General features: G+C 44.4%; 2 protein-coding genes across 4 annotated transcripts in view; one reads left to right on the forward strand and one right to left on the reverse strand.

The window, feature by feature from the left end:
• Positions 1–9,601: 9,601 nt before the first annotated feature.
• LOC121545401 (nuclear pore membrane glycoprotein 210-like) lies at positions 9,602–74,054 on the reverse strand. 2 transcript variants are annotated; one of them, XM_041855900.2, is made up of 39 exons: positions 73,404–74,054; positions 65,301–65,440; positions 56,228–56,359; positions 54,738–54,834; positions 54,255–54,405; positions 46,776–46,908; positions 46,359–46,517; positions 45,497–45,565; positions 45,246–45,352; positions 44,328–44,468; positions 44,030–44,167; positions 43,583–43,738; positions 37,050–37,251; positions 34,881–35,026; positions 32,160–32,378; positions 31,813–31,986; positions 31,345–31,537; positions 31,095–31,201; positions 30,520–30,624; positions 29,868–29,969; positions 29,446–29,574; positions 28,945–29,072; positions 28,587–28,722; positions 28,438–28,500; positions 27,482–27,661; positions 27,295–27,375; positions 27,004–27,135; positions 26,515–26,673; positions 25,813–25,904; positions 25,405–25,579; positions 24,294–24,460; positions 22,148–22,368; positions 21,591–21,727; positions 19,702–19,963; positions 18,687–18,937; positions 18,294–18,498; positions 17,757–17,876; positions 17,169–17,243; positions 9,602–10,273 (listed from the first exon to the last, which is right to left on the reverse strand). In XM_041855900.2, the coding sequence occupies exons 1-39, from the start codon at positions 73,568–73,570 to the stop codon at positions 10,233–10,235; spliced, it is 5,592 nt and encodes a 1,863-aa protein (XP_041711834.2). In that variant the 5' UTR covers positions 73,571–74,054; the 3' UTR covers positions 9,602–10,232. The 2 variants fall into 2 exon arrangements, with proteins under 2 accessions (XP_041711834.2, XP_045065483.1); XM_045209548.1 differs by having other exon boundaries at positions 9,602–10,925.
• Positions 74,055–94,184: 20,130 nt separating this feature from the next.
• Positions 94,185–144,179, forward strand: part of LOC121545400 (fibulin-2-like) — a 52,249-nt gene continuing 2,254 nt past the window's right edge. The window contains exons 1-14 of one of the 2 annotated variants that reach the window (XM_041855898.2): positions 94,185–94,264; positions 97,401–98,914; positions 127,668–127,791; positions 128,471–128,600; positions 129,697–129,922; positions 131,941–132,165; positions 133,515–133,619; positions 134,382–134,483; positions 138,615–138,749; positions 140,951–141,088; positions 142,162–142,305; positions 142,449–142,577; positions 143,545–143,670; positions 144,092–144,179. The exon at positions 144,092–144,179 is cut by the window's right edge and continues 158 nt beyond it. In XM_041855898.2, the coding sequence (XP_041711832.1) occupies positions 97,531–98,914; positions 127,668–127,791; positions 128,471–128,600; positions 129,697–129,922; positions 131,941–132,165; positions 133,515–133,619; positions 134,382–134,483; positions 138,615–138,749; positions 140,951–141,088; positions 142,162–142,305; positions 142,449–142,577; positions 143,545–143,670; positions 144,092–144,179 (3,056 nt within the window). In that variant the 5' untranslated portion in view covers positions 94,185–94,264; positions 97,401–97,530. The remainder of the gene's footprint in view (positions 94,265–97,400; positions 98,915–127,667; positions 127,792–128,470; positions 128,601–129,696; positions 129,923–131,940; positions 132,166–133,514; positions 133,620–134,381; positions 134,484–138,614; positions 138,750–140,950; positions 141,089–142,161; positions 142,306–142,448; positions 142,578–143,544; positions 143,671–144,091) is intronic. The other variant, XM_041855899.2, reaches the window with a different exon arrangement.

The raw sequence follows: 144,179 nt of genomic DNA on the forward strand, positions 1-144,179 counted from the left end.
TTAGATTCCGTCTCTCACAGTTGAAGTGTACCTATGATAAAACTTACAGACCTCTACATGCTTTGTAAGTAGGAAAACCTGCAAAATCGGCAGTGTATCAAATACTTGTTCTCCCCACTGTATATTATAAAAAATAAGGCAAACTGGATGGAATATGGTGAAAAATGCACCAAATTATTTTTTTATCTTCCACATATAAATGCTACCAAAAATAATTTACTGAAACTGGTTACAAATGACGGAGTCACCCATGATTCACCAAATTATATTTTGAAGGAGGAAGCAATGTACTTTAAGCATATGTTTTCATTTCAGTCGCCTCTATCTCCTCTAACTGAAGCTAATTGTGGAGATTTTTGTTCTATTGATAATGTAAAATTAACAGCCATATATAAAGACTCATGTGAAGGTGAAATTACAGAGGAAGAACTTCTGGATGCAATTAAGACTTTACGTCCGGGAAAACTCCAGGGTTGGATGGCATACCAGTCGAGGTATACCAAACCTTTTTTGATATACTCAGAGGACCGTTATTAGCATGTTTTAACCACTCCTATGTAAATGGTAGATTATCAGACACTCAAGAAGAAGGTCTGATTTCATTATTACTGAAACAGGATACAAGTGGCAAATATAAAGATCCAGTCCATCTAAAAAATTGGAGGACCCTTACACTTCAGTGTTGTGATGCAAAAATTCTAGCAAAATGTATAGCGCATAGAATTAAAAAGGTATTGTCAGACATTATTCATTCTAATCAGACATGTTTTTTACATGGACGATACATTGGAGATAATATATGGCAAGTCCTGGAAACAATTGAACACTATGAAACATCTTGGAAACCAAGCCTGCTATTCATAGCATACTTTGAAAAGGCATTTGATAAAGTACAACTGGAGTTTATATATAAATGCCTGGAGCATTTCAATTTTGGAGAATCTCTTATAAAATGAGTTAAAATCATGTATAGTAACCCTAGGTGTAAAATCGTATATAATGGCTATTTTTCAGAAAGTTTTAAACTGTCAAGAGGAGTAAAACAAGGTTGTCCACTACCGGCATATCTATTTATTATGGCCATCGAAATGTTAGCTGTTAAAATCAGATCCAACAATAATATCAAGGGATTAGAAATCCAGGGCTTAAAAACAAAGGTGTCATTGTATGCTGATGATTAATGTTTTCTTTTAAATCCACAACTTGAATCCCTCCACAGCTTCATAGAGGATCTAGATAGATTTTCTAACCTCTCTGGATTACAACCAAATTATGATAAATGTACTATATTACGTATTGGATCACTAAAAAATACAATTTTTACATGACCATGTAGTTTACAAATAAAATGGTCTGATTGGGGTTGTGGATATACTTGGAATACATATCCCAAATGAAATAAATGATCTCACTCCAATAAATGTAATAGAAAGTTAGCAAAAATAGATAAGATCTTGCTACCATGGAAAGGTAAACACCTGTCTATTTGTGGAAAAATCACCCTGATTAACTCTTTAGTATTATCCAGTTTACCTATTTGCTTATGGTCTTGCCAACACCTAGCGAACAGTTTTTTAAATTATATGAGAATATTCCATTTTATTTGTAACGGCAAGCCAGACAAAATTAAACAGGCCTATTTATATAATGAATATGAATTCGGAGGACAGAAATTATTAAATATTAAAGCATTAGACCTATCACTAAAAGCTTCAGTCATACAAAAGTGACACTTAAATCCGAACTGGTTCTCTAGCAAATTAATTATATTTTCTCACCCCATGTTTAAGAATGGCCTTTTTCCCTTTATTCAGATTAAAACCTCTCACTTTCAGTTATTTGTAAAGGAAATCATCTCCCAAATATAACTATTTCTAAAACAAGCCATAGAAAGTTGGTTGCAATTTCAATTGAATCCTCCAGAAACAACAGAATAAATAATGCAACAAATATTGTGGTTAAACTCAAATATACTAATTGATAAAAAATAAAAATAAATTGAATAATAATTTTAAAAAAAATGTATAATCTTCGTAAATGATATCATAGGTAGGATTGGTGAAGTTATGTCGCACATGCAGCTAACAAAAACATATGGAAATGTCTGCTCTACCTAAAATTACAACCAAATGATTGCAGCATTACCGCAAAAATGGAAGAGGAAAGTGGAAGGGGAAAAAGTAAGGAACTTGTCTGTCGGTCCTGCATTAAAGAACATAATTGGTTAAAGAAAATTTTGATAAATAAAAAATATACCAGTTTCATTTAAGGACCAAAGGATTGACAGCCGTCCCATATAGATTGCATAGTTGGGAAGAGATTTTTGACGTACCGATTCCATGGCATAGTGTTTATGAACTGATACACAAAACAACGCCGGATTCAAAACTTATAATTTTTCAATTTAAATTATTATACAAAATTCTTGCTACCTATACAGTGAGGGAAAAAAGTATTTGATCCCCTGCTGATTTTGTAAGTTTGCCCACTGACAAAGAAATGATCAGTCTATAATTTTAATGGTAGGTTTATTTGAACAGTGAGAGACAGAATAACAACAACAAAATCCAGAAAAACTCATGTTAAAAATATTATAAATTGATTTGAATTTTAGTAAGGGAAATAAGTATTTGACCCCTCTGCAAAACATGACTTAGTACTTGGTGGCAAAACCCTTGTTGGCAATCACAGAGGTCAGACGTTTCTTGTAGTTGGCCACCAGGTTTGCACACGTCTCAGGAGGGATTTTGTCTCACTCCTCTTTGCAGATCTTCTCCAAGTCATTAAGGTATCGAGGCTGATGTTTGGCAACTCGAACCTTCAGCTCCCTCCACAGATTTTCTATGGGATTAATGTCTGGAGACTGGCTAGGCCACTCCAGGACCTTAATGTGCTTCTTCTTGAGCCATTCCTTTGTTGCCTCGGCCGTGTGATTTTTGTCATTGTCATGCTGGAATGCCCATCCACGACCCATTTTCAACGCCCTGGCTGAGGGAAGGAGGTTCTCACCCAAGATTTGACGGTACATGGCCCCGTCCATCGTCCCTTTGATGCGGTGAAGTTGTCCTGTCCCCTTAGCAGAAAAACACCCCGAAAGCATAATGTTTCCACCTCCATGTTTGACGGTGGGGATGGTGTTCTTGGGGTCATAGGCAGCATTCCTCCTCCTCCAAACACGGCGAGTTGAGTTGATGCCAAAGAGCACGATTTTGGTCTCATCTGACCACAACACTTTCACCCAGTTCTCCTCTGAATCATTCAGATGTTCAATGGCAAACTTCAGACGGGCCTGTATATGTGCTTTCTTGAGCAGGGGGACCTTGCGGGCGCTGCAGGATTTCAGTCCTTCACGGCGTAGTGTGTTACCAATTGTTTTCTTGGTGACTATGGTCCCAGCTGCCTTGAGATCATTGACAAGATCCTCCCATGTAGTTCTGTGCTGATTCCTCACCGTTCTCATGATCATTGCAACTCCACGAGGTGAGATCTTGCATGGAGCCCCAGGCCAAGGGAGATTGACAGTTATTTTGTGTTTCTTCCATTTGCGAATAATCGCACCAACTGTTGTCACCTTCTCACCAAGCTGCTTGGCGATGGTCTTGTAGCCCATTCCAGCCTTGTGTAGGTCTACAATCTTGTCCCTGACATCCTTGGATAGCTCTTTGGTCTTGGCCATGGTGGAGAGTTTGGAATCTGATTGATTGATTGCTTCTGTGGACAGGTGTCTTTTATACAGGTAACAAACTGAGATTAGGAGCACTCCCTTTAAGAGTGTGCTCCTAATCTCATGTCGTTACCTGTATAAAAGACACCTGGGAGCCAGAAATATTTCTGATTGAGAGTGGGTAAAATACTTATTTCCCTCATTAAAATGCAAATCAATTTATATATTTTTTTATATGCGTTTATCTGGATTTTCTTTGTTGTTATTCTGTCTCTCACTGTTCAAATAAACCTACCATTAAAAATATAGACTGATAGTTTCTTTGTCAGTGGGCAAACGTACAAAATCAGCAGGGGATCAAATACTTTTTTCCCTCACTGTAGAATGTTATTTATATGGGGGATACAATCTTCCCAGCTCTGCAGATTTTGCTGCGAAGAGACAGAATCATTAGATCATTTGTTTTGGTACTGTCCATTTGTAGCTTGTTTTTGGTCACAGGTCCAGGAATGGCTGAAGGATTGCAATATTTACCTGGAGCTGACCCTGCAGATAGCACTACTGGGTGATCTGAAAAGTCATAGTCAATCAATCAATAATATAATAATACTTTTAGCAAAAATGTTTATTTTCAATTCACAATCTGTAGAAACAATGAGAATAGAAGGGTTCATTACTTTTGTGAAACATCACATTACAGTTCAAAAATATATGGCAAATAGAAATCCAATATGGATGTTGTTAAGAGATAGATGGGAGGTGTTGAATAGAGCTGAAGGATGGGACTAATAACAACAACTAATAGCAAGATAACTAATGTAAAGCATACTGTGTCCATAATAAGTATATAGGTTATTGGTTGAGAGCTTTTGTGAAAGAGCAGTTAGAAAGATATGGCATTTAGAAGCAAACCGGATGGACATCATGAAAATGATCGGAGAGGTTGAGGGTAGAGGAATTTCAAGAGTAAAAACAAACAAAATAGAATTATTGTCAAATTGACTGTGTCCATAAAATGTATATAGTATGTATAAGCTGGAAGTAGAGGCCTAAGCGTTGTTGTTCACTAGTTTACTCCAATTAGGGAAGGGGTGGTGGGGTTGGAAAGTAATAAAGGGAAATATATATTTTTAAAGGATATGTATGTATATGTATTTTTATGTATGTATGTTATATATATATATATACAGTGGGGGAAAAAAGTATTTAGTCAGCCACCAATTGTGCAAGTTCTCCCACTTAAAAAGATGAGAGAGGCCTGTAATTTTCATCATAGGTACACGCCAACTATGACAGACAAAATGAGGGAAAAAAATCCAGAAAATCACATTGTAGGATTTGTTATGAATTTATTTGCAAATTATGGTGGAAAATAAGTATTTGGTCAATAACAAAAGTTTCTCAATACTTTGTTATATACTCTTTGTTGGCAATGACACAGGTCAAACGTTTTCTGTAAGTCTTCACAAGGTTTTCACACACTGTTGCTGGTATTTTGGCCCATTCCTCCATGCAGATCTCCTCTAGAGCAGTGATGTTTTGGGGCTGTCGCTGGGCAACACGGACTTTCAACTCCCTCCAAAGATTTTCTACAGGGTTGAGATCTGGAGACTGGCTAGGCCACTCCAGGACCTTGAAATGCTTCTTACGAAGCCACTCCTTCGTTGCCCGGGCGGTGTGTTTGGGATCATTGTCATGCTGAAAGACCCAGCCACGTTTCATCTTCAATGCCCTTGCTGATGGAAGGAGGTTTTCACTTAAAATCTCACGATACATGGCCCCATTCATTCTTTCCTTTACACGGATCAGTCGTCCTGGTCCCTTTGCAGAAAAAACAGCCCCAAAGCATGATGTTTCCACCCCCATGCTTCACAGTAGGTATGGTGTTCTTTGGATGCAACTCAGCATTCTTTGTCCTCCAAACACGACGAGTTGAGTTTTTACCAAAAAGTTCTATTTTGGTTTCATCTGACCATATGACATTCTCCCAATCCTCTTCTGGATCATCCAAATGCACTCTAGCAAACTTCAGACGGGCCTGGACATGTACTGGCTTAAGCAGGGGGACACGTCTGGCACTGCAGGATTTGAGTCCCTGGCGGCGTAGTGTGTTACTGATGGTAGGCTTTGTTACTTTGGTCCCAGCTCTCTGCAGGTCATTCACTAGGTCCCCCTGTGTGGTTCTGGGATTTTTGCTCACCGTTCTTGTGATCATTTTGACCCCACGGGGTGAGATCTTGCGTGGAGCCCCAGATCGAGGGAGATTATCAGTGGTCTTGTATGTCTTCCATTTCCTAATAATTGCTCCCACAGTTGATTTCTTCAAACCAAGCTGCTTACCTATTGCAGATTCAGTCTTCCCAGCCTGGTGCAGGTCTACAATTTTGTTTCTGGTGTCCTTTGACAGCTTTTTGGTCTTGGCCATAGTGGAGTTTGGAGTGTGACTGTTTGAGGTTGTGGACAGGTGTCTTTTATACTGATAACAAGTTCAAACAGGTGCCATTAATACAGGTAACGGGTGGAGGACAGAGGAGCCTCTTGAAGAAGAAGTTACAGGTCTGTGAGAGCCAGAAATCTTGCTTGTTTGTAGGTGACCAAATACTTATTTTCCACCATAATTTGCAAATAAATTCATTAAAAATCCTACAATGTGATTTTCTGGATTTTTTTTCCTTAATTTGTCTGTCATAGTTGACATGTACCTATGATGAAAATTACAGGCCTCATCTTTTTAAGTGGGAGAACTTGCACAATTGGTGGCTGACTAAATACTTTTTTTCCCCACTGTGTGTGTGTATATGTGTATATATATATATATATACATACATATATATATACAGCTGCGGAAAGAATTAAGAGACCACTGCAAAATTATCAATTTCTCTGGTTTTACTATTTATAGGTATGTGTTTGGGTAAAAATAACATTTTTGTTTTATTCTATAAACTACTGACAACATTTCTCCCAAATTCCAAATAAAAATATTGTCATTTAGAGCATTTATTTGCAGAAAATGACAACTGGTCAAAATAACAAAAAAGATGCAGTGTTGTCAGACCTCGAATAATGCAAATAAAATAAGTTAATGTTCATTTTTAAACAACACAATAGTAATGTTTTAACTTAGGAAGAGTTTAGAAATCAATATTTGGTGGAATAACCCTGATTTTCAATCACAGCTTTCATGCTCTCCACCAGTCTTTCACATTGATGTTAGGTGACTTTATGCCACTCCTGGCGCTAAAATTCTAGCAGCTCGGCTTTGTTTGATGGCTTGTGACCATCCATCTTCCTCTTGATCACATTCCAGAAGTTTTCAATGGGGTTCAGGTCTGGAGATTGGGCTGGCCATGACAGGGTCTTGATCAATTACATTGATGGAAGTTACAATCTATCTACAATATTAAAGCTGATCCCCCCCCTCCAAAAATAATAATAATTTTAAAAAAATAACTCCTTGGTAGACAGGTTGGCAGGTGGGTTTTCACAACTATCACACACTAATGGCGAAAATAAATGGACTGTTTAGGCTACTTTAGTTTAGCATGCATGATTGACCTCAGATACAGTCCTGCCTGTATAACGGCAGTATGCACAGTGCATGTCCGATTCGGCATGAAATGACCATTGTATAATAAAAAATAAATTCATCTTGATTAAGATCACCCTGGTACGAAAGCAGTGCATTTCTGTCATTTTGTCCATGTTATAGAATCTTCCGTTGCTATGGATAACCCATCAATGAGGTTTCTGTGGTCACACAACACTAGGCCTCTCATCTCTTTCTAAGCATGCCTAGGCCTGGCTCTAAAATGTGCCCGTTGAACCACTGTGTTGGCTTTGGCCTGAGCTAAGCAGCTGGCTCTCTATTCAAACAGCCACACAACGTTCAAGCGCTTGCTCAGTCTTTAGAGCATCTCTTTACTAGCGTGTGAAATACATTGCCAAATACTAAAGACCTGTAATGCACATCCCAATCACTGGAGCAAGTATATGCATGTGTTTACATATCTCTATTGTTTTTGTGTACTTTATCTCTGCAATACGTTTGAATTGGTATACCTGCACATTTACATTTACGTCATTTAGCAGACGCTCTTGATCTGCTTACTGTAAAGATTTTATGACATTCAAGTGCTCAACGTATATGTCGTGCTATCAACAAAAATAACATTAACGTTTCCCAGATTGGAGAACTCATTAATGGGCTCCACAGCTAGCCAATTTGTCTCACAGCATCCGGCACCCCATGATGCACTTCTCCACACTCACTAATGGCTGCCGAGCAGTTATTGGCATTCACTGTGCCAGAGCAGGCATACAGATGAGATGTGTGCGACTGACTGAGCCCCACTAGGCCAGGCCACTGACGCAGGCAGGCGGGAGGACAAGAGGTGTTTAATCAGCAGTCCCAGACCTTTAACATGTCTCCAGAGACCCTGAGAGGATGACACTCCCCTAATCCCCCCTTGTCTGTGGCGGAGCGGGGCGGAGGGAGCGTGGTGTGTGAAAGTATCACTGGGCTTAGGAACAGATGGGAAATCAGTTAGCTGTGATGCACATAGGACCTGCTCCTACAGCGCAAACACAGGAAGGAAATGAAGGTGGAAACAAACTTGTGTATCAGAAGGGATATGGTATTATTCATTCCCCAACACACCACCACAGAGGAATGGGCTTATGAAATGTGCTGCAATTGTTGAATGCCTTAAGTATACAGTAGCCTCCGTTCCAATCAATGTGATTGTTCTAGCTAGACACCCCCTTCCATTCAAATGTACATGTGTTCTGTTCTCCCTGTGGGGGAGTAATTAATTCCAATCAAGAGACAAGCCATAACTACAGGGGTGTATCCATTACGCCAATGCGGTTACAAAACGTTTTGCAACAGAAACAGTTCACTCCAAACACTCTTCAACGTGATGTAAAAGCAGGTTCTTAAACAGAAGTTGTAGTTCATTGTAATTGTATGGTTTCCACACGTTGCCGTTCTAATTTGAATAGTCTGTGAAGTGTTTGGCACAAGCTGCACATCTATAAACGATCAATTATTTTGTGCACTAAAGTGGAATGAAGTCCATGGGGTTCCTTCCAGCCGCTTATTTTCTTTGAAAAGAGACAACTGAACTACAATAATATAATAATAATATGCCATTTAGCAGACGCTTTTATCCAAAGCGACTTACAGTCATGCATGCATACATTTTTTTTTTTTGTGTATGGGTGGTCCCGGGGATCGAACCCACTACCTTGGCGTTACAAGCGCCGTGCTCTACCAGCTGAGCTACAGAGGACCATTCCATTTAAGAACAAAAACGTAACTCAAGTGTTTGGTGTAAACGTTTTCTGTTGTAAAACGAATCAGCGTAATGAATTAATTAATCATAGAGGCATTTGAAAAGTAAAAACTTTATTATTCAGCAATGATATTTGATCTCACACAATCACTCAAGCCGGACGGTAATTCTGGTATTTATACTTTATGCTGCCAGTGCAACAGAGATGAGAGTAACATTGGAACCATTAGGTGATCAAGCAGGGGAATAATATCCTCTGTCTGCACATTAAAACTGAACGCATTCAACATAAATGTCCTTCTTTCTCTAAATACAACAAGTGATTATTCTGCCAAAAAATTAAGTGCAGTCAGAGCTTGAAGTTTCAAGGCCTTCAGTGCATACATACATGAACATGCCTCTTTATACACAGGTCATTTACAATAACATTGCCAGTTAACTTTGGTTGCGGAGGTACTGAAAGGATTGTATAGTGAAAAACTGAAAGAAGGTTCACATTCAACTATTTCACATTTGTGATACACAGAAGAGCTGCCTGTCTTTAGGCTCAATAAGTACTGTAATAATATAATATGCCATTTAGCAGATGCTTTTATCCAAAGCGACTTACAGTCACGCGTGCATACATTTTTACGTATGGGTGGTCCCGGGGATCGAACACACTACCCTGGCGTTACAAGCGCCATGCTCTACCAATTGAGCTACAGAGGACCAAGGTATTTAGAAATGGTTAAATACAACAGAGTTGCAAAACAAGAACACCATCAAAGTGAATGCTCTGGCTGACCATATCCTGATTTTGAACACAGTGCGCATCATATCAGTGGTCATACTTCTCACACAATCAATATGCTACATTTCCCCAAAATAATTTTTGGATATAACCTTCATTGAAATAGACATCTTTGTGTTAACAATAGCTGACAACTAGGCCATCCAGGAGTGTAGTTTGTCAAATTCCTGAGTTAAAAAACATAAATCATTGATTAACAACACCAATCTTCACGCCAGAAATACATACTGTATTTAAAAAGGAAAACTACAAAGCGAAATAGCAGTATAAATTAGTTCACTGTTGCAGCCTCTCAAAATGAAGTATTAGTCTGAAATCAACTACAAAAATAAAATAAAAAAATCAGACCTTGTATAATGTACCATGCTTCGTGCACACACACGGTCTGGCTGGCCATGGGTCCGGAGATGGCTGATCAGGCCAATCTGTGACCTGCAAATCTTGTTGCAGTAGGGGCAGGGATGGTCCGTGCTGTGCTTCAAACACACAGGGAGATTAGACTCCTCGTGTCCTCTCCTCCTTTTAAAAAAGGTCAGAGGTAATCGTGGGGAGGAAACGTGGAAACAAATGGGCTTGTATGAAATGAGACTCTCCTCCACTCGCGTGTCATAAGGCAAATTACATTTACAAAATATGTGTGTTAAGTGGTAAGAAATGTTGCCTGTTGTGCCAGACATTTTATTGATGAGTAGCGTATCGAAGAGAGGAGCAAACTCCTCCGTTCACCTATTAACGAATTGACACTGTCCTACATACGGCGACCACTTATCGGTTTCCGGGTCACGTATGAGAGGACGGAGGAGTCGAGGAGAGGACACACACACACAGCCCTACTGACTCTGACAATTTTTCTTAAATGTAAGGATTTGCTCCAGTCACATGACTAAATGAAAATTCGACTGTCGGAGTTTGCCCCTTTTTAAACAAACCGCAAATACTTTTGAACACCATACATCTGACAGAACTAAGATCCTCTGACATTCTCCTGAGTGACAAAAGCACCACTTCCCAATCCCATGTAGAGTTAAAGCCGGAGATGTTGTCAGAGGCTGGGGTGGGTACTGTAGGGATCTCTACCGGGAATAATAGTCTGGGGAGAAGAGTCGTGGTTTGGGGCTGCTCAATAGGTCCGGGGAGGTCATCTTGTGGACGAAGGAGTTTGAGGTGAAACCTGAAACAGAGGTGTGAGTGAGGCACAGCTGGCAAAAAAAATTGAACAGTACTGAAACTCAAGCATCTTCAGTGGAGCAGAGAGTATATGAGAGCAATGAACAGCTGTAATCAATGTCTCCAAGCAGCTATTAAACCACAATGTCTATTAACCTCTTAAGGATCGGACCCTTTTTTCCCCATTTTCGCCTAAAATGACATACCCAAATCTAACTGCCTGTAGCTCAGGACCTGAAGCAAGGATATGCATATTCTTGATACCAAGTTTGTGGAAATGTGAAATTAATGTAGGAGAATATAACATTTACATTTACATTTTAGTCATTTAGCGGACGCTCTTATCCAGAGCGACTTACAGGACACATTAGATCTGGTAAAAGACAATACAAACAATAAAACTTTTTCTATTTATTTTTTTGTTCCATCATCTTTGAAATGCAAGAGAAAGGCCACAATATAATATTGCAGTTTAGGCGCAATTTAGATTTTGGCCACTAAATGGGAGCAGTGTGTGTGCAAAGTTTCAGATTGATCCAGTGAAGCATTGCAATGCTGGACTATTTTGTATCAAGTCTGCCCAAATGTGCCGAATTGGTCAATTGATACATTTTCAAGTATATAACTATAGAGAACATACAAAAATGATATGGTAATACAAAATGTAAGTTTACACACTCCCAGGAATGTCATACATGATGGATCATTAGCTTATACACTAACTTTCACACATCTAGATGGCCGGGCGGGGTGGGTGTGGAGCCAGAGACAGCAGGGGTTCAAACTGTAGGTATAGAGCCTATTAGAAAGTGGCAAACTGAAGCCAAAACACTATTTAAAAGCGGATAAATTGCCAAACAAAGTAATCCATCATCTCTTAACCCTCCCGTTGTCCTAGGGTCAAAATGACCCGCCACTGTGTTGAACCAACTTTATTTAATTTTTATATTTTTTGGATCATTTGTGAGAAGGAGGCAGTGATACTTTCTTTAAAGTATCACTGCCTCCTTCTCACAAATGATCCAAAAAATATAAAAATTAAATAAAGTTGGTTCAACACAGTGGCGGGTCATTTTGACCCTAGGACAACGGGAGGGTTAACTAAAGAGTTATTTCCTATACAATTCAGCAGAAATTCCATCTCAAATTTATACTAAGCCCATTATTAGGACATTTCGTACTAATTACTTGTCTTTTCCTGTACGGCCTAAAGCGAAGGAATTGCACTTCAAAATATTTAATGATCTACAGTGCCTTGCAAAAGTATTCATCCCCCTTGGCGTTTTTCCTATTTTGTTGCATTACAACCTGTAATTTAAATGGATATTTATTTGGATTTCATGTAATGGACATACACAAAATTGTCCAAATTGGTGAAGTGGAATGAAAAAAAGAACTTGTTTCAAAAAATTCTAAAAAATAAATTACTGAAAAGTGGTGTGTGCATATGTATTCACCCCCTTTGCTATGAAGCCCCTAAATAAGATCTAGTGCAACTAATTACCTTCAGAAGTCACATAATTAGTTAAATAAAGTCCACCTGTGTGCATATATATATATATATATATATATACACAGTGGGGAGAACAAGTATTTGATACACTGCCGATTTTGCAGGTTTTCCTACTTACAAAGCATGTAGAGGTCTGTAATTTTTATCATAGGTACACTTCAACTGTGAGAGACGGAATCTAAAACAAAAATCCAGAAAATCACATTGTATGATCTTTAAGTAATTAATTTGCATTTTATTGCATGACATAAGTATTTGATCACCTTCCAACCAGTAAGAATTCCGGCTCTCACAGACCTGTTAGTTTTTCTTTAAGAAGCCCTCCTGTTCTCCACTCATTACCTGTATTAACTGCACCTGTTTGAACTTGTTACCTGTATAAAAGACACCTGTCCACACACTCAATCAAACAGACTAACCTCTCCACAATGGCCAAGATCAGAGAGCTGTGTAAGGACATCAGGGATAAAATTGTAGACCTGCACAAGGCTGGGATGGGCTACAGGACAATAGGCAAGCAGCTTGGTGTGAAGGCAACAACTGTTGGCCAATTATTAGAAAATGGAAGAAGTTCAAGATGACGGTCAATCACCCTCGGTCTGGGGCTCCATGCAAGATCTCACCTCGTGGGGCATCAATGATCATGAGGAAGGTGAGGGATCAGCCCAGAACTACACGGCAGGACCTGGTCAATGACCTGAAGAGAGCTGGGACCACAGTCTCAAAGAAAACCATTAGTAACACACTACGCCATCATGGATTAAAATCCTGCAGCGCACGCAAGGTCCCCCTGCTCAAGCCAGCGCATGTCCAGGCCCGTCTGAAGTTTGCCAATGGCCATCTGGATGATCCAGAGGAGGAATGGGAGAAGGTCATGTGGTCTGATGAGACAAAAATTGAGCTTTTTGGTCTAAACTCCACTCGCCGTGTTTGGAGGAAGAAGAAGGATGAGTACAACCCCAAGAACACCATCCCAACCGTGAAGCATGGAGGTGGAAACATCATTCTTTGGGGATGCTTTTCTGCAAAGGGGACAGGACGACTGCACCGCATTGAGGGGAGGATGGATGGGGCCATGTATCGCGAGATCTTGGCCAACAACCTCCTTCCCTCAGTAAGAGCATTGAAGATGGGTCGTGGCTGGGTCTTCCAGCATGACAACGACCCGAAACACACAGCCAGGGCAACTAAGGAGTGGCTCCGTAAGAAGCATCTCAAGGTCCTGGAGTGGCCTAGCCAGTCTCCAGACCTGAACCCAATATAAAATCTTTGGAGGGAGCTGAAAGTCTGTATTGCCCAGCGACAGCCCCGAAACCTGAAGGATCTGGAGAAGGTCTGTATGGAGGAGTGGGCCAAAATCCCTGCTGCAGTGTGTGCAAACCTGGTCAAGACCTACAGGAAACATATGATCTCTGTAATTGCAAACAAAGGTTTCTGTACCAAATATTAAGTTCTGCTTTTCTGATGAATCAAATACTTATGTCATGCAATAAAATGCAAATTAATTACTTAAAAATCATACAATGTGATTTTCTGGATTTTTGTTTTAGATTCCGTCTCTCACCGTTGAAGTGTACCTATGATAACAATTACAGACCTCTACATGCTTTGTAAGTAGGAAAACCTGCAAAATCGGCAGTGTATCAAATACATGTTCTCCCCACTGTATATATATACATACACACACACACACACACACACACACACACACACACATACATACATACATTTACATATATACACACATACATACATATACACATACACACATATACACCTGTTCTGAAAGGCCCCAGAGTCTGCAGCACCACTAAGCAAGGGGCACCACCAAGCAAGTGGCACCATGAAGACCAAGGAGCTCTCCAAACAGGTCAGGGACAAAGTTGTGGAGAAGTACAGATCAGGGTTGGGTTATAAAAAAAATTGTCAAAGCCCAGACCTCAATCCAATTGAGAATCTGTGGTATGACTTAAAGATTGTTGTAGAACCCATCCAACTGTTTTTTTTATTTATTTTTATTTCACCTTTATTTAACCAGGTAAGCCAGTTGAGAACAAGTTCTCATTTACAACTGTGACCTGGCCAAGATAAAGCAAAGCAGTGCGATAAAAACAACAACAGAGTTACATATGGGGTAAAACAAAACATAAAGTCAAATGCAAATGTAGCAAGTTATGGAGGTAAGGCAATAAATAGGCTATAGTGCAAAATAATTACAATTAGTATTAACACTGGAATGATAGATGTGCAAGAGATGATGTGCAAATAGAGATACTGGGGTGCAAATGAGCAAAATAAATAACAATATGGGGATGAGGTAGTTGGGTGGGCTAATTTCAGATGGGCTGTGTACAGGTGCAGTGATCGGTAAGGTGCTCTGACATTTGATGCTTAAAGTTAGTGAGGGAGATAAGAGTCTCCAGCTTCAGAGATTTTTGCAATTCGTTCCAGTCATTGGCAGCAGAGAACTGGAAGGAATGGCGGCCAAAGGAGGTGTTGGCTTTGGGGATGACCAGTGAGATATACCTGCTGGAGCGCATACTACGGGTGGGTGTTGCTATGGTGACCAATGAGCTAAGATAAGGCGGGGATTTACCTAGCAGTGATTTATAGATGGCCTGGAGCCAGTGGATTTGGTGACGAATATGTAGTGAGGACCAGCCAACAAGAGCGTACAGGTGACAGTGGTGGGTCTGTTTTTTTGTCTTATTTCTTGTTTGTTTCACAGTAAATCAAATGATACAAAACCCCCAAAAAATCAATTTTAATTCCAGGTTGTAAGGCAACAAAATAGGAAAAATGCCAAGGGGGTGAATACTTTCGCAAGCCACTGTATATCCTTTGGGAAAATTCCTTAGGCATACAGTCGTGGTCAAAAGTTTTGAGAATGACACAAGTATTGGTCTTCACAAAGTTCGCTGCTTCAGTGTTATGAGATATTTTTGTCAGATGTTACTATGGTATACTGAAGTATAATTACAAGCATTCCATAAGTGTCAAAGGCTTTTATTGACAATTACATTAAGTTTATGCAAAGAGTCAATATTTGCAGTGTTGACCCTTCTTTTTCAAGACCTCTGCAATCCGCCCTGGCATGCTGTCAATTAACTTTTGGGCCACATCCTAAACTGATGGCAGCCCATTCTTGCATAATCAATGCTTGGAGTTAATTTGTGGGTTTTTGTTTGTCCACCTGCCTCTTGAGGATCGACCACAAGTTCTCAATGGGATTAAGGTCTGGGGAGTTTCCTGGCCATGGACCCAAAATGTCGATGTTCTGTTCCCCGAGCCACTTAGTTATCACACATGAATGGTCTCAGGATGCTTTACTGTTGGCATGACACAGGACTGATGGTAGCGCTCACCTTGTCGTCTCCGGACAAGGTGTTTTCCGGATGCCCCAAACAATCGGAAAGGGGATTCAGAGAAAATTACTTTACCCCAGTCCTCAGCAGTCCAATCCCTGTACCTTTTGCAGAATATCAGTCTGTCCCTGATGTTTTTCCTGGAGAGAAGTGGCTTCTTTGCTGCCCTTCTTGACACCAGGCCATCCTCCAAAAGTCTTCGCCTCACTGTGCGTGCAAATGCACTCACATCTGCCTGCTGCCATTCCTGAGCAAGCTCTGCACTGGTGGTGCCCCGATTCCGCAGCTGAATCAACTTTAGACGGTCCTGGCGCTTGCTGGACTTTCTTGGGCGCCCTGACGCCTTCTTCACAACAATTTAACCTTTCTCCTTGAAGTTCTTGATGATCCGATAAATGGTTGATTTAGGTGCAATCTTACTAGCAGCAATATCCTTGCCTGTGAAGCCCTTTTTGTGCAAAGCAATGACGACGGCACATGTTTCCTTGCAGGTAACCATGGTTAACAGAGGAAGAACAATGGATTTCAAGCACCACCCTCCTTTTAAAGCTTCCAGTCTGTTATTCTAACTCAATCAGCATGGCAGAATGATCTCCAGCCCTGTCCTCGTCAACACTCTCACCTGTGTTAACGAGAAAATCACTGACATGATGGCAGCTGGTCCTTTTGTGGCAGGGCTGAAATGCAGTGGAAATGTTTTTTTGGGATTAAGTTCATTTTCATGGCAAAGAGGGACTTTGCAATGAATTGCAATTCATCTGATCACTCTTCATGACATTCTGGAGTATATGCAAATTGCATCATGAAAACTGAGGCAGCAGACTTTGTGAAAATTAGTATTTGTGTCATTCTCAAAACTTTTGACCACGACTGTAGATTCAATTTTGACCACAATAACTGTATTTTGTGACACAGAAATTGAAACAGACCATTTGTTTTTCCTTTGTGCTTATAGCAACACATTCTGGAGTGATATGTATGACTGGTTAGAAACAACAATCTTTCCAATAACCCAGTTTACTAGAGACAGCCTTTGCTTATTGTTTTCCAGAAATATTGTTTTAATTACTTCGATTCATTGAAATGTATAAGGGGGAAAAAGTTGGCAAAAAGACTCCAGAAATTGATGAATGAATTTGAGTTATTAGAAGACCCCATAGCTTAAATTAGGCCTTATTTGTAGCTTATATTTTATTTACTTATTATTTATTTGTTTTTGTATTTTGGTTTGTTTATTTAGTTATGTTGTACTGATTATATTTGAATGTATGTCATGCCTTATTGTATTTGTATTTGTACATTGGTAATACAAAAATAAAAATAAAAACTATTTAAAAGCAGACATAGTAAAAAAATGACAGGTCTCTACCTGAAGGGGGCGGTGTTCTCTGAATGAAGGCTGGGTGAGGTGCTAAGTCCCTCTGAGAGAACAGTGCATGACACACTTGATGGGAAGAGAGCATTAACATCACATGTTAGCTGGTCAAATGTCTTCATGGTTCCTGAAGATCTGCAGTATCATTATCAAGACATTCACTTTCCCCGCCTAGGGCTGGGTGATGTATCGTATTTTAAGGTATACCGGTTTGGATCCACATACTGGTATGGATTTCTATAATAATATTTTTACACAGTGCTAAATAAATGCAAAGTTCTACGAATTGGACTACTTCACCGTCAGTTTTGTCCTAGTTTGGCTGAGTATAAAACAATCAGAGTGGAGAAAGCGCATTAAAACCAAATCACTTGTTGTCATCCTAGGGTCATGCACTACTCATAATATACTTGTATTATTCAGAAACATAAAATACTGCAATACCGTCAAACATTAGATATGATATTTTGGCCATATCGCCCAGCCCTATCTAAGCCACGTGATTTTCATTGTATCGACTCATAATGCAGACCTGCTAACACAGTAGAGGTGACAAGCCTCGTAGGGGAAGTGGCAACTCACCGATGATGATGATGGCCGTGCCAGCCAGTAGAGCGAAGATGGTGAAGAACATCATCTGGTAGGAGTCTATGAAGCCCTGCAGGAAATGGGCTCCCTCCATGGTAACCACGGGAGCAGCAGCTGGAGGAGGACAGAGGGGTGGGTGAGACTAGGCCCTGACACTGCTCAATGCTCCTTTCTAGCCGTTATGAACTTGTTGTTTGTAAAACAGAATCCCTGTTGAATGTTTTGATACAGCAACGACAATGGTATGGTGCTAGTTGGCACTGCAGAGAAATCCTAATGTGCTCCATTTCTCCAGCCAATTAACACCTAATGGCTTTATGGATGGCTGGTCAGAGGATGCAGGGTTCACACTGCAGTCTCCTGCTTTCCTACTGATGCAGTAATAATACAGCTCTAAGATGAGATGTTGGGAAGTGTAAGTGTGTTGATACCTTTCCCCTTTTACACTGTATCATGCTACCCTGCACCATCACAGCGTTAAACTATTAACATATCGTCAACCCTGTTCCACTCAGAGATGACGTTGCTGACCTTGCATGGTGGTGCTGGGGTCAGCCACGTGGATGAGGGTGACTGGGATGACGAGGGTCTGGCCAGTGGATGAGCTGGTTATGGAGACGGAGGCGGAGGCTGCAACCTGGGGGTCCACGGCACTGACCATGTACTTCGAGAAACTGAGGAAGCCGTGGGACACCTCGCTCTCCTGGACCGAGACGGACCGAGAGCTGGACGATACCTAACGGACAGGAGGAGATGGTGGGTGAATCAGTGGGGTTATGGAGAAGTAACATCCAGTGCCAAATGTTTTACATCCCTCATTGTCCATCATCATTCATTTCCCTTCTCCATTTTTATCTCCTTCTCTAAAGTGTGATGAGACCCATGTCAAAGGCACTTTAAAATAAAGTTGATTGACAGACAGACCTTCAGACTGCCGAGTGCTGCGGTGGGGCCGTAGACTGTGAGCTCTGCGTTGGGCTGCAGGTTGCTGAGCAGAAGCTCTGTCTGGTCAGAATACAGGCCTGTCTCCACAGGCAGCCTGGCACTGACCTGCTCCCCAGAGAAAGCACTGCCCTTCACCCCAGCCCTCACCAACAGGTAGGCCATGGACAGGCTCAGCACCCGGGTCTGCTGGTCACTCAGAGGCTGCAGGGTCAGAGAGCAGGAGTAGAAGCCTGGAAGGGGGAGATATATCATTACAAACCGGTCTAATGTGTACACAAGTCTAATGGTCTAAAGAGAAAGTGACATCAACAGTCTAATTTCAAGACTAACACTCATGGATGCTTACTTTTTAAAGAGTATGCTTGTCCTCTACAACCACAACATGTTCCCAGATGCTTAAAACGTGATTTCCGCACTAACAGCCTCTTCGTTAGTGTTTAGTCTGTTTACCTTCTCCTCCCTCCCCGCTACAGAGTCATCTCACAATCATACAGGCCCATTAGTCTCAGTGAGCTTCAGTTGACTGGTTGGGGCACCCCCCTCGTGGTTGTTCCCTGAGAGATAAGCCTGCGCTGGGCCGGGGCAGGAGGGAGGGGAGCCCCAAACTCTAACACAATTAGGCCTCTCTCTGCTATCAGGTGTTCAGAGGAAGGGAGCCCATTCAGCTGACTATATCACCCCTACACTGTTTATGGCCTTCAGTGAATTCATTTCATGAGAGTTACAGGTATTGATTATTCCCTCATAAACACTACTTCCTTGCCCTCTTTACCACAACAGCCCCTGGTGCACTGCACACACACCAGCAGGCCCACTGTGGGTTTAGTCAATCCCTTCTGCTGCATGCATTTTCATTGGATCTAATGGGTGGTTAATGATGTGAAGGTCATATCCATTATACATAAGTAAACTGAAACTTGGAGCAAAGACAATCCAGTAAACATATTGGCCAACATTCACCACATCATCATTCTTGAGCCCTAACAGGTCCTACCAGTGCTGGGATCGAAGCTGGTGTTTGTGAGGTAGACGTCGTGTGCGGAGAACTCGACAACGTCACTGGTGAAGCTCAGAAGGCAGCTGACGGAGCTCTCTGGGTGCAGCAGGGCGATAGACGCAGTCTGGGCCAAGGAACAGGAGCCTATGAGGTTGGTTCCTGTCTCTCTGGTGGTGAGCAGCACCCTGGTGTCCTTGTCCCCCCTCACCGCTGCAGAGTGAGCCATCACCGCTGTCCTGGTGGCCCCCTCCACCACCACCTGGCACAAACACACACAGGGAGGCACAACACTGGTATCTCTTGGGGTGCATCTCAATGCAATGATAAAGGAACAGGACTGGTAAAAGCGATTCCAGGGGTTGCCCCACCACATTGCATCACCTATCCTGTGATGTAGCCCTTTACACTCGTACCAGTATACAGGTAAAAAATTGCAGATTTGAACACTGATAGGTGCCTAAATTGGAACACAGTGGCTGTACAGTAACATGCTATCCATGACGTCAGCGCTCAGGCTCTGCACTTCACAGCGCTGTATGGGTTTTGACTGACAGACGTTCTGAACTTCAGCACGACAACAAGTTTCTCCCATCCCTCCAGCTAATTGGGCAACTTTTGCACATTTGTTGTTGTCCGAGTGAGGCTTGCTGTAAATGAAGAGGACTTGATGTATTTTGAAAGATGAGACGTGTAGGATTATAATAGAGTAAATAACACTCTGATGTCAGACAAGCAAGCCAAAGCCATGAGTCCAAATGTGCACTTCACATTTCCATATAATAAAACTCATGTCATATACAGTGTCAACGTTTATGATCACTATGTTTGAAGTACAGTTACAAGATGACATGGCGTCATACCCTGGGTTGTTCTGAACAGAATGAGCCTATTTGTCCATTGTGAAGAAAATTTGCAGCGGAACATGCACCTGAATGGACTCATGACTCCTTCATTTTGGTGCGCATAGAAAGATCGGTTTCTCTGAATTGCCTTGTGAAAGCCTAACACTAAGATTGTATTTTAAAACTTAGCTAGTCATGAATAGGCTTTCAAATGATGCCCACCTCTCCCAGATTGTGATTTAAATGGGCTGTTTTTCAATTGCGTAAACAGTAATTGTTTGATGGCGGGGATGCAGGGTTGTATTCCAAACAAAAAAACTATAAGTGTGCTTGCTGTAGTTCCTCAACGCCACAGCTAGTAGCTAAAAAAAAAGCACCTTATAGTTGAAGGCTTCTTTGAGTATCTGTTAACATCTCCATTCAGAGTCATTCTGCTTTAAGATGTGTCGTTACTGCATTATCTACTGAACCAGATAGCATTCATCTAATCCACTCCACACGGATCCTCCTCAGCCATTCACTCCAAGCTAATTGGGAAAGATGAATATGTAAATACACGAAAGGCCTGTAGTAGCCGGAAGGAGGGAGCTGCCTGGAAGAGACAGACAGACTCTCTTTCTGTGTGTGTAAGTGAGAGAGCTCAATCTCAGAGAGGAAGGCTGGGCTAGTAATGAATCCTTTCCATGCTGCCTGCATCATGTCGCTCTGTGGAGAATCGCCACAGAAGGGGAGGGGCGGGCGTCACACACATTACACTGAGACAACTATGATCATCATCTATACTAGTGATAATTTTTCAGTCATTTAGCAGACGCTCTTATCCAGAGCGACTTACAGTTAGTGAGTGTATACATTTTCATACTGGCCCCCCGTGGGAAACGAACCCACAACCCTGGCGTTGCAAGCGCCATGCTCTACCAACTGAGCTACAGGGGATCATGATGGTGATGATGAGATAAGTATTTGTGATGCATCCACATGGAGTCAGATTTGATGGAGATATCATCTGATCTCCATAGCTATTGTATGAAACAAGTATAGTACCTCTCTGTAGGTCTTCAGCAGGCCAGGGATCTCATAGTAGACAGTGGCGGTGCCTGCATCTCTGGCCACGGCCACGCCCGTTTTAGAGTCCACCTGCAGCACGCCAGTGGATGAGGAGCTCCAGGTACCCAGGACACCTGTAGGGAAGAGAGAAGAGCTGAAACATTACACAAAGCTCAATGCTCTCAACTAGAAAATTCACACTTCATTTACTGGAAGACTGTCTTACACTTCACACTGCTTCATGCAGGGCTGACAATGGTAATGTTTGCAAATCTCCAATTTAAAAACAGTCTTATTTCTAGCTTTGAAAAAAAGCTAAAAATAAATCAGCAGAAAAATGACTCCATTCAGAAGTACATAAACACAACAAACAAGGAAATTGCAAAAAGTATCAATATCTCATAGTTAACGTATTAAAGATGTAACATCAAAGAACCATTAGATCCAATGAAACATACATTTCACTCCAAAATTGTCTGAACATCTTGGTTGTACTACTAGTGACAGTGGACCTGTTATTTTACAACACCACATTAAACCCTCTGACCTCTCACCTTGGGGGCTGAGGAGCTGGGCGCTCAGGCAAACCACGTCTCCCACCACCAGCATCGTGGCATCCTCTGGGTGGATGGCGTGCTGGACTGGCAGCGCCAGGTAGTCAGCCATCCTTGTATGCTCCTCGGTCCACACGGCCAGCAGGGTGAGACCCACGTTGACTGTCCGCACCGTCAGGCTGTTGTTACCTGGGCCTCGGCCAACCTGCACCAGGTCATCCCTACAGACAAACAGGAAATGGTCAACATGAGTTTGGTTGGTACTAATTCCCAATGGCTTTCCTTGCATAACCAGTAATCAACTACCTCTGCCTGGACACAAGACCAGAAGTGACTCTCCTGTGGCCCTATAGGGCCCCATCACAGCCAGAGCCCCTTACTACCCCACCATCTTACTTACTCTTATTTGGACACATCTCTTCTAAAGAAGTCTGTCAGCAACTTGAGAACAAAATAATGGAATTCATTTTTTGCGCAGGCGAATGAAGGAGTTACAAGCAGGATTGAGTAGCACAGCCTCCCCTCGTCACCCTCACCCATTCATTTAGCTCACTCAAGTGGAAACAACTCACTCTGAAATGGGAAGGAAGCAACAGCCAGCTAAATTAATGTTGTGAACCTTGGGAGAGACGCGCTGGCTTAAAAAACAAAAACAAAGGTCGATATCTGCGCCCCCGCGGAAATCTAATTAGCACAATAAAACCAATCCCCATAAAAATCTGCCAGTTTAAGCTAGAGATAAGTTTTTTTTTGCATTGGATGCGTCTCAATCGACCGCATCCGCCCAAGTAACACTTCTGCATCTGCGGTGAAAGGTGACAGAGCTAGAGCGGTGTTTGTCAGACCATGAAACGTCCCAAAAATCAGTCCTCACAAAATCGTGGCCTACAAACTATTAGGACCCATCTATGGAACACAAGGGTGTTTTCCGTTTTGCTCTACAACCCCCACAAGCGTCTTGGGACTAGTCTGAAGTCGGTATAGCCGATCTGCCAACTTCTGTCTGTAGCGTCCGAACAGTTTGGGCTACACACTAATGACCCCTCTGTGTAAAGGTGAGACTCTCACGAACACGTGCGTCAGTTGTTTTGCTCTAGGACGCCCACAGGCCTCACAAGACTTGTCTGAAGGTCCCCCTGGTACCAGTCAACATTTTTATGGAAGTATATATGGAGACTGTTTAGTGCCAAAAATAAGCCGTTAAATACATCTGTTGTTCCATGTAGTGAATCTGTTATTCAATGCGGTTGTATGAGCTAATAGCAGTCAGGCCCAATTGTTATTGTCATCAAATAATATTTATATCCATTTTTTTCATACTTCAAGGGGTCTTAGACTCTTATGGGTGCACTCATTTCCTGTAGTTGTACTGCTGCAGCATCCAGATAAACAGACTGGGGCTGTGCAACGTGCAGTCATAATCACACACACATACTTTGTGTTGTACTCAAACAGCAAAACACAGAAGAACCAGTGCTTCCACTTCTACAGATCTCAATGTCCGGTACATATCTTGTACAGGTCAATATCATAAAAAGTACACCCCATAGAGAGCATTCGAATTTAATTCAGAAAATCAATACTAGGCAGGGAGTCACTATTTACAATGTTTACTTTGCTGCAAGGGCTACAAGAACTGATTGAATAAATGTATTCTGAGAGATTGAAGTGCTAAATTAAATGTTCTGTTCCACTGGTAAAGGCAGAACAGTTTGGAGTGGAGTGTGAGAGACATTAGCTTGAGGAAAGCTGGAAGAGTTTGTACCAACAGATCACTCAGAGCAGCCTTGGCACTTCTTTTCCAGCTCACAATGACAAAATGATGGCTCCACAGCCTTGGTCCACACAGCTAACAACCAAACAGACATCCCTTGAACCCCACCATCCCATCTCAATCGTCTGTCTTGCTGCTTTTCCCTTTCCTGTTCTTATTTTCTTCCCCAATTTGTACACATTCTGAATCCTGTACTTTCATATCTCAAGTACAAGTTATCTTTATTACCCCAAAAGTGGTAAAATCATTTGACTTTCAAATCTGCCCAAAATAGTATTATTGTGGGGTCCTTTGTAACCTGAAAATGAATACTCATAGGGAAATACACAGAAAGCAACCATAATTAACCAGAACTAACATGTGTGAACTTACCTGTTGGTGGTGAATGTGAGCAGGGAGTTGTGACTGTGAAGGACCTCTCCAGTGTTAGCATGGAGGTGAACAGTGAAAGTAAGGACCATGCCCAGAGGAATAGCAGACAGGCTGTCTCTGTGTAGAATTGGACTGGTGCTGAAACGCAGGTACGACACTGGGGCCACCTGAGAAACCACAGAGAGGGAGACTGCCATAAACCAGGTTTTCATCAAACCTTTTTTATGCGAGTAAAGTACATGTTGGATAAAAACAATGTCATCACCGGCCTGATGGAAACAGAACATTTTTCCGTAAACTTTACAAATGTCGACAAAACAATAAATATCGATGGTCTTATTCTGGTGACATGATAATCGATGCTTGGCTGCCGTTTGTACATGCTAATAATCTTATCATGTAGGCTATACGTGCGCTCTAGCCAACAGCGCGCAGATAGCGTTGTTGGCTAGAGCGCACATGCCAACACGCTATATAACGAAATATTTTTGGTGAGAAAACCATCACTAGAGTTTAAAATGCAATGGAAACTCATTTAATTGTTTGTTTTTTATTGGGTACATGGGAATTTAACCGCAAAAAGGTATTTTTATGTTCACTACATCATCATGCACAGCCTTTTATCTGCAACAAGTCCATTTGATGGAAACACATCTCTGGTGGGAAAATTAGCATATAGTTTTTATGCAGATTTTTTAATATTCGCATGAAAATCTGTCGCCAATTGGATGGAAACCTAGCTATAGAGAGCAACATAAGAGAATATGCTTCAACCAATGATAAGTCAAATACAAAGCACTCCATCTCTCGTTTAATAGTCTTAAAATGTGATGCCATTTGTCATGACTTTATAATGGCATGAAGTAAGACGACAGTGCCAACATTTATGAGATACGGTCAATTTAAGATGATATGGATAGAACTTATATTTTCTAAACAAAATAAAGCCAACTTAATCCAGAAATTGTGAAAGAAAAACTTGACATGTACGAATGTCTATTGATCTATTCATGGATTATAGTGCACTGTTATTTCTCATTCCTTGCACTGTGTTTATTTCCCATAGGGACAAAGATCAATAGAATTGAATTAAGGAGCCACTGGGTCTCACCTTCACTGCGAGGACCAGGGTTTGATTGACACCGAAGGTCTCCTGTGAGGTCACCAGCAGGGAGGAGGAGCCAGTGAGAGACCCAGAGGACAGGAGGCCCTTCTCATCCACCTGGACAATGGTAGCCTGGTTGGGACAATCCAGCACCCGGTAGGACAGAGCACCCACACCGTCCCTGTTCACACACACCATGGAAGAACACACCAGAGTTAGTAGACTACTATCTTCTGGAGACAACTCAAACGTTTTTTTCAATAGTCAAGAGTAGAGCACTATAAAGAGGATAAGGTGTAATTTGAGATGGAACCTAAGAGTTCATGTGTAATGTTCAGTGTTCAATGGAAAATGTTGTGTTCAAAGTGTCTTCGGTTAAGTCAAAAGGGTGTTGGTAGGCCTCTCTAACGTTACCTGCTAGTCTGGAGTTTGAGCCCAGAGTTGGGAGCCATCAGTATCTCCTCAGCCTCCATGGCTGGGTTAAGCATGTGCAACTTGTCATAAACCTTGATCAAAGGGAAGAGTTGAGAGTCTAATGAACAGAGATTTTTCCCCATCCTTTGATGTTTGGGTTTTCGTGACACATAGTCTAATGCAGTTTGAAGCGGGATGCACCACTCATCACAGGCTAATCTGTCCTTCTTATCACTTTACAAAGTTAACTACCACAGAGAGACTGAAGGACCACACTCAACTTCAATGATTTACAGTCGGACTTCTCAGCATGTTCTCTCTTGCGATGTTGGTTCATGTTCAGTTTGTTTTTAGGTGGAAGGGAACGCAAGGACAAGCGGAGGTCCATAAACAAGCACTATAAAGCATCTTGAGTCGTCGTGTCATATATTTCTGAGACGATGTGATCCAGCCACACAGAGTGACCCATCACAATGCGGTGTCCTGAGCTGAACCCTAAATCCAGACCTCTAGGCTAGCAGTACTGCTGACTTGTATTCTTCCCCTGTAATCAGGGACTGACTCAGACCTAGGCCAACAGGAGCTTGGGATCTCTGGCCAATCAGTCAAATAAGTACCAGGGAGAAAAGAAAACCAGCAGTACGCCTGACCTGGTATTTGAGTTCCTCTGGCATATTATAGGTATCTGCATAAGTATAGTACCTGGATCTGGAGTTCATCAATGAGCTCCAGTAGGTTCCCCTCCAATTGTCCAGCCTTTGGGTCAGTGACCTTTAGCACCACCTTGAGGCCTGTTCTTCCTTTAGTCTTCCCTGTCACACTCATCGCAAAGTTATGCTCTGGCTGGAGCTGGACAGAGGCCTGAAGAGAGACAGGTGTTTTATCAGTGAATGAAAGCAGAAATAGAGTTAGAAATGAGACAGTAGAAATATCAGATGTTGTTTCTCTAGTGAAGGTGGAGCAACATTTTGTCCTAATTCAGTCTGATACAAAGGATGAGAGGAGCTCAAAACCAAGACGTCTTATCTGACTCATCTATAATTGTAATCATACCAGTTTTTCCATTACACTATTTATGGCTTCAGTTGAAAACGATGGTGTTTGTGGACCCGAATGTAACTTCAGGGGCCCTTTTGCCACTCATCAAGGAGAAAAACTCTAAACTCTAGAAAAAAAAAAAGTGGTTCCCACCTCAGCGTGTCGTGATTGGAATTCCAGGACGTCTCTCTTGGTGGTGGACCAATGGAAGGTGAGGCCAGGCAGGGCGTTGCCGAAGGAGAAGGGGGTCTGACTGCTGGTGAGCCCTATGACATATACTGGCATCTAGGAGAGGGGATAGGATGAGTCAACTCAAGAGCAGGTCACACGTCTCTTATACAAGTCCTAATATTCACAATGTAATGCATCTTACTTGGATTGAAGAATATCTTGTGGACACTGTCAGAGACAATTTGAGATTACAGTTCATTTATCATGAGTTACCTGTGTACCAGTCTTCATTCTGGTGATAGGGGCTCGGATGCGAATGGCCCTCAACTGTACAACTTCAACCTCTACTTGATCCTGTTCATAGAAAACACCAGCATAGAATTACATCAGTTTCAATTGGTGAAAAACAGGATTAAAAACCCATTGGGTTTCACCTGATGATGATGTACAGATATTTTACCTGAGAGACAACGACAAGCTTCCCAGTCTCGGCATCGACAGCTTGAACCAGTCCTGTCACGGTGACGTTGCCAATGGCGACGCCCCTGACGTGACCTATGCCGTTAACAGACGCTATCTCCTCATTGGCCATGGAGAAGAGGATGTTTGACTGGGGCTGGGGGCCTCCCTCGGATGTGATCTACAACATGGAGAGATGAGGTAAGGGGTGGTGTGTGTGGCTGTGTGTCTGTCATAAATATGCAGACTATCAGTTTCACATGACTAGCCTTGAGGATACTGACAGCGTGTTCCTTAACGCTTGTCAATGTGAGGTCTTTAAATTGCTCAAGTCAATCAAATCATCCATGGTCTGTTAGAATAATCAACACTGGAGATTAAATCAACATGTCACTCACAGGGTTTGTACACTCAGTATACCAAACATTATGAACACCTTCCTAATATTGAGTTGTGCCTCAATTCGTTGGGGCATGGACTCTACTCTACAAGGTGTTGAAAGCGTTCCACAGGGATGCTGGCCCATGTTGGCTCCAATGCTTCCCACAGTTGTGTCAAGTTGGCTGGATGTCCTTTGGGTGGTGGACCATTCTTGATACACACGGGAAACTGTTGAGCGTGAAAAACCCAGCAGCATTGCATTTCTTGACACAAACCTGGCATCTACTACCATACCCTGTTCAAAGGAACTTACATTTACGTCATTTAGCTGACGCTCTTATCCAGAGCGACTTACAAATTGGTGCATTCACCTTATAGCCAGTGGGATAACCACTTTACAATATGTTTTTTTTTTTTATTATAATTTGTTCAACAGGTAAGCTAGAAATACCTATTTGAAAGCATGTGGTGATACAAATCATCTTCCCAACAGGAAATTATCCAGACAGGATAAGGGTTTTTGCAGAGGCCAGGGTTTTTCCACAAGAATCCATATAACTGTACAATCCAATTTACCTGGATCATTGCTCCGATTATCAGAGTCATTTTCCTGGGGATCAGTTTGAATGGTGGAAACACCTAGAAAGATCAAAACAAAAATGACTGTCAACACACAACACGATTGGACAACATGTTTGAGTTACGTACTTATGAAAACCCCCTACCTCTATTTGCTGAGGAGCAGATGCAATCTTCCTTCCAGTTTTGTCTACTAGCATTGCAGAAACACTGGTCTGTCCAATAGCTAAGCCTTTGACCAGGAAGGTGGCTGTGTCCTTCTCTGAGAGATCTGACAGTGCTCTGGGGTAAACACAACATGAATGGTGAACTCGATGTCAACTTCACAGAAACCTAGTCATAATATACGTGCCGAGGTGGATGCAGGAGTAATTTTAATCTGTTTTTCCATTACCAGTTGCACAGACAGAGGCAATGTGATGGTGTGTGTTTGTAATAATATTTGCTCTAAGAACAGAAAATAACTTTATACTTATATGATTGAATCATGTAATGGTAACTTACTGCAGAGAGACGATGGCAGACGCTGCACTGAGTTTCAAATTCATAAAGCGGAAATATTTGGCCAGGAAGGGCTTCTTGTGGTCATCCAGAACCCTGACATGGGCTCGTACAGATTTACCAATCTCCACCTGCAAGAAACCAGTCAATGTTGTGTTAATATGAAAAGCACTATTTGGGGCTCTAATTTAATTAGTAACTTGCATAAAACAATGTGGGTTTTTTACTAAGTATATAAGCAGCTACACTCAAATTCAAATTAGTTTAATTAGCATGAAAGGATCAACCAACATTCACAGCATCTTAATTCTATTTCCATTTCCTGAATACACACTTCACAGAAAACAAGTCTTTCCTGTTCCATGGCAAACCAGTGAATTTTAGCATGACACTATTTATTTATAAGGGCCAGTTAAGACCAGAGGAATGTGTGAGCGATAACAGGGATAACAGTCAAGCTGGGTGTCTGCCCTGCAGGATAAAGTATTGAGGCTGACCACTGACCTTGTCAACCACTCGGACATAAACCTCCAGGGCGTCTGAGATGTGGACCGTAGCCGTAGCAGGGGCTGGGAAGGCCAGGCAGAGGTCATGAACCATCACCTGCACCGTCCCCGGCTGGACTGGAAGCACCTGGAGAGACCACAGTGATGAAAGGTTTTATATGACATGTTTTCACTGAACATGTCTTTGTGTTAAAACAAAGGCACAAGGATGTTCTGGTGCTTTCATCAATGCTGCATTCATTCAGAGTATCACGTCATTTACAATATTGTTAGAAAGTAAGATGTTAAGGGGCCAAAAGAGGTGTAGGATCTAGGAAGGCAGTTGTAACCATGGTATGCTAATCCTAAAGAAGTCCATTCAGAAACAGAGTGGTATGTTCAGCAGCATTGTCATTCTGAGTGTTCCATGTTTCTCCTCACCTCAGCAGATCGCTGGGCCTCTTGGTGCACCACGTCTGCTATCCCTCCAACACTGGTGTTGACAAAGAAATACCCAGATCCCTCCCTCAGGGCCAGGTCAGCCTGCAGGACACACGGAAGGAGGAGAAGCCGTAGATGAAAGAGTGATACCACAATGGACAAGCAGCCCAAGGCCCATCACAATATCAGCTGAAATGTACTGTAGGCCATGAAGTGTAACATCAATACATTGAGGTTCACATGCACATGTTTTTCACATCATAATAGTGAGATAAGCCATGCTGATAAAACCTTGTGATGAAGGGCCAGTTGTGTGTAATATTTTAAGGCGTCATAATCCAGTGCTATCAGCTAGATGGTATCTGTGAGCAGTCAGTGATATGGATGGAGACTGAATGAGGGGTTTACATGGCAGGTAGTGACCTCAGTAAGAGGATTACAGAGCGTGAGACGGGTCAAAGGTCAGACAGGATTAAGATAGTAGCGGGGCCCAGTGAGGGAAGAGTGGAGGACCATAGAAATGGGATACATGGAGCAGATATCACCTTTGACAGTGACGGATGGGATGGGTCACATTGTATTCTGTCAGCTCTATAACTTACATTTCTATCTGCAACACTTCTGAACATTTCACACAGGCCCCAGTTCTTACCCGCACGTCAGGGTGGTTGTATATGGTGATGGCTTCAGGACTGACTGTCAAGTCCTCCACCAATAGGAGCTCCAGAGTGGCTGAGACAGGGGTCAGAGGGTCAAACTGCCAGGAAGAGGGAGAGATAAAAACAGGACGGGTGCCATGGTTACAGGTGTAAATGTCATGCCAACAGAGTGACAAAAAGATGAGATTACCCTACATGACGGTGTTCTTACAAAGTTGAGTTCTGTGGTTAAAGTCAAGTGAAATCATAAGTCTCCATAGGAGGAGACGTCTTAGTGTAAACGGCTAAATGAAATGCTGTAATTTAATATTTGTACAGTTCTTTGAAGATCTGACTTTTGCCTCTCATGTCTTGTGTTTTTATAGCAACCTCTAAGCTGATTAAAATGTTTATTTTCTGTGGTCACAGAGACAGTCTCATTCAGCCAATGGCATCCTTCCTGCTTGCCAGTCACAGGAGGAAGTGAAAAAGCCTCAAAATGTTCACAATGGCTCTCAAAGTAATTGCTTGTCTAACCACATAAGATAAAGGTGCTGTTTCTCTGCTAAAGGTTGTGTTTCTGTCTTACCGGACTGAGAACCTTAGCAGCCTCAAGGTGGGGGACCTGGTAACCCAGAGCTGTTACTGTTATAGCAGTAATCCCAGACTGGTGGTGGACAAGGAACGCCTGACGACCTGACAGATAAGAGGACATTTCTGTTGGTCAAAACTATTGAAATAGCCTGCAAAAACCTGGTATTTTACCTGATTTCACCTGGATGAAAGAATAACGACAAAAGCAAACAAGGATACCATCATGAGCATGATCAAAGCCGTACCATGAAGTTTCTTCTGTTTGTTGCTGTCCTCTAGTAGTTCCAGTTCCATAGGCATGGTGGGCTCGATGCTGGCCAGGGATACCTTGGTTGACTCCCAGACGATACTCAGAGAGCTGAAGTTATCAAACTTTCTGCCTTGCTGGTCAAAGGCAGCCAGGTCAAGCACAGGGTTGCGGTAGTTTGAGACAGGCACCTGCAACAAATAATGTTCCAATGTAGTTTTCATTTTTTCCATTGTATTTCTTTCTAAGTTACAGTAAACATAGAAGCACTGTGTAAAACGTACGGTCAGTAAGGCAGACATTCAATTTAATACACTTTATTTATCCCCTCAGGAGCAATTAAGAAAGGCAGAAAGACAAACTTGACCTTCGGTCTTTAGTTTTTTTTTGTCTCGCTAGCTCCTGCGCCAAATGTGTTTGTATGTGTGCTGTGCAAACACTGCCTTTTTCGCTCTCTTTTTCTCACCAGTTGTTTGTTCTGTTGCAGCAGAGGGCAGGTGAGGTCCAGCTGGGGACTGGTGTACACAGGCACCAAGGTGAGGCGAGAGGGAGGGGCGCACACAAACTTCACCACCGCCGGCTCCACCGCAGGATAGGGATTGGTCAGACTGGGCTGGTTCCCCACGGTTACAGCCAATACCTGGAGAGATGGTTATAACACGCTTATTACCTGTTCATAACACACATTACTTGTTTGTCACATCATTTCATCTACAGTGTATCTTAAAGAGCTAGAAAGTCTGTTTAAAGCCCAGGGTACTGAACAAGTAGGTATCAAGTAGGCACCGAACAAGGAAAAGCCCATTCCCTCACCTGTTCTCCTAGGGCTCTACAGGTGGCTCTGACCCAGTGTCGGAGGTAGCTACGGGAGGTGGGCCTGGTCAGAGCCAGGCTAACACCATTCTCATCCTCAGCCTTCAGGTTCCGGAAGAACTTGGAGGGTTCTAGAACCCATGGCTTGGGGCCGCCCTCAAACAGCATGACCTTAGAGGAACCCAGGGTCACCAAGGCAACAGAGGCAGGGTCCACAGCCTGGACACGACAACAGGTAAATCACAGGTTAGTGAATGGAGAAGTGGTATATTTCATAGAGAAGCACATTTATTGCTTATTTTTTGCTGGTCCGCCTCCACATTTGTTAGATGTCTTTCGGATAAAGCCCTGAGGTCACTGCCAATCCTAAATGATTCAACTCCAGGGAGGCTTTTCAAGCCTCTCTGGGGACAGTGGATGAATGTGTTCAAGTCAGACAGCCAAACTGGGTCAAGGAGGTAGACACATGGTAAAAGGTTGGTAAATGCTACAATATTTATTTGAAGGGAGCGTGAACTGCCAGAGCCGAGCTGTAGCTCTCGGAGTAAGAGTAATGACAAGTCTGCCCAACTTGCTTCTCTTTACATCCCAAAATAAAACCATTTCCTGTTAGAGTTAGTGTACTGAGCACTGTCTTAGCATGCACTCAGGTTAATGGGATGAAAACCCATGGGCATGGAATAGAGCATGCATGACTAAATTATTCATGCATGGGAATGGAGATGCCGCTCTCCATAATGACGCTTAGCTTGACATAAATTGTCCATTCTATGGACCGAGTTGACAACAATTCCATTACAGTGCAATACTTGAGACAAAGCAGCGGGAGAGAAAACTAAATAAGTGTATCCAATGCATGAGGGCATAATTAAAATGCACAGAACACTGAGGAAACCCAGGAAGAGGTAATGTAACAATAGCTCATCCTTGTACTTTCTGTACTGATTGCAGAGAGAGAGAGAAATTGTGTGTGTGTGTGTGTTGTGAAAGTGTGTGTAAGCGTGGAAAGGTGTGTGTGTGTGTGTGTGTGTCCCAATCTTGTGCTGATTAAGAGAAAGGCTAATTGCTGCTCCGGGGAGAGTTGGCAAGGAGAGTAGAGTGAAGATCACTGGGCAGACTTTAGACAGGATAATTCACAACACAGAGCACAGGTAAAGGACCACTCATCAGGGTGTGTAGGTGCTGGGGTTAAAAACAAGCTCTACAATATTTATAAATAAAAAAGTAGGAATACATCATACGGGGATGATTTCTGTATTTTGAAAGTTAAATATCTTGAAAACTTGATTGCTGACAAGCAAAACATTGAGACAATGTGAACAATGGACTAATGAAACAAATACCAAAAGATAGTTTTTGGTTGGAATTTTCCTTCAAATAACACTAATATGTGAAAACAATTTTTGTGAACAAATGTTTCTTTTTGTCATTATAACAAGGTAAGTAGAAACATGTGAAAATAGTTTTGGGAAATCTGGTGCAGCTCAAGTCTACTACAAAACCCACAATGCAATGCTCTCTCTCTGGGCTGGCTGCAAGCTAGCTAGAAAAGATAGCTACACACAATAATACCAAAGTCAATATCAGCATGTGAAGTAGCTAGCTAGCTGTAAAATCGCCTAAACAAACTGCACTATCAATTTAGGAATCTTACTCACTGACTTCAACTTGCAGTTCGTCTCTGCTACTGAGCTATAAACGGCGTCTCTGCCCAGTGCGAGAGCAGAGTAACGTTGCTTTCCCACAGAGATACTTTTGAGGAGATGGGAAACTCCTTTAGAATCATATTAACGCCCATCGTGTACGTTGCCCATAAGTCATCAATGGGGCGCACGGTGCATTCTGGGTGATTCTGGGACAAGGAGAGCTCTCCTTCAAGGAGTGAAGGGGAGTCAATTGGGCGCTAGCTTAAAAACCGAACATTAGCAGGAATTTCGTGAACAAGATGTACAACATTGCAAATATTTTCCAAGATGTGAGATAATTAACTTGTTTTCTGTAATATTGTATAGCTTCAGAATCGTGACATTAGGTACTTTTGAGGAAAATAGGCAGGTTTCTCAACTCATACCCTGACTTTGAGAAGGGATTGTATGACGACTAGTTTAGCAACCGCGTGACGCTGCATGACAAGGTCAATGCGATGGGTCAACAGTCAGTTGGGTGGGGCGTTTCTCCATTCATTGCCCAATGAGATTCCTATCTCCTCCTTTCTGTAATATCTCCGTTTCCCACAGACACAGGGCGCATTGCGACATGGTACTTGAAGGAGGAAGATTGAGCACATCTAAGAGAAATATATACTTTTTCATGACGATATAAATGCATGGATGTGTTCTAGAGAAGTATGCCCATACCATCTATTGGTTGATTTGGCAATCTGGAGTGCAGGTTATCGTTTTAAAAGCGTTATGAAATGTGATGTGCTTTATCTCCAGCGATGTGAATTATGTAGCTATGACGCGTTCCTACACCCTGATTTAACTTCTAAGATGGACCACTTAGAAGTTAAATCATGGGGAAATGTTTTATTTTACCCACTGACAGTACATAAGCTTTCACCAAATTGACAGGAGTTTCATGACTTTTATTTCTGGGGATGGATTATCCCTTTAAGCTTGAGTTTCTTTGTGTGCTTTGATAGGGGAAGTAGACCAATATGAAATAAATGTGTGTGAATAGGCCATGCCAGCAGGTACAGGTAGGGGGGCATAGACTCACTTTGAGTAGTGGGTAGGCAGCGATGGTGATCTTGGCACTGAGGTAGACATTGCCGTGGGTGTAGCTGACCGTTAGGGCCGTGTATCCTGGGGCTAGAGCCTGGGCCCTTACCCCACTGCAGTGGTCCTGCCCTGGAGCCAATCTACCTGTAGGGAAGGAAGGAGGGAGGGGGAGAAAGAGAGTCATATGGCTGCAATCCCAGTCCTAGAGGACCAAAGTCTGCCATCTTTCCTACACATCTCTCATCAAACACAGACATACAACAATAAGATGTCCCAGGCAAGCAATAAAATGTATGAAGCGAGGCGATTGAAGCGGTAGATCTTATGTTCCTCCGTGGATCAAGAAAGCTTAAAGGGAAATACACTGCTCAAAAAAATAAAGGGAACACATAAACAACACATCCTAGATCTGAATGAATGAAATAATCTTATTAAATACTTTTTTCTTTACATAGTTGAATGTGCTGACAAAATCACACAAAAATTATCAATGGAAATCAAATGTATCAACCCATGGAGGTCTGGATTTGGAGTCACCCTCAAAATTAAAAGTGGAAAACCACACTACAGGCTGATCCAACTTTGATGTAATGTCCTTAAAACAAGTCAAAATGAGGCTCAGTAGTGTGTGTGGCCTCCACGTGCCTGTATGACCTCCCTACAACACCTGGGCATGCTCCTGATGAGGTGGTGGATGGTCTCCTGAGGGATCTCCTCCCAGACCTGGACTAAAGCATCCGCCAACTCCTGGACAGTCTGTGGTGCAACGTGGCGTTGGTGGATGGAGCGAGACATGATGTCCCAGATGTGCTCAATTGGATTCAGGTCTGGGGAACGGGCGGGCCAGTCCATAGCATCAATGCCTTCCTCTTGCAGGAACTGCTGACACACTCCAGCCACATGAGGTCTAGCATTGTCTTGCATTAGGAGGAACCCAGGGTCAACCGCACCAGCATATGGTCTCACAAGGGGTCTGAGGAGCTCATCTCGGTACCGAATGGCAGTCAGGCTACCTCTGGCGAGCACATGGAGGGCTGTGCGGCCCCCCAAAGAAATGCCACCCCACACCATGACTGACCCACCGCCAAACCGGTCATGCTGGAGGATGTTGCAGGCAGCAGAACGTTCTCCACGGCGTCTCCAGACTCTGTCACGTCTGTCACGTGCTCAGTGTGAACCTGCTTTCATCTGTGAAGAGCACAGGGCGCCAGTGGCGAATTTGCCAATTTTGGTGTTCTCTGGCAACTGCCAAACGTCCTGCACGGTGTTGGGCTGTAAGCACAACCCCCACCTGTGGACGTCGGGCCCTCATACCACCCTCATGGAGTCTGTTTCTGACCGTTTGAGCAGACACATGCACATTTGTGGCCTGCTGGTGGTCATTTTGCAGGGCTCTGGCAGTGCTCCTCCTGCTCCTCCTTGCACAAAGGCGGAGGTAGCGGTCCTGCTGCTGGGTTGTTGCCCTCCTACGGTCTCCTCCACGTCTCCTGATGTACTGGCCTGTCTCCTGGTAGCGCCTCCATGCTCTGGACACTACGCTGACAGACACAGCAAACCTTCTTGCCACAGCTCGCATTGATGTGCCATCCTGGATGAGCTGCACTACCTGAGCCACTTGTGTGGGTTGTAGACTCCGTCTCATGCTACCACTAGAGTGAAAGCACCACCAGCATTCAAAAGTGACCAAAACATCAGCCAGGAAGCATAGGAACTGAGAAGTGGTCTGTGGTCACCACCTGCAGAACCACTTCTTTATTGGGGGTGTCTTGCTAATTGCCTATAATTTCCACCTGTTGTCTATTCCATTTGCACAACAGCATGTGAAATGTATTGTCAATCAGTGTTGCTTCCTAAGTGGACAGTTTGATTTCACAGAAGTGTGATTGACTTGGAGTTACATTGTGTTGTTTAAGTGTTCCCTTAATTTTTTTGAGCAGTGTATAAATTTATCATTTAGCAGACACTTATCCAGAGCGACTTACAGGAGCAATTAGGGTTAAGTGCCTTGCTCAAGGGTACAGACAGATTTTTCACCTAGTCGGCTCGTAACTTTTTTCGGTTACAGGCCCAACGCTCTTAACTGTTAGCCTACCTGCCGCCACAGGTACAGTACTGTCAGGGTTTTTACTGCAGGTTTTTATGACCCAAGTGTGGGGGTGTTTCTCACCCTCCAGCAGCTGGAACACCCCCTGGTTCTCCTCCTCCACCAGCAGGTCAAAGTGGCTGCAGTCGCTCAGCATCACCCGCTCCTCTCCTCCCCCCTCCCCTAGCAGGCCAAAGATCCGGAGGGGCAGCTCCAGCACCAGGCCCACGCGGGCCTCCACCGGGCAGGGAGAGAAATCCATCCCCACGGGCTCCACCACATACACCTGGGGGTTGGGGTTAGGATAGTGAGACAGGTCAGAAGAAACAGCTTAGGTCCAGACAATGTTCTTGTTTAATTTTCTATGGATTTGTTTAATTATTTTCATTGACGTATAATGTTTTGAAGAATGTTAACATCGACTAACTAGTACAGTTGTAATATCAGTTCATAAAGACGTATGATATGTACAGTTGAAGTCGGAAGTATACATACACCTTAGCCAAATACATTTAAACTAAGTTTTTCACAATTCCTGACATTTAATCCTAGTAAAAATCCCTGTCTTAGGTCAGTTAGGATCACCACTTTATTTTAAGAATGTGAAATGTCGGAATAATAGTAGAGAGAATGATTTATTTCAGCTTTTATTTCTTTCATCACATTCCCAGTGGGTCAGAAGTTTACATACACTCATTTAGTATTTGGTAGCATTGCCTTTAAATTGTTTAACTTGGAGCTGTGGTCGGGAGAGGTTGTGTTTTCTCTAAGCAGGAGGTAAGCTTGGCTTCTTTTATGGTGTTGAGTAAAGCTTAAACCATGTATTTAGATCGTAGGTAGGTAGTTGTAGTTAGGTATTGTAGGTAGTTTATTTAGGTAGTTATTTAGGTAGTTATTGTAGGTTTCCGTAGGTAATTATTGTAGGTAAGTATTGTTTACGGCGGAGCCCGGCGAAGCACGAGGCTAGCTAGCTAGCGGGTAGCTACCGTAACGTTTAGCAACGGTGGAGAGTTGTTTCCAATGTTAATGTGCCAGCTAGCCAACGTTTAATTTTTGCTGCGTTATGAAAGGAACTAGACACGGACACGAATTATCTGTTTAGTGTGTTAACACACTACTGGTAGTTTGTTGTAACCAAGTATTGGTGCTAAACTGTGTGTTATTGGATGCTAGCATGCTAGTTAGCTATGGCGTCATAGTTAGGCATCGTGGGCTGTTGTGGGTAGTTACTGTAGGTTAGCATTGTTTTTCGGCAGTGCCGGGTGTAGCACGAAGCTAGCTAGCTAGCCGTTCTTCAAACAAAGTCAACACAGTAGCCATTGCTAGCTAGCCAACGTCTAATTATTGCTGCGTTATGAAAGGAACTAGACATGGACACGAATGATCTGTTTAGTGTGTTAACACACTATTGGTAGTTTGTTGTAACCAAGTATTGGTGCTAAACTGTGTGTTATTGGATGCTAGCATGCTAGTTAGCTATGGTGTCATAGTTAGGCATCGTGGGCTGTTGTGGGTAGTTACTGTAGGTTGGCATTGTCTTCGGCGGTGCCGGGTGTAGCACGAAGCTAGCTAGCTAGCTGTTTTTCGAACAGAGTCAACACAGTAGCCATTGTGTGCTGTACTGTGGCAGATAAATACAATATATTTGTGCTAAGCTAGCCATCGTTTAATTATTGCTGCGTTATGAAAGGAACTAGACACGGACACAAATTATCTGCTTAGTGTGTTAACACACTATTGGTGGTTTGTTGTGACCAAGTGTTGGTGCTAAACTGTGTGTTATTGGATGCTAGCATGCTAGTTAGCTATGGTGTCATAGTTAGCTAGCTGAATAAAGTGGGTTGAGTCTATTCCTTTAAACATTGGACCGCTGTGGTTCACAACAATTCTGATTTCTAAAGGTGGAAGTTGGGAGAGTTTTTGTTCGGGTGGTTCAGTGAAACAATTATAGTTTCTGAGGTGGAAGTTTTGGTGAGGGAGGCCCTGCTCTCTCCTCTACCAGATGTTTAGTTCATTTCATTCCGATCTCCTCTGCATTATTGTAGCCATTTGCTACAGCCTGTCAACTATGCCTCTGCCTATCCCTGTTCTCGCCTCTCTGCACAGGCTACACAAACGCCTCACACCGCGTGGCTGCTGCCTCTCTAACCTGGTGGTCCCTGCACGCACCCCACACCTGGAGTTCCAGGTCTCAGGCAGCCTCTGGAACTGCCGTTCTGCTGCCAACAAAGCTGACTTCATCCCCGCCTATGCTAACCTCCAGTCCCTCGACTTCCTGGCGCTGACGGAAACATGGATTACCACTGAAAACACTGCTACTCCTACTGCTCTCTCCTTGTCTGACCATGTGTTCTCGCATACCCCGAGAGTATCTGGTCAGAGGGGTGGTGGCACAGGAATCCTCATCTCTCCCAAGTGGACATTCTCAATTTTTCCCCTAACCCACCTGTCTATCTCCTCATTTGAATTCCATGCTGTCACAGTCACTAGCCCATTTAAGCTTAATATCCTTGTCATCTATCACCCTCCAGGTTCCCTTGGAGAGTTCATCAATGAGCTTGACGCCTTGATAAGTTCCTTTCCTGAGGATGGCTCACCCCTCACAGTTTTGGGGGATTTCAACCTCCCTATGTCCACATTTGACTCATTTCTCTCTGCCTCCTTCTTTCCACTCCTCTCCTCTTTTGACCTCACCCTCTCACCGTCCCCCCTACTCACAAGGCAGGCAATACGCTTGACCTCATCTTTACTAGATGCTGCTCTTCTACTAATCTCACTGCAACTCCCCTCCATGTCTCCGACCACTACTTTGTTTCCTTTTCTCTCTCGCTCTCCTCCAACACTACTCACTCTGCCCCTACACAGATGGTAATGCGCCGCCGCAACCTTCGCTCTCTCTCTCCCGCTACTCTCTCCTCTTCCATCCTATCATCTCTTCCCTCTGCTCAATCCTTCTCCCTCCAATCTCCTGATTCTGCCTCCTCAACCCTCCTCTCCTCCCTTTCTGCATCCTTTGACTCTCTGTGTCCCCTATCCTCCCGGCCGGCTCGGTCCTCCCCTCCAGCTCCGTGGCTTGATGACTCATTGCGAGCTCACAGAACAGAGCGGAAATGGAAGAAAACTAAACTCCCTGCCGACCTGGCATCTTTTCCTCCCTCCTCTCTACATTTTCTTCATCTGTTTCTGCTGCTAAGGCCACTTTCTACCACTCTAAATTCCAAGCATCTGCCTCTAACCCTAGGAAGCTCTTTGCCACATTTTCCTCCCTCCTGAATCCTCCCCCCTCTCTGTGGATGACTTCGTCAACCACTTTGAAAAGAAGGTTGACGACATCCGATCCTCGTTTGTTAAGTCTAATGACACTGCTGGTCCTACTCACACTGCCCTACCCTATGCTTTGACTTCTTTCTCCCCTCTCTCTCCAGATAAAATCCTGCGACTTGTGACTGCAGGCCGCCCAACAACCTGCCCGCTTGACCCCATCCCCTCCTCTCTTCTCCAGACCATCTCCGGTGACCTTCTCCCCTACCTCACCTCGCTGATCAACTCATCCTTGACCGCTGGCCATGTCCCTTCCGTCTTCAAGAGAGCGAGAGTTGCTCCCCCTTCTCAAAAAACCAACACTCGATCCCACTGATGTCAACAACTACAGACCAGTATCCCTTCTTTCTTTTCTTTCCAAAACTATTGAGCGTGCCGTCTTTAGCCAACTCTCTTGCTATCTCTCTCAGAATGACCTTCTTGATCCAAACCAGTCAGGTTTCAGGACTGGTCATTCAACTGAGACTGCTCTTCTCTGTGTCACGGAGGCTCTCCGCACTGCTAAAGCTAACTCTCTCTCCTCTGCTCTTGTCCTTCTAGACCTGTCTGCTGCCTTTGATACTGTGAACCATCAGATCCTCCTCTCCACCCTCTCCGAGCTGGGCATCTCCGGCGCGGCTCACTCCTGGATTGCGTCCTACCTGACCGGTCGCTCCTACCAAGTGGCGTGGCGAGAAGCTGTCTCCGCACCACGTGCTCTCACCACTGGTGTCCCCCAGGGCTCAGTTCTAGGCCCTCTCCTTTTCTCCCTATACACCAAGTCACTTGGCTCTGTCATATCCTCACATGGCCTCTCCTATCATTGCTACGCTGACGATACACAACTAATCTTCTCCTTTCCCCCTTCTGATAACCAGGTGGCGAATCGCATCTCTGCATGTCTGGCAGACATATCAGTATGGATGACGGATCACCACCTCAAGCTGAACCCTGGCAAGACGGAGCTGCTCTTCCTCCCCGGGGAAGGACTGCCCGTTCCATGATCTCGCCATCACGGTTGACAACTCCGTTGTGTCCTTCTCCCAGAGTGCGAAGAGCCTTGGCGTGACCCTGGACAACACCCTGTCGTTCTCCGCTAACATCAAGGCGGTGACCCGCTCCTGCAGGTTCATGCTCTACAACATTCGGAGAGTACGACCCTGCCTTACACAGGAAGCGGCACAGGTCCTAATCCAGGCACTTGTCATCTCCCGTCTGGATTACTGCAACTCGCTGTTGGCTGGCCTCCCTGCCTGTGCCATTAAACCCCTACAACTCATCCAGAATGCCGCAGCCCGTCTGGTGTTCAATCTTCCCAAGTTCTCTCACGTCACCCCCCTCCTCCGCACACTCCACTGGCTTCCAGTTGAAGCTCGCATCCGTTACAAGACCATGGTGCTTGCCTATGGAGCAGCGAGGGGAACGGCACCTCTGTACCTTCGGGCTCTGATCAGTCCCTACACCCAAACGAGGGCATTGCGTTCATCTACCTCTGGCCTGCTGGCTCCCCTTCCTCTGCGGAAGCATAGTTCCCGCTCAGCCCAGTCAAAACTGTTCGCTGCTCTGGCACCCCAATGGTGGAACAAGCTCCCTCACGACGCCAGGACAGCGGAGTCACTCACCACCTTCCGGAGACATTTGAAACCCCACCTCTTTAAGGAATACCTGGGATAGGATAAAGTAATCCTTCTACCCCCCCAAAAAAAATTGTAAAGTGGTTATCCCACTGGCTATAGGGTAAATGCACCAATTTGTGAGTCGCTCTGGATAAGAGCGTCTGCTAAATGACGTAAATGTGCCCTTGAGCAAGGCACTTAACCCTAATTGCTCCTGTAAGTCGCTCTGGTTAAGAGCGTCTGCTAAATGACTAAAATAAAATGTAAATGTAAAACGTTTCGGGTAGCCTTCCACAAGCTTCCCACAATAAGTTGGGTGAATTTTGGCCCATTCCTCCTGACAGAGCTGGTGTAACTGAGTCAGGTTTGTAGGCCTCCTTGCTCACACACGCTTTTTCAGTTCTGCCCACAAATTTTCTATAGGACTGAGGTCAGGGCTTTGTGATGGCCACTCCAATTCCTTGACTTTGTTGTCCTTAAGCCATTTTGCCACAACTTTGGAAGTATGCTTGGGGTCATTGTCCATTTGGAAGACCCATTTGCGACCAAGCTTTAACTTCCTGACTGATGTCTTGAGATGTTGCTTCAATATATCCATATCATTTTCCTTCCTCATGATGCCATCTATTTTGTGAAGTGCACCAGTCCCTCCTGCAGCAAAGCACCCCCACAGCATGATGCTGCCACCCCTGTGCGTCACGGTTGGGATGGTGTTCTTCAGCTTGCAAGCAACCCCCTTTTTCCTCCAAACATAACGATGGTCATTATGGCCAAACAGTTCTATTTTTGTTTCATCAGACCAGAGGACATTTCTCCAAAAAGTACAATCTTTGTCCCCATGTGCAGTTGCAAACCATAGTCTGGCTTTTTTATGGCGGTTTTGGAGCAGTGGCTTCTTCCTTGCTGAGCGGCCTTTCAGGTTATGTCGATATAGGACTCGTTTTACTGTGGATATAGATACTTTTATACCTGTTTCCTCCAGCATCTTCACAATGTCCTTTGCTGTTGTTCTGGGATTGATTTGCACTTTTCGCACCAAAGTACGTTAATCTCTCTAGGAGACAGAATGCGTCTCCTTCCTGAGCAGTATGACAGCTGCGTGATCCCATGGTGTTTATACTTGCGTACTATTGTTTGTACAGGTGAACGTGGTACCTTCAGGCGTTTGGAAATTGCTCCCAAGGATGAACCAGACTTGTGGAGGTCTACAATATTTTTTCTGAGGTCTTGGCTGATTTCTTTAGATTTTCCCATGATGTCAAGCAAAGAGGCACTGAGTTTGAAGGTAGGCCTTGAAATACATCCACAGGTACACCTCCAATTGACTCAAATGATGTCAATTAGCCTATCAAAAGCTTCTAAAGCCATGACATCATTTTCTGGAATTTTCCAAGCTGTTTAAAGGCAGTCAACTTAGTTTATGTAAACTTCTGACCCACTGGAATTGTGTAATAAGTGAAATAATCTGTCTGTAAACAATTGTTGGAAAAATTACTTGTGTCATGCACAAAGTAGATGTCCTAACCGACTTGCCAAAACTATAGTTTGTTAAAAAGGGAGTGGTTGAAAAACAAGTTTTAATGACTCCATCCTAAGTGTATGTAAACTTCTGACTTCAACTGTAATTATGCTATTCAGTGCATTGACCATTAATCCTTCACATCCTGTAAAATGAGTTAGGGGAGGGCTATACGGTCTCACCTTCATCGTTCCATAGTGCATTGGGTTGCGTACATCATGGGCGTATACCACACTGACGCCAATCTCACTGATGGTCGTCATCACTCCTTTCACGGTCACCGTGGCAACGGCTAGGTTAGAGGAGGACCAGCTGAAATTGCCACTGCCTCCAGCTGCCTGGGACATAATGCAATATTGACACAGAGCATCTGCAATTCACCAAAATCGAGAGACACTAACTTGTATCTGTCATTCTGAGCCAGTCTGGCCTTATACAAATTAGAAGATAGTTATAAGAAGTAATGAAAGAAGATTCACAAAATAAATGTATAAATATAAATGATACACAAACAAAGAACTTGATGCAAGTGAAGTGTAATTCATTGTGGCTGATGTTAAGAGATTCTTCAGCATGGGTTCCAACAGAAAGAACAGTGAACATATGTTGTATTAAACAGGGACAAATACCTGTATTGTGTACTGGTAGGCTCCAACCTTAGGCTGCCATGGAAATGTGAGGATACTGGGACTGAGGACAATGGGATCGTATATTTCTACATCCTGTTCATTGTGGACTGGGTTTGCCAGCTCATGGACTCCTCCATCCTAGAACACAAAAACAACCTTGTTAAAAAATAGACAGGCTATTTCTAACTAATGATCATGATCTCTCACACTTCTATAAGATATCTTACTTTAATACTTTATGCTAACGCCTACTCAAAATTCTGCAAAGAAACTAATTCAAGGTTACTACAAAACTCACTTGATCCACTACAGATTTGAGTGTAGCATCAATTAGTGTTAGCCCGTTGTTCAAAGCCTTGACACGGTGGTAAGACCCATTCAGGGAGGACTCTAGAATCTCAAAGTACTCATCTGGGAACACAGCTTCGATTCGAATGTTCTGCAAGCACAAACAATCAAGATAGTAGCACTTAAAAATACAGAGGGGAATGAGACCGTGAATAACTGTTTTAAAGGCCCAGTGCAGTCTAAAAACGTAATTTTCCTACGATTTATATATATTTCCACACTATTAAGTTGGAATAATACTGTGAAAATTATGATAACGCCCTTTTAGTGTAAGAGCTGTTTGAAAAGAGCGCCTGAATTTGTGGAGTTTTGGCCTGTCTGGGAACATCACCAGGCAGTAAATTTGTTAATAGACCAATAAGAAAGCGCTCTGCCAATAAAAGGTCATTCAAACTCAGACCACTCCCAGACAGTCCTAGCAAAATTCTTGCTTGAGAAATTGCTCATTGCTATGAAGCTATTTTTTGTATATTTTTGACTATTTTAATTGAAAATAATCACAGTATGGTATCTAATTGTTACCCAGAAATGATTTGATATTGAGATAAAAACAGCTGCACTGGACCTTTAAAGTGTGGAAAAAACATAACCATTAAAGAGAGGACAGTGCACACAATCTGGCTAAGATGATAAGATAGAAACTCCATAAAATATCTTCAAAATCTTCCTTTCCAGTATTTGAATGTCTTCCAGCTGTATTTCAGTCTGCAGTTGATTAAACATCAAAAGGGATATGCCAAACTATTTTGCTAAGAAATCTAGTTTCCATTTTATAAGAGGGAGAAGACTAGGGAGAGCGACAGTGTTTTGACAAATATAACAAACAATGGTGTGTAGAATTAAGACAACTTAGGCTGAGCTTACTTACATCAGATAAGTAAATCCTATTGCTTGACTTGTCAAACACTTCGATAAGGATATCATACACTCGTCCTGTTACTAGAACCCAGCTCTCTACAGGATTCATCTTAAATCCTGGTAGTAAAAGAGAAAAGCAAAATAAGTTATAATTTGAACTGAAACAGGATATGTAGTTCAGAAATTACTCAAAAACTGACAATGGTTTACTTTAAATGCTTCACTAATGCACAAGGATGAACAAAACACATGCAAACATACCCAAGTATCCCGGTTCCACAACATACAGAGTCCCGTTGGGCATGCGAGACACCCCTTGCATGCGAAGGCCTGAGCAATTGTTAAGGATAATAAAGTTTGGTATACAAAAAGAGGCATACAGGGACCATTTTAAACACAGTTTAAATCTTGTGTTTGTCAAATGCACAATACAACCTGCTGGGATTAGTCTTAAGTAGTGAGCTTTAGCTAGACATGTTCCCCCCCAGACTGTCAAGTCCTGTTATATTACTGCCTGTCTCTGCAATCCACTGAGAATGATATGAGAGAGAACGGAACACTCAATTTATCATTAATAACTACATACACACCATTCATGGTACACACCATTGCATGTCATTACATTAACATAAACCAGTGGTTCCCAAACTTTTTCAGACGGGTCCCCCTTCCATCATTGGGGAACATCCAGCGCACATTTATTTTTTGCTATTTAAAAAGCTAATTTCCTGCAATTATACAAATTTTGCCATGGGGTGGAGAGAAAATGTAGAAGTTTTAAAGCTCATTTCTTGCATTTTTGACACATTTAGCCATGTCTTGTGTGTTCATGTGACATCTGAGTGACTCAAACATTACAACAAAATCAATGGGCTAAAAACCCTAGCTAAATAACATTAGCTGACATGGGCTAGTTGATCTGAACATTTCTTTGAATATTTCTTATAAATAGCTCTCCAAGGTCTGCAATGACAAGAGGAAAACTGTTGATGCACTACCCAATTAAAAAAATATATTTGTTTTAGTTGCTGCTAACTACCAACTAATGTTATAACACTGTAGAGTAGTCTCAGACCTAAACTAATCAAGATCATATGAAGTGTATGTTGTCTTAAAAGGATACTCTTGTGATCCAGCACCACGTTGACGTGTCCCAGCTGCAGGGCGTTGACAGTGGAGGTGCTCTGATCCAGACTAGCCACAGCCAGGTCAGTGTTTCCATCAGCACCAGCCACACTGTTCTGGACGTGCAGCTCATATTGATCACAGGGCATGGATAACTCTGGAACACAACATTACCCTGGGTTAGATCTTCATGATTTGTCTTCATTAACTATTTCGTACATAGATGGGATGGACAGTATACACCCTGAACTGTGATACGAATACCATCTAATCATTCTTGATACTACAATGCTGTATCCAATGACACAATTCAATACTTTTCTAGACCCACTTTTTTGTGTCAACTATTGTCGTTACATCATTGGATTTGTAATTGCATAGAATGATATACTGTATAGTGTAAGTCCAGACCCACCTGTGATCTTTCCCTGTCTGATCTTCTGGACCTTGTATTGGATGGATGTGCCCACCAGCAGGTAGACATCACGTGCAGGGCTCAGCAGGATGTTGTCCAGAATCAGCAGTTTCACCTCTGCTGCACCCACATCCTGTGTGAAGGGTAGATACCATAGTTAAGGCACGGCGTACAAACACATTTACTCCACACAGAGATGCATACAAAGCTCTCCCTCGCCCTCCATTTGGCAAATCTGACCAAACTCCATCTTCCTGATTCTTGCTTACAAGCAAAAACTCAAACAGGAAGAACCAGTGACACGCTCAATTCGGAAGTGGTCCAATTAAGCGGATGCTAAGATACAGGACTGTTTTGCTTGCACAGACTGGAATATGTTCTGGGATTCATCCGATGGCATTAAGGAGTTTACAAAATCAGTCACCGGCTTCATTAATAAGTGCATCGACGACGATGTCCCCACAGTGACTGTACATACATATCCCAACCAGAAGCCATGGATTACAGGCAACATCCGCACTGGGCTAAAGGCTAGAGCTGCCACTTTCAAGGAGCGGGACACTACCCCAGACACTTATAAGAAAGCCGGTGTGAGTACAAGCTTTAAACAGGTTAACATTCACAAGGCCACAGGGCCAGCTGGATTACCAGGATGCGTATTCAGAGCATGCGCTGACCATCTGGCAAGTGTCTTCACTGACATTTTCAACCTCTCCCTGACCCAGTCTGTATTACCTACATGTTTCAAGCAGACAACCATAGTCCTAAGGCTGGGCGATATGGCTTAAAAATCTAATTTATGGGCGATAAACGAGATAGATATCTCTATCTATACAGTGCATGCGGAAAGTATTCAGACCCCTTTACCCACATTTTGTTACTTTACAGCCTTTTTTTTTTTTATCTCTTCTTATCAATCTACACACAATACCCCATTTGACAAAGCAAAAACAGGTTTTTAAAAACGTCCTTCTAAAAAAATAATGAAATATCACATTTACATAAGTATTCAGACCCTTTACATTGTTGAAGGACCTTTGGCACCGATTACAGCCTAGAGTCTTCTTGGGTATGACACTACAAACTTGGCACACCTGTATTTGGGGAGTTTCTCTCATTCTTCTCTGCAGATCCTCTCAAGCTCTGTCGGTTGGATGGAGAGCGTCGCTGCACAACTATTTTCAGGTCTCTCCAGAGATGTTCAAGTCCGGGCTCTGTCTGGGCCACTCAAGGACATACAGAGACTTGTCCTGAATCCACTCCTGCGTTGTCTCGGCTGTGTACTTAGGGTCGTTGTCGTGTTGGAAGGTTAACCTTTGCCCCAGTCTGAGGTCCTGAGTGCTCTGCAGCAGGTTTTCATCAAGGATCTCTCTGTACTTGGCTCCGTTCACCTTTCCCTCGATCCTGACTAGTCTCCCAGTCCCTGCCGCTGAAAAACATCCCCACAGCATGATGCTGCCACCACCATACTTCACCGTAGGGATGGTGCCAGGTTTCCTCCAGACGTGACGCTTGGCATTCAGGCCAAAGACTTCAATCTTGATTTCATCAGACCAGATAATCATTTCTCATGGTCTGAGTCCTTTAGGTGCCAAGCGGGCTGTCATGTGCCTTTTACTGAGGAGTGGCTTCCGTATGGCCACTCTACCATAAAGGCCTGATTGGTGGAGGGCTGCAGAGATGGTTGTCCTTCTGGAAGGTTCTCCCATCTCCACAGAGGAACTCAGGAGCTCTGTCAGAGTGACTATCGGGTTGTTGGTCACCTCCCTGACCAAGGCCCTTCTCCCCCGATTGCTCAGGCAGTGTCAGCGGAAGGCCAAAAAAAGCCACAGACTGTTCGCTCTGCTACTGCACAGCAAGCGGTGCCAATGCACCAAGTCTGGAACCAACAGGACCCTGAACAGCTTCTACCCCCAAGCCATCAGACTACTAAACAAGACTGCTAAATAGCTAATCAAATGGCCACCCGGACTACCTGCATTGACCGTGGACTCTACCCACATATACTTACACTGACACCCCAACAAACACACTGCATACACCCACACATAACTGCTACTGTCTTATCTATCCTGTTGCCTAGTCACTTTACCACTACCTATATGTATAGTACATAGCTACCTCGTACCCCTGCACATCGACTTGGTACAGTATATAGCCATGTTATTTTCTACTCCCTGTATATAGCCACGTTATTTTCTACTCCCTGTATATAGCCACGTTACTTTCTACTCCCTGTATATAGCCACGTTACTTTCTACTCCCTGTATATAGCCACGTTACTTTCTACTCCCTGTATATAGCCACGTTACTTTCTACTCCCTGTATATAGCCACGTTACTTTCTACTCCCTGTATATAGCCACGTTATTTTCTACTCCCTGTATATAGCCACGTTACTTTCTACTCCCTGTATATAGCCACGTTACTTTCTACTCCCTGTAAATAGCCACGTTATTTTCTACTCCCTGTATATAGCCACGTTACTTTCTACTCCCTGTATATAGCCACGTTACTTTCTACTCCCTGTATATAGTCACGTTACTTTCTACTCCCTGTATATATCCACGTTACTTTCTACTCCCTGTATATATCCATGTTATTTTCTACTCCTTGTATATAGCCACATTATTTTCATAGACAAAGAAATTATCAGTCTATAATTTTAATGGTAGGTTTATTTGAACAGTGAGAGACAGAATAAGAAACAAAAAAATCCAGAAAAACGCATGTCAAAAATGTTATAAAAAGATTTGCATTTTAATGAGGGAAATAAGTATTTGACCCCTCTGCAAAACATGACTTAGTACTTGGTGGCAAAACCCTTGTTGGCAATCACAGAGGTCAGACGTTTCTTGTAGTTGGCCACCAGGTTTGCACACATCTCAGGAGGGAATTTGTCCCACTCCTCTTTGCAGATCTTCTCCAAGTCATTAAGGTTTCAAGGCTGACGTTTGGCAACTCTAACCTTCAGCTCCCTCCACAGATTCTCTATGGGATTAAGGTCTGGAGACCACTCCAGGACCTTAATGTGCTTCTTCTTGAGCCACTCCTTTGTTGCCTTGGCCGTGTGTTTTGGGTCATTGTCATGCTGGAATACCCATCCACGACCCATTTTCAATGCCCTGGCTGAGGGAAGGAGGTTCTCACCCAAGATTTGACGATACATGGCCCCGTCCATCATCCCTTTGATGCGGTGAAGTTGTCCTGTCCCCTTAGCAGAAAAACACCCCTGTTTGACGGTGGGGATGGTGTTCTTCGGGTCATAGGCAGCATTCCTCCTCCTCCAAACACGGCGAGTTGAGTTGATGCCAAAGAGCTCCATTTTGGTCTCATCTGACCACAACACTTTCACCCAGTTCTCCTCTGAATCAATCAGATGTTCATTGGCAAACTTCAGACGGGCATGTATGTGTGCTTTCTTGAGCAGAGGGACCTTGCGGGCGCTGCAGGATTTCAGTCCTTCACGGCATAGTGTGTTACCAATTGTTTTCTTGGTGACTATGGTCCCAGCTGCCTTGAGATCATTGACAAGATCCTCCCGTGTAGTTCTGGGCTGATTCCTCACCATTCTCATGATCTTTGCAACTCCACGAGGTGAGCTCTTGCATGGAGCCCCAGGCCGAGGGAGATTGACAGTTCTTTTGTGTTTCTTCCATTTGAGAATAATCGCACCAACTGTTGTCACCTTCTCACCAAGCTGCTTGGCGATGGTCTTGTAGCCCATTCCAGCCTTGTGTAGGTCTACAATCTTGTCCCTGACATCCTTGGATAGCTCTTTGGTCTTGGCCATGGTGGAGAGTTTGGAATCTGATTGATTGCTTCTGTGGACAGGTGTCTTTTATACAGGTAACAAACTGAGATTAGGAGCACTCCCTTTAAGAGTGTGCTCCTAATCTCAGCTCGTTACCTGTATAAAAGACACCTGGGAGCCAGAAATCTTTTCTGATTGAGAGGGGGTCAAATACAGTGGGGAAAAAAGTATTTAGTCAGCCACCAATTGTGCAAGTTCTCCCACTTAAAAAGATGAGAGAGGCCTGTAATTTTCATCATAGGTACACGTCAACTATGACAGACAAAATGAGAAAAGAAAATCACATTGTAGGATTTTTAATGAATTTATTTGCAAATTATGATGGAAAATAAGTATTTGGTCAATAACAAAAGTTTCTCAATACTTTGTTATATACCCTTTGTTGGCAATGACACAGGTCAAACGTTTTCTGTAAGTCTTCACAAGGTTTTCACACACTGTTGCTGGTATTTTGGCCCATTCCTCCCTGCAGATCTCCTCTAGAGCAGTGATGTTTTGGGGCTGTCGCTGGGCAACACAGACTTTCAACTCCCTCCAAAGATTTTCTATGGGGTTGAGATCTGAAGACTGGCTAGGCCACTCCAGGACCTTGAAATGCTTCTTACGAAGCCATTCCTTCGTTGCCCGGGCGGTGTGTTTGGGATCATTGTCATGCTGAAAGACCCAGCCACGTTTCATCTTCAATGCCCTTGCTGATGGAAGGAGGTTTTCACTCAAAATCTCACGATACATGGCCCCATTCATTCTTTCCTTTACACGGATCAGTCGTCCTGATCCCTTTGCAGAAAAACAGCCCCAAAGCATGATGTTTCCACCCCCATGCTTCACAGTAGGTATGGTGTTCTTTGGATGCAACTCAGCATTCTTTGTCCTCCAAACACGACGAGTTGAGTTTTTACCAAAAAGTTATATTTTGGTTTCATCTGACCATATGACATTCTCCCAATCCTCTTCTGGATCATCCAAATGCACTCTAGCAAACTTCAGACGGGCCTGGACATGTACTGGCTTAAGCAGGGGACACGTCTGGCACTGCAGGATTTGAGTCCCTGGCGGCGTAGTGTGTTACTGATGGTAGGCTTTGTTACTTTGGTCCCAGCTCTCTGCAGGTCATTCACTAGGTCTCCCCGTGTGGTTCTGGGATTTTTGCTCACCGTTCTTGGGATCATTTTGACCCCACGGGGTGAGATCTTGCGTGGAGCCCCAGATCGAGGGAGATTATCAGTGGTCTTGTATGTCTTCCATTTCCTAATAATTGCTCCCACAGTTGATTTCTTCAAACCAAGCTGCTTACCTATTGCAGATTCAGTCTTCCCAGCCTGGTGCAGGTCTACAATTTTGTTTCTGGTGTCCTTTGACAGCTCTTTGGTGTTGGCCATAGTGGAGTTTGGAGTGTGACTGTTTGAGGTTGTGGACAGGTGTCTTTTATACTGATAACAAGTTCAAAACAGGTGCCATTAATACAGGTAACGAGTGGAGGACAGAGGAGCCTCTTAAAGAAGAAGTTACAGGTCTGTGAGAGCCAGAAATCTTGCTTGTTTGTAGGTGACCAAATACTTATTTTCCACCATAATTTGCAAATAAATTCATTAAAAATCCTACAATATGATTTTCTGGATTTTTTTCTTCTCATTTTGTCTGTCATAGTTGACGTGTACCTATGATGAAAATTACAGGCCTCTCTCATCTTTTTAAGTGGGAGAACTTGCACAATTGGTGGCTGACTAAATACTTTTTTTCCCCACTGTACTTATTTCCCTCATTAAAATGCAAATCAATTTATAACATTTTTTACATGCTTTTTTCTGGATTTTTTTGTTGTTATTCTGTCTCTCACGGTTCAAATAAACCTACCATTAAAATTATAGACTGATCATTTCTTTGTCAGTGGGCAAACGTACAAAATCAGCAGGGGATCAAATACTTTTTTCCCTCACTGTATATAGCCATGTTATTTTCTACTCCCTCTATATAACCATGTTATTTTCTACTCCCTCTATATAACCATGTTATTTTCTACTCCCTGTATATAACCACATTATTTTCTACTCCCTGTATATAGCCACGTTATTTTCTACTCCCTGTATATAGCCACGTTATTTTCTACTCCCTCTATATAACCATGTTATTTTCTACTCCCTCTATATAACCATGTTATTTTCTATCCTCTATATACCATATTTTCTACTTCTATATAACCATGTTATTTTCTACTCCCTGTATATAGCCACGTTATTTTCTACTCCCTGTATATAACCATGTTATTTTCTACTCCCTCTATATAACCATGTTATTTTCTACTCCCTGTATATAGCCACGTTATTTTCTACTCCCTGTATATTGCCATGTTATTTTCTACTCCCTGTATATAGCCACGTTATTTTCTACTCCCTGTATATAGCCATGTTATTTTCTACTCCCTGTATATAGCCACGTTATTTTCTACTCCCTGTATATAGCCACGTTATTTTCTACTCCCTGTATATAACCATGTTATTTTCTACTCCCTGTATATAGCCATGTTATTTTCTACTCCCTGTATATAGCCACGTTATTTTCTACTCCCTGTATATAACCATGTTATTTTCTACTCCCTCTATATAACTATGTTATTTTATACTCCCTGTATATAGCCACGTTATTTTCTACTCCCTGTATATAGCCACGTTATTTTCTACTGCCTGTATATAGCCACGTTATTTTCTACTCCCTGTATATAGCCATGCTATTTTCTACTCCCTGTATATAGCCACGTTATTTTCTACTCCCTGTATATAGCCACGTTATTTTCTACTCCCTGTATATAGCCATGTTATTTTTACTCGTTATTTTTATTCGTTATTCACTGTGTATTTTTCCTTGTGTCACTATTTCTATGTTATCTCATCTTTAACTCTGCATCGTTGGAAATTGACCCGTAAGTAAGCATTTCACTGTTACTCTTCACCTGTTTTCTACGAAGCATGTGACAAATGCAATTTCATTTAGTCAACTTTGCAATCATATTTTGCATCATTATATTTACATTTCAGTCATTTAGCAGACACTTATCCGTAGCAACTTACAGTAGTAATTAGGGTTAAGTGCCTTGCTCAAGGGCACGTCAACAGATTTTTCACCTAGTCGGCTCGGGCATTCGAACCAGCAACTTTTCAGTTACTGGCCCAACACTAATAACAGCTAGGCTAACTATAATTGACTGTTCTACTACATCCCACAGTGGTATTGTAATCTCTAACTAATATTAGGCCCATTTTATGTCCCTGGAGGTTTTTTCATTTCAGACAGGTGACCTCATGGCAAACAGGTCATCGCCTGACGACGGTCCAGATGGCTAGACTAACTTTACTAGCTGTGACATCACAGATAAGGCTGGAGAGGAGACATCACTGTAACGCAAGTCAGCCTGTTATTTATAGCTGTCTATACCCCTTGAGGGCTGCTGTCTGCCACGAGCTGAGATGATAGAAGGAAACTATTTTAACTATTTTAATTTGAGCTAGAGTTCTTCTACTCCTCTGATGTTCCCTTCCCTCGCTCCTAAAAATACATCTGATTGCGGTCCTTGAGCCAGTATTTGATTCTTAATTATATAGTATGATAATCCATCTACAGACTACTTCAAAAACAAGGTAAGAAATTCAGGAAATGAAATGAACGGAATACCTTATACAGAGATTCTTGTATTTTCGCCTTGAGTTTAGCGTGGCCCGTTTTCAGTCCTGACACCAAGATGATATCTCCCTGTTTCCCCACTCTCTCCATCTCAGAGATGTAACCAGAGGGGGTGTACGTAGACTCAGAGAATTTAAGAACCCTTGAGGGACGGAAAATGCATAACAAGCCTATTATTGACAGTGACAAACTGACATCTTGCAATTGACGTAAGTAATATATTCAACTTGTGATAAGATAATCTGAGGTCCATCATATACTGTACCTTAAAAGGTATTCTGGCACAAGGCAAATAATAAACAAATGTATTCAAATAACCTGATAAATCACAGGTTAGATTGAATTTGTATTGAACTGCCATCCTTAACCCAGTTGTTGTTATAATTATGTTGTTGACCATCTACTTTTACGTTCACTCCAACAGGCAGGCTCTTTTCTCCAGGGTTGAGTGCATGGCAACGTGGAGGAACTCACCGTAATGAATTGTAGGAGTCAGGGAATCCATCCATGTCTGCATCTTTCACTATGGTCCAGTCAAACACCAAGCTCGCTAGAGTACTGAAGGTGTTTCCTGCAAAATCAACAATTTGGGGGTTAGAGACATGGCTAAACACATGCTCCCATTGCTTGGGATTTGATTTAATGTACATAAAATTGTAGATGGGGCAATTTAATTTCAACGTAAAAATATATATTACATGTGACATGCAAAACATTGTCTTGTGAATTTGATGTGAAGTGTTGAAAGGACTTAACCATTTATACTTGTAAGAATTGGCCTATATGGGGGCCTACCGAGTGGCGCAGCGGTCTAAGGCACTGCATCGCAGTGCTAGAGGCATCACTACAGACCCGGGTACGATCCCGGGCTGTATCACAACCGGCCGTGATCGGGAGTCCCATAGGGCAGCGCACAATTGGCCCAGCGTAGTCCGGGTTAGGGGAGGGTTTGGCCGGGGGGGCTTTACTCATCGCGCTCTAGCGACTCCATGTGGAGGGTCGGGCGCCTGCAGGCTGACCTCGGTAGTCAGGTGAACGGTGTTTCCTCCGTCACATTGGTGCGGCTGGCTTCCGGGTTAAGCTTGCGGGTGAAGAAGCTGGACAAGGTTTGGCAGGTCACGTTTCGCAGGACGCATGACTTGACCTTTGCAAATCCCCAACGGGTCCGGAGGCAGAGATGAGACAAGATCGAAATTGCTTTCCAATTTAGGCGCTTATCAGTGCCATTTTCAACCCATATAAAAGGAGAAAACCCTGTGGACAAGACTGCAAATACAGCACACTAGTTTGACAAGTCCCTAAAGGTTGCAGTCACATAAGCCCAAACAAAACTAATAATCCTCTCAACACGATATTTTAGCTATTCCATTTGACAGATCTGAGAGTAGTACACATGAAGGCCAAAACAAACACCAAAATGCAATGCGCCTTAGGGGCCGTCATCAAACAGAATCAGGTTGTGGCGCCAGCTCATTTAAAATAGTGTCTGTGCCTGGCCAAAATGAAACCAGTGAGACAGAACAAACAGGGACATTTAACTGCTGCCTCAGGACAGGGAAGGCCTGCCTCAGGACAGGGAAGGCCTGCCTCAGGACATCACAATCATCACTACTGGAAAAGTCGTTAAGCCGGCTAGTGCACACAACAATGTGGATCTCTCCACGCATTATACTGAAGCGGGTAGCACTTTTCAGTTGTTCTTATATCTCTGTAGGAACACTGTCATTACTCTAGTAACATTGTATTAACATGTTGTTACATAGCAATTGAGTAATTATACTGTTAAAAAAAAGTGGAATATCAGGACTTTATGATACAATGGTGATTCAATGTTACTAGAGTAATTACAGTGTTACTACATAGGTAGGTGTTATGATGACAGGTCTTTGTTGACCAAAAGAGAACCAATGACACAAACTGTCCAGTAACACATAAGTAACACTGTATCCTTGAACACTCCTCACCCTCAGAGTCCAGTGCGTGGATCTTCAGTTCCAGTGGTGAGTCCTCCAGGTGCAGCTCTCTGGTGGTGGACACTATCTGGATCTCACTGATGATGTCCACGATGGCATCACAGCGCAGTACCTGTCCCGTTACTGAGGAGAGGAAAGGGGAGGGGAGACGAGTCACATACACAGGTACTGTATCAACATTTCTACAGAACCAGAAGTGTATATTCAAATAAAGTCAGGAATCAGTTTGTGGCTAACTCAGCTGAGTTTTGATAGGTCATGCTGTGATGAGTGATGGGCTACATATAGGATCGGACCAGATAGCTAGCAACAATAATAAGAAGCTGCCATGTGGGGAATTGTAGGTGGCTCATTTCAGCTAGTTTTATCTTGTTCTTGATACCATGTCTTGTTTTGAGGTGAAGATGCTCCTAAGCAACTTAGCAGTATTTTTCAAATGTTATTTCTCACATTATTAGCCCAGAACGTTCTTTGCATTATTACATACAGCCAGAAATAACTTTTGGATATCAGAGAGGCGGTAACTCACCAGCATTTCAACCAGGAATACAACTTTCCTGAATTGGATCCTTTGTTCGCACCTTTCAAAGAGATTGAACTTATCCTAGAGGCTGCTCCAAGACACTGCCAGCGGAGAAGAGGTATTCGGAGTGGACTATTAGCTCGACTCAGGAGGCGTACACACCATCCACCGCTTCCAAGTATATTACTCGCTAGTATTCAGTCCCTGGATAATAAAGTAGACGAGCTCAGGGCGAGGGTCTCCTTCCAGAGAGACATCAGGGACTGTAACATATTCTGTTTCACGGAATCATGGCTCTTTCCGGATATACTGTCCCCGTCCATACAGCCAGCTGCGTTCTCAATACATCGTGCAGATAGGCGGAGGTGTATGTTTCATGATTAACTACTCATGGTGTGATTGTTGTAACGTACAGGAACTCAAGTCCTTTTATTCACCCGGCCTAGAATACCTAAATCAAATGCCGACCGCATTATCTCCGTAGAGAATTTTCTTCGGTTATCGTCACAGCTGTGTATATTCCCCCTCAAGCTGATACCACGACAGCTCTCAAGGAACTACACTGGACCTTGAGCAAACTGGAAACCGCATATCCTGAGGCCACATTTATTATAGCTGGGGACTGAGGGAAAACGCTACCGAAGTTCTATCAACACATTGCCTGTAGTACTCACGTTTCAAAAACTCTCGACCAATGTTACTCTCCCTTCTGAGATGGCTACAAGGCCCTCCACCGCCCTCCCTTCGGCAAATCAGATCATGACTCCATTTTGCTTCTCCCTTCCTATAGGCAGAAATTCAAACAGGAAGTACCCGTGCTAAGGTCTATTCAACACTGGCCTGACTAATCGGAATCCATGCTTCAAGACTGTATTGATCACACGGACTGGGACATGTTCCGGGTTGCCTCTGAGTATAACATTGACGTACACACTAACACGGTGACTGAGTTCATTAGAAAGTGTATAAGGGATGTTGTTCCCACTGTGTCAATTAAACCTATCCAAACCAAAAACCGTGGATAGATGGCAGCATTCACGCAAAACTGAAAGTGCGAACCACCCCAATTAACCACGGCAAGGTGACTGGGAATATGATCGAATACAAACAATCCAGTTATGCCCTCCGTAAGGCAATCAAACATGCAAAACGTCAGTACAGAGACAAAGTGGAGTCGCAATTCAACGGTTCAGACAAGACGTACTGTATGTGGCAGAGACTCCAGACAATCATGGATTATAAAGGGAAAACCAGCCACGTCACGGACACCGACGTGTTGCTCCCGGACAAGCTAAACATCTTCTTCGCCCCCTTTGAGGATAACACAGTGCCGCCGACACAGGCCGCTCCCGAGGACTGATCTCTCGTTCTGTGAGCTGCCTGGAGTGATTACAGACATAATCAATCTCTCCCTATCCCAGTCTGCTGTCCCCACTTGTTTCAAGATGCCCACCATTGTTCCTGTACCCAAGAAAGCGAAGGTAACTGAACTTAATTACTATCGCCCAGTAGCATTCACTTCTGTCATCATGAAGTGCTTCGAGAGGCTAACTAAGGATCATATCACCTCCACCTTACCCAATATCCTAAACACACTGCCATTTGCATACCGCTCCAATAGATCCTTGGAGCTCCCGAGTGGCGCAGCGGTCTAAGGCACTGCATCTCAGTGCTTGAGGCGTCACTACAGACCCCCTGGTTCGATTCCAGGCTGTATCACAACCGGCCGTGATTGGGAGTCTCATAGGGCGGCGCACAATTGGCCCAACGTCGTCCGGGTTTGGCCGGTGTAGGCCATCATTGTAAATAAGATTTTTTTCTTAGCTGACTTGACTAGTTAAATAAAGGTAAAAAAATGCCCTATCCCATCTGGACAAGAGCAATACCAGTGTAAGAATGCTGTTCATTGACTACAGCTCAGCCTTCAACACCATAGTACCCTCCAAGCTCACCATTAAGCTTGGGGCCCTGGGTCTGAACCCCACCCTGTGCAACTGGGTCCTGGACTTCCTGACGGGCCGCCCCCAGGTGGTGAAAGTAGGAAACAAAACCTCCACTACGCTGATCCTCAACACAGAGGCCCCACAAGGGTGCGTGCTCAGCCCCCGCCTATACTCCCTGTTCACCGATGACGGCATGGCCACGCATGCCTCCAACTCAATCATCAAGTTCAGACGACACAACAGTGGTAGGCCTGATTCCAACAACGACGAGACAGCCTACAGGGAGGAGGTGAGGGCCCTGGCGGAGTGGTGCCACGAAAATAACCTCCCTCAACATCAACAAAACAAAGGAGCTGATCGTGGACTTCAGGAGACAGCAGCGGGAGCACACCCCCATCCACATCGATGGGGCCACAGTGGAGCAGGTGAAAAGCTTCAAGTTCCTCGGTGTACACATCACTGACCATCTGAAATGGTCCACCCACACTCCGTGTGGGGAAGAATGCGCAACAGCGCCTCTTCAGCCTCAGGAGGCAGGAGAAATTTGGCTTGGCCCCTAAGACCCTCACAAACTTTTACAGATGCACAATTGAGAGCATCCTGTCAGGCTGTATCACCACCTGGTACGGCAACTGCACCGCCCACAACAGCAGGGCTCTCCAGAGGGTGGAGCGGTCAGCCCAACACATCACCGGGAGCACACTGTCTGCCCTTCAGGACATTTACAGCACCCGTTGTCTCAGGAAGGCCAAGAAGATAATCAAGGACCTCAGCCACCCGAGCCACGGCCTGTTCACCCCTCTATCATCCAGAAAGCGAGGTCAGTACAGGTGCATCAAAGTTGGGACCGAGAGACTGTAAAACAGCATATATCTCAAGGCCATCAGACTTAAAACAGCCATCACTAGCCGGCTACCACCCAGTTACTCATCCCTATCCCTGCAGCTTAGAGGCTGCTGCCCTATGTACATAGACATGGAACACTGGTCACTTTAATCATGTTTACATACGGTTTTACCCATTTCATACAGTGGGGAAAAAAAGTATTTAGTCAGCCACCAATTGTGCAAGTTCTCCCACTTAAAAATATGAGAGAGGCCTGTAATTTTCATCATAGGTACACGTCAACTATGAAAGAGAAAATGAGGAAAAAAAATCCAGAAAATCACATTGTAGGATTTTTAATGAATTTATTTGCAAATTATGGTGGAAAATAAGTATTTGGTCAATAACAAAAGTTTCTCAATACTTTGTTATATACCCTTTGTTGGCAATGACACAGGTCAAACGTTTTCTGTAAGTCTTCACAAGGTTTTCACACACTGTTGCTGGTATTTTGGCCCATTCCTCCATGCAGATCTCCTCTAGAGCAGTGATGTTTTGGGGCTGTCGCTGGGCAATACGTACTTTCAACTCCCGCCAAAGATTTTCTATGGGGTTGAGATCTGGAGACTGGCTAGGCCACTCCAGGACCTTGAAATGCTTCTTACGAAGCCACTCCTTCGTTGCCCGGGCGGTGTGTTTGGGATCATTGTCATGCTGAAAGACCCAGCCACGTTTCATCTTCAATGCCCTTGCTGATGGAAGGAGGTTTTCACTCAAAATCTCATGATACATGGCCCCATTCATTCTTTCCTTTACACGGATCAGTCGTCCTGGTCCCTTTGCAGAAAAACAGCCCCAAAGCATGATGTTTCCACCCCCATGCTTCACAGTAGGTATGGTGTTCTTTGGATGCAACTCAGCATTCTTTGTCCTCCAAACACGACGAGTTGAGTTTTTACCAAAAAATTATATTTTGGTTTCATCTGACATTCTCCCAATCCTCTTCTGGATCATCCAAATGCACTCTAGCAAACTTCAGACGGGCCTGGACATGTACTGGCTTAAGCAGGGGGACACGTCTTGTACTGCAGGATTTGAGTCCCTGGCAGCGTAGTGTGTTACTGATGGTAGGCTTTGTTACTTTGGTCCCAGCTCTCTGCAGGTCATTCACTAGGTCCCCCGTGTGGTTCTGGGATTTTTGCTCACCGTTCTTGTGATCATTTTGACCCCACAGGGTGAGATCTTGCGTGGAGCCCCAGATCGAGGGAGATTATCAGTGGTCTTGCATGTCTTCCATTTCCTAATAATTGCTCCCACAGTTGATTTCTTCAAACCAAGCTGCTTACCTATTGCAGATTCAGTCTTCCCAGCCTGGTGCAGGTCTACAATTTAGTTTCTGGTGTCCTTTGACAGCTCTTTGGTCTTGGCCATAGTGGAGTTTGGAGTGTGACTGTTTGAGGTTGTGGACAGGTGTCTTTTATACTGATAACAAGTTCAAACAGGTGCCATTAATACAGGTAACGAGTGGAGGACAGAGGAGCCTCTTAAAGAAGAAGTTACAGGTCTGTGAGAGCCAGAAATCTTGCTTGTTTGTAGGTGACCAAATACTTATTTTCCACCATAATTTGCAAATAAATTCATTAAAAATCCTACAATGTGATTTTCTGGATTTCTTTTCCTCAGTTTGTCTGTCATAGTTGACGTGTACCTATGATGAAAATTACAGGCCTCTCTCATCTTTTTAAGTGGGAGAACTTGCACAATTGGTGGCTGACTAAATACTTTTTTTCCCCACTGTATGTATATACTGTATTCTAGTCAAGGCCATCCTATTCAACTATTGCTGTACATATACTATTCTTTCCACGTATTCTTCAGCTATACTACATATTCTATCCACATACTGTCTATAATGTCCCATCCCATCACATACATAACACACACACACTATATATATACAAAGGTATGTGGACATCCCTTCAAATTAGTGGATTTGGCTATTTCAGCCACACCTGTTGCTGACAGGTGTATAAAATCGAGCACACAACCATGCAATCTCTATAGACAAACATTGGCAGTTGAATGACCTCAGTGACTCAACGTGGCAATGTCATAGGATGCCACCTTTCCAACAAGTCAGTTCGTCAAATTTCTGCCCTGCTAGAGCTGCCCCGGTCAATTATAAGTGCTGTTATTGTGAAGTGGAAATGTCTAGGAGCAACGACGGCTCAGCCGTGAAGTGGTAGGCCACACAAGCTCACAGAACGGGACCACTGAGTGCTGAAGCGCATAGCGTGTAAAAAATAGTCTGTCCTCGGTTGCAACACTCACTACAGAGTTCCAAAATGCCTCTGGAAGCAACGTCAGCACAATAACTGTTAGTCGGGAGCTTTATGAAATGGGTTTCCATGGCTGAGCAGCCGCACACAAGCCTAAGATCACCATGCACAATGCCAAGCATCAGCTGGAGTGGTGTAAATCTCGCCGGCATTGGACTCTGGAGCAGTGGAAAAGCGTTCTCTTGAGTGATGAATCACCCTTTCACCATCTGGCAGTCCGACGGAAGAATCTGTGTTTGGTGGATGCCAGGAGAATGCTACCTGCCCAAAAGCATAGTACCAACTAACGTTTGATGGAGGAGGAATAATTGTCTGGGGCTGTTTTTCATGGTTCGGGCTAGGCCCCTTAGTTCCAGTGAAGGGAAATCTGAACGCTACAGCAAACAATGACATTCTAGACGATTCTGTGCTTCCAACTTTGTGGCAACAGTTTGGGGAAGGCTCCTTCCTGTTTCAGCATGACAATGCCCCCGTGCACAAAGCGAGGTCCATACAGAAATGGTTTGTCGAGATCGGTGTGGAAGACCTTGACTGGCCTGCATAGTGCCCTCACCTAAACCCCATCATACCCCTTTGGGATGAATTGGAACGCCGACTGTGAGTCAGGCCTAATTGCCCAACATCAGTGCCCGACCTTACTAATGCTCGTGGCTGAATGGAAACAAGTCCCCGCAGCAATGTTCCAACATCTAGTGGAAAGCCTTCCCAGAAGAGTGGAGGCTGTTATAGCAGCAAAGGGGGGACCAACTCCATATTAATGCCCATGATGTTCGACGAGCTGGTGTCCACATCCTTTTGGTCATGTATACACACTCCGGACTCCGACATTGCTATTCCTAATATTTCTATATATATCATTCTTTTACTTTTAGATTTGTGTGTATTGTTAGATATTACTGCACTGTTGGAGCTAGGAACACAAGCATTTCGCTACACCCGCAATAACATCTGCTAAATGTGTATATAACCAATAAAATTATTACATTTTTTTTACTGATGTCACGTCTATGATAATATGGCTAAAATTCCCTGTAACAATGTATTTGATAAACAAGTGCTCATTGTGCAAATGTATTAATGTTTTCAATAAACATTGGAGATGAAATATACACTGCTCAAAAAAATAAAGGGAACACTTAAACAACACAATGTAACTCCAAGTCAATCACACTTCTGTGAAATCAAACTGTCCACTTAGGAAGCAACACTGACTGACAATAAATTTCACATGCTGTTGTGCAAATGGAATAGACAACAGGTGGAAATTATAGGCAATTAGCAAGACACCCCCAATAAAGGACTGGTTTTGCAAGTGGTGACCACAGACCACTTCTCAGTTCCTATGCTTCCTGGCTGATGTTTTGGTCACTTTTGAATGCTGGCGGTGCTTTCACTCTAGTGGTAGCATGAGACGGAGTCTACAACCCACACAAGTGGCTCAGGTAGTGCAGCTCATCCAGGATGGCACATCAATGCGAGCTGTGGCAAGAAGGTTTGCTGTGTCTGTCAGCGTAGTGTCCAGAGCATGGAGGCGCTACCAGGAGACAGGCCAGTACATCAGGAGACGTGGAGGAGGCCGTAGGAGGGCAACAACCCAGCAGCAGGACTGCTACCTCCGCCTTTGTGCAAGGAGGAGCAGGGGGAGCACTGCCAGAGCCCTGCAAAATGACCTCCAGCAGGCCACAAATGTGCATGTGTCTGCTCAAACGGTCAGAAACAGACTCCATGAGGGTGGTATGAGGGCCCGACGTCCACAGGTGGGGGGTTGTGCTTACAGCCCAACACCGTGCAGGACGTTTGGCATTTGCCAGAGAACACCAAGATTGGCAAATTCGCCACTGGCGCCCTGTGCTCTTCACAGATGAAAGCAGGTTCACACTGAGCACGTGACAGATTTGACAGAGTCTGGAGACGCCGTGGAGAACGTTCTGCTGCCTGCAACATCCTCCAGCATGACCGGTTTGGCGGTGGGTCGTCATGGTGTGGGGTGGCATTTCTTTGGGGGGCCGCACAGCCCTCCATGTGCTCGCCAGAGGTAGCCTGACTGCCATTAGGTACCGAGATGAGATCTTCAGACCCCTTGTGAGACCATATGCTGGTGCGGTTGGCCCTGAGTTCCTCCTAATGCAAGACAATGCTAGACCTCATGTGGCTGGAGTGTGTCAGCAGTTCCTGCAAGAGGAAGGCATTGATGCTATGGACAGGCCCACCCGTTCCCCAGACCTGAATCCAATTGAGCACATCTGGGACATCATGTCTCGCTCCATCCACCAACGCCACGTTGCACCACAGACTGTCCAGGAGTTGGCGGATGCTTTAGTCCAGGTCTGGGAGGAGATCCCTCAGGAGACCATCCACCACCTCAACAGGAGCATGCCCAGGCGTTGTAGGGAGGTCATACAGGCACGTGGATGCCACACACACTACTGAGCCTCATTTTGACTTGTTTTAAGGACATTACATCAAAGTTGGATCAGCCTGTAGTGTGGTTTTCCACTTTAATTTTGAGGGTGACTCCAAATCCAGACCTCCATGGGTTGATACATTTGATTTCCATTGATAATTTGTGTGATTTTGTTGTCAGCACATTCAACTATGTAAAGAAAAAAGTCATTCAGATCTAGGATGTGTTATTTTAGTGTTCCCTTTTTGAGCAGTGTAGTTCACGTGGTCAACAATCTAAGCCAACCCCGTCTATTTTCCCCATAGTTGCGCATGTGTCGTTTTTGTTGCTAAACACCCAACCCGTCTATAGCACTGGAGTAAACAGCTGGTTTACAGTATTGCACAATGCTGTAAACCAATGTTCTTCATTCCTTTTACTGAGCCCCACAGGGATGCACTTTTTTGTTCTAACCCAGCACTAACAAGCCTGATTCAGCTAATCAAGGGAAATGTTTCAACATATAGTTAATAGGGTCGACTTGTGCAATACACCGAGTAGATTATCTGGTGATGACCTTTAGGCTAAATCACCTCAACTTCCAAAGACTGAACAATAACAAGTCCTTATCATTAAGAGTTTAGAGAATCTATGCAGCTCTTATCTCAATTCGACCCTCATGAACTAGTAGATGAGCAAGTAGTACCATTTCACCCGTTCATGTTAGCCTCATATCATGCCGCTTCAAAAGGCCACAAAGGCTATTTGACCAAAAGTTTAGCCACAATAAACGGACATTTGCATTGACACCAAGTAAGCAGACGTTGTCTCTTCATCCAAGTAGGTACTCTACTCCAGTGGTTCCCAACCTTTTTCAGTTACTGTACCATCAACTGAAGTTTGCTCTGCCCGGAGTACCCCTGATGTACCCCCTCATATGCATTTTACCATTAAGACTGTGGTTTCATGAGTCTTCAAGTATCCCCTGTGGATATGCCAAGTACCCCCAGGGTTCCTACTACACCTGGTTGGAAACCACTGCTCTACTCACCGACATCCTCAGCCAGTATGATGCTGGTGAGTCTGGAGGAATGGGTGGAGCGGGCCTGGAGAACAGCTTTCTGGGAACACTGTCTGCTGCGGTCAGCCTCTATAGCCTCGATGCTGGCCACCTCCGGTCTGGTGGAAGACCTGGATGTACGAAAGGTATTCAGACACTCTGGGGACAATTTAAGTTTATAGATAAATACTTCTTATTTATTCAAAACCAACGCATTTGCTTTCATCTGGTTGCTTTCTGTCCTCTTCAGCAAAACCTGGTGAACATTAACATTTACATTTTAGTCATTTAGCAGACGCTCTTATCCAGAGCGACTTACAGTTAGTGAGTGCATACATTTTTCCTACTGGCCCCCCAGGGGAAACGAACCCACAACCCTGGCGTTGCAAGCGCCATGCTCTACCAACTGAGATACAGGAGACCTGTAAATCGGTCTAATAAATCCTATTTTGCCCAAGGACATGTTGGGAGCTGTTATCTAATGACAGGAAATAATACAATCTATTTTGACAGGAAATGTATATGAAATGAAAGGCATAAAGTTGATTTAGTGTTTATCAACTTGTACTGTCAGCTCTGAATGGGGGTTTGTGTGCACTGTGCAGACTAGGCAGAGCTGAACAAGTGCCACTGACCATCACACTCTAGTGCAGTGGTTCCCAAACATTTTTTTTGTTTGTAACTCAGTCCGGCTTTCAACTTACTCTTCAAAGTTGTAATAGTAGAACGCACAAGGTGCAATTTCAAAATTGGGTAATGCATCATCAGTTTCTCTTGTCATGTCAGTCATTGCATACCTTAGATAGCTATTTATAACTTGTCAGAAATGTCCAGATCAACTAGCCCATGTCAGCTAACGTTTTTTAGCTTGGTTTTTATCCCATAGATTTTGTTGTAATGTTTAAGTCACTCAAATATCACATGAATAAACATTAGTGTGGGGCCTAGCTTAGAAAGAATACATTCATGATTAAACATAATAGGTTTGTGCTGTACTGATATAGACTGTTTAATATAACAAACTGTGATTAATGTGAGGAACCATTAGGGGGTAGGCCGAGATAAGACTTGTGTCTCACATACACACACACTGCCTCTTTGTTAGACCGCTCAAGGACATGTGTACTGCAAAAGTGCTGACTCTCTGGACAAGTTGCAAAACAACTAAACACCTGGCAACAGTGAAGCGCCAAGGATGGGACCAGCCTGTGCGCCAACGATAGGCTGAGTAAGTCTAAACCACGCTCAGTTCTGCTGACCCGTATATACGAACATCATATTTACCATTGAAGTGTTTTGCATTAATTAAAATACTAGTCTATTTTAGAAGACGTGTATTGACCTCTTTTTGTTCCAATACCAGATTTGAATTGATGCAACTTAACAATTGGTGACCCCGACGTGATCTGGTAGAGGGACTTCGCTGGGTATTGTCCGGCCCATTGGACATCTCTGTCATTGGACGGTGTGTTTCACAAAGAGTCCGGACTACTAAAAACAGGTAAGCAGACACCTATTGTTATATAACTAAAGTTCTGCACATTGGCTTTATCCAAATTAATTTTGTGAAACACCTGTCTGATGTAAGTGAACTAAATTATGAATTATTATACAAATTATTATGAGTAGATAAGCACCATATTGTGACATGCAAACCTGTGGTGAATGTGATGTTAAACCATGGTATTATAGAGTATTGTTCCACCGGCACGTACCAGAGGGCTAGGTATGGCTAGGATCGGGGAAAATACTGAAATCCCCAGGCTAGGACCACCAGGGGTGGGAACTGTGGGATATAGGGAATTATTGGTTTAAAAGTGTTACGCTACTGACACGTATCAGAAGGCTAGATACGGCTAGGATCATAGGGGCACTTACATTTTAGTCGACTCCAGGCTAGGATCACCAGTGGTGAGAACTGGAGGCGTAGGGAATTATTGGTTAAAGGTGTTACGCTACTGACACGTATCAGAGGGCTAGATACGGCTAGGATCAGAGGGACACTTACAATTTTAGATAGTGTTGCACTACTGACACGTACCCGGGGGCTAGGTACGGCTAGGATCAGAGGGACACTTTAGAGTATAGGGTGATTGTATGAATGAGAGTGCGAATGATCCCAGTGTAATAAAAGAGTGAATGCGGGTTATTAAAATTAATAAACCTGTATACCTTGATAGAAAACTAATTAGGAATTAAAGACCTCTGTGGCTGTCCAAACTGTATAATTTGTGAATAACTATTGGGTTTGTGGTTGTTTAAACCGTATAATTTGTGAATGATAATTGTGAATAGAAATTAAAATAAAACGTATTAAAAGTGAGAAATAGAAACTTGAACCTAAAATTTTAAAACTTTTAGAATATAAATAAAAAGAAGGAAGCGTCGTGTACATTAATATGGCAGGACACACAGAGGCGGAACGAGTGCTGAAAGTACTGAAGTCCACCCTTGAAACAAAAGGAGGAAAAGATGGAAAGGAGTGGAAACGAGGGGGAGAAATTATATAAGAAATGGATAAAAGACGTTAGTATTAATTCACCCGATGGACTCCCAGTTGAAGGGGAGCCCGGCAGAATATTGTAAATGCTAAAACGAAAAACAGACAAAACCTGTTCCGACTGGACACAGGAGGGAGAACCGCGAGGGGAGGGGCTAGAGACAGCGAGAGTATGGCTTTTGGAGAGTCAGGAAAGACTAAGAAGTGATTTGTGTCGATTAAGAATTGGCTAAAAACACCACAAAGCAATTATTTGAGAGGTACCTATACATTTCTAACGATATATACGTATATGAACTTGCTCACCCGAACGTAGACGTACGTAATGGGTGAGAAAGTAGAGAATATGAGTTTAAGGTTGTACCGTTGTTTGATCATGTGATGGGGTTTGATGGGTGATCGGACCATGACTGGTGTGGTTATGGAAGTAATGTATAAATAGTGGAGAGCCAATAGGGGGCTCCATTGAACTTTTATGTTTTGTTGGGCATTTTGGTGGCATGGGGTGGGGTCTGTGTGTATGAGTGAATTCGGCGGCTGGTATGGGTGGTGACCGGATACTACTGAGTATTTGGTTTGTTGATGTTGAATGGAAGATTTGTAGCGTGGTTGGGGTTAAATAGAAAGACTCACTTATTCAATAGGGAATGGGTGAAGGGAGAGAGTTTTTTTTGTGTGTTGCTGAATGAGGTGAGAGCTAGTGCGGTTTTCATTTGGTGACGTCACTTGCTCTATGAACTGGAAGTATTTACTTTGAAAGCATCGCGGAATGTGTGGGGTGACTGGCAATGTATGTAGAGGGTCCCTGGTTCGAACACAGGTAGGGACAGTGGGTAAAGCTTTCGCATTGGGCTATAGACCTAGATTACTATGTGGATTGAGAAATGTGAAAGGTTGAATTAGATAGCTTAAGTAGAAGTATTTTAGAAAGGTCTATGAAAATATGTTACAAGGTCCCCGCGCCTTCCCCGTTGTGTAGGAAGGAGCAAGGGGAGGGGTGAGAGATAGTTCAAATGATAGGAATATCATTATATGTATGCTTATCAACGATAGCAAGTATTTGTTTTATTAATTAGGGCCTAATCAGAGAGAACAGTTAAAGAAATTGAATAGCGAACTGAAATGGCGATAGAGCTGTGAAAATTGAGTTGAGGACAAAGGAGAATAATTTATGGCTCTGGTTAGCGAAAAAAAATATATAGACAGTCAAGCGAGTTAGATTGAGCTGTAAGATTTCAAGTAGAGGTCTAAATACTTGACTGAAAGGCAGTACTTTGATGAATTCTAATTGTTATTACTTTATTCGATAGGTTGCTTAACACCAGTGGTGTATGCAAATAGTTGGTAAATTTTAGAACGATAATTTATTTTCGTTACGGGGACCAGGGGATGCAAGTAGCTTTAGCTATTATGCTGAGGGAATAGCATCAACCTATAGTGGGTTCTAGATTTGTTAAATAAACAAACTTATATTTTAAACTAAAGTAATGCAATAGGCTACAATTATAACATTATCAGAAAAAGGCACAATTGAATGTGAAATAGTTATTACAATTATTATTAATAGTTATTACAGTTATTATCATTGATCCAGTAATGATAGGATAGTAGAGGAAAGGCAAGGGATTAAATCTCATTTAGGGAAGGAGGAAGAGTATGAAGATATATTAGGGAGAAAATACCATTAACTGAGGGATATAAAACGTTTAGCTGAAAAAGACAACAGGAATAATTTACCTTAGACCCTAATATAGACATTAGACCACACCAGAAGTAGAGATGGCAGGATCACCAGTAGCAATCATGAAGAGAAGGTTCCCAGAAAATAGTGAAAATATTGGTAATATCTCTAACAAATGAGAAAAAGGACCAGAAAGATAGTAACTAAATGGCCAAAGGAGGGAACATTTGATGTAACCGTGATTGTATTGGCTAAAAAATGAAATATGACATTTACAGGGGGACAGGAACAATAGAAGGGGAGACAGATTTTCCTAGGGGGGTTGATCAAATAATTGATAATGGATCATTTGAGATGAGATCACATGTAGCAGATTTAGGGTAATCAATTAAATAATAATTATATACTCTAGGAATTTTGAGTGGTTTTATGGATTAGTTATGAGGAATTAGATTGATACAAACAATTATTGATGGGTTAGGACTGGGGATATCTGTATCATGTTTTGTGTGTACTACCATCTTTAGATTACTGATGGTAATTGAAGGTTAACAAAATGTATAACCAGGAGAAAGAGATTAGTTTATCTCATTGGAATGTTGCCCAGGGCTAGGGGGAGCAGTAGTGAAGTTAGGCAGTATTTAAAAATAAGGGATGGCAATTACCTAAGTGATTGTTTAGGTAGGTGGTAATATTGACACATGGGCAAAACATGTATACGAAGGAGAGGTCAAAATACTTAAAAAAAATTTTTTTTTAGATACAGTCTAGAAAGAGAATGCAGTCAGAAATAGAAATTGAGAGCTGAACATGTGTGAAGATAGTTTATTAACCACATCCGTATGTCAGAGGTTTTGTGCCCCACAGGTGAACTAAAGGAGAAGGTGACCCACTATCTAACCAGGTGACTGGTGAGCATCCAGTCCCTAAAGAAGAAAAACATGGAAGCAGGCCTGTTGGGAAGGGCCCTATCAGGTTATATTGGTCACTGCCTCTGCCATTAGAATAGCAGAAAGAGCAACCTGGGTCCACGTTACCCACTGCAAAAAGGTAAGAACACATACAAGCACCATTGAACACATGCAGAGTTAGAGAGAAGAACTGGACCAATAGGGTCTGGGGATCACCTCTGTTAACGAAGATCTCCTACCCCGACCTATCATCACTGTAGTGTGTTCTCAGGGTGTGAGTATGGGGTAGTACCAAGCAGAAAGTCTGAGGACAGGAGAGGGTTGGCGGTTTTTGGGAATATGGATAACTTGAGTTGTATCATAGTCTCGGTAATGGTCTTGATATGTCAAGATCCACCACCAATTATGCTATGCCCTTACCATTGTTAAGAAGTAAAAGAGAAGAGAAGCGACCTGACATACTGACCGTCAAGGACGAGTGGCCTACAAAATGGGAGTCAGAGAAGGGCAGACTGTCAGATTCAAAATAAGGGTTAGGGACGTAGCCAACGGGTGGGGTACATGTCAATAAGCAAATTGGGATTATAAAATCCTATTATATTCGTGTTCGGACCCCACGGCGGATTGTTCCTAGACTCAAGTGTTTAAATACACTTGGGGGTGGGGATATGAGACCGAGGGGGCTGGGCATCCAGATGGGGGGGTAAAGAGAAACAAAGACATCACCAATTATCAATTGGAGATAGTAGTAATGTGACGGACTTAAGTTCGGAAGCACAGGAGAGAATTTTGAACCTTACAGCCCCTGTAACCAATGTGTGGTGGGCGTGTGCCAGTAAAGGCAGTGTAAGGCAGAGAATTCCAAAGGGTGGCTAGATACGTGGGTTATACTGGTTCAACTAGTTAGAATTAGTCACCAGGAACCAAGGATTAAACAGATGTAGGAGGAGTTTTAACAAGAAGGAGAATAGCCCTATTTAGATGGATGCGATTCGGATACCAAGGGAGGTATCGAATGGATACCGAGCTATGAAACAATTAGGGGGAAGGGTTTACTACCACGTTCTTTTGGTGGGTGACAAACAAAATTGTGATTAATTATATCTATTACGACCAACAACGATTTATTGGCTGGACTGGGGATGCAACGGAAGGGATCTTTTGAACAATTATCCGCCATCTCACTCCTATGACTTAGTAAAAAAGAGGTTGGCTCTAGATCAGGCAGAAAGGGGTGATGTCTATAGAATGGAAAGCCATTGTTGTACATTTATCCCTAACAATACCAGTCCTGACGGGAGTATCTCTAAAGCCCTAGTTGGTTTAGATAAACTATCAGCTGAAATGAAGAGCATGGCTGGAATGGAGGGAAACGGACTGTTCTCCTGGTTGGGGGAGTGGTTTGGTAAGTTCGCATCATTGGTGGTTACTGGATTTCTGACCCTAGTAGTTGTGTTTCTAATATTAATGTGCTGTACTGCCTGTATAATTCCTTGTTTGAGAAAGTCTGTTACAGATGTCGTGCATGCGGCTAGTATGATGCCCCTCCTAGGTGCTCAAGAAGGGGATGCAGACACTGAGATGGGGTTGACAAAGGATGACCCTTGGTTTGCTATTGGTGAGGTGGTGGAGTGACACCCTAGTGGGTGTCTAAAGGGGGCCAAAGTTTACTTCCCTGTTTATGTTTTATGCTTTATTAATCAAGTTAACCATTGGACTGAAGGCCTTTTTATTATCATTATTGCCTATTAATAAAAGTGTGATTATTTTTGTTTGTATTGTATTTTAAATGAGTGACACCCTAGTGGGTGTCAAAAGGGGGAATCCTAAATTTCCCTGAAATTTCTTATTTTGGGTTTTCATATTTTGGGTTCACACCCAGTGGGTGTGAAAAGGGGGATTGTGGGGATCTATTTTCTTATAACTAGATGTGATGCCTAGCTTAGAAAGAATACATTCATGATTAAACATAATAGGTTTGTGCTGTACTGATATAGACTGTTTAATACAACAAGCTGTGATTAATGTGAGGAACCATTAGGGGGTAGGCCGAGATAAGACTTGTGTCTCACATACACACACACTGCCTCTTTGTTAGACCGCTCAAGGACATGTGTACTGCAAAAGTGCTGACTCTCTGGACAAGTTGCAAAACAACTAAACACCTGGCAACAGTGAAGCGCCAAGGGGCTGGGACCAGCCTGTGCGATAGGCTGAGTAAGTCTAAACCACGCTCAGTCTCTACTCTGATAGTTCCCGCTCCCTGCTGGCCTATCTCTGTCAGAGTATTTAAAGAAGAACTTATAACAATGGACCAGTTCTCTGTCTGCCCTGCGTGGTATTTCAGTGGACCCGTATATACGAACATCATATTTACCATTGAAGTGTTTTGCATTAATTAAAATACTAGTCTATTTTAGAAGACGTGTATTGACCTCTTTTTGTTCCAATACCAGATTTGAATTGACGCAACTTAACATTAGACATGGCAAAATGTATAGAATTGCAAGAAAATGAGCTTTAAAACTGCAAAATGTTATCTGCACCACATGACAAAATGTGTAGAATTGCAGGAAATAAGCTTTAAACCTGCAAAATTGTCTCCCCCAACAAGAGGGGTGTGAACAGTTTGTGTCATGAACAGTGCTTGTGCCCATATAAATAGACGTGGCGTGCGCAGGGGGGGCACGGGATGATCCCCAATGCTGAAAGGGGGGCCTGAGTGAAAAAGTTTGGACACTGGACAGTTTATGGGGGGCATGTGGTTGGGGGGGGGGGCATGTGGCAGGCGCTCATGGTGCGCATGATCACAAGTAGGCTATTTTCAATGCATGGTCATGGGTGTTCGATTATATCCATCCCAAAACAATAGCTTCAATAAAAAACTTGACTTTCTATTAGGATATGAAAGAGGATACATGGGGGTACCAAGCAATACAGTTGTCTGTTTCCAGGCGGGTAATTCTAGGAAAGATATTATCTTTTTACAGATATTCACTTACCATCTGTAACAGCCTTCAGTTGCCTCCAATGTGAAGTTTATTCTGGTGCTTCGGGTAAGTGGTAATAACACTTTGGGGATATTCAACTTTGATGAGACACTTGTGGTGTGAATTGAACTTGATATTAACAAAAACACTGATAGTGTGGTCAGCGCAAAAATCGCCATTTCCGACAGCCAGATAGATTGCAGATCCTGCTATTATCAATAGAAAAAAATGCAAAATAAAATATGTTAGAGCTTATAGACCATTAGCCTAAAGTGCAATAATTGTATATTTCTTTCATCCCCAATTGGCCTAAAATGTCCGACACTGAGTGATCACCACGAGGTAGCCTAAGCGTTACAATGAACTAACATGACTACTGTAACCATTTCCTTCAGCATACATTCGAACCATTGATACGTAACCTTAGTTTCAATTTCTGACACAAACGGAGAGCGGCAGCCGCATTACTATGATAATTTCGCAGGTTCCTAAAAATGTACGCCTTCAATTCAAGTACCCTTCAAAGCTCTTAGATAAATTATACAACAGACCTTCCCCTAACGTCTAAGTTTAGGATAAAAAGTAATTTTAACAAAAATTATGTAGAAATACCCGCCATTACTAATAATTGGAGCTACAGCGTGCATCTTGGCTGGGAGTCAGTTGACGTCATTTACAAAGTAAAGTAGTGGATGTGATGCGATGATGACGCTTTGTCTTAAAGATGCAGTAGAGCTCTGCTTTTAGCCCACCAGCAACATGCAGCAACCTAGCGTTTATCATCATCACCACTGACACATACTTTCTATCTTTTGTTATTTTCTACTCCATATATATATAGCCACGTTATTTTCTACTCCCTGTATATAGCCATGTTATTTTCTACTCCCTGTATATAGCCATGTTATTTTCTACTCCCTGTATATAGCCATGTTATTTTCTACTCCCTGTATATAGCCACGTTACTTTCTACTCCCTGTATATAGCCATGTTATTTTCTACTCCATATATATAGCCATGTTATTTTCTACTCCCTGTATATAGCCATGTTATTTTCTACTCCCTGTATATAGCCATGTTATTTTCTACTCCCTGTATATAGCCATGTTATTTTCTACTCCCTGTATATAGCCACGTTACTTTCTACTCCCTGTATATAGCCATGTTATTTTCTACTCCATATATATAGCCATGTTATTTTCTACTCCCTGTATATAGCCATGTTATTTTCTACTCCCTGTATATAGTCATGTTATTTTCTACTCCCTGTATATAGCCACGTTATTTTCTACTCCCTGTATATAGCCATGTTATTTTCTACTCCCTGTATATTGCCATGTTATTTTCTACTCCCTGTATATAGCCACGTTATTTTCTACTCCCTGTATATAGCCACGTTATTTTCTACTCCCTGTATATAACCATGTTATTTTCTACTCCATATATATATAGCCATGTTATTTTCTACTCCCTGTATATAGCCATGTTATTTTCTACTCCCTGTATATAGCCATGTTATTTTCTACTCCCTGTATATAGCCATGTTATTTTCTACTCCCTGTATATAGCCATGTTATTTTCTACTCCCTGTATATAGCCATGTTATTTTCTACTCCCTGTATATAGCCATGTTATTTTCTACTCCCTGTATATAGCTATGTTATTTTGACTCAGTCTTTTTATTCGTTATTCACTGTGTCACAATTGTTTTTATTTATTATTATTTATCTTATCTTTAACTTTAGCAATGTTGGAAATTGACCTGTAAGTAAGCATTTCCCTGTTAGTCTACACCTGTTATCTAGGAAGCAAGTGACAAATGAAATTTGATTTGACTATGCAGCAGAGCCGCCTATTGAGGGAGAGCTCAATCAGTTTGATCATCAGGTGAATTATGCATGTTTGTTATAACAACTTGCCATTATGTACACAGGTGTGACTGGGACGGGTTACCATATCCCTTGTGTAGCCAATCTCAAGATATTAAACTACTGGTAGTCTGATACATAGAGTCCTACTGATACAAGCAATTATAGTGTGGTTTCAAAACACATATTGTACTCATGTCCGTTTCTCTTTGACCCCAGACTTCTGAGGCTCACTGTACAACATTAGTGAGTGAGTAGTGAACCATTCATCAATGTGATTGTTGTTCATGAGGTCCGCAGGTCTAAATGATTCTCAGCAACCCAATTCTTCCGCTAACTACCAGCCTCTCTCTCTGTTTCTCACCAGTCACCACCAGCAGAGGACTGAGTTAAGTGCATGCATGTCCTATGGATTACCCATTTATATTAATTGGTGCCAATCTAAACCATGGAGTTGGTTGACACTGAAATGGGAACATTATATAGCTGGCCCCAACCACTTACGACAAGACGAGTTGAGTAAATCAGCTGGGAGCAAGGGAAGACGGCTCATAATAATAATAATAATAATAATACATGGGATCTATATAGCACTTTCAAGGACCCAAAGTCAAAACATAAATAAAGAGAGGGGTGGGCTCGAGGAAGGGAAAGAGTGTTATGAGTCAGTGTATGGGGAGGGTAGGGTTTGGATACGAACCCGGTTTAGGGTAAGGGGCGGGATTGGGGTTAGGATACGAACCCGATTTAAGGTAAGGGGTAGGGTAATAGTTTGGATTAGGTGCTGTCTTTGTAGTATATTTATTTGCTTGTATGTATGTGGAGGGGGGAGGACTGAAGGAGTCGGGCTGCAGAGTTTTGAAGCATTTGGAGCTTATGGATGAAGCTTGAGTTGATGCTGGAGAGTAGTGAGTTGCAGTAGTCAAGACGGGAGGAGATTAATGCATGTATGAGGGTTTCAGCGGCAGGACGGGAGAGGGAAGATAATGAAGGAAATGCAGTGAATAGATTGGAGACCATTCCATTCATTACGTTCCAGCCATTACTATTAGCCCGTCCTCCCCAATTAAGGTGCCACCAGCCACCACTGGAGCAAGTACTTCAGGAAGATCAAACACAGACCTCTTAAAGGCCTTTGCATGCTTCCCAGATGAAACAGTTCGGAAGAGTTTGTGCATATATTATGATGACATTTTGTGACGTTTCTGTTTGTTTTGGACTTCGGTAAGGGGTTTTTCTGGCTGCTCGGGCACACTACATTTCTGTAGCCGAAGTCTACGCCGCTTCGTCGGTGATTGGACAACAGTAAGGATTCTTTAATAAAGTCTTTGTTGTCATTCAATGAGAGACGACTCGTTTTCATGCACATTTTTTCATTGAGAAATAGTGCTCCAAACGTCTTAGTTAGATGTCAAATTGCCGACTTCGGCTAGGCGCCAGCCGAACTGATGCATGCTGACGCCTTAAGTTCTGCTGGGTTTAATTTAAACCAAACAGCTGCGCTGTCAGATGTATGACTTAGTATTTGTAAAATAGCTTAAAGTCTGGGTAGGATGGGTGGGAGGTAACACAATAGGTATATGTTTGCAAGAATACAAGGGGAGTGTAGCCTTTTGACCTTTTATTGAAACAGGTTTGTTGGTCTTTTGTAGGCTTCAAATTATGAGAAATGTCACAGCTGATGAAAGATGGTTTGTCTAGGAACAAACAGAGGAAACAATCACTTAACATCAAGGTATAAAGGTTAAATTAGCACTATTAAATCAGGAGGTAACTAGAAACAATATAAAAGGATAACTTTGCCTTGGCCGCCACACCGCAATGAACGATGCTCTGTGGTTATAGGTTGGTTTGGTTGAAAGAGGGCTAATTCTTCTGCTTCTTCGGTGGGGTTTAACGGTGGTCCCCAACTGGACTAGAGTGCCAACGGCCTGGGAGGACAGAACACCAGCACTCAATACACCCTGTAACTCTTCTGAAGTCAAATCTCGTACACCCAAGAACTTCCTGAGAGGGAACCTCTCAGGATCTCTCACCCTTGACCCATCCTCCTCTACATTCTTCACTGCCTCAGCATACAACACCTTCTGCACTACTCTGACTCTGGACACCTCAACCTGCCTCTCTCACCGGACACTTCCAATCCCCAGCAACATGGGCACGCCTACAGTTGACACACACAACTTTTCCCACAGAAACTGCACAATCCTCTGTCCCATGCCCTACTGTACACTTTCTACATATTGGAATCTCTCTCCAAACACACTTTTGTGACATGACCATAAACATGGCACCTGAAACACTGCAGTGGATTCGGCACAAAAGCTCTAACAGGATAACTGATATATCCTAACACGACTTTGTCGGGTAAAGACTGATTCAGAACTCAAAAGGACAGACTGTCACACCTCTGTTTCACCACACTCCCCACCTGGCATGTGTCACACCAAACGATGGGTGTCACAAACACTAGGAATCTTCAACTTCAATTGCTCCACCTTCATATTTAACGCTACCCGAGAAATCACTCCTTTCAATGGTGCCTTATTCCTAAGAGCAAAGCAAGAAACAGATCTTGACCTGAGTTGCGTAGCACCTGCTCCCTCTGGGCGGAAGAAACACAAACAAACATCACAAGTCCACTTCGGGTTACCTTCACCCATTTAACAGTACCCAACATCTTTTCCACCCAACCTGATACCACATATGGATCAGCCAAAAGGCCTGGATCCACTTTCTCCAAGAATCTCACTCCCACTGGGCCAAACTCATCTTTATCATAACCATGTCCATCGATGCAAGGCTTGGGCTCTGAGCTCCTCACCACACCTTCCACCTCACTTAAATCTCCCTCATTCACTTCCATTTCACCCCCAGAGCTCAGTCTGGTGGACATCTCACTCTGTTTGTACTTGACCCCAGTCTTCTTCGACACACCATCTCCCCTTTTAATCACCATCTTCATCAAATTCAGATTCAACCTTTTCTTCCATTCTCTTCTCTTTTTCCTCTTCCATTCCTCCTCCGAAATCCACCTTTCCGTGTCCGTGTCCCTGTCCCAATATTCCTCTTCTTCCGGCTTTGCTAGCATCCTGATTTAACTCCATCTCCCTAGTCAGTCAGCTGACCGTCCATCAATTCCTGGCCAGGTTTCCGGTCTGGAAGCACACTTTTGACAGCACCTACAGTATTGCTTCAGTACTGCAGTTTAACTGAATCACGGCCAAGAAAGACAATTCCCATTGATGGCCCCATAGGGAAGTCAAATTTGATCTTCTTAGATCCTCAACTAAGAGAATGTGTCCACACTCTTAATGCAACATTACATTTTTTACATTTTAGTCATTTAGCAGACGCTCTTATCCAAAGCGACTTACAGGTAGTGAGTGCATACATTTTTCATACTGGCCCCCCGTGGGAATCGAACCCACAACCCTGGCGTTGCAAGCGCCATGCTCTACCAACTGAGCTACAGGAGGCCAACATGAAGAGGCAATCTGACTAACACTGTACAAAAATGTCATTTTGAATAATCACTGAACTATCTTAGTCAACTTTTGGCTCTGCATAGTCATTGTTATAGGATAAAGGTATAGCAAAAAGTATATCTTTTTCCCCTTTCATTACTAGGCAAAGGTGAAGAAAAAGACTTAAGTAAAGTACCTTGTGTACCAGTGGAGGCTGCTGATTGGTATAATAATGGAATTGAACATGTTTAAAATAGCTGTCAGTGACATCTAGGGGTGGAAAGGGGTGCACTGCATGAAGTTGGATACATCAAATCAAATCAAATGTTATTTGTCACATGCACCTTACAGTGAAATCCTTACTTACAAGCCCTTAACCAACAATGCTGTTTTAAGAAAGAATACCAAAAACAATCCCACCAAAAAATACAATATAAAATGATACGAAATAAAAGTAACAAATAATTAAAGAGCAGCAGTATAAATAACAATAGTGAGGCTATATACAGGGACCTGGTAAAATACATGGCAAGGTTAGTGATAATAGTATACACAACAGTGGAGGCTGCTGAGGGGTGGACGGCTCATAATAATGGCTGGAATGGAGTCAATGGAATGGTATTAAAGACTCCATTCCAGCCATTATTATGAGCCGTCCACCCCTCAGAAGCCTCCCCTTTCCACCCCTAGATGTCACTGACAGCTATTTTAATTGTGTTCTTCAGAACCTCCAAATGTGCAGGAATGGGTCATTCAGTACTCTTTGGGAGTAACATTTTTATGTTGATATACTATCTAGAGATATACCATTATATTATAAACTATTTTGTCTGAAATTGGGTGCTTTGAAATATTGTTGTTCTTCTATTCCATTCAATTCTATTCTGTTCAATTCAATTCTATTCTATTCTATTCAATTCAATTCTATTCTATATATCTAATAGACAGTTCATTTCCACACCCCCTAAAGGAGGAAAATACTAATTCTCAGGAGAAAACAGACTCACTAATCACGGGCAACATTAATCTGTGTGGCAGCAGTAATTATGGGTTTGTTTACTTATTTATATTTTACTAAGGGGGCGCAATTAAGAGATCTCATTTTTTTATGCAAATCAGGCCAAGGGCTATACATTGGAGGAGAGGCAAGAGATTAGCAATTCTAGGGATACAAAATGTATTTGTCACATGCTTCATAAACAACAGGTGTAGACTAACAGTGAAATGCTTACTTACGGGCTCTTCCCAACAATGAAGAGAGAAAAAAAGAGAAATAATAGAAAAATAATAACAATAATAACGATAAGCAGTGGCCATGGAGTACTATGCTGGATAATGCAATGCTGGATAATGCAATGCTGGATAATGCAATGCTGTACAGTCGAAAACAGAGACATGATCACAGTGTCTAATTGTCTAAGGTACTGTGCATGCTATCATACATGCACAGTACCTGCTCTCTCCAAGGAATATCAGTCAAATGACAAGACACTGGAAGAGATGATGGTACAGTTCAAATGAGGGGACTGTATCTTATCACATCAATTAACTTGAGTATGACAGAGAGGATGAAAACAGAACTGGTTTAGTAAAATGACATCATGTTAAACAATGTCTTGACTTAGGGAATAAACAATGAGCCAGCTGTTACCTCAATACACCAAGATGAGACCACTGTTCTTGTCTTTAACCTTAATCACAAGGTCACAATACTACATACCTTAATCATAATAATAATAATTAGTGGTCCTCTGTAGCTCAGCTGGTAGAGCACGGCACTTGTAACGCCAAGGTAGTGGGTTCGATCCCCGGGACCACCCATACACAAAAAAAAAAAAAATGTATGCACGCATGACTGTAAGTCGCTTTGGATAAAAGCGTCTGCTAAATGGCATATTATTATTTATAATATCTGTTACCTCAATACACCAAGATGAGACCACTGTTCTTGTCTTTAACCTTAATCACAAGGTCACAATACTACATGTGTTCATTGTATGTGAACTCTTTTGTTGGCATTGCAGCTTATGACTTCATGAGTTAACACTCATGGACTGATACCAGATTTTTATAATTCAGTCTGAATTCATCTCTCTTTTTCTCCTCTGATTCCAAAGTGTATCTTCTTTCTCTTTGATCCTGTTACCACAACATTCAGCCCAGATTGTGTTGCTGGTTTCTTGGACACTGACAGATGCACAGTGTGATTAACAGCAACAGTTGACTTGATGTGTTTTACATAATGTCGTGCCGTGCCAAAGGTGACATATTGTATTAGTCAGAGAGCATTAACAATGAGATCACATCGCTGACTGCTGGCCCTGGTGTCGTCATTGCGTTGCAGTCAAAATGGTTAGTGAGATTGTAATCCTCCAGTCCAATGCATGCTTAAAGGGGCAATCTGCAGTTCAGACTATAAAAAAATAAACACCCCGCCACTGATTTGGTAAACAGCTGAGGCATGGGGCTGGAGAAATCTAACCACTCTCAAACTCATGGATATACAATGTTTAGTTTTAACCATGTTTCGAGGCTATACAGTGTTTACTGTAAACAATTTGCATTGTTTACTAAGAAAATAGCAAATAAAACAAGCTTATATTTTGGGTTCTGATGGAGTTCGACAGTTGAACTATGTTCATGAGGCATCTATACGTTATATTCTTGAATAATCAATATATATATATATATATATATATATATAAATATATATATATATATATATATATATATATATATATATATATATATATATATATATATATCATTAAAAGTCTATAGATGGATGTAGCAACTGCAGATTGCCCCTTTAAGTGTTACATCTATCAGGGGAGAACTGCACCAATCAAGCACAGCTGTGGGACTGTATCCTTGGGCACATAACTTTGATCATGACCAGACTTTATTGCTTCTAAATATTTGTGTATTCCGACTGAATAGGGAACACTTTGAATGGTCTCTAGATAGTATGGCAAGAGTTGATAGAGGTATAGTGACACCTTAGAGGATGGTAAAACATCTTGTTTTTGTTTGACTTGGCATCTTTGTGAAGATACAATTCTGAGGGGTGTGCGTGGACAGTTTTGGTGCAGAGGTCTGGTACAGTGCAGCTGATGTAACGTCTTAGCAACAGGAAAACAATATCTGAAAGTCATGCAGTGTATCTGTAAGCAATTCCCAAGATGGACTGCCCCTCACGTCTAGACAACAATAGAGCTGAGTACCAGACAGACCTCATGAAAAAACTCATAGGGCCTGTGATGTGGGGCTGGTTCTTTGCCTTGGAGAGATTGGCCTGTGATCTCCTCAGTCCCATTCTGCTTGGCAGTGTTCACACTAAGCTGCCATGAACTAGATCCAAGGACAAAAAAAGGGGGAGGTCTCAAATGGCAGGAAAAAAGCAATGAGTTTCCTGTGTTTTTGCCAACGTTTTCGGAGGGGAATTGGGGGTATAACTTCTACAAATGGCATGGTTCCTAGTTTCTGTAAAATGTATGTAGGCTGGTCTTGTAAACTGTAAGAGGTTGTCAGTCACAGAGGCAAATGTGGAGAGTGGGTTGGGAGCACTATGATTGAAATTCTATATTTTGGACAAATATTTGGATTTGTTTAAATTACATGCACCGCAGAAATCAAATGTTCTCTAATACAGCCTCAAACCACAGGCCACCCACCCTCATATTGGACATTCTGATATTGTAACTACATGATTATTTAGCTCGTTTTGGCATTTGTAGCTGGGGTGCCTATAGGACTTTGTCAGTCCATGAGAGAAAACATCAATAGGGCACTGTGGAGAGTGTTAGTCTAGGTAGGGCAGGTGGCCTAGTGGTTAGCTTTGGGCTAGTAACCGAAAGGTTGCCAGTTTGAATCCCTGAGCTGACAAGTGAACAATCTGTCTTTCTGCACTTAAGCAAGGGAGTTAAACCCCCACAACAACAGCTCCCTGGGTGCCCAATGTGGCAGCTACCTGCACCTCTCCTATTCAGAGGGGTTAGAAGTGGAAGTCATGTTTCGGTTGGACCTTGTGTGTGCAACTGACAGTAAAAATATATGTGTCCCCTATCACAACAGCTGCCCTGCACTTCTTGGTGTTAACAGGTAGTTGTCATTGGTTACCATGCTTTGTTTACTTTCAGAAGGCGTTCCCGGGTTATGAGGGGTCGGAATCTACTGGAGGGATTTAGATTGGTCGCAAAACCAAATAATTTTTTGGAGTCTCGTTTTGGTGTCATCTAGCTGTGAGGCACAATAAAGAGTGTGCTGAAGGTAGACCTCATTAAAGGTGTTGAAATGCTGTAAAATCAGGTCTTGCATCAGGGAGGCATTCTGTGTGTTCCAAGAAAAGCTAAACAGGGTAAAGAGGTGGGACTACAGTAGCATAGGTGATCACCAATAAACCAATGGCAATGGTCAATGAAGAGGTTCTGATATTTCTTAATTTCTTTCATTTTTATTTTTGGGATTTGTTTGTATTGTTTTGTATTGTTAGGTATTACTGCACTGTTGGAGCTAGAAACATAAGCATTTCGCTACACCTGCGATAACATCAGAAAAATAAGTGTAGGAGACCAATAGAATTGGATTTGATTTTAGATATGACATAGATTTTAGCCAATAAAAGATGATTGCACATCCATCAAAATGCTGATTGTGGCAACAAAGAGTTTACATCTTGATTGTCACATATACGTTCAAACCAAATACTGCAAGGCTCAAAACCGTGCACATGCTGTTGTAATGTGAAGCTGGATTCTCTGGGACAGAAAGGTGGATTTAGAGAGATGCATTCAAGGTGTTAAATAGATTTAGAGAGCTGCATTCAAGGTGTTAAAACCCTTTACATGTACTTAGTTTCATGCTTTGAATTCCCTCACTATTTCCATGGTGCAGGCATTAAGTGGAAATAGCTGAAAAGCGTTTGTATTTTGCAGCTCCATGCACTCGTAATCATGGACAATAGCGGATAATCTCACTAAAACTGTTCCCAGTGTGATATATTCTGACTTTTGTTTATTTAACATATTTAAAAACCCAGGAGATGTATTTCTTCATCTGTCAAAATGCTGACGTGTATGCAGCGGTGAAGTCAGGCGCAGGACACAGAAGATCAGTAACGACTGCTTTACTTTCCAAAAATACGCACAAAACAAAAGCCTCCAAAACACAAGAGGAGGATAATACGCGGAGTGCGTAATAAACAGGATGATCAATGCCAACCATACATACAGGAAACGCGGACAATAACACACAAAGGCAAACATAAAACAAGGGAACTTATATGTAACATAATCAATACAGAATACGAAACAGGTGTACCAACTAGACATTACAAAACAAACATCGAAAACATCGAGCGGTAGTAGCTAGTACTCCGGGGACGACGAACGCCGAAGCCTGCCCGAGCAAGGAGGAGGAGCAGCCTCGGCGGCATCCGCGACAGTACCCCCTTGATGCGCGGCTCCAGCCGCAGCGCCGACCCCGGCCTCGGGGACGGCCAGGAGGACGCGTGGAGCAGGGGCGTGGGATGACCCGGTGGAACTCCGTCAGAGGGAGGGATCTAAAATGTCCCTCCTAGGCACCCAGCACCGTTCCTCCGGACCGCACCCCTCCCACTCCACGAGATACTGCAGACCCCCATCCAACGCCTCGAATCCACGATGGACCGGACTGAGTACGCCGGAGCCCCCTCGATGTCCAGTGGGGGCGGAGGAGTCTCCCGTATCTCATTGTCCTGGAGTGGACCAGCTACCACCGGCCTAAGGAGAGACACATGGAACGAGGGGTTAATGTGATAATCATTAGGCAGTTGTAACCTGTAACATACCCTCGTTCAATCTCCTCAGGACTTTAAATGGCCCCACAAACCGCCGACCCAGCTTCCGGCAGGGCAGGCGAAGGGGCAGGTTTCGAGTCGAGAGCCAGACTCGATCTCCAGGTGCGTACACTGGACCCTCACTGCCGTGGAGATCGGCGCTCGCCTTCTGCCTACGGATAGCCCGCTGCAGATGTACATGCGCAGCGTTCCATGTCTCCTCCGAGCGCCGAAACCACTCATCCACCGCAGGAGCCTCGATCTGGCTCTGATGCCATGGTGCCAGAACCGGCTGATACCCCAACACACACTGGAAAGGGGTCAGATTCGTAGAGGAATGGCGAAGGGAGTTCTGGGCAATCTCTGCCCAGGGGATATACCCGACCACTCCTCCTGCCGGTCCTGGCAATAAGATCTCAGAAACCTACCCACATCCTGGTTCACTCTCTCCACCTGCCCATTACTCTCAGGGTGGAAACCCGAGGTAAGGCTAACCGAGACCCCCCAAGCTGCTCCATGAACGCCCTCCAGACTCTAGAGGTGAATTGAGGACCCCGATCAGACACTATATTCTCGGGTACCCAGAGTGCCGGAAGACGTGGTAAACAAAGCCTCAGCAGTCTGTGAGGGCAGTAGGGAGACCCGGCATTGGGATGAGACGACAGGCCTTAGAGAACCGATCCACAACGACCAGAATAGTGGTATTCCCCTGGGAGGGGGGAAGGTCCGTGACAAAGTCTACCGATAGGTGAGACCACGGCCGTTGTGGAACGGGTAGGGGTTGTAATCTCCCCTGGGCAGGTGTCTAGGCGCCTTACACTGAGCGCACACCGAGCAGGAGGAGACATAAACCCTCACGTCCTTAGCCAATGTTGGCCACCAGTACTTTTCACTAAGGCAGTGCACTGTCCGGCCAATACCAGGATGTCCAGAGGAGGGTGACGTATGAGCCCAATAAATGAGACGATCACGAATCTCGAGCGGAACGTATGTCCGCCCCATTGGACACTCTGGAGTAGTAGGGTCGGTACGTAACGCCCGCTCGATTTCCGCATCGACCTCCCACACCACCGGTGCCACCAGACAAGACTCTGGCAGTATGGGAGTGGGCTCAATGGACCTCTCCTCTGTGTCATATCGCCGGGACAGGGCGTCTGCCTTAACGTTCTGGGACCCTGGGATGTAAGTGAGCTTAAAAACAAACCTAGCCTGACGAGGGTTCAGTCTCCTAGCTGCCCGGATGTACTCCAGGTTACGATGGTCAGTCAGAATGAGAAAAGGGTGTTGAGCCCCCTCAAGCCAATAGCGCAGGGCCGGAGTTTAGGAGGCGTGCCTGAGCGTTGAGACAGTACAGCCCCAATACCGGCCTCTGACGCGTCCACCTCCACCTGGAACGCTAAAGCGGGGTCCGGATGCGCCAGCACCGGAGACGAGGTGAACAGGTCCTTCAGTTGTCCAAACGCCCTGTCCGCCTCAGCCGACCACTGTAAACGCACCGGGCCCCCCTTCAGCAGGGAGGTGATGGGAGCTGCTACCTGTCCAAAACCCCGGATAAACCTCCGGTAGTAATTGGCAAAACCCAAAAACCGCTGCACCTCCTTAACCGTGGTTGGAGTCTGCCAATTACGCACGGCTGAAACGCGGTCAATCTCCATCTCCACCCCTGACGCGGACAACCGATGGCCCAGGAAGGAGATGGACTCTGGAAAAACAGACATTTCTCTGCCTTGACATACAAGTCATGCTCCAACAGCCTACCCAACACTTGACGCACCAGGGCTACATGCTCGGCTCTGTAGAGAAGAGTACACTAGAATGTCGTCAATATACACCACTACACCCTGCCCATGCAAATCCCGGAAGATCTCGTCCACAAAGGATTGGAAGACTGAAGGAGCATTCATTAACCCGTATGGCATGACGAGATACTCATAGTGACCCGAGGTGGTACTAAATGCTGTCTTCCATTCATCTCCCTCCCTAATGCGCACCAAGTTGTAGGCGCTCCTGAGATCCAGTTTTGTGAAGAAACGCGCTCCGTGTAATGACTCCGTCATACTCGCAATCAGAGGGAGAGGATAACTGTATTTAACAGTGATCTGAATGGGACTACGGTAATCAATACACGGGCGCAACCCTCCATCCTTCTTCTTCACAAAAAAGAAACTCGAGGACGCAGGAGAAGTGGAGGGCCGTATGTATCCCTGTCTCAGAGACTCGGCTATGTGTGTCTCCATAGCCGCCGTCTCCTCTTGAGACAGAGGATACACATGACTACGCGGAAGTGCAGCACCTGCCTGGAGGTTCTATCGCACAATCCCCCTGTCTATGAGGTGGCAATCGCGTCGCCTCGTCTTGCTGAACACGAGTGCAAATCATCATACTCAGGAGGAATGTGCAGTGCGGGCACTTGGTTCGGACTTTCCACCGTGGTCGCCCTACGGAAACATCTAGACACCGCCCGACACACTGGTCAGACCACTCCTTGAGAGCCCTCTGTTGCCACGAAATGGTGGGGGTCATGGGAGATTAACCAAGGAAGTCCCAGCACCACGGGATACTCAGGAGAGTCGATCAGATACAACTGAATGATCTCCTCATGACCCCCTGCGTCTTCATCTTTAGTGGCGCTGTGACCTCCCTAATCAACCCAGATCCCAACGGACGGCTATCTAGGGCATGAATAGGAAAGGGCACATCTACTGGTAGGAGGGGAATCCCTAACTTAACACAAAAATTACGATCAATAAAATTCCCAGCTGCGCCTGAATCGACTAGCGCCTTATGCTGGGAATGAGATGCAACCTGGGGAAATACTACTGGTATACACAGGTGAACAACAGAGAGCTCTGGGTGAGTTGGGCGCCTACTCACCTGGAATGACTCCCCAGTGCGTGACCTGTTGCCTCGATCCCCCTGGAGGCCCTCCCAGCACCGAACCGCAGTGTGTCCTCTACGGCCACAGTTGGTGCAGAGGACGGCCTCCTCCGGATCTCTCTCCTCCTCTCTCTAGCGCCAGCACCCCCGAGCTCCATAGGGCTCGGCTCAGAGGTGCTGGGGGATGGAATGGACGGCCCCAACTCCGGACGTCCGCGGGTAGCCAGCAGGGTATCCAGACGGATTGACATGTCCACCAACTGATCGAAGTTTAGATTGGTGTCCCTGCAGGCCAACTCTCGTCGAACGTCCTCTCATTCCACCCCGCATCCGCTGCTAGAGTCCGGAAGTCCAGGGCGAACTCTTGTGCGCTCCTCTTCCCCTGTCGGAGGTGGAACAGACGCTCCCCTGCCGCTTTACCCTCTGGGGGATGATCGAAAACAGCCCTGAAGCGGCGGGAGAACTCCGCGTAGCTGATGGTGGCGGCGTCTATTCCCCTCCATTCGGCATTGGCCCACTCCAACGCCTTGCCGGATAGACAGGACATGAGGGCGGAAACGCTCTCGTATCCCGAGGGCGCCGGGTGTATGGTTGCCAGGTAGAGTTCCACTTGAAGTAGGAACCCCTGACACCCGGCTGCGGTGCCATCATATGCCCTCGGGAGCGAGAGCCGAATCCCACTGGACTCCGGAGATGGTACGATGGGGCTGGCCGATGGTGGTGGTAATGTAGGAGGAGGTGTGGGCAAGCCTCTCTTTCCCATCGGCGCAGGGTGTCCATCACGTCTTGCATGGCGGAGCCGAGTCTATGGATCATGGCGTCCTGGCTGCTGACCCGATCCTCCAGTGACTCGGTCACCGCCGCTGCTCTGCTGACTCCATGGGTGGTGTGTTATTCTGTCAAAATGCTGAAGTGTATGCAGCGGTGAAGTCAGGCGCAGGACACAGAAGATCAGTAACGACTGCTTTACTTTCCAAAAATACGCACAAAACAAAAGCCTCCAAAACACAAGAGGAGGATAATACGCGGAGTGCGTAATAAACAGGATGATCAATGCCAACCATACATACAGGACACGCGGACAATAACACACAAAGGCAAACATAAAACAAGGGAACTTATATGTAACATAATCAATACAGAATACGAAACAGGTGTACCAACTAGACATTACAAAACAAACATCGAAAACATCGAGCGGTAGTAGCTAGTACTCCGGGGACGACGAACGCCGAAGCCTGCCCGAGCAAGGAGGAGCAGCCTCGGCGGCATCCGTGACATCATCTGCGTTGATATAGTAGTTCACATAGAGGTATCAGAGGTAAACACTGAAAAAATACTGGGGAAATATTGTGGTTTGTATTAGATGCGGTGTAGAATACAGGCCTATGTCTCTATCTTGCCCTCTATCTGTTTTCATTCTGTTCAGCCCATTCAGTCAAATATATTCATTGTTACTATTAAGACTGGATGAAATATCACACTTTATATTTCTGTCACTTTTGACAGAAATAAACAGACTAATATGGGCTAAGTTAAAAGATTAAACCTTTTGTAAAACTGTAACATCCTGTAAATTATAGTCACTCTTAATTTCCCCTTGTGTAGCCCCCTGCAGTGCCACAATACTCTGTCTTTGCTGGGCTGCATTAAATACTTCCTCCCCTCACTTCATCATTGACCTACAGACCTGCTCTCTCTCTGATAGGCAGGAGGGCTGGCTGTTAGAACAGATCGAGGGACTCTAACATTTTTATTGACCAATAGCCTACAGCTGTGTGTGGCAATGTGGCTGCCTAAATTGCCCACTAGTATTAGGATTTTGATGTACCTATCTCATTTACTTATGTTAATATTCATGATTTGTACTGTTTCATGGGTGTTTTTCAAAAATAGTACAGTGTAAACACTGTGTATGCATGAGTCAGATTCTGCACACTCAATAGGGCCTAGTGGCATTAGCTATACAGTCAGGTGATAATAGACAACACTAAAAGGATGAGGCAATAGACATCTTACAACCGGACAGTATATGTGACTATTGTGGACTTGCAGCTGGGGATCCCCTCTCCACCTGTTCAAACAGAGATGGGAGGTCAGCACATTGTGTCTCGCAATGGGCAGATAACATTAGCACCTGCTGCACTCAGGGGGCCCCTAGCAGACAATGATGTCACAGTCAATGATGTCTACTTCAATTAAAATAATGTAAATATACAGATACTACACAACCCAGCCCAGCTCTGCCCTGTACATGGTGAGAATGACCTAACTCTGGTCAGAAGAAAGTTGTTATAAACAGGTGATAAACCCCTCCCAAAGTTCTTTGAGAAATGTGTAATGGTGGAAAGCGCTGGAGAGTTTCCGGAGGGATCCCTGAGTAAACTGGCCCAATTAGGTGGATTATTAAGAGGCAGGGACTGAAGGCGGTAGGGTGGGTGAATTAGTATTGGCAGAAGTCACCATTCAGACATGCATGACTGGGTAATAACAACAGAGCGGGGTGCAATTACCTTTCCCGAATCAGCCTTGTGTCAGATCAGGTTACCCTGCGCTGAGAGACTTTACGGCAGCCAGGTCGCCCACTGGGAGCCTCAGACGAGCACTCAATGGTCAACTACAGTGGAGCAGCCTGCCTCTCTTGCCACAACCTGTTAAATTATGACGTCTTTCACAAGTAACATGTGTCAAAGGTCGCAAACTTGCTTAGATAAATCTGAAGGATGTCAAGGTTATTTTGAGGATTTGGTTAAATGTCCGGAATCTTCAGTCATTTTGGTAATTAACAGGTAATCAATCTATGGTAACTTTAGTTATTTATACTCATATAACGTTTAAAAAATGTTTTCATATATAATATACATTTTGTATATCTGTGTCCATTTTGTCCATTAGTTTCTACTGGATAGACCATATGGTTCAAGAGAAAATAGCTTAATTAATTTAAAAAGCATCTAATTAACAATGGCATTATTTTCAATTAACTCTGCAACTCTTTCAACTAGTGACTTTTTTCACAACTGCCACCAGTTTGGCACCAAAACATTTACAACAAAGACATTTGTTTGGAGAAAAGTCCATCCTCTGTCCGCTCTCCTCCGTCCTCGGCGTCGAGGAGTGTGTCAATTCGTTAGTAGGCAAATGGAAGACGGTCCTCCCCTTCTCAATAGCCTCCATTTAGCGAGAAAGCACAAGTGTATCCTACCTCGGGAGAGTTTTGATATCTGCCACACCCCTTTGAATCAACTGTTGTATTGTCGGAGGAGAAAAGCATGCACACATTTAAAAACGATGTGCTTCTTATCCTTTTATCTATAAAATGTATTGCACAACTAACTTAATTAGTTTTTATCACTTGACACATTTATTTTGGGATCCACCCCGGTAAAGGTAATTTGCCTGATGAAGTATGGAGAAGGAGCATGAAGTCTTTAGGGGGTTGGGCTACATATTGCTTTAAGTCTGTTCGCAATACAAAAGTCCAGTTAGACTTCATTACACAAATAGTAGGTGGTCTTGTGTTATATAATCTGTATTGAATGTACCACGACTCCAGAGCAAAAGCAGACTTAAAACTTCATTTCCTCCCCTGGTGTGCCTTTTCATTTGTGTCATTATGAGGCTAAACAGTTCCTACTTCTCAAATCCCTCCCTTTGTGTCTCAAGTCACAACGGACTCTATTCTCCATATAGTAGTGCACTGCTATTGACCATAGCCACATTTAGGGCCCTGGTCAAAAGTAGTACACTATTTGGGGAATAGCAGGGTATTTGAGAGGCATTTGGTGTTGGTTTTAATTGCGGCCAGGGTCTGGAGCAAGGAGCAGAGTGACACCATGCAGGCTCCCCCCGGCATTAGTGAGCTCCACAGCCAGTTAGCTCATGGGCTCAGGTCATTAAAACACCAGAGACGGCCTGGCTGCCAGGCACAGCCCAGGCTGAGATCACAGTCCAGCTCTGAGCTCTGGACCAGAAGAAAATCACTGTGTTTGTTCCCTGGGCGGTCACGACAATGGTATGTAGTCAGTCACAATACAAGTGGACACAATGTGGGTGGATGGACTTGACCTGCACTGGACAACATCAATGGATGCTGGCAAGATAGACTATGGGGCAAATGTTTTACCCAGTTACAGGATAGCACCGATCCCATGGAGGTTAAACCAGTGAAGCCTGAGTTAGGTGATTTCTGAAAATGAAAAAGCTTGCCATCTTCATTGTGTCTCTATACAAGGGCAAACTGCTGAGATTTTCTGTACTATACTAGTACTATCACTATACTATATTTGTGGCAGGTAGCCTAGCGGTTAGAGCGTTGGGACAGTAACCGAAAGGTTGCTTGTTTTAATCACCAAGCCGGCAAGGTGGAACAAGGCAGTTAACCCCCCCAACAACTGTGCCGATAACGTCGATTAAGGCAGCACCTCTCTGATTCAGAGGGGTTGGGTTAAATGAAGAAGACACATTTCAGAGGTGCAACTGACTAGGTACACCCTTTCCCTTTCTCTACTACATCAGATCAATAGTCCAGAGGAAGACATGTGATCTCCATATTGTTCTCCCTTTACAACAATGTGCACCCAAAAACAAACGCTGGGACCATTGACTCATCCATGTCATTAATTTGTTGTGGGGGTGTCCCTAAAACAAAGCCACCAATGGCACCATAAATCCCCTTGTGTTTGTCTGATCAATCCATCCATTCACTGAGGGGACTTTTGTCTCTAGGATCATTCTCACTGATGGCCCCCATGACCCCTAAATAAGATAAAACAGATTGGCTCGAGGCACGTGTGTGTGTCAGACAGTGATGGAGTTGGTGGTTGCTGACCTCTACTTGAGGGTTATTTCAGAGGTTAGTCCACATCACAGGAGCATCTTCTCTGCTGCAACCTAGACTCAGGGGTAGACGTAACATAGTAAAAGTAAATCCGGGACACTCCAATCAGTATGATATGTTTTCAATTCAAATTCGAATTTGTTTAGACTAACGTTAGCTAGGTGGCCAGGTGGCTAATTCTAATGTTAGCTAGGTGGCTAATGTTAGCTAGGCTAGGGGTTAAGGTTAGGGGTTAAGGTTAGGGGTTAGGTTAGAAGTTAGGTTAAAGGGTTAAGGTTAGGGTTAGGGTTAGGAGAAGGGTTAGGTAACATGCTAAGTAGTTGCAGAGTAGCTAAAAAGTAGAAAGTAGTTGCAAAGTTGCTAAATAGCTAAAATGCTAAAGTTGTCCATGATGATATTTGAACGCACAACCTTTGGGCTGCTAGACGTTCGCGTTATACACCTACCCATCCAACCCGACCAACCACCCTACTTTAGTTTTTGCCTTAAAGGGAAACTTCTGGATTTTGGCAATGAAGCCTTTTATATACTTCCCTAGAGTGAGATGAATTCATGAATACCATTTTTATATCTCTGCATCAAGTATGAAGGAAGTTAGAGGTAGTGTTAGCGAGCTAATGCTAACTAGCATTAGCGCAATGACTGGAAGTATATGGTATCTCCTAGCATGCAGCAATTACGCTAACACTAGTTAGCAACTTCCTTCAAACTGCACACAGATACATAAAAAGGATATCCACAAGTTCATCTCACACTGGGGAAGTAGATAAAGGTTTTTTTTGCCAAAATATTGAAGTATCCCTTTAAGTAACCTTCTGTCTTATATGTAACCATACCAAGCCTAACATATATACTATTTTGAGTATCCCGGATTTATGTTTACTATTAGGTCATAATCTCTTGCACATCTAGCATTCCAGTGTTAATACTATTGTAATTATTCTGCACTATAGCCTATTTACTGCCTTACCTCCATAACTTGCTACATTTGCACACACTGTATATATATTTTCTGTTGTATTTCTGACTTTATGTTTTTTTACCCCATATGTAACTCTGTGTTGTTGTTTTTTTTATTTTTTATTTTTTTATTTTTTTTGTTATTGCACTACTATGCTTTATCTTGGCCAGGTCGCAGTTGTAAATGAGAACCTGTTCTCAACTGGCTTACCTGGTTAAATAAAGGTGAAATAAAAAAATAAAAAGGTCTAGTCTATGAGACCAGGCTGTCCTCTCAGGGAGACAAAGATTGGGAAAAATCTAATCAACGCTTCAGTCACGTGTATGTCTTTTAGCTGGAGAGCAGCTAACCCACTCCATTGAATTACAGTACCTGATTGTCTTTAAACAGTTACTCACAGATGTAGGCTATCTTCATCCCTGGGCCTAAAACATGAAACGCCGCATGGATCATGTGATATTTTCTTATTGAGTGAGAAGATTTGCAGGAGAGTTTGAATATTGTGTGTGACTTGTAGCCTTTTTAGCCTATCCTTTATCCTTTTCAAGGTAATCAAATGGGCATAATATGGGCATGATAGTTGTTCTGGAGCTGCACAATCTACTTTTGGGTGATTCAGCTGGAATTACAATAGCTACACAAAAATGTCTCAATAATTACAATATAAATTGCGCTAGGGAAAATGACTTCATTCGTCAGTAAACACAAGTGCAATGGCTAATATTGGAATGTGACAGCAACCAGCCTATTTCAGTAAAGTAAAAGACCAACGAGATGCACAGAGTAGGGGATTGGAATTCGTTCAAACGTGAATCAGTAGCGTAATGAAATAGAGGCGCGAAATTATTCCAGACCTCTAATTTGCCAAAGTATTAGGAGGGCAAAGAAAGTTTTTGTTCCGCCCTCTCCTCTCTCTCTTCGCAGAGAGCGCGTGCACATCCCCCTTTTCTTTAGAACGCGCTCAACTAACTTTGGGGACAACCACTGGCCAGCAGATAATACAGGATAGTCTATCCGTCGCACACTGACAGAACTGAGACGCAAGGTAAATGTAAACTTTTCAATCACTGCCTTTGTACACTTCTCTGTGAAAATGTGTTTATGTGCTAACCTTATATAAGAGACTGCTTGAGATTCTTTCCATGATGTAAAACATGTAAAACGTATGGTGTTTTCCCCCATTTCTACCCATCAGTTGTGTGTATGGCTTGGCATGACAGCATGTCACTAACTTAAAAAGCTTTGTCAGGCTATATTTTTGTTCCATTCTCCAAATAAGATGTCAGCTTTTTAATAATCTATACAATTACGCCTATTTCACACTTATTTGTTAAAACACAGAGAAAATGTGTTTAAATCATGTTTCCAATATCAAATTATGGAGTATTCTCTTCAATTAGCCCTGAAGTCTAATGCTTATATCAATTTGTATGTAATGACAAAGTGTAATGACAACAGTAATATTTGTTAAAAGTGATTTGGCTCTATGTGAGTTTGTGCACCTTATCACCCCTCAGGCTACTGACTTAATCACATTCAAGACATTCTAATGCAAAGTCTACCAGATAGCCTACAAGATAACTTCAGTCTATCTTTAAATCTTTACAACAGTCAGAACATACAGTATTTCAAAACCCTAAGACTCTAACCCCAAACAGTACTGTTGAGAACACTTCCTGATGTTCATTATCATGTTAAATGTTTTCTGTGTCCTGGCAAGAGCTGTGGTTGACAAAGGTGGAGAGTGGGATGAGCAAGCCAAGCCCACAACCGTTGTTTGGGAAGCTTTGGACATTGTGTTAACGGATAGAAAAACAAACAATGTACTTTGTTTCATTGAAACAATTGAGTATTATCTAGGTAAGCATTCACTTTAGCTTCTTATCACAGATTCTGATAGTGGTTGTGAGTGACACATATTTATGCAATCAGTTTTATTTTCCCAGTCAGACTTTCTATTTCTTTTTTGAATCTCACTCTCAGATGTGGCAGACATAGGAACAATCATGCCAGTTGTCTTCACATGCCATGTGCTGAATTCAACATCATTAAAACACCAAACCAGTGGGGCACATGCCAGTCAAGACTGTGAGACCTGAAATGATTCCTTACCCGCTGCACACAAAGCCATCATTGATTGGCTAAGTGGTGCATTAGTCTGTGCTGCAGTCCTTCTCATTCTGTGGTCTGGTATGATGAAGAGAGAGACGTAGCCCCAGATGTGAGAGAGGTTGCCAGAACCAACGTTTTACTTCCCTATTGGATGTCTGATGTCTCTCAAAAGCTTTGAATTTGAAAAAACGTTGAATTTGGAAGGGGAGATTGTAATATTTCATTTTGAAAACCTCTGCACTTGGCTGTGACTGCTATAACCTGTTAACTGTGTGCTTGGTTGAGTTTGACACTGAGGGGTTGTGTTAGTGTATGATGATAGAATCCTCACTGAAGGGAAGCCAGTGCATGGTCCCCTATATAATCAGCATTTAAGGAGGAATTTGCACCTAGATAATGGATGCCTCAACACAGAGCAGCACATTTTGGTATACTTACAGTCCATAACACTATATAGGTTGATAAACTCAACATTCTTATTAAAATATATTTAAACATAGTCATGGAATCAGCACATAATATGGCAGGGGCATAGTATTTTAGAATATGTTGATATAGAAAACAGAGGGACTGTGTGCGGTTATGAGTTGCTGCTGAGAGTTTAAAGACGTGTCAGTGCAGGTTTCTCCATACAACCAATGTACACATGAGCGTGGAGGGTGTCTATTGAGGAAAATATACCATGTCAACACGGCGTGACTTTTGCCTTCCCAAACTGCTCCACCATATGTTGGAATCTATGCACCAGCAAGCTGTTTCTTAGTACTAAGGGGGCGTTATGTGTGTGTCTTTTGAGTCTAACTAACACTGTTAATATTCCTCAACTGAGTGTTAAGCTCAGCGTTAAAGATGAGTAAAATGTTAGGAGTAGATAGAATATTGATTTTTATACACAGAATGTTTCACTTGCAACAGGAAAGTATTTTGGAAAATAACTCGTAGAATCATAAAACAGATTTCTTTGCTTGAAATGTCGCAGTGTCTCTTAGAACTGGACCAAGCACACGAGCAGTGGAGGAAAACAGGAAACACCTAGTTTTCAATAATATGTTCTCTGATTTGAAGTCACATCACACACAAGTATAGAATTGTCTGAATAACCAGTCTGAATATGGATCACCGCAAAGATTGTTCAGTACAATAGTGTAAGATATTCATCTTATCAAGAACTTGCACACTTCCCACATTTTGAAATTGCTGATTTGGAAGAGATCGGGCACTATCAACCACATTACAAGCCTACTACTGTATTGTGTAAGAGGATTAACTTAGCTCTCTGTTATCTTTATTATTGTATCTGTTGAAGTTGTTCATGCTCTGTCAGGTGCAGTAGGTGGAGTACTTTCATCTGTTAGTGTTCCTAACAAACGCAGAGTCGACTTGTTACTGTACCTCAACAATACCCTCTTTATCTTAAAGAAACTTCACTTTATAAAGCTTTTTACAAGGCAATATTAAATTAAGTTGATATCGTTGCTGATAAACAATCTTCTGCTCCAAGCACTCTGTCAACTGTTTATGTGTGGGCCTCCAATTGTATTGTATTGTTTTGGAAGGAAGGTTTTGTTATTTCAGCCTTGCTTTTCTAACTGTGGACAGTTTGTCTAGGGTTGTCCATATTTCCCCCTATCCCTATCCGGCGTTACCTGTAGCCAAATTTCCATGCCAATGTAATGTAAACCACAGCATGCATCCACAGCTGTGCTGTGGCCCTAGAGAGTAGGCATGGAAAAACATACATTAGCTCAATGGTCAATTTTAGTCTAGGCATAATGACAGTAATGTTAGCTAGTTTAAACAGACTAGTGGGACCCAGTTCAAATAAAATTAAATAAAAGTTAATTTGTCACGTACACAGGTTACAGCAGCTGTAAACAGTGCAGCAAAATGCTTACCTGCAGCTCCCTCAACAAAGCAGTTCAAATATCAATACCAATAATAATCAAAAGTCAATCAAAAACAACAAGTAAGTAGAAGAAACAGACAACTTGGTGATGACCTTGTGGTTCTGTCACTACAATAACATAACATAACAGAAATGTCATGTTATGTCTCTTTCATTCTCACAGGTTAAAGGAGGCCATTTGAAATCGGACCTTCAACATCATTCTCACTCTTGTTCGACTGCAGAGGACTGTGGACAATAGTTATCAACAAATTCAATTTTCAACATTTGTTCTTGGGGGACTTTTATGCAAAATGAACCAAAAGAAACTGATGCTGTTTCAATGTGTGATCCTGTTGTGCCTGGGCCCCTGTCTAAGCCAAAGGGACTGTACAAGCGTGGATTGTCCAGTGTTGGACAACTGCATTGAGGAGGTTTTGGAGAAAGGAGCTTGCTGTGCCACCTGTGTTAAAATAGGATGCTTATGTGAAGGTTACCAGTACTATGACTGCATCCATGCAGGCTTCCAGAATGGTAAAGTTCCAGAGGGAGAATCTTACTTTGTGGATTTCGGAAGCACAGAATGTTCTTGTCTACAGGGAGGCGGGAGGATCGGCTGCCATTTCATCCCGTGTCCCGAGATCCCTCCCAACTGCATTGCTGTCGCGGAACCCGCGGATGGGTGTCCACAGTGTGAGCGCATTGGCTGTGTCCATGGCAATCAGAAATATGAGGCAGGTCACTCCTTCCAGATGGACCCTTGTCAGGTGTGTCACTGTCCTAACGATGGCGGGAGCCTGATGTGTTCTCCTATCCCTGACTGTGACTCTCGTAACGTTAAGAAGCCCATGATAGCAACGACCACACAGAACAACAACCCTCCGAGAGACCTCAGCAAACTGCATGATAACAAACAGACAAGCCCACTAGACCCATTTGCCCCTGCTAACATCCTACCTCTTTACAAAGAGGAGCCATCCGTCCTGGATGAAGATGAGGATTATGACTACACACTGCCTGACCCCACATCTACTACTCCACAAGACCTGGTCAAGCGAACAGAATCTACCACGGTGTCACCATCCTATGCTGAGACAAGCTCTTCTCCTTATGAGATCTTTAATGACCTGAGGCAGGAGCTGAGAGAGAGACTAGGAACATACGATCAGGAGCGAACAGAGGAGGCGGCCATTACTGAGGATCCACATCACATAGATCAGACCACCTTAAGGGCCCAGGAGGAGTCAACAATATCAACAACTAAACAGGAAGTGACCTCAGAGAGTCAAAGGCGTCAACAGGAAGTTGTTGACCGGGACAGCAGGCGTCACAGAGACAGTGACAGAGTGATGAAGAGTGACAGTTCGGAGGACGTCACTCCAACTGTCCATAGTGACAAGGGAGTGAGATACACTGGCCTCCACGAAAAAAGAGACAGCCACAGCAGTCACCACCATGATGGCAGTCCTTCATCCCAAAGTCATGGGAGGCACCTTGAGGAGCCCCTTGAGGAGCAGCGTGAGGAGCCAAGAACGCCCCAGAGGAAACCTGACCAGGAGTCTTCGTTCTCCGCAGAGAAGATCAGTCCGACCAGCAGAGCTCCTGTCACGAGGGAGGAGGGAGACCAGCTGGCCAGGAGACAGCCCCACACCCTCTTCAACTACCAGGGCCCAAACGAACAGCCTGGAAACATTGAGGGTAAGTCAACAGCACTAATATGGCCACTGTCGTTTTGGTGTAGTTGATAGTGAACTGCTCTACCAGTCCACAGTCTAAAACAATAGGGTCTGCTGATATCTTTCTATTCATTTTCTATCATTTCTTTATTTAACGTGAGTAAATCCCATACAATGCCCTTTGAGACCTAGTGAAAGGCACTATACATGACAGCAGTTCTTGTATATGCAATTAGTTAATTCATTAAAAGATAGGAACCACATTCATCCAATTAAATGGTTTAAGAACCTCAGATGATTTACTGTCCTTTTTCACTTGTTCGATGTAGGAATTCTTTATTCAATCTATAGTAGCTGCTACAGTAGCTGGCACTGGTCCAGGAAAAACTAGGGTTCATGGAAAGCATATGGTCCCTAGACAGTGAGCCTTCAACTTTCCTACTCACAACAGAGGTTGGAGATTACTATGCTTGTCTTTTTAAAATATATTTCTTTACTAATTTTAGTTAGGCATTTTATCAAATGGGAAATTCCTTAGGATAAACTCTCAATTAAGGACTACAATGGAGTCATTTGGAGAATTCAAGGAATGTTTCCATGTTTTCTTTCATTCAAATCCGAAGTGACAGATAGATACAGTATTGTGGCATTTCCGTAATCTTCCTTGTGGCATCTACATCAGTGTCTTCCCTCCTTCAACGAGCCTCCTGAACACTGCTTACGGACCATCATCAGTAGGCTCTCAGTGGTAGCAGCCCTCCCCAGGGCATACACACTGTACTGCAGCAGCTTCTGAGATGGGCAGCAGATGATGAATACATTAGCTAAATGTCTGGAGGATGGGTTAAGAGGTTACAGAGTTCATAGAGAATACCTATCTCTGCTTTCAGCTTGAGGTCGTCTGTGACACATTCATAGGTAGTAGCTGTGATTGTGGATGACCTCTAAATGGCCGCTGTTTGGGGCCTCCAATATGCTGGATAATCTTGAATCATGAAATCTAGGTTTCACCCTGGGAGAAAAACCCCTCAATCAGATCATGAGATTCCTATAGGGTTCATGGGTTTACCTTTCATAATGTCTACAGTAATACAGTGATTTGAACTTAATAACCTCCTTGTGATTTCATCACCACCACAGTACAGCTACTGAATTACAGTACGAACTAGGTCAGAGCTATGGGAATTCAGACTCTTGTACTATACTGTAAGTAGGTATCGTGTAACAAACAGTCATCTGTGGATTTTCCCAGCCTCTGCAAGCCATGCTGCTTTACTACACTATCACTGTTTAGACCTGTTGGGATTTTTCTCTGCTTTCAGCAGAGGAATGTATAGTATGTATTAGCTGTATGAGGTGTTTCTTTGGGAGTTAGCACGAGAGATACCTGTCACATGCATTCCATGCAGAGAGGGTAGATTTTACAGGTCACGGATCAAGTCTGGACTCACGAGAGCGAAGAAAGAAATATGTCAGTTCTTGCCTTCCTCAGTGGCGTTGGTGTTTACAATTCACACAATTTGTTTACAAAGGCAAGGTCTGGTCAACTTCTCCAGTATGCCTTATGTGCCTGCCTGTGAGTAAATATCCCCCGGCCTGCCTTGGCTGCAGTGCAACACATAGATTTGTCTTGACAGATGCCCTCAACTGTTTTTCACGCTGCATATCAGAATATTAGGATATCATCCAATAATTAAATGGTAGATTACTGTTGCTTCACGGTAGGTTGACTGAGAGAGTCTGAGTTAATTCACATCCATGCTTGTCCAACACACCCTGAGTATCTCTGCCCCGTTTGGAGCAGCGACATAGAGATGACTGGTCTGGCTACTGTCTAGCCCCTGGGTCAAACTGACATTGTTAAGCAGGGCCTGACTACCGCATTTGGGGCCCCCCAACCCAATTCTTTTGTTGCAGTTTTAAAGCTAATTTCCTGCAATTCTACACATTTTGCCATGGGGCCGAGAGAAAAATGTGCTGTTTTATAGCTCATCACATGATATTCTTCACATTTTGCAATGAAGATGAGAGAAAATTGTGCAGTTTTAAAGCTAATTTCCTGTCATTCTATACATTTTGCCATTTCTTATGACGTGTTCATATCCTCGACCACCAGGGTGCCAAACCCCCCCCCCCACAGAAAAAGGCTTCGGGAACCCTGGAGGTCGGGGCCCCGGGGCACGTGCCCTGCTTGCCCCTTCAGTAATCTGGCCCTGTTGTTAAGGGTCAGAGGTCATGGTCACTGGGTGAAGGGAAAGAGGTTCCAGCATGGTGACATCCTTAAGGACAGGAAGAGACTCAGTTGACAAGGTCCCTGAATAATGCCTGTTATCAACCCCCTTCAGGGCAGCATGCCAGAGTCTTCAGGGCAGCATGCCAGAGTCTTCAGGGCAGCATGCCAGAGTCTTCAGGGCAGCATGACAGAGTCATTGCCAGAAGAAAGGAGAAAGCATGAACTACACATAAACTGGAATAGTTTCTACTGGAACTCAGACCAAGTTAAAATGTTATTTTTATTTTAGAGTCGATAACTACCCTGCTCCGTCTAGAGTCTGGGCTACTCCCCTCCCTCTACCAGTTACAAGTTGTGAGGGTTTCTAGGCACTCCGAGGCTGTCATGGCCGTGTTGGTGTAGGATTTATCAGGGGGTTGTACCTGAAAAGGGCATAATACACATGTGATGAATGAGACCTCTGTTGTGGCCTGATTGCCAGGCGCTACTCGCTGGTCCCTCGTGAGCCGCTGTGATTACGCTTCTCCCACGAGGCACTGGGCCTCCCAATCCAACCATTAATCACTGGAGCTCCGCTAGACTTTCACACTCTTCTCCTGCTCATCAAGAAACCTACTTACCCTACTCAACCAAGCTGAAGCCATTTTGGGATCGATTTGTTAAACAGGCATATGAAAATGTAAGGCGTGTACAAAAAGTTCAAGTCATTTTGGACTTAAAACTCTATAATTTTCAGTGGCCACTATGCTGTAATTTTTGCCCTCATTATTTGTGTCAGGGATAGAGCAAGGAGGACATTTGTATCACTGCCACTCACAACACCTACTGTTGCATCCAGGGCCGGATTAAGAAATCATAGGCCCCAGGGCTTTGTTTTTATTTATAGGCCCTACCCACCCCCACTTCCCGGCACACCATGATTTTCTGTAGACAAATCCGTGCACCAAGATGCAATTCGATGCGTGGTAAATTTACTGTTGAAGAAAAAGCCCCTTTATAATAAAGCCATAATAACATTTGCAATGTGGCAGAGGCTACAGTTGAGCAGAGGTGTTTTTAGGATTTCCACACATGGGGAACAATTGTTAGCAGGGTCCAGAAAAAATTGGCCTTTTAAAAATGCATTTCATGCAATTCTACTTCAAGACATTAGCTGAATCTTTTTTAATACCACACAAATGACCTAAATGAGTGGCTAGTCTGACAAACTGAGATCAATCTGGTCTTGAATTCAAAAAAACAATAGACAAGGCCAATGAAGCGTCACACAGATTGTACAATATTAAGAGGCAATATATATAAGTGCTGTTATTGTGAAGTGGAAGCGTCTAGGAGCAACGACGGCTCAGCCGAGAAGTGGTAGGCCACACAAGCTCACAGAACGGGACCACCGAGTGCTGAAGCGCGTAGCGTGTAAAAATAGTCTGTCCTCGGTTGCAACACTCACTACCGAGTTCTAAACTGCCTCTGGAAGCAACGTCAGCACAATAACTGTTGGTCGTGAGCTTCATGAAATGGGTTTCCATGGCTGAGCAGCCGCACACAAGCCTAAGATCACCATGCGCAATGCCAAGCATCGGCTGGAGGGGTGTAAAGCTCGCCGCCATTGGACTCTGGAGCAGTGGAATCGCGTTCTCTGGAGTGATGAATCACGATTCACCATCTGGCAGACCGACGAATGAATCTGGGTTTGGCGGATGCCAGGAGAACGCTACCTGCCCGAATACTTAGTGCCAACTGTAAAGTTTGGTGGAGGAGGAATAATGGTCTGGGGCTGTTTTTCATGGTTCAGGCTAGGCCCTGTAGTTTCAGTGAAGGGAAATCTGAACGCTACAGCAAACAATGACATTCTAAACTATTCTGTGCTTCCAACTTTGTGGCAACAGTTTGGGGTAGGCATTTTCCTGTTTGCCCCTGTGCACCAAGTGAGGTCCAAACAGAAATGGTTTGTTGAGATCGGTGTGGAAGAACTTGACAGCCTGCACAGAGCCCTGACCTCAACCCCATCGAACACCTTTGGAATGAATTGGAACACCGACTGTGAGCCAGGCCTAATCACCCAACACCATTTCCCGACCTCACTAATGCTCTTGTGGCTGAATGGAAGCAAGTCCCCACAGCGATGTTCCAACATCTAGTGGAAAGCCTTCCCAGAAGAGTGGAGGCTGTTATAACAACTCCATATTAATGCCCATGATTTTGGAATGAGATGTTTGACGAGCAGGTGTCCACATACTTAGGTCATGTAGTGTATATATATATATATAGATAGATATAATTTAGATATAATTCATTTGATGATACAGTGGGGAAAAAAGTATTTAGTCAGCCACCAATTGTGCAAGTTCTCCCACTTAAAAAGATGAGAGAGGCCTGTAATTTTCATCATAGGTACACGTCAACTATGACAGACAAATTGAGAAAAAAAATCCAGAAAATCACATTGTAGGATTTTTTATGAATTTATTTGCAAATTATGGTGGAAAATAAGTATTTGGTCACCTACAAACAAGCAAGATTTCTGGCTCTCACAGACCTGTATGTCACGCCCTGGCTCTGGGGACTCTTAAAAGTTGAGCCAGGGTGTGTAGTGTCTAGGTTGTAGTTTCTATGTTTTTGTTCTAGTTCGTGTTTTCTATGTTGGCCAGGGTGGTTCCCAATCAGAGGCAGCTGATTCTCGTTGTCTCTGATTGGGTACCATACTTAGGCAGCCTGTTGGTTCTAGTTAATTGTGGGATCTTGTTCTGTATAGGTTGGTGTTGGTGAACCTTTAGACTTCACGTATCGTTTTGTTGTTTTGTTGTTGATGTAAAGTACTCATTAAAAGATGTACGCCTATCACGCTGCGCCTTGGTCGGCCTCTTACAACGATCGTGACAGAAGATCCCACCAAAATAGGACCAAGCAGCGTGTGCAGGAGCAAACGCCGGCTATGGAACAGGAGGTTACTCTGGTAGATGTCCTCCTCGGTTGGGGGAGAATCACAGAGGAGGAGGCCGTCTGATACTGGAGGGCGATGAGGGAGGATGCCCAGGCAGGAGAGCCGAAGCGGCGCCAACCGGGTCGTCGTCGGACAGGCGAGAATGCAATAGGTAAGCAGCTTGGTTTGAAGAAATCAACTGTGGGAGCAATTATTAGGAAATGGAAGACATACAAGACCACTGATAATCTCCCTCGATCTGGGGCTCCACGCAAGATCTCACCCCGTGGGGTCAAAATGATCACAAGAACGGTGAGCAAAAATCCCAGAACCACACGGGGGGACCTAGTGAATGACCTGCAGAGAGCTGGGACCAAAGTAACAAAGCCTACCATCAGTAACACACTACGCCGCCAGGGACTCAAATCCTGCAGTGCAAGACGTGTCCCCCCTGCTTAAGCCAGTACATGTCCAGGCCCGTCTGAAGTTTGCTAGAGTGCATTTGGATGATCCAGAAGAGGATTGGGAGAATTTCATATGGTCAGATGAAACCAAAATAGAACTTTTTGGTAAAAACTCAACTCGTCGTGTTTGGAGGACAAAGAATGCTGAGTTGCATCCAAAGAACACCATACCTACTGTGAAGCATGGGGGTGGAAACATCATGCTTTGGGGCTGTTTTTTCTGCAAAGGGACCAGGACGACTGATCCGTGTAAAGGAAAGAATGAATGGGGCCATGTATCGTGAGATTTTGAGTGAAAACCTCCTTCCATCAGCAAGGGCATTGAAGATTAAACGTGGCTGGGTCTTTCAGCATGACAATGATCCCAAACACACCGCCCGGGCAACGAAGGAGTGGCTTCGTAAGAAGCATTTCAAGGTCCTGGAGTGGGCTAGCCAGTCTCCAGATCTCAACCACATAGAAAATATTTGGAGGGAGTTGAAAGTCCGTGTTGCCCAGCGACAGCCCCAAAACATCACTGCGCTAGAGGAGATCTGCATAGAGGAATGGGCCAAAATACCAGCAACAGTGTGTGAAAACCTTGTGAAGACTTACAGAAAACGTTTGACCTGTGTCATTGCCAACAAAGGGTATATAACAAAGTATTGAGAAACTTTTGTTATTGACCAAATACTTATTTTCCACCATATTTGCAAATATATTCATTAAAAATCCTACAATGTGATTTTCTGGTTTTTTTTTCTCATTTTGTCTGTCATAGTTGACGTGTACCTATGATGAAAATTACAGGCCTCTCTCATCTTTTTAAGTGGGAGAACTTGCACAATTGGTGGCTGACTAAATACTTTTTTCCCCCACTGTACATCAGTAGCAATACAATAATATAACATCTATAGAAGAGACAGAAATGCTTATGGGGAGGTGTTGCTGTATATATTCAGAGACATATCCCTGTAATGCTTAGAGAAGATCTTATGTCAAGTGTTATTGAAGTGTTGTGGTTGCAGGTTCACTTGCCACTTCTAAAGCCTTTTCTTTTGGGGTGTTGCTATAGGCCACCAAGTGTGAACAGTCAGTATCTAAATAATATGTGTGAAATGCTTGATAGTGTGTGTGATGTAAACAGAGAGGTCTACTTTCTTGGGGACCTGAATATTGACTGGTTTTTATCAAGCTGTCCGCTCAAGAGGAAGCTTCTTACTGTAACCAGTGCCTGTAATCTGGTTCAGGTTATTAATCAACCTACCAGGGTGTTTACAAACACTACAGGAACAAGATCATCCACATGTATCGACCACATATTTACTAATACTGTAGAACTTTGTTCTAAAGCTGTATCCGTACCCATTGGATGCAGTGATCACAATATAGTGGCTATATCCAGGAAAGCCAAAGTTCTAACAGCTGGGCCTAAAATAGTGTTTGAGATCATACAAAAGGTTTTGCTGTGACTCATATGTGGATGATGTAAAAAATATTTGTTGGTCTGATGTGATTAATAAGAAGCATCCAGCCACTGCACTTGATGAATTTATGAAATTGCTTCTTCCAATTATTGATAAACATTCACCTGTTAGGAAACTGACTGATAGAACTGTTAAGGCTCCATGGATTGATGAGGAATTGAAAACTGTATGCTTGAAAGAGATGGGGCAAAAGGAGTGGCTAATAAGTCTGGCTGCACATCTGACTGGCTGACTTACTGCAAATTGAGAAATTATCTGACTAAACTCAACAAACAGAAGAAACTGTATTATGAAGCCAAGATCAATGATATAAAGAATGATGGAAAAAATACTTTGGAGTACTTTAAATGAAATTACAAATTCAACTCCATCTTTCATTGAATCAGATGGCTTATTCATCACAAAACCATTTGATGTTGCCAATTATTTTAGTGATTACTTCATTGGCAAAGTGGGCAAACTTAGGCAGGAAATACCAACAATGAACAGTGAGCCATCGTATTCATGCATAAAAAAACAAATATTGAAAGCAAAGCATTGCAAGTTTGAATTTTGTAAAGTTACTGTGGGAGAGGTGGAAAACATATTGCTATCGATCAAAATGACAAACCTCCTGGCATTGACAACTTAGATGGAAAGCTACTGAGGATGGTAGCTGACTCTATAGCCACTCCTATCTGTCATATCTTTAATCTGAGCCTAGAGGAAAGTCTTTGTCCTCAGGCCTGGAGTAATTCCACTACCCAAGAATGGTAAAGCGGCCTTTACTGGTTCTAACAGCAGACCTATAAGCTTCAAATCAAATCAAATCAAATTTTATTGGCCACATGCGCCAAATACAACAGGTGCAGACATTACAGTGAAATGCTTACTTACAGCCCTTAACCAACAGTGCATTTATTTATAATAAAAAAGTAGAATAAAACAACAAAAATGTGTTGAGAAAAAAAGAGCAGAAGTAAAATAAAATAACAGTAGGGAGGCTATATATACAGGGGGGTACCGGTGCAGAGTCAATGTGCGGGGGCACCGGCTAGTTGAGGTAGTTGAAGTAATATGTACATGTGGGTAGAGTTAAAGTGACTATGCATAAATAATTAACAGAGTAGCAGCAGCGTAAAAAGATGGGGTTGGGGGGGCAGTGCAAATAGTCCAGGTAGCCATGAATAGCTGTTCAGGAGTCTTATGGCTTGGGGGTAGAAGCTGTTGAGAAGTCTTTTGGACCTAGACTTGGTACTCCGGTACCGCTTGCCGTGCGGTAGCAGAGAGAACAGTCTATGACTAGGGTGGCTGGAGTCTTTGACAATTTTAAGGGCCTTCCTCTGACACCGCCTGGTATAGAGGTCCTGGATGGCAGGAAGCTTGGCCACAGTGATGTACTGGGCCGTACGCACTACCCTCTGTAGTGCCTTGCGGTCGGAGGCCAAGCAGTTGCCATACCAGGCGGTGATGCAACCAGTCAGGATGCTCTCGATGGTGCAGCTTGCTGCCAACTCTTAGCAAACTGTTGGAAAAAATGGTGTTTGACCAAATACAATGCTATTTCTCTGTAAACAAATTAACAACATACTTTCAGCATGCTTACAGGGAAGGGCACTCAACATGTACTGCACTGACACAAATGACTGATGATTGGTTGAAAGAAATGGATAATAAGAAGATTGTGGGAGCTGTACTGTTAGATTTCAGTGCTGCCTTTGATATTATTGACCATAACCTGTTGTTGAAAAAACGTAAGTGTTATGGCTTTTCAACCTCTGCCATATTGTGGAATCAGAGCTATCTATCTAATAGAACTCAAAGGGGTTTCTTTAATGGAAGCTTCTCTAATGTCAAACATGTAAAGTGTAGTGTACCACAGGGCAGCTCTCCAGGCCCTCTACTCTTTTCTATTTTTACCAATGACCTGCCACTGGCATTAAACAAAGCATGTGTGTCCATGTATGCTGATGATTCAACCATATACCCATCAGCAACCACAGCTAATGAAGTCACTGAAACCGTTAACAAAGAGTTGCAGTCTGTTTTGGAATGGGTGGCCAGTAATAAACTGGTCCTGAACATCTCTAAAACTAAGAGCATTGTATTTGGTACAAATCATTCCCTAAGTTCTAGACCTCAGCTGAATCTGGAAATGAATGGTGTGGCTGTTGAACAAGTTGAGGAGACTAAATTACTTGGCATTACCTTAGATTGTAAACTATCATGGTCAAAACATATAGATTAAATGGTTGTAAAGATGGGGAGAGGTCTGCCCGTAATAAAGAGATGCTCTGCTTTTTTGACACCACACTCCAAAAAGCAAGTTCTGCAGTCTCTAGTTTTGTCTAATCTTATTGCCAGTCGTGTGGTCGAGTGCTGCAAGGAAAGACCTAGTTAAGCTGCAGCTGGCCCAAAACACAGTGGCACGTCTTGCTCTTCATTGTAATCAGAGGGCTGATATAAATACTATGCATGCCAGTCTCTCTTGGCTAAGAGTTGAGGAGAGACTGACTGCATCACTTCTTCTTTTTATAAGAAACATTAATGTGTTGAAAATCCCAAATTGTTTGCGTAGTCAACTTACACACAGCTCTGACACACACACTTACCCCACCAGACATGCCACCAGGGGTCTTTTCACAGTCCTCAAATCCAGAACAAATTCAAGAAAGCGTACAGTATTATATAGAGCCATAATTGCATGGAACTTCGTTCCATCTCATATTGCTCAAATAAACAGCAAACCTGGATTCAAAAAACAGATAAAGCAACACCTCACGGCACAACGCCTCTCCCCTATTTGACCTAGATAGTTTGTGTGTATGTATTGATATGTAGGCTACGTGTGCCTTTAAAAAAAGTTCTGTACTGTTCTTGTCTATTAATGTTCTGTATTATGTCATGTTTCATGTTTTGTGTGGACCCCAGGAAGAGTAGCTGCTGCTTTTGCAACAGCTAATGGGGATCCTAATAAAATACAAACAAATATATATATACATATATATATATATACAGTGCAGTGTATATGGAAACGCATTCTCTGGAGTGATGAATCACACTTCACGATCTGGCAGTCCGACGGACAAATCTGGGTTTGGCGGATGCCAGGAGAACGCTACCTGCCTGAATGCATAGTGCCAACTGTAAAGTGAGGAAGGCCCTTTCCTGTTCCAGCATGACAATGCCCCGTGCACAAAGCGAGGTCCATACAGAAACGGTTTGTCGAGATCGGTGTGGAAGATCTTGACTGGCCTGCACAGCCTTGACCTCAACCCCTTCGAACACCTTTGGGATGAATTGGAACGCCGACTGCGAGCCAGGCCTAACCGCTCAACATCAGTGCCCTAATGCTCTTGTGGCTGACTGGAAGCAAGTCCCTACAGCAATGTTCCAACATGTAGTGGAAAGCCTTCCCAGAAGAGTGGAGGATGTTATAGCAGCAAAGGGGGGAACAACTCCATATTAATGCCCATGATTTTGGAATGAGATGTTCGACGAGCAGGTGTCCACATACTTTTGGTCATGTAGTGTATATTATCGGCTTCAGAAGGCTACTAAACACAATTTCCGGTGGCACACTGACTCACCTAATGATGAAGATGAAGCCACAGGCTACTTCCCACCAGTCTTGGCAATAGCATATCTCAAGATGAGCTACTTATAAAAACTGCTGCTGTTTGAAAAATAATTACTGTTGGTTCGACAGACAGATTAGTCTTCTCTTTTCAGAAGTCGGCATTTGCTTTCCAAACTTTACATTTTTCCCGCGATTGTATTTAGAAATTTGCAAAACGCAGACAGACAACCATATAAATATAATCCATAGATGGCAGTTCCCATTCAAGTCAGGACTGGCAGCCATTGATAGTGTACCCATAAGTTTAATAGTCAAATTGCCAGTGTAAGAGGTTCCTAAACCCTTCAATGGATTATATGTCAATGGCCGCAACGCAACAAGTTGTATATTTGGCTCGCATGCTGGCCAAATTGCGGCCTTTCCGACTATAGGCAACTGGTAACTGCCAAAATAAAATAAACACTTGAGTAAATGAGGAATACAAATAATTTGTCATGGTGTGGGGTAAATTTGTCCTGTCATGGTTTAGGTCCACTTGTAGAATCTATAACAAGGAGCATTGAAGCTGTTCTGGCTGCTCGTAGTGGCCAAACACCCTTTTAAGACACTATGTTGGCGTTTCCTTTATTTTGGCAGTTACCGGTGTGTGCAATGTGATAAAATGTTATCCACAGTAATCTTTTTGAAACTATTGATCCTCTGTTGTTAAATCATGCTCTCTGGTGTATTTTGAACATTGAGAGCGGGCTCCTGTGCAGTGGTGGAAAAAGTACCCAATTTTCTTACTTGAGTAAAAGTAAAGTTATGTTAATAGAAAATGAATCAAGTAAAAGTGAAAGTCACCCAGTAAAATACTACTTGAGTAAAAGTCTAAAAGTATTTGGTTTGAAATATACTTTGAAGTATCAAAAGTAAATGTAATTGCTAAAATATACTTAAGTATCAAAAGTAAAAGTATAAAATATTTCAAATTCCTTTTATTAAGCAAACAAGACAGCATGATTTTCTTTTTAAAAATGTATTTACAGATAGCCAGGGGCACACTCCAACACTCAGACATAATTTACAAACTAAGCATTTAGTGAGTGTTTATTGAATCTGCCAGATCAGATGCAGTAGGGATGACCAGGGATTTTCTCTTGATAAGTGTGTAAATTGGACCAGTTTCCTGTCCTGCTAATCATTCAAAATGTAACGAGTACTTTTGGGTGTCAGGGAAAATGTATGGATTAAAAAGTACATATTATTTTCTTTAGGAATGTAGAGAAGTAAAAGTTGTTCAAAATATAAATAGTAAAGTAAAGTACAGATTACCCCAAAAAACTACTTAAGTAGTACTTTAAAGTATTTTTACACCACTGCTCCTGTGGTTGGATAAAATAAGAATATTAATTAAACAAAAAATACTAATACATTTTTTTTTTCTTTGCCTCTTGGGTCCCCTATGGGCTTGGGTCCAGCCCCTCACTCACACAATTGACCAGTCATATTTATTTATTATGCAGTTACCTAATGAAGGCAGGGCCCCCCAGTTACCCACGTGGGCCCCCTACCTCCTCTCCTCCCCCCATCTGACGATTAGCAGAGCGGCAGCAGGCAGCAGCAGGATGTTTACACTCATTGAGAGCGGGCTCCTGAATCCTCCTGTGGTTGGCGGTTGCAGTAAAACATTTCTTAATATATATTATATATATAATATATACTGTATATATTTCTTTAGACATTTTTGTTCTTCATAAAAAATAAATAAAATGCTGCCTCTTGCGGCCCCAGTGGGCCTGGGCCCAGGGGCTTCAGCCCCGGTAAGCTCCTGCATTAATCCGCCCCTGGTAGCATCTGGGAGTGAACTTGGCAGATATGTCATTTTAGTGCTGATGAAAAGGAGTGTGAATTCCAGACATGGTCACATCAGGGTTAATCTTTACCACTACTGTCAGGGTAGAGCTTGGAGGTGGTTGACCCTCTAGCCAATCTACTGTAGGGGGCTTTCCAGGACATTTCCAGGAAGGCTTATCTCACTATTGCATGTCCTTACGTAAAAGTTAAATAAAGGTTAAATAAAAAAATAAAAAAAGGGCAAACTGATCCACAAAACCACTCATAATTGAAAGTACGAACCCGGCAAGGCCATGTGCAGGAAACCAGATCGTCAACAAGACCTATAAATAGCATGAGAGTGGCGATAAATAACAACTGAATAACAGCTCTGCCACTTGTATCCATCTGCATTAATGTCATTGCAATTATGGTTACATTTTACTTTTACATTTTAGTCATTTAGCAGACGCTCTTATCCAGATCGACTTACAGTTAGTGAGTGCATACATTTTTTCATACTGGCCCCCTGTGGGAATCGAACCCACAACCCTGGCGTTGCAAGCGCCATGCTCTACCAACTGAGCTACACGGGTTATGTAAGGCCAACGGCTTGCAGCTATTTCCAGCAAACTATAAATCTGTTCTCATGGTTAAAGATTAGATGATATGCTTTATTATTCTTCATGAATGTGTTTTGACCTGGCAGTCAAACATTTACAATGGGCCAAATAAGATTAGAAAGGTTCACCTGTGTGACCACAAATGGACAGAACCAGAGCCTGTTAGCATAAGGCAATAATGAAAAGGAAACACTAACACCTTTTAGAAATAACCACCGTTCTTTCTATATAGTAATGTTCCCGTCTGAATGGCTGCATATAAATGAGACTGTTTTAACTGCAGCTTGCAAATCTAACCATGCTGAGCAATTGGGCATTTTTTGTCCCATGGTATTTGATGTTACATTGTTGTCCATAAAATGCAAAATCTGGATTTGGATGGACGTGCCAAGGCATGGAATTAGAGAATATCCTGTCCGGTGGCTTGTGAAAACAGGCTGTGATATATTACCCATAGAACACCAACAGGAAATGGCTCCACACGTTGGAGTAAATGAGAGGTCTGGCGAGGGATTGTTGCATCGAACCATAACTCTACATGTAGGGAAATAATCACATTCAAGAGCTCTATCCTTGAAATGCAGATTGATTCTAGTCTGTTTCAATGTCAATCAAAATCAAATGAGTTGTATTTATTTGCATTTTTCACAGACGTATTTTCCAGAATGCATAGCAAAACAGTGGAAAGGAACAAACAACCAGACCTAAACTAAATACTTAGATACTGGAACATTGGTTGCAATCCTGTCAATGATGTAGATCATTCAGATCACCGGAGCCAATCAGGAACTGCAGTGCCCCAGGAGTTGGGACGGGGCGATGGGACACTTCAGTGTGTGTCTGTGCCTCGTACTGGTCTGGTCATCCATCCAACACCACACTGAGTTTAGAGAGGGAAACCATCAAATACAGTGGGGTCTGGATGGCCCTCAGGGCTCCCATCCACAAACCACAGCCCAGTCAAGAGTTCAGACTCCAGAGAGACTGATGGATCACACATGTCCATCTGTTCTACTATCACTACTATCAGTCTCAATCACTATCAGGGTGATTAGGATAAATAGCTGTCGATACACTGTCTTCATCAACATGCTTCAGCCGGCCATAGAAATGAAGTCATGCTGATAGGGGAAGCCCCCTCCCTGTTAAGTCATAGACAGCTGGGGTGTTCCACCAATTGAGTACCTTTTGGATATTGTACGTTTTTTTATTTTTATATATATATATATATTTCACCACATTTTAATAAAAGTTGAACATTTGGCTCAATTGGCTCAAAGGCTCATTAATCCCCTCTCATCTCCCATGTAACTGTTCTCCAGGTCGTTGCTGTAAATGAAAATGTGTTCTCAGTCAATTTACCTAATAAAATAAGGGTAAAATAAAAACAAATTATAATAATAAACTGTACAGCAGCGCCGGCCACCGATTTATGGCACAAGGATGGAGACATGTTGGGACGGGAGCTGCTCCCCTCATGTTTTCGCTACTCTCAAAGGATGATGGTGTTGGTTGTGGGCTACAGTGCCGTGTGTGCGTGATATTACTGCAACTTAACTTAAAGCCTGACAGACAGATGTAATGACAGGCCAAGAAAAGAGAGATGTACCTAGAACCACCTATCAAGCCCACCTCCACAACTATCCTCCTCACATGATAAATCAGCCATGGGGGTGATTACACACCTGAATGGAACATATTTGCTTTAGTCTCCTAATTATAGAGATGCAGGATATTCATGGGCTGAGTTTAGACATGGTTCCGCTACTTCAGGTAATTGTTTCAAGGCTGTAAAGTGGCTGTTTCAGTCTAAATGTTTGACCTTTATCTGCAGGGTCTCTTTTCAGAGCCTTTTTGATGTTGTTAACTTAAAGGCCTCAATTCAATCAAACCCGCATTGTGGTATTTTCAAAGTAGCTCTTTTCCCCATTGTAAAAAAAAACATAGAATGGTCTTGGGTTCTGTAAAAACTCACATATTTCAGAATAAGAAGTATGTGTTTCTGGGCAGAAGTTTGTAAACTAAGACAGTGCCCAAACATTGCTTTGGCATGTTCAACTGAATTCCAGTCAAACTGCAAATAATATCTTACCTTCTTAATGAGCACATGGGACCATTCTGTACTGTGTTTCATGATTACTATACTGATCCCAGCTGGAGAAACAAATGAGGAGGATGCAAATGAAACAGATGACTGATGAAGCTCTCTGTCTTATAATAATAACAAATTCATGCAGGTTCAAAGAACATTGTCAGAGCGCGAATGGGGACAGATATTTATGCATCAAAGAGGCCTTGCCTCCTCTGAGGTTCCCTATCTTCTCATTTCTAAACCTATAAATTATTCACTGCTGTGCAGCACATTCTCCACTGGAAATAAACAGCTTGGTGCTCACATGAAAAGGCATGTCAAGGAGAGCGGGCCATCAGGACCAAAACAAAGGAAAGTAAATCACTAAGAAAAGTTGGGGAAGTTAATTAATGACGAGAGTCAACAATTTTTTGTTTTGCTTATGTGTTATACTATGCTAATTTGACATGATTTATCCTTTCTGGCTGTTTCTTTAATTGGACGCATGCTTTAGTTGATTTTGTAGACTGCGTGGAGTTTAATCATGGTATTGGATAAAAATCTCCACTTAGCACTTTTTTCTCTACAGCCTCCAGCTGTTCTTCTATTAAATCAAGTGCTACATTTTAATCAGCCTACATAATAATTGACAAATTAAAGTTATAAAAGGTATACAAATTTGTTTTTCCAGTCTGCTGATTTAGAAACAGGGCAGCTGGAAGGCCCACAAACATACAACAGTTTTAGAACAATGTCCCAGTTTTTTGTTTCACAAGGGTAAACCCTTCAATAAAATCTTATGTCGTTTTATGAAATGTCATACGTCAAAACCATTGTAATGCACAAAAGAGGCTTAAGTTAACGCTGCTATTTCATTTAACTGTCATTTGACCAATGTTGTCCCCAGGGTGGGACGGATTACTTGAACATTTTAATTTATTACAGATTACATGACAATAAAAATAATTAGTAACAGAATCCATTGGATTACTCAAAATGAATAATGATTCATTTCGAATAATAATTACTTTTGGATTACTTCCTTGGTTAGACAGCATCTGCCTCCTCAATTGATGCTGCAGACTGATCAGTTCTCTCTCTAACTCTGCCCACCCAACCCCCCCCCCCCAGCATCCTTAGGCAAGTGCTGGCTCAAATACCTGCTCCATCTTCTTGATGACATGGCATCACTGCTAAAAGGTCAGCTCCACTGTCCACCTCCAGGGAAAACTTTCCCAACCCCAAAGACGGGGGCCTCACTGCGTTGGCGGTCAGCGTTGGCCCATGGCAAGAACACCGACCATGTGTATGTATGTATGTATATATATATACAGTGGGGAGAACAAGTATTTGATACACTGCCGATTTTGCAGGTTTTCCTACTTACAAAGCATGTAGAGGTCCAGAAAATCACATTGTATGATTTTAAAGTAATTAATTTGCATTTTATTGCATGACATCAGTATTTGATACATCAGAAAAGCAGAAGTATATTTGGTACAGAAACCTGTGTTTGCAATTACAGAGAACATACGTTTCCTGTAGGTCTTGACCAGGTTTGCACACACTGCAGCAGGGATTTTGGCCCACTCCTCCACACAGACCTTCTCCACATCCTTCAGGTTTCAGGGCTGTCGCTGGGCAATACGGACTTTCAGCTCCCTCCAAAGATGTTCTATTGGGTTCAGGTCTGGAGACTGGCTAGGCCACTCCAGGACCTTGAGATGCTTCTTACGGAGCCACTCCTTAGTTGCCCTGGCTGTGTGTTTCGGGTCGTTGTCATGCTGGAAGACCCAACCACGACCCATCTTCAATGCTCTTACTGAGGGAAGGAGGTTGTTGGCCAAGATCTCGCAATACATGGCCCCATCCATCCTCCCCTCAATACGGTGCAGTCGTCCTGTCCCCTTTGCAGAAAAGCATCCCCAAAGAATGATGTTTCCACCTCCATGCTTCACGGTTGGGATGGTGTTCTTGGGGTTGTACTCATCCTTCTTCTTCCTCCAAACACGGCGAGTGGAGTTTAGACCAAAAAGCTCTATTTTTGTCTCATCAGACCACATTAACTTCTCCCATTCCTCCTCTGGATCATCCAGATGGTCATTGGCAAACTTCAGACGGGCCTGGACATGCGCTGGCTTGAGCAGGGGGACCTTATGTGCGCTGCAGGATTTTAATCCATGACGGCGTAGTGTGTTACTAATGGTTTTCTTTGAGACTGTGGTCCCAGCTCTCTTCAGGTCATTGACCAGGTGCTGCCGTGTAGTTCTGGGCTGATCCCTCACCTTCCTCATGATCATTGATGCCCCATGAGGTGAGATCTTGCATGGAGCCCCAGACCGAGGGTGATTGACCGTCATCTTGAACTTCTTCCATTTTCTAATAATTGCGCCAACAGTTGTTGTCTTCTCACCAAGCTGCTTGCCTATTGTCCTGTAGCCCATCCCAGCCTTGTGCAGGTCTACAATTGTATCCCTGATGTCCTTACACAGCTCTCTGGTCTTGGCCATTGTGGAGAGGTTGGAGTCTGTTTGATTGAGTGTGTGGACAGGTGTCTTTTATACAGGTAACGAGTTCAAACAGGTGCAGTTAATACAGGTAATGAGTGGAGAACAGGAGGGCTTCTTAAAGAAAAACTAACAGGTCTGTGAGAGCCAGAATTCTTACTGGTTGGTAGGTGATCAAATACTTATGTCATGCAATAAAATGCAAATTAATTACTTAAAAATCATACAATGTGATTTTCTGGATTTTTTTTAGATTCCGTCTCTCACAGTTGAAGTGTACCTATGATACAAATTACAGACCTCTACATGCTTTGTAAGTAGGAAAACCTGCAAAATCGGCAGTGTATCAAATACTTGTTCTCCCCACTGTATATATATATATATATATATAAAACATGGGGGATTGGAAGTGATGCAGACAATTACATTGATGGAAGTTACAATCTATCTGCAATATTAAGCTGATCTACCCCCAAAAACAAAAAGAAAAAAAAAGAACACCGACCACTCCCCCGGCCGGTCCTGGCAATAGAACTGCAGGAACGTACCCACGTCCTGATTTACCCGTTCCACCTGCCCATTACTCTCGGGGTGGAACCCAGAGGTCAGGCTGACCGAGACCCCCAGACGTTCCATGAATGCCTTCCAGACCTTGGATGTGAACTGGGGACCTCGGTCAGACACTATATCCTCGGGTACCCCGTAGTGCCGGAAGACATGTGTAAACAGGGCCTCCGCAGTTTGCAGAGCCGTGGGGAGACCGGACAGAGGATGGAGGCGGCAGGCTTTAGAAAAGCGGTCCACAATGACCAGGATGGTGGTGTTACCTTGGGAGAGGGGAAGATCAGTTAGAAAATCAACACTTAGGTGAGACCATGGTCGTTGTGGAACTGGTAAAGGTTGTAACTTACCAGCTGGGAGGTGCCTAGGTGCCTTACTCTGGGCGCACACCGAGCAAGAGGAGACATACACCCTCACATCCTTAGCCAAGGTAGGCCACCAGTATTTTCCGGTCAGGCAGCGCACTGTACGGCCGATACCTGGGTGACCAGAGGAGGGTGACGTGTGTGCCCAGTAGATCAGACGATCACAAATAAGAGCAGGCACGTCCTGTAGCCCATCTGGACACTGAGGTGGAGAGGGATCCGTGCGTAATGCCTGCTCTATATCCGCGTCCATCGCCCATACTACTGGCGCCACAATGCAGGAGGCCGGCAGTATGGGGGTATTGTCGCTGGGCTTCTCCTCTGTGTCATACAGCCGGGACAGTGCGTCTGCCTTCACGTTCTTCGTACCCGGGATGTATGATAGAGTGAAATCAAACCGGGTGAAGAATAGGGCCCACATGGCCTGGCGAGGATTCAGCCTTGTCGCTGCCCGGATGTACTCCAGGTTACGGTGGTCCGTCCAGACGAGGAAAGGGTGTTTCGCCCCCTCAAGCCAATGCCTCCACACGGTCAAGGCTCGGACAACAGCCAACAGCTCCCGATCACCAACGCCGTAGTTCTGCGTCGCCGGGCTGAGCTTCTTCGAGAAGAACGCACAGGGGCGGAGCTTGGGTGGCGTACCCGAGCGTTGAGACAGGACAGCTCCTATCCCAACCTCGGCCGCATCCACCTCCACTACGAACGGTAGTGATGAATCGGGGTGGGCCAGTACTGGGTCTGAGGTGAACAGACTCCGCAGTTTGCTGAAGGCCAGGTCAGCCTCAGCAGACCAGCGGAGCCGGGACGGCCCACCCTTCAACAGGGAGGTAATGGGAGCTGCGACCTTGCCAAAACCCCGGATAAACCTCCGATAGTAGTTGGCAAAGCCAAGGAAGCGCTGCACCTCCTTAACCGTGGTTGGAGTCGGCCAATTACGCACGGCTGAAATGCGATCTCCCTCCATCTCCACACCTGAGGTGGAAATGCGGTATCCAAGGAAGGAGACGGACTGCTGGAAAAACATACACTTCTCTGCCTTAGCATAAAGGTCATTTTCCAGGCATCACCAGGTATTCATAATGCCCCGTGGTTATGCTGAATGCTGTCTTCCACTCATCTCCCTCTCGGATACGCACCAGGTTGTATGCACTCCTGAGATCTAATTTGGTGAAGAAGCGCGCCCCATGCATTGATTCAATTGCTGAGGGAATGAGGGGGAGAGGATAACTAAATCTTATCGTCTCCCTGTTCAGTGGTCGATAATCAATGCACGGGTGCAGACCACCGTCCTTCTTCTTCACAAAGAAGAAACTCGAGGAGGCGGGTGAAGTGGAGGGACGTATATACCCCTGGCACAGGGACTCGTGACATATGTTTCAATAGCCACCGTTTCAGCCTGTGACAGGGGTATATATGATTCCTGGGAGGTACAGTGTCTACCCAGAGGTTTATCGCGTCCCCCGCCCGATGAGGTGGTAACTTAGTCGCCTGCATTTTAGAGAACGCTTGCGCCAGATCGAGATATTCAGGGGGAATGCGCACGGTGGAGGTACTGTCTGGACTCTCCATCGTGGTTGCACCAACGGAAACACCTAGACACCTACCCAGACACTCTCGCGACCACCCCGTGAGAACCCTCTGCGGCCATGAGAAGGTGGGGTTGTGGAGTGCTAGCCAAGGGATACCTAATACCACAGGGAAAGCAGGAGACTCAATAATGGAAAAAGTAACCTGCTCACAATGAGTCTCCTGGGTAATCATGGTGACTGGTGCAGTAACTTCCTTAACCAACCCGGACCCTAATGGTCGACTATCAAGTGCTCTGATGGGGCGTGGAATGGATAGGGGATACAATGGAATGCCTATACAGTGTGCGAATGCCCTGTCCATAAAGTTCCCAGCTGCGCCTGAATCGACTAGCGCCTTACACTGGGGAACTACCATGTGCTCAGGAAAGGAGATGTGTATTTTACAGTGCGCAGCAGAGGGCTCTGAACGAGTGTGTGTGTTCGATACCTGGGGTGATGCGAGAGTGCCCTGCCTGCCGCCTCCAAACCCAGAAGAGCGTTGACGAAAACGTGTGGTGAAATGTGTGGCACTGGCGCTGTCGTCCTCTCTCGGCTAGCGGTTCCACCCATCTCCATTGGTTCTGGATCCGAGTCGGCCGGGATGGAAACGGGCAGACCTCCTACAGGACGTCCTCTGGTTGCCAGCAGGTTGTCCAAACGAATGGCCATGTCTACCAGTTGCGAGAAGGACAACATGGTGTCACGGCAGGCTAGCTCCCGTCGGACGTCCTCTCGCAGATGGCACCGGAAATGGTCGATCAGGGCCTGCTCGTTCCATCCGGATCCAGCTGCCAGAGTTCGAAACTCCAATGCGAAGTCCTGCGCAGTCCTCGTCCCCTGCCTCAGGTGGACCAGCCGCTCGCCCGCCTCTCGACCCTCGAGTGGGTGATCAAAGACCGCCCGGAAGAGGCGAGCAAACTCCCCGTAGTTCTCCAACGCGGCTCCTCCTTCATACCACACCGCGTTGGCCCACTCCAGGGCTTTCCCCGAGAGGCAGGAGATGAGAGCAGACACCCTCTCCCGCTCCGATGGGACCGGTCGGATGCTGGAGAAGTAGAGCTCCAGTTGGAGAAGGAATCCTTGGCACAGCGCCGCTGTCCCGTCGAACTCCTGTGGTCGGGATATCTGGATCCCTCCGGGTGCTGCGTTGTAGGTGGCGGGATCCGGCTAGCCAGCTGGTCTCGACGGATTGGGCTCTCTCCTCTCCAGGCGTTGGACGACCTGAAGAACCCGATCCATCGCTTCACCCAAGCTGGCTAGCATAGTTGAATGCTCCTGGACCCATTCCACGACTCCAGGCATGCGTGTCTCTCCCGCTGATTCCATGTCTGGGTGGGTGATTCTGTGACGAGGTGGTGTTGAAGGAGTCAGGCGCAGGAGAGTATTCACAGAATAACAGGCTTTAATCTGCAAAATACAGGTTTACGCAGAAATGCGTCAAACACACTCCAGGGCACAAAACAAGCGCACTGGAAAATACAAAGCACACGGGAAAACTCCTGTCGATACAAAATACACGAGCTCCACCGAGCTTCACTAACCTCCACAATAAACAATCACCCACACAGACAAGGAAGCAGAGGGAACACTTATACAATGACTAATGAGGGAATAAGGACCAGGTGTGTGTGATTGAAGACAAGACAAATGGAGTGATGATAAATGGATCGGCAGTAGCTAGTAAGCCGGTGACGGCGAATGCCGAAACCTGCCCGAACAAGGAGGGGAGGCAGCCTCGGCGGAAGTCGTGACAGAGACATGGTCCAAGATGGAGTTGTCAGCAGAGGACTTGGCAGCCTAGTTGGGAAGGAACAGCAACAGAACACGCAGCTGCCCTAATCTGTCATCAATTAACACATAGAACAGGTATATAATCAATAGGCAGCAGTGGTAATACATTTCACAGGCAATAATATTGCACACTACAAATATTAATGGGGTGAATAGTTATGCACGCTCAAGTTTTCAGTTTTTTTGTCTTATTTCTTGTTTGTTTCAAAAGAAAAAATATTTTGCATCTTCAAAGTGGTAGGCATGTTGTGTAAATCAAATGATACAAACCCCCCAAAACCTATTTTAATTCCAGGTTGTAAGGCAACAAAATAGGAAAAATGCCAAGGGGGGTGAATAATTGTCAGTGTAGCTGTAGGTGGGTGTGGTGGTGGAATCAGGCGCAGGACGCACAAAGTAAGTCCAAAAAACTTTAGTTGTTTGGCAACAAAACACAGCACAAACACAAATGCCCTGAGGCGAGAAACTCCGCACACAGGCGAAATAAAGCGGGCGCACAAAATACGTGCGACAAAATACTCCAAAAACACAGAATGGAGAGCAGCTCAACCGAGCAAACTGTACATACAAAAGCTAAGCGCACGACAGTGAAAACAATCATACACAACACTAGACAAACACAACGAGAACTTATAGGACACTAATTACACTAAACGATAACAGGTGTAACAACAATCAGACAAAAGCAAACGAACATAGAAACATGCAACGGTGGCAGCTAGTATTCCGGAGACGACGAACGCCGAAGCCTGCCCGAGCAAGGAAGAGAGGCAGCCTCGGCCGAAACCGCGACAGTAACCCCCCATTGACGCGCGGCTCCAGATGTGCGCCGACTCCGGCCTCGGGGACGACCAGGAGGACGCGGAGCAGGGTGCGTCGGGTGCCCACGATGGAATTCCGTCAGGAGAGACGGGTCCAAAATGTTTCTCCTCGGCACCCAGCACCGTTCCTCCGGGCCGTACCCCTCCCACTCCACTAGATATTGGAGACCCCCCATCCGACGTCTCGAATCCAAGATGGACCGCACGGAGTACGCCGGTGCCCCCTCGATGTCCAATGGGGGCGGAGGAGTCTCCCTGATCTCACTTTCTTGGAGTGGGCCAGCTACCACCGGCCTGAGAAGAGACACATGGAACGAGGGGTTAATACTTTTATACTCAACAGGTAGTTGTAATTTGTAACACACCTCGTTCAACCTTCTCAGGACTTTAAATAGCCCTACAAACCGCCGACCCAGTTTCCGACAGGGCAGGCGGAGGGGCAGGTTGTTGGTAGAGAGCCAGACTCGATCACCAGGTGCGTACACCGGTCCCTCACTGCGGTGGAGATCGGCGCTCGCCTTATGACGACGGAGGGCCCGCTGCAGGTGGACGTGTGCAGCGTTCCATGTCTCCTCCGAGCGCCGCGCCCACACATCCACCGCAGGAGCCTCGATCTGGCTCTGCTGCCAAGGTGCCAGAACCGGCTGGTAACCTAACACACATTGGAAAGGGGTTAGGTTAGTGGAGGAATGGCGTAGGGAATTCTGGGCCATTTCGGCCCAGGGAACGTACCTTGCCCACTCCTCCGGCCGGTCCTGGCAGTATGTTCTAAGAAACCTACCCACATCCTGGTTCACGCGTTCCACCTGCCCATTACTCTCTGGTAACCCGAGGTGAGGCTCACCGAGACCCCCAACCACTCCATAAAAGCTCTCCAGACTCTGGAGGTAAATTGGGGACCTCGATCAGACACAATATCCTCGGGTACCCCGTAGTGCCGGAACACATGGGTGAATAGTGCTTCGGCGGTTTGCAGGGCAGTAGGAAGGCCCGGCATAGGGAGCAAACGACAGGCCTTAGAAAACCGGTCCACAACGACCAGTATAGTGGTATTCCCCTGTGAAGGAGGAAGGTCAGTGAGGAAATCCACCGAGAGGTGAGACCATGGTCGTTGTGGAACGGGCAGGGGTAGTAACTTACCCCTAGGCAGATGTCTAGGCGCCTTACACTGGGCGCACACCGAGCAGGAGGAAACATAAACCCTCACATCCCTCGCCAATGTGGGCCACCAGTACTTGGCACTAAGACAGTGCACTGTCCGGCCGATACCAGGGTGTCCAGAGGAGGGTGACGTGTGAGCCCAATAGATCAATCGATCCCGAACCTCGAGCGGAACGTACTTCCGACCCTCCGGGCATTGAGGTGGACTAGGGTCGGTGCGTAACGCCCGCTCGAGTTCAGCATCGACCTCCCACACTACCGGTGCCACCAGACACGACTCCGGCAGTATGGGAGTGGGCTCCACGGACCTCTCCTCCGTGTCATACCGCCGAGACAGTGCGTCTGCCTTACCGTTCTGTGACCCAGGGATGTACGTGATCTTAAATGTGAACCGGGTCAAAAACATATTCCACCTCGCCTGGCGAGGGTTCAGCCTCCTCGCTGCCCGGATGTACTCCAGGTTACGGTGGTCCGTCAAAATGAGGAAAGGGTGTTGAGCCCCTCAAGCCAGTGCCTCCACACCTTTAGGGCCTGTACCACGGCTAACAGCTCCCTGTCCCCCACGTCATAGTTTCGCTCCGCCGGACTGAGCTTCTTGGAATAAAAAGCACAGGGGCGGAGTTTAGGTGGCGCGCCGGACCGTTGCGACAGCACGGCTCCTATACCCGGCCTCTGACGCGTCCACCTCTACCTGAAATGGCAAAGAGGGATCCAGATGCGCCAGCACCGGAGCCGAGGTAAACAGGTCCTTCAGCCTCCCAAACGCCCTGTCCGCCTCGGCTGACCACTGCAGACGCACCGGACCCCCCTTCAAAAGAGACGTTATGGGAGCTGCCACCTGTCCAAAACCCCGGATAAACCTCCGGTAATAATTCGCAAACCCCAAAAACTGCTGCACCTCCTTCACAGTGGTTGGCGTTTGCCAATTACGCACGGCTGACACCCGGTCTACCTCCATCTTCACCCCTGACGCAGACAACTGATAACCCAAAAAGGAGACCGACTCCTGGAAGAACAGACACTTCTCTGCCTTGACATACAGGTCGTGCTCCAACAGTCTCCGCAACACTCGGCGCACCAGGGCCACATGCTCGACTCGGGTAGGCGAGTACACGAGAATGTCATCGATGTACACGACCACCCCCTGCCCTGAAGATCTCATCCATGAAGGATTGGAAAACTGAAGGAGCGTTCATCAACCCGTATGGCATGACAAGATACTCGTAATGGCCCGAGGTGGTACTAAAGGCTGTCTTCCATTCATCGCCCCCCCTAATGCGCACCAAGTTGTACGCGCTCCTGAGATCTAATTTAGTGAAGAAACGCGCCCCGTGCAATGACTCCGTCATGGTCGCAATCAGCGGGAGTGGATAACTGTACTTCACCGTGATCTGATTGAGACCACGGTAATCAATGCACGGGCGTAATCCTCCATCCTTTTTCTTCACAAAAAAGAAACTCGAGGACGCAGGGGAAGTGGAGGGCCGTATGTATCCTTGTCTCAGAGATTCGTCTATGTACGTCTCCATAGCTCTCTTCTCCTCCTGAGACAGAGGATACACATGGCTCCGTGGGAGCGCAGCTCCTGCCTGGAGGTCTATCGCACAATCTCCCTGCCTATGGGGGAGGCAACTGCGTCGCCCTCGACTTACTGAACACAATAGCCAAATCCCCATACTCAGGGGGAACGTGCAATGCGGGCACCTGGTTTGGACTCTCCACCGAGGTAGCCCCCTACGGAAACGCCTAAACATCGACCCACACACTGGGCAGACCACTCCATCAGAGCCCTCTCCTGCCACGAAATAGATGGGTTATGGGTACTCAACCAGGGCATGCCCAGCACCACCGGATACGCAGGCGAGTCGATCAGAAATAGCTGGATCATCTCCTGATGACCCCCCTGCGCATACATCCTAAGTGGCGCAGTGACCTCCCTGATAAAGCCCGCACCCAACGGACGGCTATCTAGGACATGAACGGGGAAGGGAACGTCAACTGGGAGAAGGGGAATCCCTAAGGCTAAGCAAAACTTCTTATCAACAAAATTCCCAGCCGCGCCTGAATCTACCAGCGCCTTATGCTGGGAATGAGGTGCTACCTGTGGAAAACGCACAGGTATACAGAAATGTGCAACAGAGAGCTCTGGGTGAGTGGGCGCCTACTCACCTGGAAGGACTCCCCAGTGCGGGACCTGTCGTCCTCTCCCCTAGGAGGCCATCCCCAGCACCCAGCCGCGGTGTGTCCTCCCCGACCCACAGTTGGTGCAGGAGATGGACCCCCTCGTAAGCCGACCCCTCCTCTCTCTAGCGCCAGCGCCCCCGAGCTCCATGGGGCACGGCTCGGAGGCGCTGGAGGGTGAAATGGACGGACCCCCCTCGGGACGTCCGCGGGTAGCTAGCAGGGTATCCAGCCTGATGGACATGTCGACCAACTGGTCGAACGAGAGGCTGGTGTCCCTACAGGCCAGCTCCCTACGGACGTCCTCGCGTAGACTACATCGGTAGTGATCGATGAGAGCCCGCTCATTCCACCCTGCATCCGCCGCTAGAGTACGGAATTCCAAGGCGAACTCCTGGGCACTCCTCTTCCCCTGCCGGAGGCAGACCAGACGCTCCCCCGCCGCTTTCCCCTCCGGGGGATGGTCAAACACCGCCCTGAAGCGGCGGGAGAACTCGTCGTAGGTGATGGTGTTCGCGTCGATTCTCCTCCACTCTGCGTTGGCCCATTCCAACGCCTTCCCGGAAAGGCAGGAGATCAGGGCGGACACGCTCTCGTGTCCCGAGGGCGCCGGGTGCACGGTGGCCAGGTAAAGCTCCACCTGGAGAAGGAATCCCTGACACCCGGCCGCGGTCCCATCGTAGGCCCTCGGGAGCGAGAGCCGAACTCCTCTGGGTTCCGGAGCGGGAATGGGCTGACCTGCCGATGGTGCGGGCAGGGAGGATGGCGGTGGAGGAGTCCCTCGGGTCTCCCAGCCTCGGATGGTGGTGATCACCTCCTGCAGTGCGGACCCCATCCGCAGGATCTGGTCATTTTGTTCGCGGATCCTGTCCTCCAACGTCGCCTGTGCTGCTGCGGCTCCTGCTGACTCCATCGAGTATGGTGTGTGATTCTGTCAGTGTAGCTGTAGGTGGGTGTGGTGGTGGAATCAGGCGCAGGACGCACAAAGTAAGTCCAAAAGACTTTAGTTGTTTGGCAACAAAACACAGCACAAACATAAATGCCCTGAGGCGAGAAACTCCGCACACAGGCGAAATAAAGCGGGCGCACAAAATACGTGCGACAGAATACTCCAAAAACACAGAATGGAGAGCAGCTCAACCGAGCAAACTGTACATACAAAAGCTAAGCGCACGATAGTGAAAACAATCACACACAACACTAGACAAACACAACGAGAACTTATAGGACACTAATTACACTAAACGATAACAGGTGTAACAACAATCAGACAAAAGAGAGGCAGCCTCGGCCGAAACCGTGACAGTAATAATAATAATATGCCATTTAGCAGACGCTTTTATCCAAAGCGACTTACAGTCAATGAATACTTTCGCAAGCCACAGTAATGGCACAGTCGTCCACGTGGCATGCAACCATTGGTTGATGCAATGCAACGCCTGAGCAGGGGAACACGACCAAACATTTCTTAATAAATTACATGATTATCTGTCTCTGGCATTCTTTTATTATGCAAAACTAGGGCTGTCAAGAGTAAATCATTTAACTCGAGTTAACTTTTTGTAATTTTTGTGCACTAGCAACAAACTTAGTAGCAAATGATGAGTTCATGTGGGAGAAAGGGCCGGAAAGAGGCACATCATAGATTTAACTAATTATACCAACCAGAGAGATACAGTATTGTAGGCTACAGGCCTACCTTTTCAGCTGGAATGGCTACACTGGGAACATATCTTTATCCTAGAGGGTTAGGTTCAGTCTGTCCAAATGTAACGGAGTTAAGAACGCACCGTAAGCTCAGTCCACAGCTAGCTTGAAATGTCACGGATGGAGCCATCCAATCGGTACCTTTTGGGTGGCTCAACCCTTTGGAACGTTGTCAAGAACAGCAGTCACATGTGTTGCGAAGCAGAAGGTCACTGGTTTGAGCCCAGTATGGGGCAGTCGGACAATGGAGGAAGCTAAGCTGTTAGCAGCAAGCTGAGCCCTGTTACACAAAGAACTACAGTACAGTACAGGAAACACCAATCAACATTGGAATGCACTGATCTGGAGTCGTCATGATCACTGAGCAGGCCAAGCATATTTTAACTCTAAATTAGATTAAAAAAAAATTTCCTCTGTCTGTTCCTAGTGCTGGATGGGGTGATAGTGTGTTACCTGAACACTGATTAGCCTTCAAGCTAAGATTTTGTATACATTGGCTCTGAAGTGTACTTTATAGAGTCTAAGGTTTCACAGTGCTCCCTGCCAGGGAAACAGAGAGAGGGAGACGGAGGTGGAAAATAATAAAATAATTTGTTCCTCATGCTGCTGAATGTGAATTCAGTCTATTCACCAAAGCACATTCAGAGCAAAGTCAATAACTCAAACAGACACGTGGAACAGTAACAGTCAAGCTGGGATGCAGACACACTCTCAATAAACTTCCTTGGATTTATTTATCTTTTGATATTGCATAGACTACAATGTTACACATTAAATCCTTACTTCCACAAAGGACTGAGTGAGATGTGTTGCGTGAATGATAGTCTGAACGTTTAAGATTGTCCTCTCCAATGGTGATCTCTCCTTCATTCTCTTTAGCCACTTTTCTTTTTTCATTTAATGTGTTCCCTAAAACCCCATCTGTGTGTGTGTTTGTTTTGTGTGTGTGTGTGTTTCTGTAGTTTCTGTAGTTTCTTCCAAGGAGTTGGTGGAGACCTGCTGTGAGACAGGGGAGAAGTGGGCCTCAGCCAAAGGCCACTGCAGCAACATGGAGCTCCCCAGAGAGGACAGACACTCCATCTGTCGGTAAGCCCACGGAGACACACTAAACACAAGTTCTAAGAAGCCCAATTTTTGTGTAGTAATTACTAATTGGTAGGGACCAGAGTTTTTGTCATGTGGTAAGAAAAAACTGAGGCTCCTACTTAGTTATAGAGTGTGTTGTAAATGTCAGCTTTGCTGCTTTCACTATGCCAATGAGGGATGGTCTGACTGCCAAGTTTGTTTCTGCTTCAGCCAACTTGTTGTTGACGGCAAGCCAACTATGCATTAGTTTAGTTTTGAGCCTACTTGTAAAATATGATCATCTTATAAATGGCATCTTAAGTGATTTCGCTTCGTGGACCCATGTCATTATTGTATGGCATGATTCAACGAAAGTTCTATTTGTGGTTGATGTGTTAAAAATGAAGTGAATGAGATCACTATCTATTTACAATTTGTGCTAATATGAAAACGATACAATTTACAGGCCCTCACACTCCTTTTGGAAATGATATTATATTGCACAGCATACTAGTGTGAATGTTTGCCCTAATAGACTTCCAATTTGGTTCCATAACATTTCCAGATTATGCTAGTTTTGGCCAGAGGGAGGCACAGCTAGCCAACACACTGCTAGTGTAGAACCACAGTTAGGTCTAGGTACAGTCAAAACACTGACTCAGATTCTAACATCTCTCCTGTGTGTCTCTCTCTCTGCCAGGACGGCTCAGAGACAGTGCTGTCTGGGCTCTCTGAAGGAGAGTCGCTGTTTCTCTGGTATGAATGCAGCCAGAGAGGGAGTTGTGTGTGAGGTGGACAACAATGACCAGTGTGGAGCCGACTCCTTCAAGGTAAATGTGGTTCCCATGGGTTGGTTGGTTGGTGGATGGTGGTGCTAGCTGTAACCCCTGAGTTGTGGGTTTGATTCCCACATAGGCCACATTCCATATAGTGAGTAATGTTCTGTTGTTCTTGCCACAACCAACTCCTACCTCTTTTCTAACACTGAATATACAGTATATGCTTGGATTTGGATGAAAGCGTTGGTTAAATGGCCATATATTTTATGTTACCTTATTCTCTGATCTGTTGACAGAGCCGACAGAATTTGCGGGGGCAGTCCCCAGAAATTATTTAAGGTCAAACATAGCCTACCTAGAATTAATTTAAATCAAACCAAATGCATCTACAAGACATGAATAGCCACAGTTTCATGGATTAAACGTACAGAGACAACTGTAAAAGCAGTTAAAAGAAAACCTCACTTCAGATTTCCACTGGCCATAGTCATTGCCAGTGAAGACCACACCAATCAGGAGGACCGTGATTCAATTACCTCTTATTCAATTTAGACAACTCAGAGAGGGAGGACCATGTTTGTGGTCAATGTTCCCACAGATTTATGAGGTTCACGGTGAAATGAGGCTGCAGTACTGCAGGATATGTCTCAAGCTGTTTTCACCATCCTCCCTAGATCAATAGCTTCGACTCGCCGGTATTTTGAAAGCAGTGATATTTGATATTTCTGGAAAAATTTAGCTATGTAGCTCAAGGTCTGTTATTGATGTCAGTGAGAGTCAAATCATTGTGATGTAGTGTGGAGTTGTAGTGTATTAGCCCAGATTTCCAGAACCATTCATCTGCCATCAGACCTGTCTTCCAGGAAGTACTCAGAGCGCCCAGAACAGTAGGGGGCCATTATATACTCAAGGCCTTGGCCTAATGTTAAATATTGTCTTTCACCTCCCCACCATGGGATCTACATAACTCAAGTCATATAATACTTCTGTACAGCCACTCTATATCACAGTGGTCACTATTTCAGTTGTATGTTTCGCTCTCCTCCATGTAGCCTGAACGATATCCTGCTGAGAGTGAAGAGAGAGGAAGAGAGACACATGATGTGGTAGATATGGTAGTCTGATGTTGAATCTGTCCACCCTACAGGAGTGTTGTAGCTGCTGCTCTCTGGGGCTGAGGTTCCGTAGCGAGGGCCACCGCTGTGAGGCCCATAAGTACCTGGGCTACCCCTGCAGCCACGTCTTCCTCACCTGCTGTGAGGGAGAGGAGGAGGTGGCGAGAGAAGAGGGGGATGAGGGGGAGGGGGAGGGAGACGGCTTGCACACCCTCAGAGAGAGGCCTGTCCTGGACCCGACCGCAGTGCCAAAGAGAGGTAGTGTCACATACCCGCACACGCACACACACTACGCACACCACTGTCCTGCCAACACACTACGCACACCACTGTCCTGCCAACACACTACACACACCACTGTCCTCCCAACACACTACACACACCACTGTCCTGCCACCACACTACACACACCACTGTCCTGCCAACACACTACACACACCACTGTCCTGCCAACACACTACACACACCACTGTCCTGCCAACACACTACGCACACCACTGTCCTGCCAACACACTACACACACCACTGTCCTCCCAACACACTACACACACCACTGTCCTGCCACCACACTACACACACCACTGTCCTGCCAACACACTACACACACCACTGTCCTGCCAACACACTACACACACCACTGTCCTGCCAACACACTACGCACACCACTGTCCTGCCAACACACTACGCACACCACTGTCCTGCCAACACACTACGCACACCACTGTCCTGCCAACACACTACACACACCACTGTCCTGCCAACACACTACACACACCACTGTCCTGCCAACACACTACGCACACCACTGTCCTGCCAACACACTACACACACCACTGTCCTGCCAACACACTACACACACCACTGTCCTGCCAACACACTACACACACCACTGTCCTGCCAACACACTACACACACCACTGTCCTGCCAACACACTACACACACCACTGTCCTGCCAACACACTACACACACCACTGTCCTGCCAACACACTACGCACACCACTGTCCTCCCAACACACTACGCACACCACTGTCCTGCCAACACACTACACTCACCACTGTCCTCCCAACACACTACACACACCACTGTCCTGCCAACACACTACGCACACCACTGTCCTCCCAACACACTACGCACACCACTGTCCTGCCAACACACTACGCACACCACTGTCCTCCCAACACACTACACACACCACTGTCCTGCCAACACACTACGCACACCACTGTCCTGCCAACACACTACACACACCACTGTCCTGCCAACACACTACGCACACCACTGTCCTGCCAACACACTACGCACACCACTGTCCTGCCAACACACTACGCACACCACTGTCCTGCCAACACACTACACACACCACTGTCCTGCCAACACACTACACACACCACTGTCCTGCCAACACACTACACACACCACTGTCCTGCCAACACACTACACACACCACTGTCCTGCCAACACACTACGCACACCACTGTCCTGCCAACACACTACACACACCACTGTCCTGCCAACACACTACGCACACCACTGTCCTGCCAACACACTACACACACCACTGTCCTGCCAACACACTACGCACACCACTGTCCTGCCAACACACTACACACACCACTGTCCTGCCAACACACTACACACACCACTGTCCTGCCAACACACTACACATACCACTGTCCTGCCAACACACTACGCACACCACTGTCCTGCCAACACACTACACACACCACTGTCCTGCCAACACACTACGCACACCACTGTCCTGCCAACACACTACGCACACCACTGTCCTGCCAACACACTACACACACCACTGTCCTGCCAACACACTACACACACCACTGTCCTGCCAACACACTACACACACCACTGTCCTGTCAAAGAAAGGCACAGAGTTAAACAAAAGAAAGCCTTTTTTACTCTACCCCTCCTTACTAAAGAGAGGCTTTGTAGTGGAATCTCCCCACTTTGTGCACCCCACTGCCCTGCCAGAGTGAGGATGGGAACTACTATAGACCCCTCTATGAGAGATACAAATAAAATAAAATAAAATGTTATTTGTCACGCGCCGAATACAACAGGTGTAGACCTTACTGTGAAATGCTTACTTACAAGCCCTTAACCAACAATGCAGTTTTAACAAATGAGATGCAGTTACTGTTCTGTATTCTCTTGTATCCAACTGCCTTGGTTAAATTCTGCTTTACTTGACTCTATTCTACTGTACAACATAGAGGTTAGGCTATTAGTGACAGCCCTCTCTCCTTGTCCTGTAGTGTCAGACAGTCTGTTCCCTAAAGAGGCCTTCTCCATCGGGGAGGAGGAGGAGCAGGAGAGGGAGAACACGGTGGAGGGCCCGCTGGAGGTGGAGGATGTAGATGAGTGCCAGGTTTACCAGGGAACACTATGCCACCACAGGTGTATCAACACCCCTGGCTCCTTCAGGTGTGCCTGCTACCCTGGCTATGTGCTGCAGAAGGACGCAGTCAGCTGTGTGCCAGGTAAAGGAAAACTACTCTGAGGTTGTTCGAGTATGTCAGACCATGCACTGTACTGTACAGTACTCCACGATACTATATGTGCAAGACCACATAGCTAGTAGCCTGGTTGCCTGTCTGTTTGGGCCTTGAATAACGGCACACAGTTGCCTTAATTGGCAATACAAGTTGGATGAAGTGGAAAAACTGATTGGCACCCAGGCTAATAACTAAAGTATAGAACAGTTATGTTTAATTACATAAAACCAGTGAAGGATGACTGATTCCAGAGTGTAGTAGCTTTGTGCCAAACCATTTTCCACAGCCACTCTCTCAACAGTATGATTAACAGCATTCTGTGTTTTCAGACTCCTGCCAGACTATCTGTCTATATTTGTCCACACTTTGACAGCATATGATTTTCCTGCTCTGGCCTGAACGTTGCTTCCTGCCTACTGTCTCTGATTCAGAATGATCATTGTTATCCAGATCTCATTTTTTTTCTTCTTTTTGGTACTTTTTACCTCCTTTTTCTCCCCAATTGGTAGTTACAGTCTTGTTTCATCGGACTCGGGAGAGGCGAAGGTCGAGAGCCATGCGTCCTCCGAAACATGACCCCGCCAAGCCGCACTGCTTCTTGACACACTGCCCGCTTACACCGAAAGCCAGCCGCACCAATGTGTCTGAGGAAACACCGTACAGCTGGCGACCCAAGTCAGCGTGCAGTCGCTAGAGCGCGATTGGACAAGGACATCCCAGCCGGCCAAACCCTCCCCTAACCCGGACGACGCTGGGCCAATTGTGCGCCGCCTCATGGGTCCCCCGGTCACGGCCGGTTGCGACACAGCCCGGGATCAAACCCGGATCTGTAGTAACGCCTCTAGCACTGATCAGTGCCTTCAGGAGGCCCCCAGATCTCATACTGTTTTGATAAAGCCTCTTTTCACAGTTATCACAACAGTAGCCTATATACATTTAGACAAGTAAAGACAGTATGTTCAGGTATTTCCAACCTACTGTACTGTAGGCTACTGTAAGTGTGCCATACATTTATCGAATGAGGCTTTCACCAGCACAAGCCTGTCTCAACAGGAATCTAATGTGAGACCTACTTTACAGAAAGGTGCAGTGAGTCTGCATGCTGATAAAAACACAGGTTTGTCTGCAGGCCATGCCTTTTCCTGTCGTACCACAACTCTCTCTCTAAGGGAACTTTCATCTGTGCCCTGTTGCTGCCTAGCCTCATATCTGTGGATGAATTGAAGGCATTTCACAGCTTTCTCTTTAACCACCAAGACAGGATGACTGGGCGGTTTGTTGGTTATACTGTTTAATTAGTATTTTCCGTGATGAGTTTATTCCTGTTTTCACAGAGACGGTAGATGAAGAGAACAAGTTGAGAGAGGATGACAGACCAGAGGTTGAGGCTACCTCAACTGCACCCCCCACCACTCCAACCTCTGTTAACCCCTGTGAGGGTGGGTAGAACCTGACTGTAGGCCAGAGTGGTGCTTATCTACTGTAGACCTGGCAGACCACAATGTCTACTGTGTTTTCATACCTTAAAATCAGTCATTAGTCTTGATAGAAGAACCCAAATGCATGTCTGGAATCAGTGTGTGGAAGTAGTCCCATTATTATGGTGCGCCAGCATTAGAGGAACCATTATGGAACAGCATATTAGGTACAGAATAGAAACCAATTAGGTCCCCTAAGAGAGCCCAAAGACCATAAGGTTTTCAGTTATGCACCCTTCTAGTATAATTCATGTCACATTCCTTCACATGACAGATGTTTCCTCCTTCAGTTAAATACTTTAACCGCCTTTGTCCATTTTAGTTATGTTTGACCCATTGTACTTTTAAATGTCACATATAAGTTTTAAGATTGCATCAAAGGCCATGAAGCTCCTGTGTGTATTGAGAAGTATCCAGCCATCCCCATGTAGTTCAGCATAGTATATGTAGTGGGGGTCTCCTCAGGGTGTGTGTGTTTGGCTCCATAATTCCAGGGTGGGGTCCCGTCCCAGTGGGCCGCAGGAGGAAATTCAATATGATCAGGTCAGGGGTCAAAGTGGAAACAGGAAATTAGTACACAGGGATATAGTAAATCACACAGAGGTTATATAACACACATGCAGGGCCAGGGACTGGCCCCCTGTGACTTATGTCACCCTGACTACTGTTGTGTTGTGGTGTGTTTTGGTGTGATGTTGAGCTGTGTTGTGACCCTCTGAGCAGGAAATGGCCCCTGTATGCAACAGTGCTCCCCAGTGGCTGGAAGGCCTGGCTGCTCCTGTTTCCCTGGGTTCTCTCTGATGGCTGATGGACAATCCTGTGATGGTAAAAAAAAAAAAGACACACACACACACATGCACAGAGGGCACACCAGTTCAGTATTTCAGCAGTTCCAGTCTGGCAGAGTCTCTGAATGGCTGTCACTGACTCCGGTCTCTCTTCAGTTTCCCCCCAGTGCCCCCGGAGCAGTGCAGAGCTGCTCTCTGTGTACCAGATTAGCAATGGTCATCGTAATTGTTTAAAGGTCTTAAAAACTATTCTAATAAATGCAACAGTTGGACAATGAACAAAGATACTCCAAACGTTTTGATTAAATAAATAAAAAAACATTGAACTGGCACGGACATAATTAATGGAATTCAGGTATTACATTTATTGAAAAATGTCAAATTATTTCTTAAAATGCACTCATATACATTTTCTTAGTATATCAGGTATTTTTTTATTATACTGAACAAAAATATAAACGCTACATGCAACAATTTCAATGATTTTACTGAGTTACAGTTCATATAAGGAAATCAGTAAATTGAAATAAATTCATTAGGCCCTAATCTATGGATTTCACATGAATGTGCACGGGTGCAGCCATGGCTGGGCCTGGGAGGGCAAGCCCACCCGCTTGGGAGCCATGCCCACCCACTGGGGAGCCAGGCCCAGACAATCAGAATGAGTTTTTCCCCACAAAAGGGATTTATTACAGACAGAAATACTCCTCAGTTTCATCAGCTTTCCGGGTGGCTGGTCTCAGGCGATCGCGCAGCTGAAGAAGCTGGATGTGGAGGTCCTGGGCTGGCCTGGTTACACGTGGTCTGCGGTTGCCAAATTCTCTCAAATGACGTTGGAGGCGGCTTATGGTAGAGAAATGAACATTCAATTCTCTAGCAACAGCTCTGGTGGACATTCCTGCAGTCAGCATGCCAATTGCACGCTCCTTCAAAACGTGAGACATCTGTGGCATTGTGTTGTGTGACAAAACTGCACATTTTAAAGTGGCCTTTTATTATCCCCAGCACAAGGTGCACCTGTGTTATGATTATGCTGTTTAATCAGCTTCTTGATATGCCACACCTGTCCGGTGGATGGATTATCTTGGCAAAGGAGAAATGCTCACTAACAGAGATGTAAACAAATGTATGCACAACATTTGAGAGAAATAAGCTTTTTGTGCATATGGAAAATGTATTGGATCTTTTATTTCAGCTCATGAAACCAATACCTTATATGTTGCGTTAATAGGACAGCTCATAATAATGGCTGGAACGGAGCGAATGGAATGGTAGCAAACACATGGAAACCATTTGTTTGATGTATTTGATACCATTCCACTTATTCTGCTCCAGCCATTACCTGTGCCACCAACCTCCTGTGACTTTAAAATACAATTTGCCTTATTTGCATATACACTGGGTGTATTTGCATATAAGAATAAATTAATATAAAGGAGTGGAACTGGGCTGCAGCCACCAAAAACTTGGCCTACCTGCACTCTACTACCTCGCTAATTATTAATTACCGTTATTATCACGTTCTCTTGCCTAATTCAACAAGTGTGTCAAGAGAAGGATACCCATGTGATTTAAAATCAAAACACTTGGCTCTAGATTACACCTATCTATACGTACTTTACATTGTTTGAGAGATCAGACATACAGTTGAAGTCTGAAGTTTACATACACCTTAGCCAAATACATTTAAACTCAGTTTTTCACAATTCCTGACATTTAATCCTAGTAAAAATTCCCTGTCTTGGGTCAGTTAGGATCACCACTTTATTTTAAGAATTTGAAATGTCAGAATAATAGTAGAGAGAATTATTTATTTCAGCTTTTATTTATTTCATTACATTCCCAGTGGGTCAGAAGTTTACATACACTCAATTAGTATTTGGTAGCATTGCCTTTAAATTGTTTAACTTGGGTCAAACGTTTCGGGTAGCCTTCCACAAGCTTCCCACAATAAGTTGGGTGAATTTTGGCCCATTCCTCCTGACAGAGCTGGTGTAACTGAGTCAGGTTTGTAGGCCTCCTTGCTCGCACACGCTTTTTCAGTTCTGCCCACAAATGTTCTATAGGATTGAGGTCAGGGCTTTGTGATGGCCACTCCAATACCTTGACTTTGTTGTCCTTAAGCCATTTTGCCACAACTTTGGAAGTGTGCTTGGGGTCATTGTCCATTTGGAAGACCCATTTGCGACCAAGCTTTAACTCCCTGACTGATGTCTTGAGATGTTGCTTCAATATATCCACATAATTTTCCTTCCTCATGATGCCATCTATTTTGTGAAGTGCACCAGTCCCTCCTGCAGCAAAGCACCCCCACAGCATGATGCTGCCACCCCCGTGCTTTCTCCTTCCTGAGCGGTATGACGGCTGCGTGGTCCCATGGTGTTTATACTTGCGTACTGTTGTTTGTACAGATGAACGTGGTACCTTCAGACATTTGGAAATAGCTCCGAAGGATGAACAAGACTTGTGGAGGTCTACAATTTTTTTTCTGAGGTCTTGGCTGATTTCTTTTGATTTTCTGTCTGTAAACAATTGTTGGAAAAATGTCTTGTGTCATGCACAAAGTAGATGTCTTAACCGACTTGCCAAAACTGTAGTTTGTTAACAAGAAATTTGTGGAGTGGTTGAAAAACGAGTTTTAATGACTCCAACCTAAGTGTATGTAAACTTCCGACTTCAGCTGTAATATCACTATAATCCGAGTATTCGGAAGGTACTTTTATTTCAGCGTATTTCAATTGCACAAAATAAAGTTATCTTTCTTCTCTTTCTTGTGATGTAACTGCCGAGACGATGCGTTAAATCCCAGACGAAGTGTTAGCATTTTTATAGATGCAACAGAAAGCCGATGTATTCCATTGAGCCCATTTCAGCCATTACCGGAGTGTGTTTGGCAGGTCATTACAAAGGTTTCCCCAGTCATTACATTAACGGGAAAAAACTAATGGCACAAGCAAGAGTTGGAAAGAGTCACCAGAGTAAAATGAAAGAAATCAATCCAGATTTAAGTGGATTTTTGCACTCCTCAAACACAGGAAATGGAAAGGTCCTCAGGTGGGCAGTGCATGCACGTTGCTAACCAGAGCACTAATCCCCTTTTCTCACAATGACACTGGAGAAGAAGACGCCAGGCTGCAGACAAACAGAGCCTGATACTTGGAGGCTGGCGCCACTATGGGATTAAATGTGTTTCTATCTGTGATCTCACACTGTCCCTACAGTACTATACGTCACACACATCTACTGGTTGAGACACAATATGGGATTGTACAGTTGTTACGATGAAGCTGATTAGTGAGCTACTGTATCTGTTTAAGTCATCTCGTAGAAAGCATACGTTACGTCACCCTTGTTAGAGATTGCTCTGATTCCATATTTAAGGGATAAACCATCTCGTCTTGCAGACTGAGACTTCCTGCTTGGTGGCAGTGGATTGTTCTGTTGTGACATTATGAATGGTGGTGTAGTGTTTTGACAGATCTCTCATTGTGTGAGATTTATACCCTGTGGCTGTGCCCCCAATCCCTTCTCTCTGTGGAGGCCAGGGCCAGGCTGCTTAATCTAGTTGGGACTGGCACTGTGTTACACTGAGAATTACACAGGACTAGGGGTGACTAGTTTATTCTAATGTGCTTACTTTCCCTCTCTCTCTCTCTCTCTCTCTCTTTCCCTCTCTCTTTCTCGCACTCTGATTTACCCTTTCTATCCCACTCCCCTCTCTCTCCATCTTTTCTCATGCTTTCATTCTTTCTTTTTGCTTTTGTATCTCCCCTCCTACACTATTGGTTTCTCTCTTGGTTTCTCTCTTGGTTTCACTCTTGGTTTCACTCTTGGGTTCTCTCTTGGTTTCTCTATTGGGTTCTCTCTTGGTTTCTCTCTTGGTTTCTCTCTTGGTTTCTCTCTTGGTTTCTCGCTTGGTTTCTCTCTTGGTTTCTCTCTTGGTTTCACTCTTGGTTTCTCTCTTGGTTTCTCTATTGGGTTCTCTCTTGGGTTCTCTCTTGGTTTCTCTCTTGGTTTCACTCTTGGTTTCTCTCTTGGTTTCTCTATTGGGTTCTCTCTTGGGTTCTCTCTTGGTTTCTCTCTTGGTTTCACTCTTGGTTTCACTCTTGGTTTCTCTCTTGGTTTCTCTCTCATTTTCCCTCTTTCTCTCCACCTCTCTCTCACACAGATATCAATGAGTGTTTGATGTCCACCCGTACCTGTCAGATGAACGAGAGATGTGTGAACACGGCTGGTAGTTTTGTGTGTCAGCGTCAGATCACATGTTCTCTGGGTTACCAGATCAACAACGACGTCTGTGAAGGTATGGAGACAGTACTGTAGCTGCAACCTGTAGCAACACCCAAAGCGTTCACTCTCCAGTAGACCCATGTATAGTTGTAACTAGTAGCAACACAACAACTGGTGTGTATTAATTTGACCTTTCACAATGTGAGGAAAGCACATTGTTTAGTTTTACAATCACAGTTGCCACCCATGGGAGTGACTACGAGTCAGAGATTGGGAGCTGCCAATTAGATCTTGAACCATGCTTCATGTAAGCCATAGTATAGTAATTACACAATTTCTCAACTGACCACACAAACAAGTCTATTTGATGCTGAATATGATTACAGACTAGGTATTAGAATTAGGTTTTACCCTCTTTACGAAGATCTCACTTGACTTGTGTTTATGTCGGTGGAGAAACCTCACAGCCTTTCTCATTATTTCCATTGCCCACACTTGGCAGGATACGCTAACGCTGGACTTCTACACACAGCCAGTGTGCTCTGAGATAGAGCTGTGAGATGAGCAGCTGTTGACTACTAGAGGGAAATGGAGGGAGAGATGGGTCTCAATGTGCTCTGGTGGAGAGTGCTCTGGGCTTCAACGTAAATGAAACTCGCACAGCAATGAGTCAACCAAATTAGCATTTAAACACAGTGCTCATAACAGCTGCCACTTGCGACGGCTGGTTGGAGTGTGGGATGGAGACTGTGTTGTTATGTTTCTACTCCCCTTTCAATTCCCTGCCCATTACTTCACATCGACCAAACTCCCCTCTCATCGACTGAAGTCCCCTCCCCTCCCACATCTTACAAAGAGAGCAAATTCTCTCCTCACTGAATTCTCTCTTCACTGCTTACTCCAGGAGTTGATTGTCTTCCCCAATTTCTTAGCCAATAATTGCTGTCCCTGCTTGGGTAGAGTGAACTCCCTGGCCTCTGTGAGGTTGTCGAGCCAGCTCCCTCCTCGATTTGTCATGAGCCAATTACCTTCCTACAGTATTGCTTTGACTGCGACTGAGCACCCTGCCAATCTCTCACACGTTTATTCCTGTCCCTGGCCACTGTCTCTCTCTGTCTCAGAATGTCTGGGTCTGTCTGAGCTTCACTCAGTCCTGTGCCAGCCGTGCCAGGCAAGTGTCAGGACCAGGATGGTCTTAATGTGCTAGTTGAAGCCCTGCCCTAACCAGGGGCCAGGATGGTCTTAATGTGCTAGTTGAAGCCCTGCCCTAACCAGGGGCCAGGATGGTCTTAATGTGCTAGTTGAAGCCCTGCCCTAACCAGGGGCCAGGATGGTCTTAATGTGCTAGTTGAAGCCCTGCCCTAACCAGGGGCCAGGATGGTCTTAATGTGCTAGTTGAGGCCCTATCCTAACCAGGGGCCAAGCTGAGGCATTAGCATGGTACATACTGTATGATGTCCCTACAGGGATCATAGAGCCTCACAGACATACAGTATGTGTGGCTTCATGGACAGAGGAAGACACACACACACACACACACACAGACACACACACACTTGCTTTCTGCATGCATGCACACACACACACACATACAGAAGTTAGCTCTCTAAGCCCTGTTTATGACAGATGTGATTTCCCTGCAGTGATAAGGCTCTGTACAACAGCAGATGTGTCAGGATGATTGACATTAGGGGAATCCCAGTGTAGACAGGTGGAAGAGCTGTAAGAAGCTGTGCTCTGGGGGAACTCACTGCTCTCACTGCTCTCTACTGTCACAGACACAAACACCAGAGAATAGGAAGACTAATGCACATAACTATCATCTGACTCACTGGAGATAATTCATCATGTAGAAATAATAAGCTATATCTGCTGTAGTGCTAATGAAATGAGGATGATTGGTGGGGGGAACATTCCTAGGATCCTCTCTGAAGTTGGAGAATTAACCTTTTTGCTGTTGATTGTTTTCTTAAAGGGGAGGGAGAGTGTTTAAATAGATCTATGTGAAATGATTTATCGGGTAATTCAGGAGCGCTGTAGCTGATGTCTCAAGGCCACAGTAACACAGTGACACCCAGTGGTTACAGTAGACACTACACGCTAACAGGCTTGCAACATATGAGTTTTGCTTCTCCTCTAAGCAACTTAATGAATTACAATAGATTGATTACAAACTGACAATAGATCACCAACCAAACTTGTTTTTAAATAATTGGTCATATATTAGGTTTAATTTCTAGCATGCATCCTGTTTATTCCTGTCTCTGTCTACAGATGTTGATGAGTGTTTTCAGGGGACTCATAACTGTGGGCCAGGCTTTGAGTGTGTGAACAGTGAGGGCTCGTTCAGGTGTAACGCCAAACCTCGCTGCTCCATGGGCTTCACACAGGACACACATGGGAACTGCATTGGTAAGAGGGGCTGTCGGGACTAACTGGGCTGGGCTGGTTAATAGTATGATTGTAACATTATGAACATAACTGTAGAAGTGTGTCAATATAAATGTAATGCTATACCCAGACCAGACCAGGTAAAGAGGGGTTGAATGCCATACAGATAGTGGGGTTTAAACCAACACCCAGCAGGCCAGACCATGTAAAGAGGGGTTGAATGCCACACAGGAGGGGGATCAGAGGGGAGCAGAGCACAGTGGGCTGCAGTGGGGCGGATGAAAGCCAACCCTCCTCCAGTCAGTACATTCTGATGCTGAGGAATGAGCCTGGGGGACAGAAACTGGGGCATGTCGAGGCAGTTCTGAACCACTGAAAAACAGTCAAAGGCAGGGTTAGAAGATGAGAAAATAGAGGGAAACACACACACACACCAAAATGATCTCAGGGAATGGGAGTGTATGATGTGCGACTGCCTCTGAGGAACACAATGTGACTAAATGGCTGCCATCTCTCTCTGACTCTGTCCTCTCTTTCGCCCTGTCCTCCCGTGGTCCTCTGTTCTTCCTTTTCTATCTTCCCTTCTCACCCCGTCCCTCCCTCCCTCCCTCCCTCCCTCTATGTCTCCAACCCTCTCTCTTCCCTCCCTCCCTCCCTCCCTCCCTCCCTCCCTCCCTCCCTCCCTCCCTCCCTCCCTCCCTCTATGTCTCCAACCCTCCCTCCCTCCCTCCCTCCCTCCCTCCCTCCCTCTATGTCTCCAACCCTCTCTCTTCCCTCCCTCCCTCCCTCCCTCCCTCCCTCCCTCCCTCCCTCCCTCCCTCCCTCCCTCTATGTCTCCAACCCTCTCTCTTCCCTCCCTCCGTCCCTCCCTCCCTCCCTCCCTCCCTGTCTCCAACCCTCTCTCTTCCCTCTGTGTCCATCCATCCACCCTCCCTCCCTCCCTCCCTCCCTCCCTCCCTCCCTCTATGTCTCCAACCCTCTCTCTTCCCTCTGTCCATCCTCCCTCCCTCCCTCCCTCCCTCTATGTCTCCAACCCTCTCTCTTCCCTCTGTCCATCCTCCCTACCCACCTCTATCCTCCTCTCCATCCATCAGACATAGATGAATGTGGTGTAGTGGGCCAACCCTGCAGTCCTGGCTTTAACTGTATCAACACTGTGGGATCCTACAGCTGCCAGAGGAAGATCATCATGTGTAGCCGTGGTTACCATGCCAGCCCAGACGGAGCCAGGTGCATAGGTAAGAGGAGGAGAGGTATAGAGATCTGTGGAGTTTTCATTTCCATGGTTAATACCATCAACAAGCCTTTAATAGAGATGGTTGACATTGAGCCACAGTACCCACTCTGTATCTCTCCTCTCTTCCTCACTTCCTGTGTCCAGATGTGGATGAGTGTCAGAGTGCTCTGCACCACTGTGGGGAGGGACAGATTTGCCACAACCTGCCCGGCTCCTACCGCTGTGACTGCCAGACGGGCTACCAGTATGACATGTTCAGGAAGACTTGTGTGGGTAGGTACTGTGTGGGTAGGTACTGTGTGGGTAGGTACTGTGTGGGTAGGTACTGTGTGGGTAGGTACTGTGTGGGTAGGTACTGTGTGGGTAGGTACTGTGTGGCCTACTGACCTCAAGAGGAGAAGCTCTCCCTTTTCACTTTTTTATTTCAATACAAATCTTTGTCAGTCTAGTTCTGGGTGGTTTTGGTAGGCTAGTTGAAATATGGATGACAATTTTAGGAAAATGGAAAACATTTCCAGATGCTGCTCTCACTCTTTCTCTCTCCCCTACTTGTCTCTCTCGCAGGCAGCTCTCTCCTGCTGCAGTTAGTCTCCCAGGCAGCTCTCTCCTGCTGCAGTTAGTCTCCCAGGCAGCTCTCTCCTGCTGCAGTTAGTCTCCCAGGCAGCTCTCTCCTGCTGCAGTTAGTCTCCCAGGCAGCTCTCTCCTGCTGCAGTTAGTCTCCCAGGCAGCTCTCTCCTGCTGCAGTTAGTCTCCCAGGCAGCTCTCTCCTGCTGCAGTCTTAACTCCTGCTGCTCTGATTTGTTCCTTTGGGCTGCAGTTAGCCAGTCAGTCAGCCAGTCAGCCAGACAGTCAGTCAGTCAGTCAGCTGGTCAGCTAGTCAGCCAGCCAGCCATTATCTGCAGAGGACAGTGTGCTGATTCACTGGTACGTGACTTTAATAATAATGAACTCCAGTGGCGTGTTTAGACTTATCAGCAGGCAGCTGGCCCCTCCACTTCCAACCCCTATTCACACACACATACACACACTAAGATGATGCACACACACACATACATATGTTTTGTATACTCACACTCACAATCTCACTCTCACACTCACACTCACAGCCACACTCACACTCACACTCACACACTCACACTCACACTCACACACACATGCACATTCTCTCTCTCTCACACACAGACACACACACTAATTCATGCACACACACATGTTCACACTCTCCCCCCACTCTCTTTAGATGTGAATGAGTGTTGGCGTTACCCTGGCCGCCTTTGTGCCCAGACCTGTGAGAACACCCCGGGATCCTATCAGTGTTCCTGCACCGCTGGGTTCAGCTTATCCAGGGATGGCAAGAACTGTGAAGGTGTGTGTGTGTCTGTCTGTCTGTGTGTGGGTGTGTGTCTGTCTGTCTGTGTGTGGGTGTGTGCCTGTCTATCTGTGTGTGGGTGTGTGTGTCTGTCTGTCTGTGTGTGGGTGTGTGTGTGTCTGTCTGTCTGTCTGTGTGTGGGTGTGTGTCTGTCTGTCTGTGTGTGGGTGTGTGTCTGTCTGTCTGTGTGTGGGTGTGTGTCTGTCTGTGTGTGGGTGTCCTGCAACACCCCCAGCAGGACAGAGAAGGCTTTTGTTCCCCCGTCACAACTCTAGGGGACTGTGAGATTGGACTGATAGGACAGTAGTGGATGTTGGTGGAGAGACATAGAGACACAGACATATGTTGCATTCTGTGGCATCATGGACGTCATGACAGTGTTTTAGGAGTATTTTTTCCATCTTTGAATGTCTTACAGATGTGAATGAGTGTCTAACCAACCCCTGCAGTCAGGAGTGTGCCAACATCTACGGCTCCTACCAGTGTTACTGCAGACAGGGTTCCTA

This window comes from Coregonus clupeaformis, chromosome 30 (assembly GCF_020615455.1).
Source record: "Coregonus clupeaformis isolate EN_2021a chromosome 30, ASM2061545v1, whole genome shotgun sequence".
Taxonomy (NCBI): Eukaryota; Metazoa; Chordata; class Actinopteri; order Salmoniformes; family Salmonidae; genus Coregonus; species Coregonus clupeaformis.

What these genes read in the sequence shown, in the direction of transcription:
- LOC121545401 (XM_045209548.1), bottom strand. Translation starts at nt 73,570, where the DNA reads ATGGCGATTTTTGCGCTGACCACACTATCAGTGTTTTTGTTAATATCA. An exon ending in TGCACTATGGAACGATGAAG is followed by an intron (nt 37,252 to 43,582) that starts GTGAGACCGTAT and finishes CCCAACCCCCAG; the next exon opens with GTGTATGTGGTGGAGCCCGT. An exon ending in ACAACCACCCTGACGTGCGG is followed by an intron (nt 29,970 to 30,519) that starts GTAAGAACTGGG and finishes TGTGTCCTGCAG; the next exon opens with GCTGACCTGGCCCTGAGGGA.